This window comes from Salvelinus sp. IW2-2015, linkage group LG6.1 (assembly GCF_002910315.2).
Source record: "Salvelinus sp. IW2-2015 linkage group LG6.1, ASM291031v2, whole genome shotgun sequence".
Classification (NCBI taxonomy): domain Eukaryota; kingdom Metazoa; phylum Chordata; class Actinopteri; order Salmoniformes; family Salmonidae; genus Salvelinus; species Salvelinus sp. IW2-2015.
The window spans coordinates 25,751,208-25,864,740 of NC_036845.1; the positions used below are offsets into that span (position 1 = coordinate 25,751,208).

The following is a 113,533-nucleotide window of genomic DNA, read 5'->3' on the forward strand; positions in this document are numbered from 1 at the left end:
GCAGATAATTTTAATAGGTGATGCTGATGTGATTGCTTATTCTGCATGTCTGAGGCATGTTTTCTACATGGACTAGTTGCAGCTGAATGGACTGTTCTGAAGTTCCCACATTTACCCCCTGCTTTGTCAATCTAAATTGCCTGCATTGTTTCCCTTTCTGGGGAGGGAGAATGTAGACTTAAAAAAAATATATAGTGAAGTTATACACATTGTACAGAACTTTCATTCTACGTATAGTTGAGAGTGCAACTCAAATGTCCACTTTGTGGATGTTTAACTGGTAGGCCTGAATACCAACGAGATTACTTACAGGTACGCGTTGAGGACTGGCGGAGTGGTGCCAGGAAATAACCTTACCATCAATTAAACAAAAGAGCTGATTGTCGACTTTGGGAAACAGCAGCGAGAGCACGCCCTCATCTACATCGAGGGTGAAACGCATCATGTTCCTAGGTGTGCACATCCCTGACGACCTGAAATGGTCCATCCACACAGACGGTGTGGTGAAGGTACAACGGTCTCCAAACTCAGGCGGCAGAAATGTAGACCGCCCCTCAAACCCTTAGGGGCTTCTACAGATGCACCGTTGAGAGCATCCTGTTTGGCTGTGTTGCCACCTAGTACGGCGTTTGCACCGTCCCCAACTGCAGGGCTCTCCAGAGGGTGGTGTGGTCAGCCCAACGCATCACTGGTGGCTTGTTCACCCGGCAACTATCTAAAAGGTGGAGACGGTACAGGTGCATCAAAGCTGGAACCAAGAGACAGGAAAAAAATGCACTCCAGGCCATCAGAATGTTAGTCACCGCTGCTAGCCTGCCCTGGACTTAATCATTGTTACTAGCCGGCTGCCACCCGGTACTCTACCCTGCACCTTTAAAAACTGCTGCCCTATATTTGTGCATAGTCATTGAACACTGGTCACTTTAATTATGTTTACATAGTTTACCCACTTCCAATGTATACCGAACAAAAATATAAATGCAACAATTTCAAAGATTTTACTGAGTTACATTTCATAGAAGGAAATCAGTCGATTGAAATATAACCATTAGGCCCTAATCTATGGATTTGACAAGACTGGGCAGTGGTGCAACCATGGGAGGGAATAGGCCCATCCACTTGGGTTACAGGCCCACCCACTGGGGAGCCAGACCCAGCCAGTCAGAATGAGTTTCTCCCCACAAAATAGCTTTATGAGACAAATACTTCTCAGCAGCACACCCCTTCCTCAGATGATCTCGCAGGTGAAGAAGCCAGATGTGGAGGTCCTGGGCAGCGTGGTTACACTTGGTCTGCAGTTGTGAGGCCGGTTGAAGGTACTGGCAAATTCTCTGAAATGTTGAGGTGGCTTATGGTAGAGAAATTAACATTAAATTATCTGGCAACAGCTCTATTGGATATTCCTGCAGTCAGCATGCCAATTGCACGCTCCCTCAACTTGAGACATCTGTGGCATTGTGTTGTGTGACAAAACTGCACAGTTTAGAGTGACCTTTTATTGTCCCCAGCACAAGGTGCACATGTGTGAAGATCATGCTGTTTAATCAGCTTCTTGGTATGTCACACCTGTCAGGAGGATGGATTATCTTGACAAAGGATAAATGCTCACTAACAGGGATATAGACACATTTTTGTGCGAATGGAACATTTCTGGGATCTTTAATTTCAGCTCATGAAACATGTGACCAACACTTTACATGTTGCATTTATATTTTTGTTCAGTATATATACTGTATTCTAGTCAAGGCTGATCCTATATAACTACTGCAGTACACACCCTTTCTATTCATATACTGTCTATACACACCATGATTTACATATATACTGTATATATTTATATTCTGGACTCTGACATTGCTTGTTCTGATATTTCTTCAATTCTTTCTTTTCATTTTTGTGTTTTGTCTTGTATTGTTAGGTGTTACTGCACTGTTGGAGCTAGAAACATAAGCATTTCGCTGCACCTGCGATAACATCCTGCAAAATATGTATACACGACCAATATATTTTGATTTGATACCGTGTGTACAGTCGTGGCCAAACGTTTTGAGAATGACACAAGTATTAATTTTCACAAATCTGCTGCCTCAGTGTCTTTAGATATTTTTGTCAGATGTTACTATGGAATACTGCAGTATAATTACAAGCATTTCATACGTGTCAAAGGCTTTTATTGACAATTATATGAAGTTGATGCAAAGAGTCAATATTTGCAGTTTCGACCCTTCTTTTTCAAGACCTCTGCAATCCGCCCTGGCATGCTGTCAATTAACTTCTGGGCCACATCCTGACTGATGGCTTCCCATTCTTGCATAATCAATGCTTGGAATTTGTCAGAATTTGTGGGTTTTTGTTTGTCCTCCCGCCTAAATGGGATTGACCACAAGTTCTCAATGGGATTAAGGTCTGGGGAGTTTCCTGGCCATGGACCCAAAATATCGATGTTTTGTTCCCTGAGCCACTTAGTTATCACTTTTGCCTTATGGCAAGGTGCTCCATCATGCTGGAAAAGGCATTGTTCGTCACCAAACTGTTCCTGGATGGTTGGGAGAAGTTGCTCTCGGAGGATGTGTTGGTACTATCTATATTCATGGCTGTGTTCTTAGGCAAAATTGTGAGTGAGCCACTCCCTTGGCTGAGAAGCAACCCCACACATGAATGGTCTCAGGATGCTTTACTGTTGGCATGACACAGGACTGATGGTAGCGCTCACCTTGTCTTCTCCGGACAAGCTTTTTTCCGGATGCCCCAAACAAACGGAAAGGGGATTCATCAGAGAAACTGACTTTACCCAGTACTCAGCAGTCCATTCCCGTACCTTTTGCAGAAATCAGTCTGTCACTGATGTTTTTCCTAGAGAGAAGTGGCTTCTTTGCTGCCCTTTTTGAACACAGGCCATCCTCCAAAAGTCTTCGCCTCACTGTGCGTGCAGATGCACTCACTCCTGCCTGCTGCCATTCCTGAGCAAGCTCTGTACTGGTAGTGCCCCGATCCCGCAGCTGAATCAACTTTAGGAGACGGTCCTGGCGCTTGCTGTACTTTCTTGGGCGCCCAGAAGCCTTCTTCACAACAATTGAACCGCTCCCTTGAAGTTCTTGATGATCCGATAAATGGTTGATTTAGGTGCAATCTTACTGGCAGCAATATCCTTGCCAATATTCCTTGCAGGTAACCATGGTTGACAGAGGAAGAACAATGATTCCAAGCACCACCCTCCTTTTGAAGCTTCCAGTCTGTTATTCGAACTCAATCAGCATGACAGAGTGATCTCCAGCCTTGTCCTCATCAACACTCACACCTGCATTAACGAGAGAATCACTGATATGATGTCAGCTGGTCCTTTTGTGGCAGGGCTGAAATGCAGTGGAAATGTTTTTTTGGGGATTCAGTTCCTTTGCATGGGAAAGAGGGACTTTGCAATTAATTGCAATTCATCTGATCACTCTTCATAACATTCTGGAGTATATGCAAATTGCCATCATACAAACTGAGGCAGCAGACTTTGAAAATTAATATTTGTGTCAATCTCAAAACTTTTGGCCAGGACTGTAGAGGTCATGTGTGCTGTACATGAATCGACGCGACCCGGAGGGGGGCGCCCGTGCTTTGCTGCAGCACAACGTTGTCCATGAGGAGCAGAGCTCGAGCTCGAGCCGGTCCACGATTGGCCAATGGAATTCCACATCTGTTCTTGGAAATTTCTATACTGCTCCTCATGGCAAAAGGATGCAGAAGGGCACACCAGGGATGAGGTGAGAGAAGTAAGCCCGAAAAAGAAGTAAACCCGAAAACTTGACCATTAGGCCTACCTGTTATTTACCTTTTTTTGCGGGAACTGATTTTTTTGTTAAACRTTTTATCAGAGTATTTTGCCGCGATGTCATTGATATGATATTGAAGTAAATTTGATTTACATTTCCCGCGTGGAGGATAACCTGAATACCAGTATACTTTATTGTACAATACATTTGATTAATACGTCAGACTTTACAGTGAACCATTGTGTTTACATACATTTTGTGGAAAGCATCTGCCTGGCAGAGGACAACATGTGAGTATGCCCACTAATCTGCGCTCTTCACTCAAATTGCCTGTGTATGATCATTAAATTATGTCAGTGTGGCTATGTAATTTAAACGTCATTGGGTCAACTCAATCAAGTCTCTTGATGTTATACGGTACTTTTGCATTGAATTCTCTATTTTGTCAATTTTCTTCAGAACAGACGCAAACTGCAGCAAAATGTTCTCTAAGGATGGATGTCTGGCTGTGTGTACAGTGATATTAATGATTCTAACATCAAGCGAGGCTAGAGGTAAGATAAACTGCTTATTATCTTACTGTAGTGATACTACATTGTACCAGTCCCGCAAATAACCTAATGAAATGTGGAAAGAATTATCATGTTTCGTCTGTCCTCATTGATGTACAAATACTTATGAAAATGGATATCCATATGAAAATCTGAATAATACATGTGTGACTACACATTTTTGACAGATAACATCATATTTTAAACGTTATTTTTGGCACCGTAGTCTGTTTCCACAGACTATGGTCAGGGAATTTGTTTGAGAATGTTTGTGTCTTCAACACTGAGAGACAGAGTCTACACTCCACCTAGAGTGACCTCTTCTATCACATGTTTAATTCACAGGAATTTATTTAACAATTCTGTGAACTCTACTTGGCTTCCAACCCCACATTCAAATTTGCCCTAAGGTCAACAGAAACAAAAAATCCTCTCAGTGGTAATGTGTTTAATGATTAACTGCGCACCCAGAGAGAGTGGCCCTGTGCCGTGTTTACAGACAAAACACAGACCATGGGGCTGCACATAAATGTGGCTTTTGAAGAAGCCCAGTTTGCATCAGCGGAGGGAGGCCGTCAGAAACCAAACAAGCATGCCTTTTCTTGGAATCGTTGCAGGAATTTAGAGGTGCATAAGTTTGTATCTCCTGCCAAGTTGAAGAGCAGTTAACGTACATCAAAGCAGGGCTGATGACACCTACTGGGCTGTGTGCGTAAACCAGGGGAAGAAGTCTTGCTTTATGCGGAGAGGAGCTGTTTGCCAGGCCTCTGTGATCCTCTATTATACCCTGCTGACTACTAGACTCAGGGTCACTGGCATTGCAATGTCCCCATGGGAAACACTCTTTTCACACCACTTCGATATCGAAGTGAGTTTTTTGTAGCAGGTTAGGAGACTGAGGTTAAGGTGAGGAAATCGGTTAGGGTTAGCGAAAATGCTCTCCTAACCTGCTACGAAAATCACTTTGAATCGAAGTGGCATGAAAAGAGTGTGTCCCATGTCCCCATAGTGGCAGGAAATAGAAACTGCATTCAACATGCAACAAGCCCAGTCCAAGGGGAATGGCTATTGTTTGTTTGATTTGAAACAACATTTTATTTTGTATTGTAATTATATATATATATATATATATATATATATTCTACTGGAATTCCCTTTGGATGTTAATATGGAAATTAATTGACTATGTAGATTTGAGTGTGATGCAAATGTTTCGAAATCAGGTACAAGGATTTCTTGACCGTTTAAAAAAAACCATTTTTTTCAGTTCACTATGACACCTGTGATATGTTTTAAAAGTTGACATACTGGCCCCTACTGTAGAATTCTCAAACTATTGTGTCTCATGGTTTTAGTCTATCATCATCCAGGTGGGCTGTAACTAAAGCTACCTGATCACATTCAGAGAGGCCACCACCACCACAAGACTGCTGGGCAAATCAGATAGATCTTGACCTTACTCTGTTTGAGTAATCAGTCCATTGTTTTCTCTGTTGACCCTCGTATCTGCTCACTGCACTTCTTTCACATTGTGTGGCTGTGTGTGTGTACGTGTGCTGGAGTGGGTGGGTGGTAGAAGGAAATACACACACACAATCTGTGTTGTCCTTGGATTGCTCCTTTCCTTTCTGCCTTGTCGGAGTTATCCTAGGAATGCCATGTCAGAGCCCAGGACGTTATGCAGTGTGTGTCTCTCTGGCAATGTAGATAAAAGGTGTCATGCGGGAGGTCTGGGTCTGGAATGGGTGCATTGTAAAGTGTTGCTTGTGATCCAGGTGAGAGATGCAGCCTATTGGGTTTCTTCTCAGTTTTAGGGATTGTTCTGGGCTAGCCTGATACACAAATACCTCTTGTTATTCCGGTGGGTCAGATCAAAAGTTGACAATCCTAATTTCATTTAGATTTTTTTTCTCCCAGCAGAGAAAGTCATTTTTTGAAGGGCTTCCACTTATCTGCATGAGTGTGCTTGACATAACTGTTATCATACAGCGATTCCAGTTTCGTAATGACGGTTTAATCCAAAGTTCAGTTTTCCCATTTTCACGGTAGGAATACTCAACTATTCAAAGTTATGACTCCCAAGAGTGCTAGAAGCAGGGCTCGCGAGAGCAAGTCCAGGCACCATGCATGCCATTTGCCGCTGATAAAAACCAAGTTCATGCTGGCAGGCCCTCAATGAATGAAGAGTGATGCAGGAGCTAGGCGCATCCCTGGATAGGATACCATAGATACGCCCCACACACTACCAACGGAGATAAAGTGCGAACATAGCCAGTTTGCGGAATGTTCTGGCTCCTCTCTCTCCCTCATGCCGTCACATAGTTCCTGTTCCTCACTGGCTCATTTTGACATTTGAATTGGAGAGAAGTGGCCCACATTGACTGTGAGTGAGCCTCCCACAGGTGCTAAGGCTCTAGCTAGCCTATCTGCCAACCCAATGCAGTTCAGCCCAGCCCCCCCCCCCCGGTGCTTACCTATTCTCTCACCCAGCGTCATGGCTCTGCCGGGCTATCACAGCTCCAGGACCAGCCAGCCGTCTACCAGACGTGCATGCTCAGATGGGCCTGGTGATTGCTGGCTTGGCTCTGAGCCGATTTGAAGGACCAAGTCAAGCAGTCCGCATCCGAAAGCTAATAAGTAGGAAGCCGTTTGATTTATGTACTTCCACTCAGCAGTACAAAACTCTCTGAAGAAACAGTGTTTCTATCTCAGACTCAGCGACAGCCACATGCTTCTTCTTTTTCCTTTTTCCTTTCTTGGACATACATCAAAGAATCCGCCTTGCGCTTAAGCCTTTCAATCTGAAAAATGGTTTTGAGGAGTCTATTTGGTGTTGAATGAGACATAGTAACATGCTGCATACTACACGGCGAGGGAGTTTTTGTGTCATGGCCCATGGCCCCTGGCCACTCAATATCCCTAAACAACCTTGTAACAACTTAATAAATACGAGATTATTGGATTCAACTGATAGGCCAGGAAATTAAGCCTGGCTTGTGGCTGTTTATTTCCAGTTCAGGTCATCCATCCTGTCAATGCTGCAATAAGCAGTAGTCTACTACTTAGTACACTCAGTGATGAAGTCTTCTGGGGCTGTATAAGTACTAAGCAGAGCTCTCTATCACTGCTGTGGGCCTCTCTCACCAGGTGTCATGCTCCTCCAGCTCATTAGGCAGATAATGGTGGATAATGTGGCACTGCAGGCCTCCTGCTTATCACAAAGCCTGGCTGCTGATTATACACAGCCTCTGCTGGAGCAATGGGGACTAACTGGAGACTGGGTTGGCCTCTGCAGCCTCTGATGGACAGCAGCTCAGTCTGGCACAATTCTACTTGTTGAGTACAATTGCAATTATATCTGTTATGAGTCCACAGTGTTCTGTCAGATTTCCTCTGTAGTTCCCTTATCTTCAGAACATCATCAGTGTTCATCTCTTTCCTGATCCATCTGAGTGCTATTTGCTAGTACCTCTTCCAGCTGGATGTCTGATTCTGTGCAGGGTCCTGCTTTGAACGTGTGCACACAGTTAAACAGTATCAGATGCCCGTCCAGTCTTCACACCAAGGGCTTGACTGTTCCAGAAGAACGATTAGGGTTGCAAAGGGAGAGTATATTAATGAAAATGTTCAAATTTACCTGTAAACTATGAGATTTTATGTAATCTATCACAAGACATCTAGTGGCCCTTTTGGTTACTTCAGATTATCACAGGTGTATGTTATAATCTCTGGCCCTCTGTGTGGATTTATCACATATAACATATATGAAATAATTAAATAACATGATTTTAAAATAAAAAATAGACTTACAAAGCTGTAAAACACTGTCCTAAATATAAACCATAAACAGTGAATACCATTGGTGTTTAATATGAGGGTTTCAGCATGAAATATCCTTTCTACATATTTTTTTTACAAACTAAGATTTATTTGACTATTTCAATATGTATTTGTTGTGAATGTTTTGGCGTCAAACTGGTGGCAGTTGGAAGTAGTTCCAATAGTTGGAAGTTGCAGAGTTAAATGAAAATAATGCCATTGTTGATTAAATGCTTTTTTCATAAATTTGGCTATTTTCATTTGAACCATATGGTCTATCTACTAGAAACTCATGGACAATATGGACACATATATAATAAATTAATACTGTATATTAATCAATGTTCTTTTAAGTTATTAAAGTATACATTTCCAAAATTTTATTTTCTGTTAATTACAAAAATTACTGAAGATTCCGGTAACTTTGGTAAATTACTGGTAGCATTGCAACCCTACAACGACTGATGCCAGCAAGGATATAATATAATGCTAATGTGGCTGATGTTTTAAATTATGTTTCATGGGTCAAGCATAGAAGAAAACTGTTTTTTGTTGTTGTCAATTTTGTAGATGGAGGGAACTCAAACCATTACTGTGGGCCTGGCCTATACAAGCATGTTGTCCACCATGATGACACTGCTAAAGGATTTGTCAGGTGTTACACAGTTACATTTTACAACACATATGCTCCCATTCAAAGTTAACACAAGCCCACCTCGTTTGCGATTGTATTTTAATGTACTTATTTTTTGGCCTGGGAACCGACAGCTTGGCTGATGCTCCTGACTGTGTGTGTTCTCTTGCTCCATAAAGCTTTGTTATTAGATTTGAACATGATTTTCATTGTGGCAGATCTCAGAGTGTGTGGTGCACAAACCAATGTGTTAACATCCGGCTCTTACAAGTCCACATGAATACAGCTTGCCAAACCCCATTTTGTATCTCTCACTCCATATTTTTTAAATGTTTGTTTTGAAGTAGGTCCCAGTCTTCTTTGTAGTTGTGATCTCTGTTAAACGTGTGCACTTAAAACAAGTCTGTGGTGTTTCGCGTGAGGGGAACGGAACTTTACGTAAACAAGGCAGTTAATGAGCTGCATTTGGGTTGAAACGTATTGCTTGAGCACGGCTATTAGAGAAGTGTTGGTATTTATAGTGGAGACATAAAAACACAAAGGATAGCGGCGGGCGTTCAAACATTCCTCACCCTGGTATAGATAAAGGCCCCACTCCGCTGGAGGTCAGCGAGATGTCATCTTGCGTGGACCCTGTTTGTGTGCTCTTTACCTACTTGAGCCCGGAACTGCACTGTTTGCACAGGTGGGAGAGGGCACCTTGGAGTGAATTGTTCTCTCCGTTCCGTGGACTTAGCTTGTCGGAGCAGTGTGCTCATACAAGACCAGTGAGGCTGAGTGTTCGTCACGAGCAATTTGTTCTTGATGTGGGGCCCCTCTTCCTAATGGAAGCTTGCTTTGTTGCAGTCGCTTTGTCCCTGGGTAAAGGTGGGATTACACAGCCTTTAACCTTTAACTAGGGGGATCAGGACCCTTCCAACCATCACCACTCCTCATACCCCTACACTCTGGGCATTTTAAAATGTCAAAATGCAGTGAATATGCCCATTCCGTGCATTTGTCCCATTGACTCAGGGCAGTGGACGGCTTCTCTTTAGAATCCTGTGGTTTTCTCAGAACACCGACATTCCAGGCATTTAGAACCTGTGGCTCAACGGAAGGGCCTCCTTAATGGCTTTCATCCCCGGCTCTGCTGCTGCCTCACCCATTCAATGGCAGGGCCCACTTCTGCCTGGCCCTGGTTCAGCGCCATAGGTCACACAATGTTCTGGGACTAAGCAGCAAAGAAAACATGCTCTCCAACAAGGAAGACGGGCCTCTCTTCAGTCTGCTACCAATAAGGGGCCATACATAGAGCTTAAAGTGTACCCTGATGAAAGAGCGAGATGGAGCGCCCACCCGGCCCTACTCTGAGCCGACAGCAGCAGCAGGTTTGGGTAAAGCAGTGGTGAGAGTGAGGGTGAGCCACTGATCAGTATCACCACCTGGCTTGGTCCTCCTTGGACCTGTGCTGTACGGTCTTGTCTGGGTGATTTTTATGCAAGCTGCCCTGCCCTCCTTGCCTAGTCTGCTCTGCTCTGGCACGCACATTCAGCAGTGACAGACAGACCAAGCAGTAGCTTGCTGGGTCTGTGAGTGTGAGCCACAGCCAAACATGTAAACATTACATACTGTGTAGAGCGAGAGCCAAACCAGAATTAGGAACCATGCGTGAGATAATAGCTGTCTGTCGGTGTGGACTGTTGACACAAAGGGTTGTGCTTAATAAGCAGGTGCTCGTTATTTGTGACAGGGCCGGCGTTCTACAACATTACCCAGAATCCCTGTGGAGCTGTGGCTCTGTTTGTGTGGTCTGAGCTGCTGGTGGTCCAACCTGTGGGTGAACAGATACATGGGGGTCCCATACCACCACCACTGGGTGACTACAGGCCAAGGCTGTTGGTTGGGTTGTCTTACCCTCACAGCAGAGGAGAGCAGTGTTCCCAAATTTGATGGGAAACAACACAACTAGGGAATCTGAGCCTCTATGATTCAGATAGAGTGTGTATATAGAGCGCCCAGTGCCCAAAACTCCCTCCTCCACATGAATTCCATTCACACTGAAATAAGAGATTAACATTTACATCTGCTTCAGTGAGAGTGTGTTAGGGCCAGTGGTATGGAGAGGAGAGTCAGAGGTGGGTACATCATTGCCCCCACACCAACCCAAACACCCAGCTACCCACATAGGCCTGGCGTCAGGGCCAACAGTCAGGCCTTGTGCCCTCTCCAGCTTCTGCACCAGTGGAGGTGGAGCGGGCATAGCCTTTGCTCCAACAACATGCCAGCGCTAAAAAGAGGCAGACACTCGACGTCACCCTCCTGAAATGTTAAATGGTTTGCATTTGAGGAATGACCAGGTTTCTGTATGTTTTTCTAAGGTAGGGGAGAGAGTGTTCTTCCAAGATTCCAAGACGGTGTTCTATGATGTCTGTCTGAGAGACAGCTGGGGGCTTGGATGAGCTCTAGCGGGGTGAGGTGGATGGATGGACATGGAGCCAATGAAAGAATGACAGACACACACTCTGCTAGGCATTTATATCCACAGCTACATCCACACGGTGGAGTGGAAGAAGAGTGAGTGAGTTAAATGAAGCTGGAAGCCCAGAAAACAGTGACCTGCCCTCTACGCAAGTTTGTAGGTGCAACAGTTTTTATCAGGGCCTAAAATTAACACTGTCACCTGTCAGATGCGGGTAGATTTAGGCAGTGGCGGGTAAGATATCTATTTCTATTTTTGGTCAGGACTTTGGTCAGGAATAAATGCTGCAGTAGCTGTTTTCAAAGTATTTCTGTTGTTTTGTTTCATAGCTGGTAAATGAATCGCACAAAGTCAAAGAACTACGAATCCTATATAGCCGATTCCACCTCGTGCTGCAAAATTACCTGGCTGGGGGCTGTGAAAAGCTGAGTGAAAGATACATTTTTAGAAGCGCTGCGCACAGGCACAAAACTTGGTCTAATTTACTTGAAACGAAATACAACAAGTGTAGACTTTACCGTGAAATGCTTACTTACAAGCCCTTAACCAACAGTGCAGTTCAAGAAGAAGAAAATATTTACCAAGTAGGCTAAAGTAAAAAGTAATAATAAAAAGTAACACAATAAGAATAACAATAACGAGACTATATACAGGGGGCACCGGTACCGAGTCAGAGTGCAGAGGTACAGGCTAGTTGAGGTAATCTGTACATGTAGGTGGGGGCGAAATGACTATGCATAGGTAACAAACCAACAGAGAGTAGCAGCAGTGTACAAGAGGGTGGGGGGTGAGGGTGGTTTCAATGTAAATTGTCTGGTGGCGAATTGTTCAGCAGTCTAATGGCTTGGGGGTAGAAGCTATTGAGGAGCCTTTTGGTCCTAGACCTGGCGCTCCAGTACTGCTTGCCGTGCGGTAGCAGAGAAAACAGTCTATAACTTGGGTGACTGGAGTCTGACAATTTTATGGGCTTTCCTCTGACACCGCCTATTATATAGGTCCTGGATGGCAGGAAGCTTGGCCCCAGTGATGTACTGGGCCATTCCCACTACCCTCTGTAGCGCCTTACGGTCAGATGCTGATTAAGTACACACTCCTGAGGGGGCCCAGTGTTAAGGATCAGCGTGGCAGACGTGTTGTTGCCTACTCTTACCACCTGGGGGCGGCCCGTCAGGAAGTGCAGGATCCAGTTGCAGAGGGAGGTGTTTAGTCCCAGAGTCATTAGCTTAGTGATGAGCTTCGTGGGCACTATGGTGTTGAACGCTGAGCTGTAGTCGATGAATGGCATTCTCACATAGGTGTTCCTTTAGTCCAGGTGAGAAAGGGCAGTGTGGAGTGCGATTGAGATTGCGTCATCTGTGGATCTGTTGGGGCGGTATGCGAATTGGAGTGGGTCTAGAGTGTCTGGGAGGATGCTGTTGATGTGAGCCATGACTAGCCTTTCAAAGCACTTCATAGCTACCGAGGTGAGTGCCATGGGGCGGTAATCATTTAGGCAGGTTACCTTCGCTTCCTTGGGCACAGGGACTATGGTGGTCTACTTGAAACATGTAGGTATTACAGACTCGGTCAGGGAGAGGTTGAAAATGTCAGTGAAGACACTTGACAGTCGGTCCGTGCATGTTTTGAGTACACGTCCTGGTAATCCGTCTGGCCCAGCGGCTTTGTGAATGTTGACCTGTTTAAAGGTTTTGTTCACATCGGCTACCGAGAGCATTATCACACAGTCATCCAGAACAGCTGGTGCTCTCGTGCATGCTTCAGTGTTGCTTGCCTCGAAAAGAGCATAAAAGGCATTTAGCTTGTCTGGTAGGCTCGCGTCACTGGGCAGCTCGCATCTGGGTTTCAAGTTTCAGTTTCAAGCCATACCACATCCGACGAGCAACAGAGCCGGTGTAGTAGGATTCAATCTTAATCCTGTATTGACGCTTTGCTTGTTTGATGGTTCGTCTGAGGGCATAGAGGGATTTCTTATAAGTGTCCAGATTAGTCTCTCGCTCCTTGAAAGCGGCAGCTCTAGCCTTTAGCTCGATGTGGATGTTGCCTGTAATCCATGGCTTCTGGTTGGGATATGTACGTACAGTCACTGTGGGGACGACATCATCGATGCACTTTAATTGGAATGAAGGCCGGTTGACGTGAGGTGGTGTATTCCTCAATGCCATTGGATGAATCCCGGAACATATCCAGTCTGTGCAAGCAAACAGTCCTGTAGTGTAGCATCCGCGTCATCTGACCACTTCCGTATTGAGTGAGTTACTGGTACTTCCTGCTTTAGTTTTTGCTTGTAAGCAGGAATCAGGAGGATATAATTGTGGTAAGATTTGCCAAATCGAGGGCAAGGATAGCTTTGTATGCATCTCTCTGTGTGTGGAGTAAAGGTGGTCTATGATCCCCCCTGGTTGCACATGTGACATGCTGGTAAAAATTTTGTAAAACTGATTTAAGTTTGCCTGCATTAAAGTACCCGGCCCACTAGGAGCGCCGCTTCTGGGTGAGCATTTCTTCTTTGCTTATGGCCTTATAGAGTTGGTTGAGAGCAGTCTTTAGTGCCAGCATCACTTTGTGGTGGTAAATAGACGGCTACGAATAAATACAGATGGGAATCTCTTGATAGATAGTGTGGTCGACAGCTTATCGTGAAGTACTCTACCTCAGGCGAGCAATGCCTCGAGAACTTCTTTAATATGGACATCGCATACCAGCTGTTATTAACAAAAGACACACACCCCACCCCTCGTCTTACCAGAGGTAGCGTCTCTGTTCTGCCGGTGCATGGAAAATCCCGATAGCTCTATATTGTCCCGTTTCTTTCGTTCAGCCACGTCTCGGTGAAACATATAGATGTTACAGTTTTTAATGTCCGCGTTGGTAGATAATCTTAATAGTAGGTCATCAATTTATTTTCTAACAATTGCACATTAGCAAGGAGAATGGAAGGCATTGGGAGTTTACTTGCTAGCCTCCGACTTCTCAGAAGGATCTCCGATCTGGCGTCTCTTTTCTGGCGTCTTTCTTCACGCAAAAAGGTGTGGATCTGGGCCTGTTCCAGTGAAAGCAGGATATCTTTCTCGTCAGATTTCGTTAAAGGAAAACGTTTCTTCTAGTCCGCAGTGAGTAATCGCTTTTCTGATGTCCAGAAGTTATTTTCGGTCATAAGAGACGGTAGCAGCAACATTATGTACACAAGAAGTCAAAAAAATAAGTTACCCAAAACGCAAAAAACAACTAAAATTGCACAATTGGTTGGGATACAGTAATCCTCTCGTTTATCGCGGGGGTACGTTCCGAAAATGACCCGCGATAAGTGAAATCCGCGAAATAGAAAACTTTTTTTTTTTTTACAATTAGCAACTATTACATGTATACAAATACAGTGACTCACGTGTAGGCCGTTTCACTGCTCTTCAGACTGGGCCGCTGCATCCTGACTGCGCTCTGCAGTGTTTCTTCTTCTGAAGCCGCGGTGCAGGTGTGTTGTTTCGGGAGAAGAACATAGTGATAGGCAGCTGTTGTCGCTCTTTTTTCTTCTTTGCAAAAAGATCCTTGTACAACCGACATGCCACCATCGATTACGTTGGAGAACTGTAATGAACGGCTCATCAAAGGGTCCCATTCCTCAGCTACTCGCTTAAGTTCAGTGGCCATTCGCACCATGGTTGCTAAGCGACCAAGCGTTAGTCCTTCCTTCCTTCCTGGCCAACTTAATGTAAATTTGCCAAGCTGTTTTATGTACGTACACATAACTGCACGAAGACGCAAAAATGATAGCACAATTCGTAGCATGTTTTGATACAAGAACGGGAGTGAGTTTTTAGCGAATCAGAATGCAGAGCACAATGCACCAAAAAAAAAAAAAATTGCATTAATGAAGAATCCGCGAAATAGCGAATCCGCGATAAGTGAACCGCGAAGTGGCGAGGGATCACTGTAATGTAAAACGTCAGCCATGTTCTTCAGCGGCATCTTTGGTTCACAAGCTAGGTTATTTTTCTATGTTTGAGTTTCAACTGCTACGGAAGAGAAGATAACTACTCTATGTACTAGTCAGACTCAATCTCACAGGCACAAATGTGACTCGATTTGCATTACCACAGTCGTAACCTCCCACCGTTAAAGGACAGGTGACATTTTTGATATTTTGGTTCAAATGCTCACTTTACAAAAAATGAAAGTAAACAATATAACATATTACTTCTTATTAGTAATACATGCATTTTAGAAACATTACCAATCATGCTAATCTGTTTTTTTTGTGTGTGTAATTTTTGCAAAAAATATATATTTTGGCTGCTGGACCAAAAAAGTTAATTTTATGCTCTGGTTTTTATTAAATTCACAATTTTACCGCTCTCACGTGCACATTTCTGCCCAATATACAAATCTCAAGAGTTCTTAAACCAGGTGTAACTCAGTTGCTCCTCAACAGTAACAGCTAGCTAGTAGATAGAAAAGGAAGGTAGCTAGCTAGTAGGTAGGGATCATTTTCTATGGAAGGTTTTTCATATGGCTGAAGTCATCTGTGTAAACTGCTGATCTGGACACTTGTGTGTAATCAGAGCACAAACAAATAAGATAGCGAACGTCCTTGGCTGCTTTTATAGCCAGTTAGGTACACCAAAGTTTGGGAACTTTGTGAAAACTGTCACGCTGCTAATTTATAATAAATGCACACACCAGAACAGATGTGTTGATCATAATGATCATTGCTTGCTTGCGCAACCTCTGCCAGTCAAATGAAAACACCATGCTTGCTAACTTGGTTAGCTATGTAATGAAATGAAACTGTTTTCAACGCAACTGTTTTTAGACAAAACATTTTTACCAAGCAAGAGAAATAAACATTCAATCAGTACTGAGTGAATGAACATAACATTTTGGAACAAACGTGTGCTGTCATCATCAGACTCTCCATTTAAATAGTGTCAAGTTGCCATATCTATAACAGGGTTTGTGGYGCAATGGTTAGAGTTACCGCCCTAAGATTTGAAGGTCTACCAGAGGGGATATTTTGACCATTCTCTGTCATGTATCGTTTTTGACACCTCTTTCCAGACACACACACTGATGCGCACACGCACGGCGTGTGCTTATTTTAATGTATTAGTTGTCTCTTAAAAGCGCCTATGGGTTCATTGAGTGGCAATTAGTACTAGTGCTCGCATCTTGCTACTACGGAGGAGAGAATTTGGAGAGACCATCTCTCAAACTTTCAAGGACGACGTCGTTGCCCTCATCCGTCAGATGCACGCCATCCCTACAGTACACGATAAGTTGACAGGTTGTAAACATTTCTTATTTTCAGAAGCGAAGAAATTTGTTAAACCGGCCCACGTGGAGCTGACAAACGACTTACGCTTATTYAWAWGCGCACTGTACATCGCACACTATCAGTAGTACTTATTTATGTTCTGTTCCAAATCTGTGAGTACTCCCATCTGCTTTCATATTTATACTGCCATTTATAAATGTGGGAATGTGTGCTCTTTTACTGGATTTGAACAAGTGTGTAGAGCATTTCTAAGGACATTTGTAGCTAAAAGATTTAGAGCACCTATCCAATGTCAGATTTGTAAATATTTATTCTTAAAAGTGTTTTGTACTTGTCTAAGGACTTTGTATTTTACAGGTGGTTCTCTGCAGTTTGTCATTTGTCACAGAGTTTTTGTATCAGGAGTTACCAAAATGGCTAATGACAAGCTGAGCCACAGGGTTAGGCAGGCTTTTTTGTTGAAGCCCAGTGCTACCAAACCTGATTCTACTACTCAGCTGTTCATCAAGACCTCAGCTGTTCATTGAGACCGTGAACAGTAAGATCAGGTGTGGTAGAACTGGGCTTCAACAAGAAAGCCTGCAGAACCCTGTGGCTCTTCAAAAGCAATTGTGGCCATCCCTGAATTGTATGTAGTTTACTATATCTGATGAATGAATTCTAAATTGTATATTTTGTAATAACTCACTGTTGTTTACAGGTAATGTAGTAGAAGGCCTTTCCTCAGTAAACTTTAAAGTGTATTTTCATGTAAATAGTTATATATATATATTTATGTATTTGTTTATTTATTTAACTAGGCAAGTCAGTTAAGAACATGGGTAGAGAAAAACAATTCTGTTTACCTCATATTAGCTTAAATGGGTTTCTGGTTTTTCGATTCCCTCTGAAAAATCAGCTGTTAATATAAAATAAATGCTAATAACGACATTATTTCTGTTGCCATTCATCATTATTGTGTACTTTTACTTTACATTTATTGCTTTGTTTTGCTGTATTATAATGTTGTTGTCACACCCTGATCTGTTTCATCTGTCTTTGTGCTTGTTTCCACCCCCCTCCAGGTGTCACCTATCTCCCCCATTATCCCCAGTGTATTTATACCTGTGTTCTCTGTTTGTCTGTTGCCTGTTTGTTTTATTTTTCAAGCCTACCAACGGGTTTCCCCTAGCTCCTGTCTGTTTCTAGTTCCTGTTTTCTAGTTTTCMCGGTTTTGACCATTCTGCCTGCCCTGACCCTGAGCCTGCCTGCCGTTCTGTACCTTGTCACACCACCCTCAATTATTGATCTCTGCCTGCCCTGACCCCGAGACTGCCTGCCGTTCTGTACCTTATGGACTCTGATCTGGATTACTGACCTYTGCCTGCCCTTGACTTGTCGTTTTGCCTGCCCCTGTTCTAGTAATAAACTTTTGTTACTTCGACACTGTCTGCATCTAAAAAACGTGATAGTACGAACTGGCCATGACTGACCCAGCAGACTCGGACCAGCTCCGCAACACCATCTCCTCCCAAGGAGCCACCAACGGAAGGCACGAGGAGTTGCTTCATGGTCTTGTGGAAGGGTTCCAGACCTTGGCCGAACACCATGACCAAGTGTTGGACACATTGCTGGAGCAATTCAGAGCCCCTCAGTAACCCGGCTGTTAGCAGCGCCGCCACCCCGGTTTCCCGTGAACCCTGCTTACCTCCCCCGGAACGCTTCGATGGAGAGTCGGGCACCTGTCGGACTACTGGTCATTTCGTGGCCACCTGTCCACTAAAAGACCAGGCTCACCGGTAGGAGCGAGTACTCTGGTGGGCCATACGGATAACTTTTCCTCTCTCCTTACTGGCATTCCTTTTCATGCCATCTTGCTGTGGGGGAACCAGTCACAATCTCTCCGGGTACTCATCAACTCTGGGGCCGATGAGTTTTATGGACACTACCCTGGTATCCGATCTGGACTTCCCCACTCAGCCCCTGTCCATTTCCATGGATGTTAGAATGCTGGACAGGCGCTCTATAGGCCGGGTCACCCACAATACCACCCCCATCAACCTACGTGTGTCAGGGAACCACAGTGCGATGATCTAATTCCTGCTTATTAAGTCCCCTCAGGTTCCCGTGGTATTGGGATTATCTTGGCTCCAGCGACACAATCCCCTTATTGACTGGTCTTCTGGTGCCATCATGGGCTGGAGCCCATTCTGCCATGCTCATTGCCTGAAGTCAGCATAGCCTGCCCCAGGATGTCTTCCTGGGGGCTCGGAAAGTTACCCAGGACTTCTCCGCCATTACCGCTGAATACCAGGACCTCCAGGAGGTGTTTAGTAAGGCCCGGGACACTTCGCTTCCGCCGCACCGATCCTATGATAGCGGGATCAACCTTCTCTCAGGCACCACTCCACCCCGGGAACTGTACTCTCTGAGGACTCCCTAGCTCCAGGGTTCATCCCTCCTTCTGCTTCCCCTGCGCCCTTGCATTGACTACCTGGGCCTCAACGACATCACGGTGAAGAACCGCTACCCGCTACTACTCATCTCCTTGGCCTTCGAGCCGCTCCAGGGGGCCACCGTGTTCTCTAAGCTGGACCTACGGAATGCCTACCACCTGGTGTGGATACGGGAAGGGTATGAGTGGAAGACTGCCTTCAACACGGCCAGCGGTCACTACGAGTATCTGGCATGCCATTTGGTCTTACCAATGCCCCTGCTATATTCTAGGCTCTGTTGAATGATGTTCTCCGCGACATGTTGAATGGTTCATCTTCGTCTACTTTGACGACTTCCTTGTTTGCTCCCGCTCTGCCCAAGAACACGTGCTCCACATCCGACAGGTTCTCCCAACACCTGGAGAACCAGCTTTTTGTGCAAGCAGAGAAGTATGAATTCCATTGCTCCACCATCCCCTTCCTAGGTTACATCATTGCTGCAGAGAGTGTACAGATTGATCCCGGGAAGGTGAGAGCGGTGGTGGATTGGCCCCAGCCTATGTCCAGAATGCAACTGCAACATTTCCTGGGATTTGTCAACTTTTATCGCCGCTTTATCCGGGGTTACAGCACCCTGGCTTCCCCCCTGTCTGCACAGGCTGATGCTTCGGATGTCAGAGAGGGGGCTGTACTGTCCCAGCGTTCTGACCTGGACCTCAAGTTACATCCCTGCGCCTTCTCCCATCGCCTCAATGCCACGGAGAGGAACTACGATGTGGGGAATCGTGAGCTTCTCGCGGTGAAGATGGCATTGGAGGAGTGGAGGGCACTGGCTGGAGGGGACAGAACATCGGTTCATTGTGTGGACAGACCACAAGAACCTGGAATATCTCCACACCGCCAAGCGTCTCAATTCCAGTGAAGCTATGTGGGCCCTGCTTTTCACCTGGTTCAACTTCTCCCTCTCATACCGACCGGGATCCAAGAATGTCAATCCGGATGCGCTGTCACGCCGTTATAGCCCCGCGGCTACACCCASGGAACCCGAAGCCATCCTTCCCACCTCGTGCCTGCTGACGGCACTCAGCTGGGGAATAGGGAAGCATGTTCGTGAGGTGCAGAGTTCCCAGCCAAACCCAAGGGGGGGACCCAGATAACCGGATGTTTGTTCCTGGCGCTGTCCGCTCCTCGGTCCTGGAGTGGGCCCACTTCTCCAAGCTTGCCTGCCACCCAGGCTCCCGTCGGACCCTGGCATTTGTGTGACAATGCTTTTGGTGGCCTACCATGGTTCCTGACATCTCCGCATTCGTCGCAGCATGCACAATCTGTGCGCAGAACAAGACTCCCCGGCAAGCTCCGGCTGATCTCCTTCAACCTCTGCCTGTTCCTCACCATCCCTGGTCACACATATCCCTGGACTTTGTCACGGGTCTTCCCCCGTCTGATGGCAACACCGCCATCCTGACAGTAGTGGACCGGTTTTCCAAAGCCGCCCACTTCATTCCTCTCCCCAAGCTACCCTCTGCCAAAGAGACGGACCATCTCATGGTGCAGCATGTCTTCCAGATCCATGGACTCCCAGTGGACATGGTCTCCGACCGGGGTCCTCAGTTGTCGTCCCTGTTATGGAAGGCGTTCTGCACACTCATTGGGTTGTCGGCCAGCCTGTCCTCTGGGTTCCACCCCCACTCCAACGGCCAGTCGGAGCGAGCCAACCAAGACCTGGAGACGACTCTTCGCTACCTGGTCTCCGCCAACCCCACCACCTGGAGCCAGCAACTAGTGTCGAATATGCCCGCAACACCCTTCCTCTCACCCTTTGAGTGTTTCCTAGATTATCAGCCCCCGCTCTTCCCGGAGCAAGAGGAAGAGGTCGGCATACCCTCGGCCCAGATGTTTGTCCACTGCTGTCGTCGTACCTGGAAGACAGTCCGGTCGGCTCTTCTCAAGACCACCTCCAGGTATCAACGACAAGCGGACCGCCACCGGACCCCGGCTCCCCGGTATCGTCTCGGGCAGAGGATATGGCTGTCCACCCGAGTCCCGCAAACTTTCCCCCGGTTTATCGGCCCTTTCCCCATCTACAAGATCATTAGCCCCTCTGCTGTTCATCTTCTGTTGCCCCGTACCCTCCGTATACATCCCACTTTTCATGTGTCTAGGATCAAACCAATGTCTCACAGCCCTTTCTCTCCTGTTTCCACGCCCACCCCTCTCCCCCGTTTCATTGACGGCCAACCGGAGTACACGGTGAGGCGTCTCCTGAAGGTTCAACCTTGGGGCAGGGGATTCCAGTACCTGTTGACTGGGAGAGTTATGGCCTGGAGGAGAGGTTCTGGGTCCCCGCCAGGACATTCTGGATGTCGCTGATTTCCAACGCCGGCACCCCGGTCAACCAGGTATGCGTTCAGGTAGGACGCCAGGTGGCGCCCCTAGAGGGGGGGGGGGGTGTACTGTCACACCCTGATCTGTTTCACCTGTCTTTGTGCTTGTCTCCACCCCCCTCCAGGTGTCGCCCATCTTCCCCATTACCCCCAGTGTATTTATACCTGTGTTCTGTCTGTTTAGTTTGTCAAGCCTACCACCGTTTTCCCCCTTGCTCCTGTCTTTTTCTAGTTCCTGTATTCTAGTTTTGACCATTCTGCCTGCACTGACCTTGAGCCTGCCTGCCGTTCTGTACCTTGTCACACCACCCTGGATTATTGACCTCTGCTGCCCTGACCCCGAGACTGCCTGCTGTTCTGTACCTAATGGAATCTGATCTGGATTACTGACCTCTGCCTGCCCTTGACCTGTCGTTTTGCCTGCCCCCTGTTCTAGTAATAAACGTTTGTTACTTCGACACTGTCTRAATCTGGGTCTTCTCCTGAAACGTGATAGTTGTATAATCACCTTCCGGTGTAAAAACCATGACAACTTAAAAAGGCAGCATTGGTTTGAAGACAAAAAAGAAAGGAACTTCACCCATACTCTACCAAGGTTTTCCAGCACACAGCTTTGACCTACTACAGTAGCTATGTTGGTCTTATGTACTTCCAACACAGGAGGTTGGCGGCACCTTAATTGKGGAGGACGGGCTCGTGGTAATGGCTGGAGCGGAATTGGTGGAATGGTATCAAATACACCAGCCATTATTATGATCCGTCCTCCCCTCAGCAGCCTCTACTGTCTTCCAACAATATGTAGGCAGCTTGCTTAAGATTCAAACCTTCTCAAACAGCCTAATTCATACTCTTCAGAGGGATAATGGACTTTACAGTGTCCTGCTATTAAAATAATATATATTCACCTACCTAATATTGAGTTGCAACCCCGCCCCCTCCCCCCTTTTGCCCTCAGAACAGCTTCAATTCGTCAGGGAATGGACTCTACAAGGTGTCGAAAGCATTCCACAGGGATGCTCTATAGACCTCTATATCTATATGAGTGACTGTGTCGAAAACACCACTTCCTTTTGTTATGTTAGGTACCTACTGACCAAGAAAGATGTTATGAAATATATAAAGGTTTATGGACATWCAGGCAGGCAACACGAAACAGCTYACTCAATCAAGCCTGATGGTGTTGGAAGTATTAAAGTAAAGCTTGCTTTCATATACACTGAACAAAAATATAAACGCAACATGCAACAATTTCAAAGATTTTACTGAGTTACAGTTGATATAAGGAAATCAGTCAATTGAAAAAAATTACTTAGGCCCTATGGATATCATATTACTGGGAATACATATATGCAAATGTTGGTCATATGTTACCTTATAAAATAAGGTAGGGGCGTGGATCAAAAAAACAGTCACAACCATTTGGCTGCACTGCGCCCAGCCCGCCACAGGAGTCACCAGTGAGACAATGATATCCCTACCGRCCAAACCCTCCCTAACCCGGACGACGCTAGGCCAATTGTGCGTCGCCCCATGGACCTCCCGGTCGCGGCCGGCTGCGACAGAGCCTGGGCTCGAACCCAGAGTCTCTGGTGGCACAGCTAGCACTGCGATGCAGTGTCTTAGACCACTGCGCCACCCGGGAGGCCCTAACTGGGACATTTTCAGCTTCCAGGAATAGCGTACAGATCCTTGCGACATGGGGCCGTGCATTATCATGCTGAAACATGAGGTGATTGCAGCGGATGCATGTTACGACAATGGGCCTCAGGATCTCGTCACTGTATCTCTGTGCATTCAAATTGCCATCGATAAAATGTTATTGTRTTCGTTGATGGTAGCTTATGCCTGCCTATACCATAACCCCACTGCCACCATGGGGCACTCTGTTCACAATGTTGATATCAGCAAACCGCTTGCGCACACGACGCCATACACGGTGTCTGACATCTTCCCGGTACAGTTGATACTGGGATTCATCTGTGAAGAGCACACTTCTCCAGCGTGCCAGTAGCCATCAAAGGTGAGCATTTGCCCACTGAAGTCGGTTAATAGCCAAACTGCAGTCAGGTCAAGACCTTGCTGAGGACGACGAGCATGCAGATGAGCTTCCCTGAGACGGTTTCTGACAGTTGTGCAGACATTTTTTGGTTGTGCAAAACCACATTTTAATCAGCTGTCTGGTCTGGTCTCAGACCATCCCACAGGTGAAGAAGCCGGAAAACTGTCCCATTACAGAGAATATCCTAGCTCCATATATGAAATTAAGAGCATGCGTATCTGGAGCATGTCTACTCATTTTATCAAATAAAATGTCAGATATCCGGAAATATATAGATCCCCTGATATTGACCCTTTTCGCCAAGTGTAGGATTGAAGAAGTATTCAGGTAGATGTCACTCAATAGAGATGAGAAAGGTATCAGAGTGACTGAAGAAGACCTATGGGAAGTGGATATGGGACCTTAACGTCATGAATAGCCTGATTAAGCGTTAGRTAGGAGGACAGCAGGAATGCATGCAGGGGTCACTACTAGTGACGAGTCACTGGGTGGGTGTTTGATTGAGAAGAGTGGGAGTGAGAAACACTGGGGTAAACCAGAGGTAAACAGGGGGATTGTTTACTTAGCTCTGTTTACCAAGCCCTCCTCTTGTCTCTTCTGACTCCAACTGCGTAATCTCTCATCGTGATAAGGAACCTGAATTCACCCACACTAGACCGAGATCTGGCATTGTTGGTCTAACGCCCCCCCCCCCCCCCCCCCCATGCCAGGATATGAGTACAGAGATAAGCAGGGTTGCTCTCTGAATGAGTTAATAGCTACAGATAAAACTCAAGATGGAGGGCACCTTGGCAGGAACTTATTTGAGTTCAAGACGGAATACCAGGATGAGTGCTCAGAGCATTCACTGACCAGCTGGCAAGTGTCTTCACTGACATTTACCTCCTTTTCCTCCCCAATTTCAATCTTGTTTCATTTCTGCAACTCCCCAACGGGCTCGGGAGGCAAAGGTCGAGTCATGCGTCCTCCGAAACATGACCCGCCAAAACCACGCTTCTTAACACCCGACCGCTTAACCCGGAAGTAAGCCGCACCAATATGTCGGAGGAAACACTGTTCACCTGACGACCGAGTTCAGCCCGCAGGTGCTCGGCCCGACACAAGGTGTCGCTAGAGCACTATGAGCCAAGTAAAGCCCCCCGGCCAAACCTTCCCTTAACCCGGACGACGCTGGGCCATATGTGGGCCGCACAATAGGACTCCTGAACACGGACGGTTGTGATACAGCCCGGGATCAAACCCGGGTCTGTAGTGACGCCTCTAGCATTGCGGTGCAGTGCCTTAGACTGCTGCGCCTCTCGGGAGGCCCAGCCTTCACTGACATTTTCAACCTATCCTTGACCCGTTCTGTAATACCAACTTGTTTTAAGCAGACCACCATAGTCCCTGTGCCCAAGAATGCCAAGTTAACCTGCCTAAATGACTATCGCCCAATAGCACACACATCTATAGCCATGAAATGCTTTCATCAACACCATTCTCCCAGACACCCTGGACCCACTCCAATTCGCATACCGTCCCAACAGATCCACAGCTGATGCAATCTGTATTGCACTCCACACTGACCTCACCCACCTGGACAAAGGGAATACGTATGTAAGAATGCTGTTCATTGACTACAGCTCAGCATTCAACAACATAGTTCCCTCCAAGCTCATCACCAAGCTTAGGACCTTCAGACTGAACACCTCCCTCTGCAACTGGATCCTGGACTTCCTGATGGGCCGGCCCCAGGTGGTGAGGGTAGGCAACAACACATCCACCACGCTGACTATCAACACTGGGGCCCCTCAGGGGTGTGTGCTTAGTCCGCTCCTCTACTCCCTGTTCACTGACGACTGCCTTGTGGTTTGTTTAGTGTGTTCCAATTTTCCCAGAAGTGATTTGATTCTATGGATTCTTCAATCACATTGAGCTGTTTTCTGACATGCTGTTCCTTCTTTTTTCTTAGTGTATTTCTGTTTTAGTGTGTCCTCTCTCTCTCTCTTTCTCTCTTATGTCTCTCCTCTGTCCTCTCTCTCTCTCTCTCTCTCTCTCTCTCTCTCCCCCTCATCTCAAAGCTCTGCTACTTATTTTACCATAATAATTTATCTAGGCAGAGCGCTGTCGAGGTCCGTTTGAAGCTCTCCGTACGACACCAGCCCAGCGCTGTTCCTCGTGACTCTGGCGAGGCTGCCTCAGCTTCAAAGCTCTTCTGGGGCTGCGGTTCTGGGGAGGACACCCTTCCCCATAAATCCTCCTTGAAATCAAAAACCTCTATCAAGATGTCTAAAACAGAGTGGGTCACGAGCGGACAAGCACAGCGACGCTTTACAGTGATCCCTGGTTATCCATAGGTTAGGGGTCCTCCCTCTGTCTTACATAGGTTAAATGTCTTGGATGGTTCCAGCTGTTGTGATTAGATTCCCCTGAACTGCACTACAAGACCATGGTGCTTACCTACGGAACTTCCCCTCCCTACCTTTAGTCTATGCTCTAACCCTACACCCCAACCTTGGCCCTCCCACCCCTATGGGAGGGCAGCTGCCGCTCACCCAGTCTAAGCTCTTCTCTGTCCTGGCACTCCAATGGTGGAACCAGCTTCCCCCAGAAGCTAGGACAGCAGGGTCCCTGCCCATCTTCTGAAAACATCTAAAACCCTATCTCTTCAAAGAGTATCTTAAAGAATCTGACTCCCCTCGACTCCCCAACCCCCCCAAAAAAATTACACTTGATCCCCCCTAGCTCTGACTCTACCGATAGCTACTTTATTGAGGAAAAATACTTTCTATGCCTGTGATATGTGGTTGGCCCACCTAGCTATCTTAAGATGAATGCACTAACTGTAAGTCGCTCTGTATAAGAGCGTCTGCTAAATGACTAAAATGTCAATGTAAAATATAAATTGAAATCGCCTTTGTTTTTATTGATGCCGTTACTTGTTTGGAATAATATGCTGTTGTATGCTGTAGGTCGTGGCACTGGGAGGTCTGTCTGTCAGGGCATTTGCCATTAAAAGTCCCATCTGCGGTTGGAGTTAGGGTTCTCAGCTCGTCAGCTCAACTACCAGCATATACAGGTCCGTCTGTGGATCCCTTAAACTTAGATTAAAGCAACCGGGGAAGACTTTCAGAGGAAATTTAACAAGACAAATGAGGAAAGAAGAGAGAGGTCAAGCCTGACATTAATGTGTGTGTTTGTGTGTGTCTGTGTGTGTGTGTGTGTCACTCCATGCTCCTTCCACGCTTACACTGCCCTGGACAGAGAACACCCTGCAGTGTGTTTAAGTTCAGAAAGCAAGAAGTGGACTGTTTATATTATTTCCAGAGCTGGAGCAGGGGTCTAGGAACAGGGCTCTATGAGCAGTGGTCTAGGAGCAGGAGTCTATAAGCAGAGGTCTAGGAACAGGGCTCTATGAGCAGGGGTCTAGGAGCAGGGCTCTATAGAAGGAAGGAGCCAGTGGTCAGTCAGGTCACTCTCTGAGTCTCAGTCCAGCTGGAGCAATAAAGAAACCTACTACAATTTTTTTTTACAGAAAGTTAGCAAAAATAGATACAATCTTGCTACCATGGAAAGGTAAATACTGTCTATTTGTGGAAAAATCACCCTGATTAATTCTTTAGTCATATCCCAGTTTACCTATTTACTTATTGCCCTGCCATGAAGAACTATTTGCATTTGAAATTATTTGTGCAAAAACGATTTAACTTTATTTGGAATGGCAAGCCAGACAAAATAAAATGTGCTTATTTATATATTGAATATGAGTTCGGGGGGCTAAAATTATTAAATATTAAAGCATTAAACCTCTCAATAAAAGCATCAGTCATACAAAAGTTATACTTAAACCCAAACTGGTTCTCCAGTAGATTAATCAAAATTGCTCATCCCTTTTTCCCTTTATCCAGATTACAACCTCTCACTTTCAGTTAATTGAAAACTTTTTCAAAATATCGCCCTTGTCATGACTTCCGCCAAAGTTGGTTCCTCTCCTTGTTCAGGCGGCGTTCGGCAGTCGGCGTCGCCGGTCTTCTAGCCATCATCGATCCACTTTTCATTTTCCATTTGTTTTGTCTTGTCTTCCCACACACCTGGTTTCAATTCCATCATTACATGTTGTGTATTTAACCCTCTGTTCCCCCCATGTCCTTGTCCAGAATTGTTTCTTGTCCGGCACGTTTATCTGGTGTGCGACGGGTTTTGTACCCATTGATTGTTTGTTCTGATTCCGGTGTTTAAAAAAAATGAAACTGCTCCGTTGTAAACACAGTTTTTGCTCTCCTGCGCCTGACTTCTCTGCCGCCAGTACGCACCCCTTACAGCTCTTTTATAAAACAAGCCATACAAAGCTGGTTGAAATTCCAGTTTCATCCTCCAGAAAAGACAGTGTGACTAGGGTGGGCATTCTAGTTTCTTTATTTCTATGAAATATTCTATTTCTATTTTGGCCGGTTATGGTTCTCAATCAGGGACAGCGGTCTATCGTTGTCTCTGATTGGGAATCATACTTAGGCAGACTTTTTTCCTTTGGTGTTTGTGGGTAGTTATCTTTGTTAGTGGCACTATAGCCCTGTTNTGATTGGGAATCATACTTAGGCAGACTTTTTTCCTTTGGTGTTTGTGGGTAGTTATCTTTGTTAGTGGCACTATAGCCCTGTTAAGCTTCACGGTCGTTTTTTTTTGTTAGCTCTGTGTAGCCTTCAGAACGTGACGTTTGTTGTTTTGTTTGGTGTTCGGATTTAATAAAGAAGCATGAACACRTACAACGCTGCACCTTGGTCCACTTCTTCCGACGAGCGTTACAAGAACAAATAATATGGTTAAATTCAAATATGGTAATTTATTCTTTTTTGGGGGGAAATTATCTTTGTTAATGATATTATGAATAGAAAAGGTGGAGTTATGTCACGTGCAGTTAACAAACATATAGTATATGGAAATGTTTGCTCTATCCAAAATTACAACCAACTGATTGCAGCATTACCACAAAAATGGAGGAGGCAAGTGGAAAGGGGAGAAGGTAGGGAACTTGTTTGCCCTTTATTAAAGACCAAAATTGACAACAATATTCTTTTCATAAATAAAAAAATATATCAGTTTTACTTGAGGACCAAAATGTTGACCGCGGCACAATACAGGTTGCAAAATAGTTGGGAAGAGATTTTCGATGTGCCGATTCCGTGGCACGTGGTTTATGAACTGATATGCAAAACAACACTTGATTCAAAACTTAAGAGTTTTTCAATTTAAATTATTATACAAAATTGGTGCCACAAACAGAACATTATGTCTATGGGGCATACAACCATGTCAGCTCTGCAGATTTTGCTATGAAGAGACAGAATCATTAGATCAATTATTTTGGTATTGCCTCTATGGAGCGTCTTCCTGGTCACAGGTTCAGGAATGGCTGAAAAATCACAACATTTGTCTAAAAAATTTGCCATAAAGATAGCACTGGAGATTTGGTAAAGCATAGTCAATCAATCAACAATATAAAAATACTTTTAGTAAAAAGATTTAACTTACAACTGTAGATACGATGCGATTAGACAGGTTCAGAATTTATGTGAAACATAATTTTAAAAGTATGGCAAATGTGTATATGTGTAAAAAAGACAACATCCCCTCCTCTCACACACCACACTGCCCTTATTCCTTATCTCAGTAAACGGGTTGCTCCCTAACCCCCCCCCCCCCCCMTTCTCTAGCTCAATTCAATTCAAAAGGCTTTATCCGCAGGGGAAACACGTTTACATTTTTTTAGTTTTTTGGTTTGTTCTTTGAAATGTGTCTAGTTCTCTCATGATTTGTGTGGGTCTAATTGCGTTTCTGTCCTGAGCTCTGTGGGATATGTTTGTGTTTGTGAACAGAGCCCCAGGACCAGCTTGCTTGAGGGGACTCTTCTCTAAGTTAATCGAATTGTATTTGTCACATGCGCTGAATACAACAGGTGTGAAATGCTTACTATGACTTGGGTGACTGGAGTCTTCGACAATTTTTTGGGCCTTCCTATGACAGCGCCTAGTATATACAGTTCAAGTCGGAAGTTTACATACACCTTAGCCAAATACATTTAAACTCAGTTTTTCACAATTCCTGACATTTAATCCTAGTAAAGATTCCCTGTCTTAGGTCAGTTAGGATCACCACTTTATTTTAAGAATGTGAAATGTCAGAATAATAGTAGAGAGAATGATTTATTTCAGCTTTTATTTCTTTCATCACATTCCCAGTGGGTCAGAAATGTACATACACTCAATTAGTATTTGGTAGCATTGCCTTTAAATTGTTTAACTTGGGTCAAACTATTCGGGTAGCCTTTCACAAGCTTACCACAATAATTTGGGTGAATTTTGGCCCATTCCTCCTGACAGAGCTGGTGTAACTGAGTCAGGTTTGTAGGCCTCCTTGCTCGCACACGCTTTTTCAGTTCTGCCCACAAATGTTCTATAGGATTGAGGTCAGGGCTTTGTGATGGCCACTCCAATACCTTGACTTTGTTGTCCTTAAGCCATTTTCCCACAACTTTGGAAGTATGCTTGGGGTCATTGTCCATTTGGAAGACCCATTTGCGACCAAGCTTTAACTTCTTGACTGATGTCTTGAGATGTTGCTTCAATATATCCACATAATTTTCCTACCTCATGATGCCATCTATTTTGTGAAGTGCACCAGTCCCTCCTGCAGCAAAGCACCCCCACAACATGATGCTGCCACCCCCGTGCTTCACGGTTGGGATGGTGTTCTTCAGCTTGCAAGCCTCCCCCTCATTCCTCCAAACATGGCGATGGTCATTATGGCCAAACAGTTCTATTTTTGTTTCATCAGACCAGAGGACATTTCTCCAAAAAGTACGATCTTGTCCCCATGTAGTCTGGGTTTTTTATGGTGGTTTTGGAGCAGTGGCCTCTTCCTTGCTGAGCGGCCTTTCAGGTTGTCGATATAGGACTCGTTTTACTGTGGATATAGATACTTTTGGACCTGTTTCCTCCAGCATCTTCACAAGGTCCTTTGCTGTTGTTCTGGGATTGATTTGCACTTTTCGCACCAAAGTACGTTCATCTCTAGGAGACAGAACGCGTCTCTTTCCTGACCGGTATGACGGCTACGTGGTCCCATGGTGTTTATACTTGCGTACCATTGTTTGTACAGATGAATGTGGTACCTTCAGGTGTTTGGAAATTGCTCCCAAGGATGAACCTGACTTGTGGAGGTGTACAATTTTTTTTCTGAGGTCTTGGATGATTTCTTTTGATTTTCCCATGATGTCAAGCAAAGAGGCACTGAGTTTGAAGGTAGGACTTGAAATACATCCACAGGTACATCTCCAACTGACTCAAATGATGTCAATTAGCCTATCAGAAGCTTCTAAAGCCATGACATCATTTTCTGGAATTTTCCAAGCTGTTTAAAGGCACAGTCAACTTAGTGTATGTTAACTTCCGGAACAGCTTGGTGGTCTGATACATGCTTCAGTGTTGCTTGCCTCGAAATGAGCATAAAAGGCATTTAGCTCATCTGGTAGGCTCGCGTCACTGGGCAGCTCGCGGCGGGGTTTCCCTTTGTAGTCCATAATAGTTTGCAAGCCCTACCCCATCCGATGAGTGTCAGAACCGATGTAGTTCGATTCAATCTTAGTCCTGTATTGACACTTTGCCTTTTTGATGGTTTGTCTGAAGGCATCGTGGGATTTCTTATAAGCGTCCGGATTAGTGTCCTGCTCCTTGAAAGCGGCAACTCTAGCCTTTATCTCGGTGCGGATGTTGCCTGTAATCCATGGCTTCTGATTGGAATAAGTTTGCCTGCATTAAAGTATCCGGCCACTAGGAGCGCCACTTCTGTATGAGCATTTTCTTCTTTGCTTATGGCCTTATACAGCTCGTTGAGTGCGGTCTTAGTGCCAGCATCGGTTTGTTGTGGTAAATAGACGGCTACAAATAATATAGATGAGAACTCCCTTAGTAGATAGTGTGATCTACATCTTACCATGAAGTATTCTACCTCAGGCGAGCAATACCTCGAGACTTCTTTAATATTGGACTTCGCGCACCAGCAATTATTGACAAATAGACACACACCCCTGCCCCTCGTCTTACCAGACGTAGCTTCTCTATCCTGCCGATGCACGGAAAACCCAGCCAGCTCTATATCATCCATGTCGTTGTTCAGCCACGTCTCGGTGAAACATAAGATATTACATTTGTTTATGTCCCGTTGGTAGGATAGTCTTAATCGTAGATCGTCCAGTTTATTTTCCAATGATTGCACATTGGCCAATAATATGGAGGGTAGTGGTGGTTTACCTACTCGCTGGCTAATTCTCACAAGGCACCCCAGTAATGGCTTTGTTATGGAAGGTTTGTGAATAACTTCCTTTTAGGTGGTTATAGAATTTAACGTCTCTTTTCTTGATTTTAATCAGTAGTGGGTATTGACCTAATTCTGCTCTACGTGCATTATTTGGTGTTTTACGCTGTACACGGAAGATGGTTTTGTAGAATTCTGCATGCAGAGTAAACATTTTGTGTTTGTCCCATTTTGTGAATTCTTGATTGGTGAGTGGACCCCAGACCTCACAAGTGTAGAGGGCAATGGGTTTTATTACCGATTCAAGTATTTTCTGCCAGATTCTAATTGGGATGTAGAATTTTATGTTCCTTTTGATGGCGTAGAAGGCCCTTCTTGCCCTGTCTCTTAGATTGTTAACAGCTTTGTGGAAGTTACCTGTGGTGCTGATATGTAGGCTGAGGTAGGTCTAGTTTTTTGTGTGCTCTAGCGTAACAATGTCTAGTTGGAATTTGTATTTGTGGTCCTGGTAACTGGACCGTTTTTGGAACACCATTATTTTTGTCCTACTGAGATTCACTGTCAGGGCCCAGGTCTGACAATCTGTGCAGAAGATCTAGGTGATACTGTAGGCCCTCATTTGATAGAAAGCAACATTTATATTTGCTCAGGATGTCATCTTTACTGACGGAATGTAGGAGTCTGCTGTTTATTAAAATTTTATTCAACATTTATTTAACTAGGCAAGTCAGTAAAGAAAAAAATATTATTTACAATGACGGCCTACCAAAAAGCAAAAGCCCTCCTGCGGGGACGGGGACTGGGATTAAAAATAAAATATAAAATAGAGAGACACCAGAACACTACTTACAGAGAGACCTAAGACAACAACATAGCATGGCAGCAACACATGAAAACACAGCATTGCAGCAACACAACATGACAACAACATGGTAGAAACACAACATGGCAGCAGCACAACACGGTAAAAACATTATTGGGCACAGACAACGGCACAAAGGGCAAGAAGGTAGAGACAACATTACATCACGCGAAGCAGCCACAACTGTCAGTAAGAGTGTCCATGATTGAGTCTTTGAATGAAGAGATAAATCAGTCCAGTTTGAGTGTTTTTTTGCAGCTCGTTCCAGTCGCTAGCTGCAGCGAACTGAAAAGACGAGCGACCCAGGGATCTGTGTGCTTTGGGGACCTTTAACAGAATGTGACTGACAGCTGGGTGTAGTATGTGGAGGATGAGGACTGCAGTAGGTATCTCAGATAGGGGGGAGTGAGGCCTAAGAGGGTTTTATAAATAAGCATCAACCAGTGGGTCTTGCAACGGGTATACAGAGATGACCAATTTACAGAGGAGTAAACTACCAGAATTTTCCAGAGATTGCTGTTGACGCAGATCCCACGGTAGTTATTGGGGTCAAATTTGTTTCCACTTTTGTGGATTAGGGTGATCAGTCCTTGGTTCCAAATATTGGGGGAAATGCCAGAGCTGATGAAAATGTTAAAGAGTTTAATTCCAATTGGAATTTGTGGTCTGGATATTTTATCATTTAATTTAGGATACCATCAAAATGTTTGTATTTTGTCCTATAGTTCATTCAATGTAATTGGAGAATCCAGTGGGTTTTGGTAGTGTTAATAACTGATTTGTAATTGATCATGTTTTTGCTGTTTGTTCTTTTTTATAGGGCCACAACGATTGGAGAAGTGGTTTATCCATACATCTCAATTTTGAATAGTTAGCTCTTTGTGTTGTTGTTTGATTAGTGTGTTCCACTTTTCCCATAAGTGGTTAGATTCTATGGATTACATTGAGCTGTTTTCTGAAGTGCTGTTTCTTATTTTTTCTTAATGTATTTCTGTACTGTTTCAGTGTTTCACCATAGTGAAGGCTCAGGTTTTCTTGGTCTCTGTGTTTTTGGTTGGATAGGTTTCTCAATTTCTTTCTTAGGTTTTTACATTCTTCATCAAACCATTTTTCATTGTTGTTCATTTTCTGAGGTTGTCTTGTTTGACATTTTTACATTTGATAGGGAAGCTGAAAGGTCATATATACTGTTTTGGCTTTCTACTGCCAAGTTTACACCTTCACTATTGCAGTGAAACTTTCTGTCCAGGAAGTTGTCTGAAAGGGATTGAAATTGTTGTTGCCCAATAGTTTTTTGGTATGTTTCTACTCTACTTTGCTTCCATGTATAGCATTTCTTAATAGTATGCAGTTTGTTCGGCTTTGATGCCTCATGATTCAGTATTTCTCTGTTCAAGAAGACTGTGATTTTGTTGTGATCTAATAGGGGTCTCAGTGGGCTGACAGTGAATGCTCTGAGAGACTCTGGGTTGAGGTTGGTGATAAAGTAATCTACAGTACTACTGCCAAGGGATGAGCTGTAGGTGTACCTACCGTAGCTGTCCCCTCAAAGACTACCATTGACTATGTACAGACCCAGCATGCGACAGAGCTACAGGAGTTGTGGCTCCAGGTAGGTGTTTGTCCCCCTGAGTGCTGACAGTGTCAGTTTCTTGTCCAGTTCTGGCATTTAGGTCGCCACAGACTAGTACATGTCCCTGGGCCTGGAAGTGGTTGATCTCCCCCTCTAAGATGGAGAAGCTGTCATCGTTAATGTATGGGGATTCTTTTGGGGGGATGTAGATAGCACACATGGCTACATTTTTCTATTTTGAGATCATTTCCTTATTTATTTCTAACCAGATGTAAAATGCTCCTGTTTTGTTTAATTTAATAGAGTGGGTTAGGTCTGCTCTATACCAAATTAACAGTCTCAGTCTCTACCCTGTTTCACACCTAGTAGTTTGGTGGATGGGACTACCTACTCCTTGTAAACTAGAGGGCAACCTCTATACCATGTTTCTTGTAGGATGACAATGTCTGTATTTTGGTGGTCTGGGTTTCTGCTCTTTAGGCCAAAGACAGATGACCTCAGACCTTGTATATTCCAGCATGAGATAGTCAAAGATTTGTGTTCCATAGTGTTCACTGTTGTTATCCGTGTGGTTTAGGCTCAGACCATTAGGTTTAAGCAGAGCATGCTGAGCATCTGGTGAATGCCTCTTAGGTTGCAGGATGGGACTTGGGTGGGCGTATTAGTGGAGGTTCTCTCTTTCTCTCTCTTGTTCTCTTTCTCTCTCTCTCTCTCTCACACACACACACACACACACACACCACACACACACACACACACACACACACCACACACACACACACACACACACACACACACACACACATTAGGGGGCCCTGCCAAGTCTCAGACAGTCATATCACTCCCACACTGCCTACGATCCCCCAGGCCTGTTACATTAGAGCACTTGTCTCTGATCTCTCTCAGCACCCAGCAGTGTGTGTGTGTGTGTGTGTGTGTGTGTGTGTGTGTGTGTGTGTGTGTGTGTGTGTGTGTGTGTGTGTGTGTGTGTGTGTGTGTGTGTGTGTGTGTGTGTGTGTGTGTGTGTGTGTGTGTGTGTGTGTGTGTGGTGTTGTGTGTGTGTGTGTGTGTGAGGCTCACAGAGTGGTAGTAGGGGTCTCTGTCTGTCCACCCCTCCATCCCCCATCCATTCCCCAGCCTCGGTGTGTCTACAGTGGGGTGTAGTGTGTGTTAGCACCCAAGAGCGGCCCAACGCCACTCTCCACCGTTCTCTCAGCTCCCCAGGCCACTTCAACGCCGATCCGCCAGTCTCTGAGCCAACTTGTGTGACAACCAGACACCTCCACAACAGCACCAACCAGCCTAACTGACAAACAGACAGTCATGCTTTTGTGTACCCCCTCTACTCTCCTCCTCCTCTCCTGTCTTTCATTCCACCTCTCCCCGGTTATATGTGACTGTGAGTGAGGTGCGCCACGTCCGAGGGAGCAGCCTGGTGGGTGAGATTGGGGAGAAGGAGGCTCTTTACTTCAGCCTCTCTGTCTCACTCATCTGGTGCTGACTTACTGGCAGCCAGGCTGTTTCAATGAGGCCTCCATGGATCCACCCAACCTGCGTTAGGTTGACTGCCAATACTAAGCCAAATCTCACATACAGTATGAATGCCTTGAAGCCAACCTTTTTCCCAGTGAGGTGAATTAGCGAAGGTCAATGTAATGATCCGTTTATGAGAGAATGCTGTGTTAACATTCAAACCGGATGGAATAGGTCTTTATGCTCTACCTTTATGTTCTATTCATGGAGACGGAGGAATTTTATTCCATACTTGGTGCAGTCAGTGAAACCATCTCGGCCTAACGTTATGGAATGTGCTGTAATTTAATTCCAGCACCAAAACAATCTTTACTTTTTCTGCCGCTTTTTCTTCTGGCACTTTCCTGGATGGCAACCAGTAGACACCAGGTGAAAACACTTCACTCCTCCACAGAGATGTGTAGCGCAGAGAGAGAGAGAAAGAGAGAGAAAGAGAGAGATACTTTATTTTGGAGGAGGGAGTTTTGTTTTTAGATTCCTATAATCTTGGCAGTTCTCACAGCAGCTGCTGGTACTGCTACAGGATGTGACAGTACCAGGCATGAATGAGCGGTGCCGTCCAACGCACACACACGCTTACATACACACAGACACGCACACACACCGGCTAACTGCCGTCCAACACACACACACACCCCGGCCCACTGCCGTCCAACACACACACACCCGGGCCCCAGTGCTGAGGCAGCTCAGGAGGGCCAGAGGAAATGGAAAGGGAGCTCTCATGGGAGTCTCGGAGGTCTGAATGAACAGGATGAAAAGAGCCTTGTGCACGCAAGGACCGTATAAAAAAAAAAAGAGAATCCCCCTCAAATAGTTGAGTAAAAGCCCCCAAAGTTGCCCCTCGCTCTTCTTGAGAAGGTTTATGTTTTTGAGTGGACTTTAGGCGTACCCAAGTTGGTTTGTTTTGCTGATAGGAAAGATCCCTTGGGGTAGCCTAACCCGGTTCTATACACACCTACTTACACATCTGTGTCTGAGGGCCTGGGCACGTACCGTGTGTGTGTGGGTGCGTGCATGCATGTGTGTGGAGTGAAGTTGACACAGGGCCCCCCTCACCGAGTCAGACAGTAGTTGACTCAGAGACAGGCTTAGTGTTAGTTAGGGGGAAGCAGGTCTCCGGTCTGCTTCTCTAATTCCATTTTATTTTCCATGGTTCATCTGGCTCACCTGCCCAAGGTCATTAGACCCTGTGTCGCCAGCAGCAACAGAATGAATAGAATGTGTCATATGATAGACGAAGGTGTTTTATTTACAAGGTGCAGCAAAACATCAATGTGAGTTTGAATTAAACTGCAAATGAAACATACAGTACTGAATATTCTTGAATGGTGGAATTATAGTCAGTTCATTTAAATGATTTAACCAGCAAATAGGCTATGCAAGGCCCATTGATAGAATAACATGGAAATGTAATGAAAAATGTAGGGAATTATGAAAGGAAACTATGCTATGATTCCAATGACAATCTTTGCTGTATGAATTGAACTGCTTGTCCAGCATCAAGGCCATTGGAGCATGATTCAAACATGGACCCTCGTCCACTGCAGGCTATTTTCCTTAGCAGAACGTTAGTATGTCTTACCAGATGCCCAGGTCTGGCGACTAACTCCTCTGAATAAGTAATCCACAAAACAATGTACCTGTAGGAGAAACTATCATTTGTGTCTGTGATTATACACCACGACATCATGATCCAACGTGACAAAGGGTGTACTGTACACAAAATAACGGCACTATACTCCATTTGCACTCTGTTCCTCTCTCTGCAATTAGATTGATGTATATTGATACTGGAGCTAAAACTGTATATTTGTTTATCCACTGCTCATTCTCTTACAGCTCTATGTTCACCGTACCTTGCCTATCACTAGCAGCACCGTATCACCAAGTAAAATTCGGAGTATGTGTAAATGAACTTGGCGAATAAAGATGATTCTGATTCGGATATTTTTGAATAAAAAAGCTGTAGAGGAAAAAAATGATGTGATCGTTGTCTGCCCCTCTCTCAGGTCCCCCGTGGGTGAGTCGTCAGGTGGAGGAGCGCCAGACAGCGAGGTTGGGGCAGACGGTGCGGCTGGCGTGCCCCGTAGAGGGTGACCCTCCTCCCCTGATCCTGTGGGTGAAGGACGGGCGTAACGTACACCCAGGCTGGAGCCGCTACCGGGTGCTGAAACAGAGCCTGAAGATCAAAGAGGTGGAGCTGGGGGACGCGGGGGTGTATATGTGCCGTGTCACAAACGGCTTCGGAAGCATTGCCCTCAACTACACCCTCATCGTCATCGGTAGGGCCAAGGAGCGTCTGATCTCATCCCTAGTCAATGTCCACACACTTACATTTCATACACATCATGTAAACACACATTACATACACACATGCCTTATGCTTTAATTCTCTTTTGACTCCTTTAATGAATACGTACCTCTCTATATTCTCTCATACCTTAGTCAGTTAACTGAATAACTCCAAACCTGTCCCATATCAGACATACTCCCTGAAATGTTACTAAGACGTGTCCATATAAAATGACGGCAACATTTCCCCAGTACCTTGGTCTAGTAGTGTGACCTAGCCTTGATTCTACAGTCACAGTTCACATTAAGAGGGATTGTAATACAGGAGGCCTACTGGCCCCACGTTAGCCCCTAGATGTGATTATATTTGACAGAGCCGACATGACTGGCAGCCCTGGCGTTATTAAAAGAATATGGTTTCATTTACGTAACCGATGCAAAATGAAAATGTACAAGTGAGCATTGTAACAATGCCAATTTATGACTTGTTAGCATTACAGAACCCCAGCAGCTCTTCTGTCAGGTTTCATATCAAACCTCAGGAGAACAAAGAGAGGATTCTTTACCGGCTGCTCCTGTCACACTACACCCTGGTGCTTGTTTATGGTGCCGGTAATTTAATCCAGTGTTCCTTATTTTACACACACTGTCGGGGGTTTCACCCCCCTCTGACACAATGAGAAATTAATGTTGCGTGTGTGTATCAGTGTGTGAGGTTGTGTGGTAAAAGAATGAACTCTGTCTGGAAGGTGGTTGGAGCGGAGGGGGGGGTAGAGGGTTTTGGCAGTGTAACTTTTGCGAAATAGTTCTGGTTGAGATTGAGGAGGGATGGCTGCTGGGGGACTGTAGACCGGGCATTCTCTGCCAAAGCACTCGTCAAGGAGACCGCTGAAATAGACGTCCTGCCGCCTGCACCACTATAAATCTGCTCCGGTCCAGTGATGCTGAAAGACTGAGAAGTTGTGAGGAGCGCTGAGCGGGACGGAGCCCCCAGCCCTTCCTGTGCTGGCCTTGGTCTGTGTGTGTGTGTAACTGTGTAACTGTGTTGGTCTGTGTGTGTAACTGTTTTGGTCTGTGTGTGTGTGTGTGTGTAACTGTGTTGGTCTGTGTGTGTAACTGTGTTGGTCTGTGTGTGTAACTGTGTTGGTCTGTGTGTGTGTAAGTGTGTTGGTCTGTGTGTGTGTGTATGTGTGTTTGTGTGTGTGTGTGTATGTGTCTTGGTCTGTGTGTGTGTGTGTGTGTGTGTGTGTGTGTGTNGTGTGTGTGTGTGTGTGTGTGTGTGTGTGTGTGTGTGTGTGTGTGTGTGTGTGTGTGTGTGTGTGTGTGTGTGTGTGTGTGTGTGTGTGTGGAGGATATAGAGGAGGAGGGAGGGTAATTACTCTGTTGATGACTGAGGTGGCTGAACTGGCCCTGATCGACCTCCACGGACCTCGTCCTCTGTGTCCTCCTCGTCATGTTGGAACTCTGAACAGGGCCTCCCCTCCCTCCAGCCTCCCTGCGTGGGGAGTGAAGGTAGCCTGCTGCTTTCCTGTTTGGTCCCCTGGAGTAATGTGGAACTGTGAGTTATAGTGGCCTTGCTCTCTCTGGGACTCACTGTGCTGAAGTCTTACTGAAGTCATTAACTAACAATAGCCCTAGAACAGCCCTGGAACAAAACAGGCTAAAATATGTAGTTTCAGTCTGTGTTTAATACAGAGGCTCAGGGCAATTTGTGAAGGATATGGGCTGATGGTTTATGATTGTTGTAAGTTTGTGACACAAAGCAAGGGATGTGACTTTGCCAAATTCGATCTGTTGAATTAAGTTTAAACGGGGTATGAAAAAACTCTAGTGACCCTTCCGAGGCCCCTGACTGGTACCACTCAGGGCCTCCCCTGCAACAAAAAACACTGATCAGATCAGTGGCGGTCGCTGCCGTTTAAGATGAGGGAGAACCCACATTATTTTTTATGAGCATGGCTTTATTTCTATTACATCATATTGAATGACTGTCATTCATATTCCATTCACCCAGGTCAATGTAACATCGATAGGTTTAGGCTACTAAATGATACTCAAATTTTCACTATACCCATCATGAGGTTGCTACAACTAGCCTACGAATGAAAGTTTAGAACGTAGGTGCACACAGGTCGAGAGAAAAATATGAGGTAACAGACAGTGACACATGGACAGATAGTGACACATTCAATACTGCCTTGCACACTCTTGCCTGCATCTAGCTGATCTAGGGTGTAATCATTAGTCCAACAGTTGCAAACGAGAGTTTATATTGGACAAATTCAGGTATGTTTATCCCCATTTTGTTTGCTTCCGTTTAAGAAAGGTTTTTCAACAGAATCGGCGGATTGAGTACACCCCTGATCACACGTAAACACAGTTCACTTTCATAACAGCCACATTGCATTCCTTCTCTCATCTATGCACTCGCCTCCTCTCACCTTTTCCCTCCACTTGTGGACTTCAATGCACAACACATCAGCTGTGTGTGAGCAGGCGAGAAAAAAAACTTTCCATGCCAAATCATATCATAACCGCTACACACAGCCTACATCGTTGTCACCATATTAGCTAAAGAAAGAAAGAAAGAAAGAAAGAAAGGGGGATACCTAGTCAGTTGTACAACTGCATTCAACTGAAATGTGTCTTCTGCATTTAACCCAACCCCTCTGAATCAGAAAGGTACAGAGGGCTGCCTTAAGTGACATCCACATCTTCATAGCTAATATAACTAACGCGTTAGTAAACCCGCTACAATCATGGAGTAACGTTACAGTGTACAATCAGTAAGCAGTTCAGTAAGCACTTTAGCAGTTACACCGGCAGGTCCCGGTGGCAATAAATTAGTAAAACAAAAGCTTACCTTGACTTGGAAGAGTTCCAGTGTTGTGTTGGATAGTCATAGCCAGCTAGCTAACATAGCTTCCCTCTGTTTGAGCCGGGTGTTTGAGTAGGCTAAACCAGCTAGCTGCATTTGGTGGCAAAGTAAGTGAAAGTGAAAAAATTATGAAATATAGCTATCTCTCTCTTGCTTTTCCTTCATTTTTGAAGAAGTTAATTTGTTCAAAACTGTTAAACTACTGTCTTTCTCTCTCTTTGAGTCAACTACTCACCATATTGTATGCACTGCAGTGCTATATAGCTGTAGCTTATGCTTTCAGTACTAGATTCATTCTCTGATCCTTTGATTGGGTGGATAACATGTCAGTTCATGCTGCAAGATCTCTGATAGGTTGGAGGACGTCCTCCGGAAGCTGTCATAATTACTGTGTAAGTCAATGGAAGGGGAGTGAGAACCATGAGCCTCCAAGGTTTTGTATTGAAGTCAATATTCCCAGAGGAGGACGGAAGCTAGCTGTCCTCCGGCTACACTATGGTGCTATCCTATAGAGTGCTGTTGAGACTACTGTAGACCTTCATTGTAAAACAGTGTGTTTAAATCAATTATTTGGTCACGTGAATATGTTTAGTATAGTTTTATCTAAAAAGGACAACTTTTTAAATGTTTTACTATTTATAGTTTTATGAAATTCACTGAGGAGAATGGTCCTCCCTTTCCTCCTCTGAGGAGACTCCACTGATGCAGAGATACAGTACCAGTCAAAAGTTTGGACACCTACTTTTTTTTCTTTATTTTTACTATTTCCTACATTGTACAATAATAGTGAAGACCTCAAAACTACAAAATAACATATCTGGAATCATGTAGTAACCAAAAACGTGTTAAACAAATCAAAATATATTTTATATTCTTAAAAGTAGCCACCCTTTGCCTTGATGACAGCTTTGCACACTCTTGGCATTCTCTCAACCAGCTTCACCTGGAATGCTTTTCCAACAATCTTAAAGGAGTTCCCACATATGCTGAGCACTTGATGGCTGCTTTTCCTTCACTCTGCGGTCCAACTCATCCCAAACCATCGGGTTGAGGTTGAGTGATTGTGGGGGCCAGGTCATCTGATGCAGCACTCCATCACTCTCCTTCTTGGTCAAATAGCCCTTACACAGCCTGGAGGTGTGTTGTGTCATTGTCCTGATAGTCCCACTAAGCCCAAACCAGATGGGATGGCGTATCGCTGCAGAATGCTGTGGTAGCCATGCTGGTTAAGTGTGCCTTGAATTCTAAATAAATCACTGACAGTGTCACCAGCAAAGCACCCCCACACCATCACACCTCCTCCTCCATGCTTCACGGTGGGAACCACACATGCAAAGATCATCCGTTCACCTACTCTGCGTCTCACAAAGACATGGCGGTTGCAACCAAAAATCTCAAATTTGGACTCCACCGGTGTAATGTCCATTCCTCATGTTTCTTGGCCCAAGCAAGTCTCTTCTTATTATTGGTGTCCTTTAGTAGTGGTTTCTTTGTAGTAATTCGACCATGAAGGCCTGATTCAGTCTCCTCTGAACAGTTGATGTGGAGATGTGTCTGTTACTTGAGCTGTTCTTGCCATGATATGGACTTGGTCTTTTACCAAATAGGGCTATATTCTGTATACCACCCCTACCTTGTCACAACCCAACTGATTGGCTCAAACACATTAAGAAAGAAAGAAATTCCACAAATTAACTTTTAACAAGGCACACCTGTTAATTGAAATGCATTCCAGATGACTAACTCATGAAGCTGGTTGAGAGAATGCYAAGTGTGCAAAGCTGTCATCAAGGCAAAGGGTGGCTACTTTGAAGAATCTCAAATATAAAATATATGTTGATTTGTTTAACACTTTTTTGGTTACTACATGTGTTATTTCATAGTTTTGAAGTCTTCGCTATTATTCTACAATGTAGAAAATTGTAAAAAAATAAAGGAAAACTCTGGAATGAGTAAATGTGTCCAAACTTTTGAACTTTTGACTGGTACTGCATGTCAGGCTGTAGTACGACAGACAGACAGACCGAAAGGGCAACTCAAGCCAGATTTAAAGAGCAACTGCCCCTAAAAAGCAACTACTCCCTTTGAAAATGGTATATGTGGCATCGATATAAGTCAGAAACATTTCTTTTTTGGGGTCAAAATTGACTACAAAGTGGAAATAGGATAATTTTGGTCATACAGTGTAAAACTGAGTTTGGAACCTCAGTGCGTCACGAGTAAATTAAGGATGAGTTTGGATTACAATTGTCAACAATTCATGCCCCCTTTTGCCAAGCTCCACGTGCAAATCGCCCCTCCGCTTCCCTTCATTGAATGGGGCATAATTGTTTCATCACCCCCAACGCTTTCAAAGGATCACGGAACCTATACGGATTGAACATGCCTTCACTGCCAAAGTTTTATGGTATGCATGCCCGGCCGAAGAACCCTTGTATGTGGAATATGTGCTTGGAGTTCGTCGGTCCCCAAGTCTGCACCAGTAACGCTAGTTTGGTGTGCAACGACCGGTGGTGGTGAGTATAGCCAGAGATACTGGAATATAATGACCTCTCTGGTATAATTTTGCCTACGTTATTGCTGATTTATGTAAGTAGCTATCTTTTAATAAAGCGAGAATGAGTAGTTAACGTTAGCGTACTCATTACAATTTAATTAGGTCGTAGCTCATAAGTTTGTGTAGATACTGCTGGTTATGTGACGTTAAAATGTTATAATGCTAGCTAACGTTATCCTACAAGTCGGATTTGCAAGTTAATTCGTAACTCATACAAGTACATTTTGTATTGTATCGGGCAAAACGAAATAATCGATGCAGCTATGATGGTAGCTAACTCATGACTGCGTCTGACTAATACAGTGAACTAGGAGCAACAAACCGTAATGGCGTCACCGGCCTGTATCTAATCCAATCTGGAGCTAGTCAGTCTACACCTGTAAAGCATACAATTAGCGTGCCCACTAGTTACCACAGCCACAAAATCAAAATTGGCTATATCGTCAAAGTTTTATACAAAATTTGTTTTTTGGTCTTAATTTAAGGCAGAGTGAAGGAAAAGCAGCCAACAACGCCTCAGCATATGTGGGAACTCCTTCAAGACTGTTGGAAAAGCATTCCAGGTGAAGCTGGTTGAGAGAATGCCAAGAGTGCAAAGCTGTCATCAATGCAAAGGGTGGCTACTTTGAAGAACACTTGTTGTGGTTACTACATGATTCCATATGTATTATTTCATAGTTTTTTTGTCTTCACTATTATTCTACATTGTCATTTTTTATAATGATTCAAACCACCCGCAGGCTGGATTGGACACCCTCGCGGGGCGTATGTTTGATACCCCTAATTTAAGGTTAGGGTTAGGCATAATTTTAGCAGTCTGACTAAGGATAGGGTAAATATGGTTAGGTTTAAAATCACATTTTAAGACAAGAAATTGTAGAAATAGGCAGGCTTTGGGACTTTGTGGCTGTGGTAACTAGTGACGACCTAGAATTAGCTTGACCCGAGTTACTGCCCTGATGACACTTCGTCAACAATGTTAATGTGTGTTGTGTGAGAAAATACATGGTTTGATGAACTAGTAGGTTAATTGCCCAGCCAAGCAGATACAAGTTGTAGAGTCATTTTGGTAGTGAAGTGCATTATCAAAAAACCTTTGCACTTGGCTGTCCCCATGTCACAGGCCCTCCCAGTCAACACCACCTCATAAGATGAGGTGGTGTTTAAAAGGTTTGCCTGCTGCAGTTGTTCGAGAGATGTCCAGTTTGCAGCCGAACATGCAACATAGAAAAGACCAGCAAGGGAACTCTCAGCATCACGTAGACATGCCCTCGCTGTGCGCTTTCCTATAAATGGAATCAGGTTGGTGAAATTTGACCTGGTCGAAGGTCAAAACAGTTTCGAGTTTTGTCCCAATTCACCTTCATAATCTAGCCTGTTGGAACCAACCGGATCGCTGCGTTTACCATTCTATTTCACTTCCAATATCATGATATCGGAAGTGAAATAGAAAGGTGAATGCAGTGATCAGGTTGGTTCCACCAGGCTAATCATAACAACCATTAATAACGTAATCAGTGCTCTGTGTGTGTGACCGACCAGTATCTTTGATGAGGGGCCAGGAGCTGATCTGCGCTGCCATGCCCATCAATGGGGCACTGGCAAAGGCCTCACCTCTTGCCTGCTCACCAACCATCGTGATGGGGAGACCATAATGAGGTATGTTTAGTCTGACCTGTTCAAACTTCAACATAGTACCTGTTTGTGTGTCAGATGTTACCTATCCTAACTACCACTGTTAATAGAACAGTGACTATGTGTTCACAGGAACATGTATGGAGCCAACACATGGAGACTTGCAAGATGATGTGATGTCCAGACTGACAGACGGGCTTGAAACTGATGTCTGTAAATGGAGAGAGACCTTGCACTTGGCATAAAAATGTTTACTAGACACAACTTTGACTTGTATTGTCTTTTGTATTATTGAATTGAATGGTATCCGTCAATATGGGAAGGGAGAGGCACAGTATCTGCATCAGCTGGGAATGACAATGAAAGGTGCACATTGTTATATTAGCTGAACACTGCAACTATTGTATTATGTAAAGGGTTGTTTATTCAGCAATTGCATTCTCATATTACTCTGTGGGCTACTGACCTATTCAAAGCTTCCTCTGACATCTCACCATACATCTATCTGCCTGTAGTTATTGAACTCAACGTGCAGGAGGTTTGTTTGTTGTGGTTGAGTGGGGGAAAACAGCTGAAATGGTGTCCCTTGAGAGGGCAAAAATGAAATKTATGTTAGGAGAAGTACAATATTATCATAAGGAGACATATAGGCAGAGGAAGTCGAAGAGAGGGAGGAAGAGGGGGAGCTTGAGTCGGGTAACATTTTTAGAAAAAAGGCAGATGGTTTGTCGAAGAAGATTGGTAGAAAGTGTAAGCAGAATGAGTCGAATTCCGGATCGAGGTCTGGAGGAGAAATGGAATTGAGGGCGGATTATCGGAGGTAGCAGGTGTGGTGAAATCCTCAGAGGATAAAGATGAGTCTGTGACATTTTTGTGGAAGGTGGACCCCTGCCTTTTGTGATTTCAGGGTGGGTGAAAAAGATTGGGTGCTATGGAATCAGTGAAGGTAACCTGAAGTGGTTTGGTGTTAATTGGGACAAGAGATGTGACTTGTTTCGCTCTCGAGCAAATTGAAAGGAGTGATTACTGTGAAAGTGGATCAACTGAAGGGGAAGATTCCCAGTGTTTGTGATGCTTGTAATTTGGTGTGACACAGAAAGGGTGGCATGAGTGGTGAAACACAAGAGTCATTGAGTTTTGATGTTGAGTCCCTGCCCGACAAAATTAATGTTTGTATATTTCAGTTATCCCGTACAAGCTTATGTGCCAAATACATTACATTGTTACAGGTGTCAAGCTTATGGGAATGTGGCAGCAGTGTGCAGGAGGGAGGTTCCAAGGTGTGCAGAAGGGAGACAAACGAATGTGTAGCATTGGGGAAAGAAGCGGTATGTGTTAATTGTAGGGGTGCCTGTAGGGTTGGGAATCTGAAGTGTCCACTGCGAGAGAGGCAGGTTGAGGTTACCAGGGTTAGAGTAAGGCAGAGGGTGTCGTATGCTGAGGCAGTGAAGAAAGTTGAAGAAGAGGGTTCTAGGGGGAGTCGTGTGTGTACTAGATCTGTATCAGTACAGAGGGAAAGGCCAAAGAGTGATATGTGATTGGCTATTTAGCATTCATAGCAATGGTTATCAACTGTACTGCAGGGATGGAACTTAAATTGCAGAAAATAGAGGTAGTGGTGGCAACTGCAGAGAAATATTTGGGTGTACAAGATTTGACATCAGAAGACTTACAGGGTGTGTTGAGTGGTGGTGTCCCGTCCTTTCAGACTGTTGGCCTGAGGTAGGACTAGATCGGTTTAAATAGTGGAGTAGGGTGGTGGGTTTTTAATGAGTGTAGGGTTAGATGGTAGGGTATTTGTTGATTTACTTTTTCAAGCAAGGTATAAGGGAGTTATATTCCAGTCTAGTTGGTGGCAGCAATGCAACATTTATTGGATGCCAACCGCTGTTAAACCTCATCGAAGAAGGGGAAATGGCTGTAGGCAAGGTTCTGACAGATGGGTGTGTCTTGGTGGTGACAAGGGCACACCCAAGAAATAACCACATCAAGCCACACCTCTAAGCCAACTCGTGTTTGGCTTCTGTCATGGCCGCCAGCATTTCTTGAGGAGCATGCCAAAGAACGAGTCTAAATCAGTGTGTGCACTTCCCATTTAAGTATTCAACACAGAGGTACACTATATGACCAAAAGTAAAAATCATGGGCAATAATATGGAGTTGGTCCCCCCCTTTGCTGCTTTAACTGCCTCCACTCTTCTAGGAAGGCTTTCCACTAGATGTTGGAACAATGCTGCTGGGACTTGCTTCCATTTAGCCACGAGCATTAGTGAGGTCGGGCACTGATGTTGGGCGATTAGGCCTCGCTCGCTGTCGGCATTCCAATTCATCCCAAAGGTGTTCGATGGGGTTCAAATCAAAGTTTGTCACATGCCCCGAATACAACGGGTGTAGACCTTACAGTGAAATACTTACTTACAAGCACTAACCAACAGTGCAATTGTTAAGTAAAAAGTAGGCATTAGGTAAACAATAGATAAGTAAAGAAATACAAAATAAAAAGAACAGTAAAATGACAGTGAAAATAACAGTAGCGAGGCTATATACAGGTGGTACAAAGTCAATGTGCGGGGGCACGGGTTAGTCGGGCTAATTGGGGTAATATGTACATGTAGGTATAGTTAAAGTGTTTATCGTCTATGCATAGCCAGAGTAGCAGCAGTGTAAAAGAGGGGGTTGGCAGGTGGCGGGACACCTGTTCAGGAGTCTTATGGTTGAGGTTAGAGCTCTGTGCAGGCCAGTCAAGTTCTTCCACCGATCTCGACAAACCATTTCTGTATGGACCTCGCTTTGTGCATGGGGATCATTGTTCTGCTGAAACAGGAAAAGTCCTTCCCCAAACTGTTGCCACAAAGTTGGAAGCACAGAATCGTCTAGAATGTTATTGTATGCTGTAGCGTTAAGATTTCCCTTCATTGGAACTAAGGGGCTTAGCCCGAACCATGAAAAACAGCCCCAGACCGTTATTCCTCCACCAAACTTTACAGTTGGCACTATGCACTCAGGCAGGTAGCGTTGTCCTGGCATCTGCCAAACCCAGATTTATCCGTTGGACTGCCAGATGGTGAAGTGGGATTCATCACTCCAGAGAACACGTTTCCACTGCTCCAGAGTCCAATGGCGGCTAGCTTTACACCACTCCAGCTGACGTGGTGATCTTTTGCTTGTGTGCTGCTGCTCAGCCTTGGAAACCCTTTTAATGAAGCTCCCAACAAACAGTTATTGTGCTGACATTGCTTCCAGATTTGGAACTCGGTAGTGAGTGTTACAACCTTCAGCACTCAGCGGTCCCGTTCTGTGAGTTTGTGTGGCCTACCACTTTGCGGATGAGCCGTTGTTGCTCCTAGACGTTTCCACTTCACAATAGTGGCACTTACAGTTGACCGGGGCAGCTCCAGCTGGGCAGAAATTTGATGAACTGACTTGTTGGAAACCTATGACGGTGCCATGTTGAAAGTCACTGAGCTCTTCAGTAAGGCCATTCTATTGCCAATGTTTGTCTATGGAGATTGAATGGCTGTGAGCTCAATTCTATGCACCTGTCAGCAACGGGTGTGGCTGAAATAGCCGAATCCACTAATTTGAAAGGGTGTCTTCATACATTTGTATATAGTGTATTTGGTGACATTTAATAACACTTGTTGTCAACATGTCTCCAATCTTATCAACTCCTCCTCATAGCAAGCACGGCCAGAGAGGCAAGTCTAACCTCAAGTTCCCATCCCTTTTTTTTAATGACTGCTGCAATCCTGCAACACACTGAGAAGAGTATACTTGTCATAAAAATGTAATTTTATCCCTGTAGCTGATATTCTGTTCTTGGCTCTTGATGCCTCGGTGTGATAATTTGGCTGTAAACCCGAGTGAGGTAACAGTAATTTTAAAACTATTTTTTAACACATAGACCACAGTTCTCACTGAAGTACTTTTTCTTTGTGCTTTTCTGCACACAAGTGTAAATAGAAACATGTTTTTCCCACAATAGTGGCAGCAGGAAATTACCCCATAGGTATTAGTTGTGCTCTTGACCTGCATTTTTGCAGCTGCATGATATGTTTTAATGGCATCGTAAACACAGGTCCAATCTCACACTGCTGGGTAAGTACTGCTGGGTTGTTGCTGCTGCGTTATGTGCTGCTCCTTTGCAAAAACAAGGATTTACAATGTCTCCCTCTTTTTACCTCCATGGTAGTAAAAGTGTTATGTTGTCAGGGGATGTTTAAAACATTTGGAAGCTGTCAGAGTTCAGGAGAGGTAAAGCTTGACCCTGACCTCTAGTGACCTTCCCACCACTCACTCTGGATATCCTGTCCGGCAGGGGGACAAATCCTTCATCACTCCATTTCCCTCCCTAGTCCCCAGTGTCCCACTCACAGCACCCAGGCCCCAAGGCCCCTCCATCTCCCCCAGGGCCTGGCTGGCTGTACCCCTATCACTGGCTGTACCCCTATTCCTAGCTGTAGCCTACCACTGGCTGCACCCCTGGCTGTAGCCTTGGTGGTCCCTTAGTCTGCAGGAATACAGTCCCCTGCTGTGTAACCCTGTTGTTTTAGGGCCAGGCCGCACGCAGCCAACATTGTTAATGCTCAGCACTAGTGCCTCGCTTGGGAATTCTGCAGGAAAGGACTGAAGCTCTCCCTCGACAGTTGTAAATCAGGGATGGAGTCGGTAACAGTTGTTGCCCCAGTTCTGGGTCACATACCATACCAATACAAGAGGCAACGGAGGTCTACCAGACCCACTGAAACAGAAATGGAAGAGCAGTCATGTAGAGTTCGATACTAGGCAGATTAGTCTATTTGGCTTGCATGACCTTGCTGTTCTATATATGCCCTGTGTAAATGTTGACTCCAAACAACCACACATGGTAGGAGAGAGAGGCATTCTATTCTATGACTATGAGACTGGATTCTGGTCAGACGGGAGGCGAGTGCGGTCTGACAGTCGGTCAGTGAGTTAGGGCTGAAGGTTTTATAGAGGGCCTGGTGGAGCAGCTCCAGCCCCAGACCTTTTGTTCTTTGTTTGCAGGCGGTGAGTTACATGTGTTGCAGTTTAGCCCACGCCTCCCTCACCTAAATGGATAATTGTATCGAAATTATACTGGCAGGCCCAGCTCTAGAATGCTTTACGAGACGAACGGACGGCAGGGGGGGGGGGGGGTATTAGGCAGGCGGGGGTGGTTCAGTCTGCTGCGGCCACAGTGGAGTTTGTCAGAAATGCAGGCACACTTTGGGTTGTGCCATGTAAAAGGAAAAAGGGGGGTTAGTTGCCAGGAGTCACAGCCACCAGTGTTAATAAATTACTCAGTGTGGTTAAAACTGAACACACCCTCCACCAGTTTCCTCCCTCCACCTAACTGACCATACTCCTGGAAATAGAGTGACTCAACAGTTACCACCACAAACCCCTATCCGTTGCCTTTTAAATCTACGGCTTTTCTCTCTTTTCCCTCCCTGTTCTTTCCAAGCCAGGCAATATTTGGAGAGAGAATGATTTACACGTATTTTTCCAGGCAGCTCCCTGTTTCTTGTCTCTCTTAACGGCCCGTGAACTATGGGTGAGGTAAGATTTGTGAGTTGTTAACATGTTGAGAGATAAAAAGCTCTTGACAGTGAGTAGTGGTTTCAGTGCTACAGTTGAAACTGGAGGCGTTACATTAACTCATCCGAACAGTGAAATATGCGCGTGAGGGAGAGGGTCGCCCCTTTGATCATGTTTCCACCGACGTGACAATGATCTAATTTCTAATTGTGATTACTGCTAGTGTAACACCGAACCCCACGACAACCCGACCCACCCGGGCCTCCTAGAACATGTTTGTTTTTTCCCTCATTCATTGTAGGGAAGTTGAGGCAAGTTCAAAGCACAAACACATATGGACACAAATGAATCCATGCTTGTGAGTAGTGGAAGAAAGGCCTTTGTTGGGGCAAAAAAAGGGGGAAAGATTAAAGGATGTTTGATGAAATTGAAACCATTTGGTCTCATATGAAATTAAGCTGAACAAAGAGAGACACAGAGAAAGAGTTCTCCGTTGTAAATAAGTGTGGGTAGCAGGACAAGCAGTGAGGGAGTCAGTTCTGTCTAGACTTTTGAGACCTAGGGCAAGGGCAAATGCCATAGGGAGGTTAGGGTTAAAGATAGTGCCAGGATGTGGGTGAGGTTTAGGTTAAGTATGTAAATACGTTAAAGGTTAATAGTAAGGCTAGGAGAGGGTTTGGCTGAGAGCCAGAAGGGTTCATGGTCAAGGTTAACATTAGTATTAGTCAAAACAATACCACATTTTAATTGCAATTTGCAATACAAGGAATTTTCATTGTGCAATAATTTAAAAAGATCAGCTTTAATATTGCAGATTGTGGCTTCTATCAATGTAATTGTCTGCATCATTTCCAATCCCTCATATATAATATTTGAAATATATATATTTTAAAAATATATTTTCCTTTATTTTTTTCCACTAACCCTACTAACCTGGGGTGGCAGGTAGCCTAGTGGTTAGAGCATTGGACTAGTAACCAAAAGGTTGCAAGATCAAATCCCCAAGCTAACAAGGAAAATATCTGTCATTCTGCCCCTGAACAAGGCAGTTAACCCACTGTTCCTAGGCCATCATTGAAAATAAGAATTTGTTCTTTACTAACTTGCCTAGTTAAATAAAGGTAAAAAAATCCCCTTATTGGAGTGATCAAACAATAATTAGGCTTCCTCTTCCAGTTTATACATTTCACAGACAGTATATTTTACATTAGTTATCTTTTGTTTGTTTTAGTCCTAGCCTTCAGATTCCCTCCAATCTATCTCTGAAGACCATCCAGTTTCGATTTCTAGCTGCCATACAGTTTCACAAAAATTCTGAACCTTTCTATTCTCATAGTTCCTACAGATTGTAAATTAAAGATAAACAACTTTGCTTGGTGTATTATTATATTATTGATCGATTGACTATGATTTATCAAATCACCCAGCAGTGCTATATGGAGAGTTGGCTCCAAGTAAATGTTGAATTTATTTCAGCCATTCTGAACCTGCGACCTTAACAAGCTACATATGGACAGTACCAAAATGCATAATATTTGTTGTTATATTTGTTCTGTCTTTTCTGGTGGATTAAATTGAAATTGCAACCAGCTTTCTATTGCTTGTTTTAGAACTGGCGATGTATTGGAGATTATTTCATTTTCAAGTAACCGAAAGTGAGAGGTTGTAATCTGAATGAAGGGAAAAAGGCAATTTTTTTAACCCTGGGTGAGACATTCTTACTGATCTACTAGAGAACCAGTTCGGATTTAAGTATATTTTTTGTATGATTGAAGCCTTTAGTGAGAGGTCCAATGCTTTAATATTTAATAATTTCTGCTCTCCAAATTAATATTCATCATATAAACAGGCTCATTTAATTTTGTTTGCCTTGCCTTTCCAAATAAAGTGGAATATTTTTTGCTCATATAATWAAAAAAWAAAAAAAAGTCGTTAAGTGTAGGCGGGGCCATGAGTAAATAAATAAACAAGGATATGACAAAATAATTAATCATGGTGATTTACCACAAATAGATCGGTGTTGTCCTTTCCATGGTAGCACAATCGTATTTTATTTGGCTAACTTTCTATTAAAATGTATTGTAGTGAGATCCTTTCTTTCAGAATATATGACCGTCGGACCATTTTATTGATAAACTGCACGATAATGTAAAAGTTACTTTTTTGGGGGGGAGATCCAGTACAATACGTAATATGGTGCACTTATCATTGTGCGACCATTAATGTGCTCTCTGTACCAAAGACACCCTTACACTGTTATCTGTTTTCATTTAATGTTAGTGAGAACAGCTCAGAACAGATGCTGTCCAGATCCATAATCATTCTGCTTACAAGTGTAGCGTTTCAGCTTAAAGTCAACATTACTCCAATATAACCCCTCACTTTCAGACCCCTGTCCCCTAATCTCTAACCAGTGGGCCTCAAGCCTCCCCCACATCCCCCAGGCCCTGGGTGGCTAGCTAGGCCCTCCATGACCCAACAGAACCCTGCCAGCCTCTGCTTCTCTACTGTTAGATCCAAGGGTTTGATCCAAGGGTTTAATTAAACTGGAAGGATGCAAATTAGCCACCTTGACGGGGTCGCCACATTAAAGCAGCTTTCATCCAGATTTTCATGGTGGTTGACTCACTGGGTGCCTGGGCTGGGACCTTAACAGGCAGGATGCACCGGGGCCCGCCCCTTCTCCCCCTCCACGCCCCACCTCGCCCATCAGCCAGGCACAACAGAGAAGAAAAGAAAAGGCACATTAGGTGGGGGTAATTTCCTATGGAGTCGCCATGCGCCTGCTGCTGCAAAACGCTTATAGCTCTATAAAAGATACCAGGAGACTTCTAATTAGCCTTTCCTCTCATGCTGTGTGGAGGGACGCTGACGATGCTTTCTAATTTGCCTGACTGCCGTTCTGCTTGCCTCTCTAACTCTCTGGTTTCAATTGACGTGAGCCAGAACAGACACTCGGTGTCCTGCTGGAGATAGGTATTCGTGTAACAGTATAACTTTAGACCGTCCCCTCGCCCCGACACGGGCGCGAACCAGGTACCCTCTGCACACATCAACAACGGTCGCCCACGAAGCATCGTTACCCATCGCTCCACAAAGGCCACGGCCCTTGCAGAGCAAGGTGCAACACTACTTCTAGGTTTCAGAGCAAGTGACGTAACTCATTGAAACACTACTAGCGCGTACCCGCTAACTAGCTAGCCATTTCACATCCGTTACACTCGCACCTAAATACTGTATGTCAATTTCACGTTAAAAGAAACATGGCTCAATGAGATTTGTAATTGAGTCTTGATAATTGATGAACTTGAGAGTCATACAGTGCATTCAGAAAGTATTCAGACCCCTTACTTTTTCCACATTTTGTTACTGTACAGCCTTTTTCTAAAATGGATTCAATTGTTTTTTTTTCAGTCTACACAGAATACCCCATAAATGACAAAGCAAAAACAGGTTTTTAGAAATGTTTGCCAATTTATAAAAAATGTAAATGTGAAATATTCAGACCCTTTACTCAGTACTTTGTTGAAGCACCTTTGATTACAGCCTCGAGTCTTCTTGGGTATGACGCTACAAGCTTGGCACACCTGTATTTGGGAAATTTCTCCCATTCTTCTCTGCAGATCCTCTCAAGCTCTGTCAGGTTGGATGGGGAGCGTCGCTGTACAGCTATTTTCAGGTCTCTCTAGAGATGTTCGATCGGGTTCAATTCCGGGCTCTGGGTGGGCACTAAAGGACATTCAGAGACTTGTCCCAAAGCCACTCCGGCATTGTCTTGGCCGTGTGCTTAGGGTCGTTGTCCTGTTGGAAGTTGAACCTTCACCCCAGTCTGAGGTCCTGAGTGCTATAAAGCAGGGAGGATCTCATCAAGGATCTCTCTGTACTTTGCTCCGTTCATCTTTCCCTCGATCCTGACTAGTCTCCCAGTCCCTGCCGCTGAAAAACATCCCCACAGCATGATGCTACCACCATGCTTCACAGTAAGGATGGTGCCAGGTTTCCTCCAGACGTGACGCTTGGCATTCAGGCCCAAAGAGTTCAATCTTGGTTTCATCAGACCAGAGAATCTTGTTTGTCATGGTCTGAGAGTCTTTAGATGCCTTTTGGCAAACTCCAAGCAGGCTATCATTTGCTTTTTACTGCAGAGTGGCTTTTATCTGGCCACTCCACCATAAAGGCCTGGTTGGTGGAGTGCTGCAGAGAGGGTTGTCCTTCTGGAAGGTTTTCCCATCTCCACAGAGGAACTCTAGAGCTCTGTCAGAGTGACCATCGGGTTCTTGGTCACCTCCCTGACCAAGGCCCTTCTCCCCCAATTGCTCAGTTTGGCCAGGTGGCCAGCTCTAGGAAGAGTCTTGGTGGTTCCAAACTTCTTCCATTTAAGAATGATGGAGTCCACTGTGTTTTTGAGGACCTTCAATGCTGCAGATATTTTTTGGTACCCTTCCCCAGATCTGTGCCTCAACACAATCATGTTCTGGAGCTCTACGGACAATTCCATCAAACTCATCAAATTTCAATCAAATTTGTGACATCAGCTGATGTCACAAAGTGCTGTACAGAAACCCAGCCTAAAATCCCAAACAGCAAGCAATGCAGGTGTAGAAGCACGGTGGCTAGGAAAAACTCCCTAGAAAGGCCAGAACCTAGGAAGAAACCTAGAGAGGAACCAGGTTATGAGGGGTGGCCAGTACTCTTCTGGCTGTGCCGGGTGGAGATTATAACAGAACATAGCCAAGATGTTCAAATGTTCATAGATGACCAGCAGGGTCAAATAATAATCAGTGGTTGTAGAGGGTGCAACAGGTCAGCACCTCAGGAGTAAATGTCAGTTGGCTTTTCATAGCCGATCATTCAAAGTATCTCTACCGCTCCTGCTGTCTCTAGAGAGTTGAAAACAGCAGGTCTGAGACAGGTAGCACGTCCGGTGAACAGGTCAGGGTTCCATAGCCGCAGGCAGAACAGTTGAAACTGGAGCAGCAGCACGACCAGGTGGACTGGGGACAGTAAGGAGTCAGGTAGTCCTGAGGCATGGTCCTAGGGCTCAGGTCCTCCGAGAGAAAGAGAAAGAAAGAAAGAGAGAGAATTAGAGAGAGCATACTTAAATTCACACAGGACACCGGATAAGACAGGCAAAATACTCCAGATATAACAGACTGACCCAACCTCATGGCTTGGCTTTTGCTCTGACATGTGCTGTCAACTGTGGGACCTTATATAGACAGGTGTGTGCCTTTTCAAATCATGTCCAATCAATTGAATTTACCACAGACCACGGGAAACAGGATGCACTTGAGCTCAATTTTGAGTCTCATAGCAAAGGGTCTGAATACTTATGTAAATAAGGTAATTCTGTTTTTTATGTTTAATTCATTTGATAAAATTTCTATAAACCTGTTTTTGCTTTGTCATTCTGGGGTATTGTGTGTAGATTGATGAGGAATTTTTTTATTTTAATCAATTTTAAAATAAGGCTGTAACGTAACAAAATTTGGAAAAAGTCAAGGGGTCTGAATACTTTCCGAATGCACTGTACATCGAACAATAAGCTTTGTTATATTTAAAATCTGAACCTCAAATCTTCTGAACTTCCGAACTGCTTTTAATGTTCTTGACAAGTTCTATGATTATTTTCTAGTCTGTGAATTGCTTTGCTCAAGTTGAACTCATGTATATGTCATTCAGGTCCATATCACTGCTGAAATCTTATGACCTGTGAAAGGAAGGTAAAACACCTCTGCTTCATTTTCTCTTCATTAACATTATTGTTTTGGTAATAGTTCACCACCACCATGGTGTGTGAAATGGAACTGCCACGTAATACTCTATTCTTTCAATTTCTAAGATCAATTGAACGACTAACTGTTCCGTCATCTTCAAAAGTCAGCTGTGCCGTCACTAATGAAAATCACTGTGAAACCATGTTTGTTTTGCATTCGATATGGGCCCGTGTTCAGATGGAGAGTGCTCCCTGAGACACAGTGGCACGTATGTTTGAACACGGGTACCCGGTAGGAATGAAGAATGGGCCTTTTTGAGGGGTGACCCTTTAAAGTTCTCCCAGTAGGAAAGAATAATATGGGACCTTATAAACACGCCTTCCACATGAAGAGTGTTAGGGTTAGGGGAGCTTCAGGGCTGGGACTGGGGCTGCCCTCCTTCGCCCTCTCTCTTGCCCAGACCCACCGTTTCCACCTCCGCCCTCCCTCACTGCCCCTCTGTGTGTGTTTCTGTGGTTCTGGACTGGAGCAGAGGAAAAGGGGTCCCCTGTCCTTCAGCCTAGCGCTACACCAGTCCAGCACCACTTTCCTTTCCACTGCTTCACTACACACAGGAGCCAGAGCTGGCACAGTCTGCCCAGCCGTAAGGTAAAGCCATGCTTTACCTCAGTCATTACATCAGGCCATTCCACTGACAGCTGCCTGAAAGTATGACGTACTTTCTTGAACTGGATAATCTTTATCAACCAGTCACTTTTCCAACGAATAATTTAAACTGGTCACAGATTGCATCATGTGTATTTAATGTATAGAGATAGTATCAGAAAAATGTCATATCCAGTACATAGAAAATGGTCCAATGTTCTCCTAATAATGCTGCATAAGGGAAACCTCTGTTCTGTCCCTCTGCACCTGTTTCGAGAGAACATCAGCACACAGAGAGTAAAGGAATGAGCCCTGGCTAAGACCTCTTTCGAAAAGATAATGCCCCCCTAATTCCACCTCGGTGTTGCTGAATAGCCACCTCTCCCGTGCCAGTGGAACCGTTGCTACACCCAGGCTTACTCTCCCAGAACCCTGGGCCAATAGCAACAATGGGGGCTAGCAAAAAAACACTTGGTGCTGGCTTTGGGCTCTCCTGTACCTCACTACGCAGTGTTAAGCAGGGCGCGGCCCTCTGGCTGTCATATGGCCCTCTGGACAAGAACACCAGGATTAAATCAGGACAAAGAACAGTATCCACACACACACAAGCGCACACACACCTGACTTTGACCCTTCATACCTGGTGACCTGAGGTTCCATCAGGCAACAGTGATGTTGGCATAAGACACGGCTAGGCAGAGCAGACATTGTGGACAATCAGCTTAGTACACAGACCAGAGAATCTTGTTTCTTACGGCGCTGCGAGTCCTTTAGGTGCCTTTTGGCAAACTCCAAGTGGTCTGTCGTGTGCCTTTTACTGAGGAGTGGCTTCTGTCTGGCCAGTCTACCATAAAGGCCTGATTGGTGGAGTGCTGCAGGGATGATTGTCCTTCTGGAAGGTTCTCCCATCTCCACAGAGGAACTCTAGAATTCAAGGCACACTTAACCAGCATGACTACCACAGCATTCTGCAGAGATACGCCAGCCCATCTGGTTTGCACTTAGTGGTACTATCATTTGTTTTTCAACAGAACAATGACCCAACACCACCTCCAGGCTGTGTAAGGGCTATTTGACCAAGAAGGAGAGTGATGGASTGCTGCATCAGATGACCTGGCCTCCACAATCACCTGACCTCAACCTAATTGAGATGGTTTGGGATGAGTTGGACCGCAGAGTGAAGGAAAAGCAGCCAACAAGTGCTCAGCATATGTGGGAACTCCTTCAAGACTGTTGGGAAAGCATTCCAGGTGAAGCTGGTTGAGAGAATGCCAAGAGTGTGCAAAAGCTGTCATCAAGGTGGCTACTTTGAAGAACACTTTTTTGGTTACTACATGATTCCATATGTGTTATTTCATAGTTTTGATATCTTCACTATTATTCTACAATGTAGAAATAGTAAAAATAAAGAAAAACCATTGAATGAGTAGGTGTCCAAAGTTTTGACTGGTACTGTGTGTGTGTGTGTGTGTGTGTGTGTGTGTGTGTGTGTGTGTGTGTGTGTGTGTGTGTGTGTGTGTGTGTGTGTGTGGTGTGTGTGTGTGTGTGTGTGTGTGTGGTGGTGTGTGTGTGTGTGTGGTGTGTGTGTGTGTGTGTAGCTCAGTCAGCAGTGGACTCAGGGTTAGAATAGGTTCTCTGTGCATTCCTGTGGGTCGTGCCCAAACAAAGCAGCACTTTCTTTCAGCCCTGTCCGTCTGCCTGTCTGACTGCCTGCCTGCTGACCTGCCTGCACAGTTTAGGTTAAAGGCAGCTAATTGGTTTCCAGCTCAGGGTTAAGTCAACATGCCGTCTTGTTTTAAACAGTGTGGAAACTTGAGAGAAGCAACAATAATATGGCACTGTTTGCTCACCCCTGCCTCACAGAGCCAGTTAGAATAATACCAGCGTTTAGCCTGGTTATCGTTCCCATAGAGTTGTAAAACTTCATACGCTCTGAAAGCAAAACACGCAGTCGTTTTACACACCTCACAGTCCACTGATCTCCCAAGCAGAATCATTCATCCTGCRTCACACAGAGGGGTCCTGTTGGAGCTCAAAGCAAGGCAAATAAATCTGAGAGATCCTTCAGCAGTTTGCACTCATCCCTAGACCCCCGTGTGATTTACATGACGCCATTTTCAGACATTAAGACTTGGGTCTTGGGTGAAATACCTCACATCACTGAAACGATAACTGACCGCTAGATTTATGTGGCAATATCTAAACGATACTTTGTAGTAATGGCAGGGGGTAGGAGAACTCCCTTTTCTTTGACCCATTGGTTTTATATTGCCTTTGCTCTGTAGCGTGAGAGTACATCATCTTTCTGCAATATTCCGTTTTTTGAAAGACTACATAAACCCTAACCTTTTTTGCTTTGATGTTGTTTTTTAGATACTAGAGTAATGCATCGTCTTTCACAGTCCTACGATCAGACTTCTCTCTGGGCACAGACGTCAGTTCAACGTCTAGTTTGGATTTACGTTTGGTTGACTTCAATGTGAAACCAACAAAAAATGTCACYATTTCATTGGATTTAGGTGAAAAGTTGGGTGGAAATGAAACGGGTCGGGTTACTATGAAACAATCTTCATACTCCCTGCATGGGTGTGTGTGTGAGTGACAGAGGCTAACCCTCAGTCAATGACTTTTGTGTTTTTCAGATGACACTGCAGCGACCCAGACTGACGCTCCACCTGCCGTATTGGAACCCAACGCTGAGCTCACCCAGCCTGACCCTACAGGAGAGCCCTGGGGTGAGCAGCACACTGCTTCACTTCACTACATTATAATACTCCTACACGTTGTCATCTAAATGCTATTGACATCTGTGTTACCTAACCTCCATGATGTATTATCTCTGCAGTGAAGCCTCGGTTCAGCCAGCCCACTAAGATGCGAAGGCGGGTGCTGTACAAGCCGGTGGGCAGCTCGGTGAGGCTCAAGTGCCAGGCCACGGGCACCCCTCCCCCTGTCTTTACCTGGTGGAAAGACCAGACCCCTCTGCCACCCCCGCGCCAGGGCAAGCGCCCGCGGTGGACCCTCACCCTGAAGAACCTGCAGCCCCAGGACAGTGCCAAGTACACTTGCCACGTCTCTAACCCAGCAGGGCACATCAATGCCACCTACAAGCTGGATGTCATCGGTAACACCACCGACACCGCAACAAATAATTTTTCAGTTTCCTCCATCACACTCCAATTTCATTTATACCCAGACCTCCCATATGTTGCCAAATTAATTGTGTTATTGTCATTATGATTCACATGCTTATAAACTCCTGTCCTTCTCCCTACAGAGCGCTCTCATTGCAAGCCTGTTCTGACCGGCACCCACCCGGTCAACACCACCGTGGAGTATGGTGGCACCGCCTCCTTCCAGTGTAAGGTCCACAGTGACGTGAAGCCTGTGGTCCAGTGGCTGAAGAGGGTGGACCCAGGCACACAGGACCGCTATAACTCCACCCTGGAGGTCGGAGGGCAGCATTTTGTGGTTCTGCCCACAGGGGATGTGTGGTCCCGGCCTGACGGCTCCTACCTCAACAAGTTGGCTATTGTCAAGGCCCGCGATGAGGATGCTGGCATGTACATCTGCCTGGGAGCCAACACTATGGGCTACAGCTTTCGCAGTGCTTACCTTACTGTGCTGCCAGGTGAGTACAGCCATTCACGGGATGGGATGGAGGCTTACATCTGTAGAGCTGTCTCTCATATCACTGTGATTTGTCTCTCTGTCCAGACCCTCAGGTGGAGAACACAGTGACGCCTCCCCACCTGAGCTCCGGCCTGCCCTGGCCTCTGATCATCGGCATCCCTGCAGCAGCCCTCCTCATCGTAGGCACTATCGTACTCTGGCTGTGCCACAGCCGTCGGCTCCACAACACCCTGGCTCCCCGGCACATACCTGTAGTCCACAGAGACCACCACATCTCGGACAAAGAGCCCAGCACCACCACCCCCTGTAGTGCCCTGACTAGCCCTGACTACCCCAGCCAGAGACTGGTGGGCCTGGGAACCCCCGGCCTCAGTGGGCCCCCTAAGATCTACTCCAAGGTTTACACAGACATGCACACGCACACACACACACACGCCCATGTGGATGGTAAGGTCCATCAACACCAGCACTTCCACTACCAGTGCTAACCAGCCTCTTCTCATCCCACCCCATACCTACGGCCTTGTCTCCTAGCCACTGCTGCTATTCTGACCCAACAATGGACTATGAGCAAGGGACAATGAGCCGGGTAGATGGAACCAAGGAAAGGCGTGTAGTTCATATGAACTACACCTCCCATGATAAGCAGTGTTAACACACCATATAGTGGCAGAAGCCCTACCAGGTTGGATCCTGGGATAGGCATGGACAAATGTTACTAAGCTGCCTGCTAATACCGCTTCATTGAGATGTCTCAGGGCAGGGAAACCCTCCCATGTTTGCTATCGAGTATTTTTTATTTTTTTTATCAGACAACTATAAATATCAGACAAAATATCAGACAACTAAGATTAAACGCGAATTGTATTTTAAAGGATGGAAAGGAATGGACAAATGATAATGTCTATATAAACAACCAAATGCAGAGCACTCAATTTAAAACATAAATATTTAGATGTATGTTTGGATGCACATAGCCCTGGAGAAATCATTCATTAGTTAATGGGAGAAGTATCAGGGTTAGGTTCAATTTAGGTAAAGGACATCCAATTTACACAAATTAGCGTTTCTAATAGAATTGACCCCAACCCTATTCAAAAAAAATAATTAACACTCATCTAAATATGTACCTGTGTCCAAACTTTCAAAGCATAAAGTAATATGAGGAACTTTTAAGCTGGTCTAAATTGGAAAATTCAAGATTTATAAGCTTTTAAAAAATTTGAAAATGTAACTGTGACAAATCAAAATCTAGCCAAAATGTTTACAATGTGTTCCGAGCTTTTATATTCTCATAATAGTAACACAAACTGTGGTGTCCTCTGTTTTGAAATAAGTGGTATTATTTTTATTTTTTTAAAGAGGTTTGTAATGTGTGTGTTTCATGTAGGAAAGTACAACTCATCAGGGAAATTAGATGGATGGATGAATGGATGAGGTGAAAAAAAGTATTTTTTTTATTCAGATATTGTATAATATGTATCCAACTGTGCCTGAAAAATGCAGTAATACTATTATTTACTCTGTACAGTGTCTGTCAGATGCCAAGTTCTTTTGCAGCGCTATAGATGTGTATATTACTTACAATTCTTGTGAGGTATATTGTTGTATAAGGTAGGACAAGTATTGTACTGTATCTTTTGTCTAATGGTTTTAAAACTCACAAAAAAGCTATTTAGCTGTGTTTTTATTTTATTGTTCTATATTTATTSGTAACCTACATTACTCTTCTGTAGCTCAGTAGGTAGCGCATGACGCTTGTAACGCCAGGCTATTGGGTTTGATTCTTGGGACTACCCATATGTAAAATGTATACACGCATGACTGTAAGTTGCTTTGGATAAAAGTGTCTCCTAAATGGCTTATATTCTTATTCCAGATTGGATTGACCTATGGGTCATTTAGACAAAAATATGACAAGTGTTGATTGTATTGTTAAGTTGAATTACAGATTTTACTGGCCTAGTTGTCTCATATTTTATTAAGAACCTGACCATATGCTTTATATATTTCACATGTTTTTATTTGTTGAAAAACATGGCAACCATTACAAAGATAATTTAACAAAGAGTCATTCACCCTACCCTCAAGTAGTCATAAATCTAGTACCCAAGTGTTTTACAATTGCCACGTTAATCTTATGCAATTACTCTGAAACATTGCATGATGCAAACTCACACTGGTGCTCATGTAAATTTAGTACTGTACAATAATATTTTTGTAATAAAAATGGTTTCTATACTTTTCGTGTAGTGTTTGCAAAATCTATTTCGATGAGGACGTTTACATATGAAATGTGTTTTTATTAAAAAATTTAAACAGAGTGCCATTCTGGTCCATGTTGACTTGCTACTTTACACTCCCCAGAAAGGCCTCCATCCACTGTTAGTTTAACATCCTCTGGAATGCTTTGGGAAAATCAAGTTGTGCGTTCAACACCAGGCCAGGAAATAAATATTCCTAATAAGATTTGATACGTATTAATATGAGGGTAGGGTTACACAGACACAGTGCACAGGGCTACTTCCTCAGTTTCTCGCTGGAAGACTGTAACTGCAAATCATCACTGGAACACCAGACATTTGTGAAACCCAGTGTTGGAAAAGTACTCAATTGTCATACTTGAGTAAAAGTACAAGTGAAAGTATCAAAAGTCAATGTAATTGCTAAAATATACTTAAGTATCAAAAGTAAAAGTATACATMATTTCAAATTCCTYATTAAAAGCAAACCAGACTGCACAAATATGTTATTAAAAAAWATATATATATATATTACAGCTGCCAGGGGCAACACTCAGACATAAWTTACAAATGAAGCATTTGTGTTTAGTGAGTCAGCCAGATCAGAAACAGTAGGGATGACCAGAGATGTTCTCTTGATATGTGCGAGGGAAAATGTATGGAGTAAAAAGTACATTATTTTCTTTGGGAATGTAGTGAAGTAATAGTWAAAGTTGTTAAAAATATAAATAGTGATGTAATGTACAGATACCCCCAAAAACGACTTAAGTAATAATTTAAAGTATTTTTACACCACTGGTCAAACCCAGTTACCTTATGTCACTTCCTTCCACTATATTTTAATAATTTAGCAGACACTCTAATCCAGCGAGATTGAAAGGAACATTTAGGGTTAAGTGCCTTGTTCAAGGGAACATGAACATAATTATTTTACATAGTCATCTTGGGGATTTAAACTAGCAACCATTTGGTTACCTGCCCAATGCACTTAACCGTTAGGCTACCTGCCCAGTTAGTTTGTTGGTTGTATTTTTTCTCTCTCTAAGATAACGAAATGGTCACAAAACATTATTTTAGTGAATTAACATATTCGGGTTACCGATTAAATCAACGTATCTATCTATATAGCTTCAATGAAAAGGCCAAGGAGTTTGGCTGTTTCACACCATGCATAAAATCCTCAAATTGTGTTGTTTTTTTCCGCCATCTAGTGGTATACTAGCGCCATAGATTGAACAGAAAAACATCCAACATTTCAAATGTACATGATGATACATGTACATTCCCTGATATGATTGCAGTGTAATGAATGCACGAGCTCTAATCTAGTGTCATAACGTGATATGCTGTGTTGTTTTTACACTATTACACAGTTTTACTACAAAGYAATGCAACCTCCGCAAAGTGCCTTTGTAACCCCTCCCAATGACTCCTCCTCCCTGGAGATGAGCGTGAGGTAAGAACCGTCATGACACACTAGCACAGGTTGCCGCGCGGTGGAACACCGCTTCCCATTAATTTCAATGGAAGGAAAGCGGTGAGAAGCGCAGAGGGCGGGGGACCTTTGGGCGGTGCGGCTGTGGCGTGGGAGGCGGTGAAGAAGATAAACTTTYCCCAACTTTATGTAAATCACCAGCGGCGACCGCTGGGGGATGACCAATCATATCGAGTGGTTCCCATGACGAATTTGACGCTATGCGATCCAAGGCTGGAGAATTTCTTCTGCAAAGATGGCTGACAAAAATACTAGGTTGGAAGCAAATGTAAGTGATTATAACATAACGAATAATGGAAAAATGTACAGTTGACAGGAATATGTTAGTTCATGTAAAGACAAACGATTATGCATTTTTTTTTTATAATAAAGTTAATTTACGAAAATAGCGATTTACCACGCTAGCTGACTAGCTAACATTAGCCAGCTAGCTTTATGGGTGTTGTGACATGAGTATGAAATTGTAATTATGGTTGTTTAATGTTTTAGGGACTCCTGAAACAACCAGCAAACCAGGCTGTCGTCTTGTGAAACAGTGGGTGTAAAGAATCTAGCTAGCTAAAGCATTTACTGCAAATTGAATGTACAATTCTGTACGCTTCCCTTGCTGATATTTGCCATGCGATGCAGATAGACGAATATTATTCGTCTTTGCATATTGTGCAGTGGAGGATAAAAAATACCTGTATGCCTATGGATGTGTAGCTAGCTATCTAGCCCCATCTGTGTATGGACCCCAACGTTTGGTATACAAATTAGTTCAGAACCTAGTTATGAATCTCAGCTATCATAGCCAGTTGTATTAAACTTCAAAACAGTCTGAATTACATTAAWGAAGCCTATGGATTGAGTAGAATATAACTTTGCCAAGGATGCAAGTCGTATATACATGTAGTTATTACCATCCATAAGATCTCCACATTGTAGCCTGTACATTTAATATATTCACTGATCATGTACTCTACCTTGGCAAATAAAGGTGCAGGTCAGGTATGAATGTCTTCGAGATAATTTTTCAGTCATATCCAATACCAGAAGTATCAAATTCCAGGCTTTGAAAGATGCTGTATCTGCATGCATGTATTACAATTATACACTTCAACRGTGTTTACCAATCTTGGTCCTGGGACATCAATGGTTACACGTTGTAACTAAGACTAGAAACAGGATTTAACTAGTTAAAGATTGATTTGTAATTCATATATATRTTTTTAAACAKTACACTTTCTATGCATCATGTAAATACTCTAAAACCAGTTCATCTCAATGCCCTTCATCTGCATTGACCTGATATACAGGATAGGTGTAGTATTTCATCAAATGGGAGACTTAATTTCAACCAGTAGAGAATGTGAAACACTTTATTGAAAGAAGTTCATTATCCAAGTGTTATAAATACATGCATTATAAATATAATTGTCAWATTATAAATACAAGTTCAATCTGTACTTCAATGCACATCTGTTGTACATTATTAAAACAGGAAGAAAGAGGTGGCGAGAGAGGTGTAAAAGACAGAAAGGGAAAGAGTTAAGACATAGGGGCAGGGAAGGCAGCATATGACTAATGAATCACAGTGCAACCCAAATATTCTCTCAGTTCATCACAATTACATAATAGTGAAACTAGTCAGTCCGAAGGTTATCTTAAAGCGGGTGAGGTGGCAATGGTGGGACTGGGGGTTAGCATCCTCTCTCACGTCAAAACATATCTGCAGACTAGAGACAGATGCATGTTTAAGCCTTGTGTTTAAATGTTTTATTCTAACCTTGTTAGTCATTATACTAATCAGGAGGTGAAATGCAAAACTGACCTTGGATCATTAACTCTGGGACTACTGCATCTCTATCTGTATTTCAATGTAAAGCATCTCTTTAATAATACTTCCTGTTGACCTGACCAAGTGACCTCTCATCTATGATCATGCTGTGCCCTCCATGTAGCCAGTTCAGATGAGGGAGGGGGTTCACCAACACAGCTGATATAACCTAGAGGATTTAGGGAGAAGAGGAGAGAGGGATGAAGTGAAGGAGAGAGACTTATTGAGAAATTAAGGTAGTTAAAGACACATTGTTCAACAGGAATCTGTGTGTGTGGCCTCACCTGGTGTCCACACCACACTAAGTGGCAGCAGAGTACTTTATGCTGAAAAACATGAACGGACACACGTGGACAAACAATATAGCGTAGTTATAGAAATAATGAAGTGTCTTACTATTCTCCAWGGTTGGCCCTCTTGCCTATTCTTTGAAGGTGGAAGGAGCCACAGTTATACACCTGAGCCTGCTTACTGCACAACACAATCCATTAATCAGATTGATACATGAGTGTGTGGGTTATAAGGTGTCTAATTGTTCWAWWTTTTTTCAATATGGGTGATTTAAAATAGCYTGTTTTGTTTTTGTACAGACATCACACACTTACCTTAATAACAGCACCCTCACCTGAGAAGTAGAAATCAAAGGGAGAGAAACTGGGAATTGAATAACTGCAGTTGACATGGAAGAATATTCTTATTGCAATGTGAATGACTCTTAAAAGAGCCTTTGGTTGTGCATCGTGTAGTCTATGGTATTGCCAGGGAACAGCACCCTCTTTGAAGAAGTAGGAGGTGAAGATCTCCCGCACATGGATTGCCTCTTGCTCCATTGTTGGACCCCATCCTTGAAACATCCTGCAGAGCAGCAGACTTCTCCTCTGGCAGACGGCAGCGAGCTGCAGATCCCCTCCCGGTCCTCGTGTCCATCCTTATGAAGTTATGCAGGACACAGGTAGCCTTCACACACACCTGAATTCCTCCAGGAGGCAGTCCCAGATGGCCCTCCTGGTCACCCAACCTTGCATTGCCCTACACTTTAACTGTAGGCACTCATTTTGAAGGAATCTCCAGTTACAAGGTATCTGTAGGAATATGGAAGACAATGTAATTATTAGACTTTTACATCACCAGGTCATTGTGGATTACAAAAGTATAATATCCCTGATAAATTATTATAAGATTGGATTGATAGATGCATGGGCACACATGTGCATGTGACAATAACAGGACCATATCAAGGATAGCATCACAAATGAATACATAAATACCACTTGAAGCTTGATAAGTTGATTATTTGAATCAGCTGCTCAGTGTTAAGGCAAAAACAAAAATGTGCACCCCTTTAAGTCCCCAGGACCAGGACTGAGATCCACTGCACTTCATATGTAGACAGGCTTTCATAGCCCTCTTTATCTGAGGACAGAAAACCTCACAAGAAACAGACTTCATTATAGTCAAATTACACCGCACTGAATATTATGTTACTATTATCTCCATCCTCACTTCTAGAGACAGGAACTACACAAAAGTACCTGCCCTATCCAGAATAGCCTACTCAGTTGGGGCAGCTATCCTATCACCTCCATGGCTGTTAGCTAGCTACCTACAAATTAATTTGGAGTTTGTTTTTTTACAGTGATAAATGCATCAAGATAGCTAGCTAATATGAAGTTAGGTAGATGGTGATATTTCATTCACTTAGTTAGCTATCTATACAGTATGTGAAGTTAGCTCATCTAGATAGCTCATTTGAGTTAGCCTGCACTGTAGTTAGTAGCTAATAATACATCGTTTTTTTATTTTCGAAATGTATTTACTTACTTGAATTGTCCAGCCATGTGGACAATTGGAAACAGGGCAGCAAAGTTTGTTTGTCACCAGAGCGTTTTCGAGGATATTACTATTGAACTATGTACTAATTAATAACTAGACCTTCATACAAACTTGCTATGCTGAATTCTTGACGCACAATCGAACATGCTGCTATATGCTGCCATATGCTGCCAGCACGCCCACAAGCGAGTCACAATGGGCGGCCTTAGCCGCACGCGGCAATTTTCCGCTATCTAGTGTACATTCACCGTAGGGCGGAGCGTTTTGTATGGCGGAAGCACGTCTCTGATCTGAGCGCAGAAATCGAGGTACGCGTGTATGGCGGAAGTACGTCTCTGATCTGAGCGCAGATATCGAGGTGCGAGTTCATCTTTCATATGCTGTGTTTATCGGACCTCCTGGAGACAGACAGAGAGGCCCGGTCCAAGTCCTCAGACAAGGGTTGGTTCAGATAGAACCACCGGATAACTAAAACTGTTTTTCAGTGCTTGCCACTGCCGCAAAAGGCTTTAAGTTACTTCCACGGGTGTCGGGTGGGGATGTTGTTAGCCAGCCAGCTAGCTAGCCAGCCAGCTGTCTGAGTCAACCTGTATTGAGCGATTGAAAGCTTCAAAGAAGAGTCAACTTGCTTGCAAGCCAACTGACGAGAACCTGTATAGAACTTGGAAAGAATCAAATGTTCCTCAGCCCTCTCTTCGTGAATTCTCACTAGCCTGAAAGGTGAATGTTACTTAGCAAAACATGCTACAAAGCTAGCTGGTAATAGCTAGTCATTGCTAACTGTTTGTGTTTTGGGGTGGCCCGTGCTTGTTAATTGTTACTTTGCGTTATTTATGTCCATTGTCTCACTTTTTAGTGGGTTTCGTTCGTTTGCTGGAGATGTATTTAGTCTTCTAAAATGCTGTCATGTAATAGGAAGCCTTGGTGGCTTTTTTTGGCTTTCAGTTTATGCAGAAATACTGTAATGAACACAGTAGCTTGCTAGCTAGTTAAGTTAGCATTAGCTACCTGGCTATTGTGTTAATTGGTGTGTTAAGCAGCCTATAGAGCCCCACAGTGGAGGTGTCATAATACCCATAAAACCTAGTAGTCCAACAGGGAAATGGTTCCAACCGTTTTTCCACCATTCATTTTTCCCATTAGGAATTTTTAGACACTTAAAATAAGGGCTGTGTTTCATGTAGGCTTACCCTGGAATGACTTTTTGATAACCATGTAAATCTCTCYAGGACAAGGTGACTTTTATCAGTATATTCTGCTCTATTTACTGATTCTAAAATGCTAATAAGCATCAAAGTAGACAAATGCAAAACTACAAATCCCTGCAAGCTCCTGCATGTCATCTCTAGTGGACACCTTTGCTACCAGGTATTGTGTCAATTTAAAACTTACACAAGACAGTTCACAGAATTGTCCATTTTAAATAAATGTAGCCAGTTTATTACATTTGGCTAACATTGGATAGTTAATCCAGAGATTCTTAACACCTTTGCCTCATGAGTCTCATCCAGAGCCTCATGGCATTTGTAGTTCTTTATAATAGCCACATTAGCAACTAATTAATTTTGGGATAATTGCAGGCGAATATATTGATAAAAGTCACCTTGTCCTAGAGATATTTACACGGTTATCAAAACGTCATGCGATGTACATGAGAAACAGCACTTATTTTAAGGTTTTTCTAAAATCCCCTATGGTGGAAAAAATGATTGGAACTATCTCCCTGTTTGACCTCTAGGTTTTATGGGTATTGTGACTCATACTGTGGTACTCTGTTGAATGAACTCAATAGTTAAGCTACTGATTGTCTGAACCAGAATCTGGCTTTACATGAGACGTTGAATATGGCGACTCTCCTTTTAGCCCAGGAAGCAGCCATTCAACTAGCCAGATTGGATAACAATCTTCCTGTGCTTAATAAAGGAGAATCGCCATATGCAACATMTCCTGTAAGGCCAGATTCTGGTTCACTGATTGGCTAGTTGTATTGCTGTAGTGACGATCTCATTATGAAATTACAATAACTCTTCAATAGATCGCATGTGGCTAAGTGAAAAGCTTATTGCATGTGAGCTATATGTAGCTAGCATTTGACATGAAAAAGTTAGTATGAGCTCATTCCTGACAGATGGCTTGTCAGTCATGGGTCCCTATAGCCAACCTGGTCTCAGAGCATTTCGTATTATTCGGCACGTAAATCYAAGACACTCCATTTAGTATGATATGTTACGTTTCGTATGGTGTGTATTAAGTTTATGGATGTCCATCACCCATTTCGTTAGCTAGGCTAGGGGTTAGGGTTAAGCTTAAGAGTTAGGTAAAAGGGTTAGGGGAAGGGTTAAGTAACATGCAAAGTAGCTAAGTGGAAAGTAATTGAAAATTTGCTAAAGTTGTCCGTGATGAGATTCGAACTCACAAGCTTTGGCTTGCTAGACTTTCGCATTAAATGCCCACACATCCACCCCGACCAACCATACCAAATGTAACACATCATACTAATTTGAGTGTCTCAGATTTACATTTACTATGTTACATCTAGTCTATGAAACCAGGCTGCTATAGCCACCTAAACTTAACTCCATGATTTAAGATGGCAGTGACTAGTGTGGGTGGACTGGAGTTCCGATGTCAAATATATTTTTATCTTAAACTCCGTATTTCAGCACCCAAAGAATAGCCCGCATTTATACAAACTTTTATGTGACGTCAGTGCTCCAGTCAGCCCAAACTAGTCGCCAATCAACTCCATCGTAAATCGTTGAGTCAGCAAACTTTGTCATGTTTACTTATTACTATATTTTTGTTCAAGKAATGCTTGGTGACTTGAGTATCTTTCACTTTTGGTCCACAATGTACAGCATCTTTATCCCAGACTGAGGRAAAAAAATGTTCTCTTGCAGAAGTGTCATCAGTGAGAGAGTTTGCGTGTCCTTGTGTGTGCATGCCTGAATAACAGGGCCCGCGTGAGAGGGAGTGAGTTTGTTACCTTCTCTGGGTGAATATCTCACTGCCCTGGACATGATGGGCCCGAGGCGGAAGTCCACCAAGACACAGCTCGCCAGTGGGGGAGCTGCCAATCCTTACAGACTGGAGGAGCCCAAGGACTACATCAATGAACTCTCCCATGAGGTCCTCTGCCACATATTCCGGTCAGTGAGTGTCAAAGAACATAATTCAATGGGGGTGTCCCCCAAAAGGCACCCCATTCCCTTTATAGTGCACTCACTTTGACCAGGACCCATATGGTCAAAAGTAGAGCACTATATAGGGAATATGGTGCGATTTGGGACATAAGGGTTCTTTGTTGCTGTTCACCCTCTGACATAACAATGTGAYGTCATCATTGGTCCTTGCTTGGACTGTAAATCTCAATGTGCTTTTACAAAATCTGATTATTTTACAATTTAATATTTGATTTTTTTTTAGCCTCAAAGGTGATACTCTGCCACAATGACCAGGATAGGGTAGCTGTAAATATTTCCCTCCTTTATCCCCCCTCCATGCAGGTATCTGCCCATGCAGGACATCATGTGTATGGAGTGCCTGTCTCGGAAGCTTCGGGAAGCGGTGACACTGTACCTGCGGGTGGTGAAGGTGGTGGACCTGTGTGCTAGCCGTTGGTGGGAGTACATGCCCTCAGGTAGGCAGAGAGGTACATGGCATGTTTGGAAATTAGCAGGAGGATATTGATAATGCATATCAACCTTTAGGGTACAGAATAGGTGRTCTTCGATTTTGAAGCACTGTCAAACATAAATGAACCTTAAAGTCTAAAGCAGCTAAGATTGTAGGTAATATGTACATACTCTGTGATATTGAATGATTGTGGGCTTACAGAAAAGTGTCAATGCACTCTTTAGTTAACCCTCTGAAACTGTTTTGGCCTGGTGCCATGGAGCAGGATTCACWGACTGCAGTTTCCTCATGCTGCTGAAGAAGATGCCAGACCTGGAGCAGCTGTATGGGCTTCACCCCCGCTACCTGGAGCGCCGCAGAGTCCGGGGCTACGAGGCCTTCAGTATCCCAGGAGTACTGGAGGCTCTTCAGGCCTGCCCCAACCTGCTGGTGAGTCTGGGTCTAACAGACCGGGCCAGGAACAATTGTGACTGTCATGTTTTTCAATTCAGAAAATAGGTGAGGTGATCTTGAAAGCCTTTTAGGTTGACATAAATATCTTTATATTGATGTGATCCATTTTGAGTTATACCATTGCTATGATACTGTATTACTCCTAAAGATGTTTTGCTAGGTTTGTCTACACTAAGATGTCTTTGTCTATCTGCAGGGAGTGGAGACGTCTCATCTGGAGTTGGTGGAGGCAATCTGGAACTACATGCCTCAGGTCCACATCCTGGGGAAGTTCCGCAACCGCAACGGGGCGTTCCCCATTCCCCCTGAAAACAAGCTCACCATCCCAATCGCAGCCAAAATACAAACCCTGCATCTTGTCGGTGAGTGTATCAAGGACTAGGCATATATCTCCTAATATGTTTAGGTCATGGCACCCTAGACTGGTAGCAGATCTGTGTGGGCATTCGCCAACTCCTCTGTTGTGCTGAATGGCATAATTAATAATTACCAGACTAACGACACTATCCACAGTGTACTAACTCAATGTACTCCTCTCTTACATCCCAGGAGTGAATGTGCCAGAGATCCCGTGCGTCTCCATGCTAAGACACCTGTACCTGAAGTGGGTTCGCCTCACCAAGCCCCAGCCCTTCAAAGACTTCCTGTGTGTCAGCCTGCGGACCTTTGTGATGAGGAACTGCGCTGGCCCCACCAACTCTCTGAAGTACGTGCCCCTGGTGACGGGCCTTGCCTCGGCCCGCAACCTGGAGCAGCTGGAGTTGGTCAGAGTGCCCTTCCTGGGGGGGCTCATCCAGCATGTGGTGGAGGACAGCTGGAGGTCAGGTAAGGAAGGATGGACCATCATAATTATATTTAATTCAGTACATCTGGAGGTGTGTGTGTCATGCTCAATGGGCCAGTTTCCCTGACCCAGATTAAGACTAGTCRGGACTAAAAACATGGTCAATAGGGAACCTTAATAGCAGGTATTTTTAGTCCAGCACTAGGCTAAATCTGTGTCTGGGAAACCAGTCCAATAAGTATCAGGGTGTCCACGGTTCCTTAACGTCTTAAATTAATGTATCTGATTTAAAGGCCCTGAGTCTTAAAATGTCTTAAATTCAGTTCTCAAAGGTCTTAAAAAATGTGACGATGACTACAGTTTTTCCATTATATTGTGCCGCTGCCTAATTGTTGCCACTGCGGCTAAAAAAAACKTTAAAGATGTTAGTTATCCAACCACATGTGCGGCTCTGTGCGTGTGCCAGTGCGATTCGTGCCGTTGCCAGAGGAGAGAGCAAGTTAGGTAGCTTATACAATTTGATAGACGACAACACTAACTAGACCTGGGACAATAAACCGAAAATTACAGACACCGACATTGCCTTCCTCTTACCGACGCAATTTTGCTTATGTCAGTGATTAGGCTATACAACGTCCCTGCAGATGTTTGTGTTCTAAAACCATTATTTAGTCAACAGTAATGTGCCTTAACCTGCTTCCTGCAATGAAAGTATTTGCCCTGTTCCTGTTTCGCTGCTGGCTCGCACTCCTGCTCCTTCATTTTGCACACGGAGTGAAGGGAAAGATGCATTTTGATAAGCGCAAGCATACTGACAGTCGAGCAACATTTTGAAAATGTAGGCTAATTGCAGGAAACAATTAAAACAACTACCGTTACTGTTAAAAAATAGGAGTCTCAACTTTGCGAGCATAACAATTATTTCTCAACTGTCAATAGAAGAAATAACACCACTTTACACGCGGAGTATGTAATTGAGATGATGCGCCATTTGCGATGATTGCATCAAGTAGCCTACATAGGCCAACCAATGGAAAGTTTTTGTASGACATTACATTTACTGTTAGATCAATTCCATGGCTATCTAGCAACAATGTCATATTTAGAGTTAGCAATCTAGCTAATGTGTTTTGAGTTCCCACTTTCTCAGGTGGTACACGAAGGTAGCGTTTTTCTGACAATTTTAAAGACTAAAATTTTAAAGTAAAATGGGGTGACATCGGTTGGACGTCCCAAGGACCTATTAGACATGAGCAAGTAACGTTACCAGGTTACTGTCAATAAAACAGCATTATTTTGCTAATCTGGTCATGATAGAATCATGCTTCAGGCAACCGCCATCATCGGCTAACGTACAAACAGTAGCTAGCTAGCTAGGTCACCCCTCAAAGAGGTACTAATGTGTTCTGAGTTTCCAAGCATAGYTTAGGCCAATATGCAAAAATATAAATAAACATGCAGGCAAATTAATCTCTAGAGCCAAAAATATATTGGATTATTCTGGATCCTTTTTTGACATGTTGCACATCAAAATGCATTCCATGAACATGCTAGATGAAATTGCTATACCTACCCTTTGTGCCCCAGGTGGATTTCGCAATTTGCACACTATTGTATTTGGTGCCTGTAAGAATGCACTTGAAGTTGACCTGGGCTACCTCATCATCACTGCTGCACGCAGGTAAGCAAAGAACTCACCGATTGAGTTAAGCAAATGGATAAACGTGATGAATAGTGAGATTTAGCTAGTGCTTTATTTATTTTTTATTTATCTAGATTACATGAAGTTCGAATCCAGCCTTCCCTAACCAAAGACGGGGTGTTCTCTGCACTGAAGATGGCTGAACTGGAGTTTCCCCAGTTTGAGACTTTGCACCTCGGATACGTCGATGAGTTCCTATTGCAGTGTGAGTCAGTTAAGGCCTAAGTTGTTATATAAAACGTATAATATTTTATAGTTATATACACTGTRGCCAGTTTATTAGGTACACCACCCCGTTCACGAAAATGGTTCGCTCCTACAGACAGTGAGTCATGTGGCCATGGCTTGCTATATAAAGCAGGCATCGGTATTCAGTTACTGTTCGATTAAACGTTAGGAAGTGCAAAACGCTCTGCGGAGTGGTCACTAGCTGGTATGGCAACAAAGTCCTAAAATCAGATTTTTAAACCTAACCGTAACCATATCACTAACCCTAATGCCTAACCTTAAATTAAGACCAAAAACAAATGTTTTTTTTTCCTCTCGTGAACTTTTCGGATATAGCCAATTTTGACTTTGAGATTGCCSGTCTTGCGGAAACCTGCCTACAAAACACATTGTCTATGGGCAAAGGATATGAATACCACCCCTTACACTTTCCTGCTTTCCTCCCCTCTACTACTGTACCCCATAATCTACTTTCTGAAACTGTTTAAATAAAAAATATGTAGCTAAGTAGGACGATGCTCCAAAAAAATAAAAAGTCTAGCCTTTTAACTGTAGGTGATGGTTACGCTATTACATAAGATGTCTTGATTGTAATGTATTTTCTTGGTTAGGTAAAATGAGTCACTCTGAGCTAGTGAAGTATGGCCTGGCTGACGTCATTGAAAACCCAGGTATCATCACAGACATCGGGATGAAGGCTGTCAACGAGGTGTTCTCCTCCATCAAGTATCTGGTCATATACAACTGCCCCCACCTCCACAACCCACACAAGTGGATTACAGGTAACGGACCAAATCATCTGTTTGCGGTTTTTAAAGTCTTATTTTTTTTAACCTTTTTAGTATCTTGCCTGAAGCAGTATGCATTCTTAGCTTTGATGAAACAGATAATTTTATGGTTTTTACTTAAATGACTATGGCAGGCTCATGAACATTGAAAGCTTAGAGGACCCTGAGAACTGTGTCTGTGTTGTCATCAGACCACTCGCGGTGGAGTCGCTTGGTGGACCTGACTCTGGTGCGTTGCCATGCCATCAAGCTGGAGTCATTCAGCCAGTTCATTGAGCTGCTTCCCAGCCTGGAGTTCATCTCCCTGGACCAGATGTTCAGAGAGCCACCCAAGGTAAGTCCACTGCACCGGGGCCCCCTCATGACAGCGGAGAGAAAATGTTTACATTTTTGAGTTCATTTTGTGCAATTCTACACGTTTTGCCATGGGTTGGAGAGGAAAATGAGCTGTTTTACAGCTAATTTACTGGAATTCTATACATTTTCCATGGGGTGTAGATAAATGTTTGTAGTTTTTAATATATCTATGTGAGACTGACTAACAAAATCAGTGGGGACCCCCGGCCAGTAATTCGACCATGATAACAAGTTTAGATAGCTGGCCGCTAAACTAATTTAATAATTTAAAGAATGTTAGCTGACATGGGCTAAGTGACTGACATAACAAGAAAACTGCTGATGCAAAACAACATTTCGAAATCTACACAAGGTGCAGCTTGCAACAAACAGTAAGTTGAGACCCCGCCTGATATTTTGGGAAATTTATCCGGAGGCTTTCAAAATGCGTGCTGCCAGTTTCCCATCCCTGGCATAGACCCTATAGCCAGGTATTTTGCCCTAATTATGCCATTTAGCAGTCGGTTTTCTATAAAGCGACTATGTGATGCATGTGTACATTTTTCTTTCATACGGGTGTTTGAAATCAAACCCCACTATCCTGGTGTTGCAAGCCATGCGCTACCAAATGAGCTATAGACTAGAGGACCAGATATATAATATTAACCACCTTGGAAGTGATCTAACAACACAGGGATTGTGACTCAATATGAAGTTCTATGCTTAGTCCAGACTGGACTATAATGTTAACACCTCATAGGTCAGGGTTCCCCCAAAACATTATTTATTTTAATTGTATTGTTGGTCATGAAAGACATTAAAAACACCAGCAAATTAGCTCCATGTGATTTTAATTTTGGAAATCTGTTCCAAAGTATTCCCATGCCTAATAAAGCGATATACACAGAGTGTACTAAACATTAGGAACACCTGCTCTTTCCATGACCGACTATCCAAGTGAAAGCTATGATCCCTTATTAATGTGACTTGTAAATCCACTTCAATTGGGGCAGATGAAGGGGAGGTGACAGGTTAAAGAGGCCTTTATACGCAATCCATGTCTCAATTGTCTGTGTGCCATTCAGAGGGTGAATGGGCAAGACAAAAGATTTAAGTGCCTTTGAACGAGGTATGGTAGTAGGTGCCAGGCACACTGGTTTGAGTGTGTCAAGAACTGCATCGCTGCTGAGTTTGTCATGCTCAACAGTTTCACGTGTGTATCAAGAATGGTCCACCACCCAAAAAAACATCCAGCCAACTTGACACAACTGTGGGAAGCGTTGGAGTCAACATGGGCCAACATCCCTGTGAAACGCTTTTGACACCTTGTAGAATTTAGGCTTTTTTTCAGGGCAAAAGGGGATGCAACTCAATATTAGGATGGTGTTCCTAATGTTTTGTATACTCAGTGTATGTGAGTTTATACAAATGTAAACAAGGTTTGAAATTATGTTTTAGGAAATATCTGTTTGGGCTTCTTGTGGTCAATTTGCAGTCTACAAATTATTTGTAATTATGTTCCCGGCCCCCTGACCATCTGCTCAAGAAATAATCGGTCATAATGGTCTTTGATCTTTTTTGTATTTATTAAGTATCCCCATTACTACACTTACTGGGGTCCAGCAACATTAAGGCAGTTACATAAAATGCTAAATATTACATGACATTCTATAACACTTTACCCAATACATTTAGTGTGTTCCCTCTGTTTCTCCCTCAGGGCTGTGCTCGTGTGGGTCTGAGTGCTGGCACTGGGATAGGAGTCTCCTCTGCCCTGGTCAGCAACCAGAACTCTAACAATGACAACGACAATAACAACAACAACAACCACCAGAACAACAACAACAACGATGCACCCAACATCCCACCGCACAACAATGACAACGAGGAGGGTGCAGCTGTCGTGCCTCAACCACAACACAGGGCTGAGGGTACCCTGCTGCTCGCATTGTTACAACGTTACTACATGACAGTGTTATAACATTGCTACATTATTGTTACAAAGTTGTAATGACATCGTCAACATTGCTACTATTGCTGACATGGGGGATCTTAGCTGCGTAATGTACCTCTAGTGTACAAACTCATGACCTTACTACTGTTCCACTCCTCCAGAGCTTCCTGAGGTGAACGGGATGTTGCAGGATGAGAACATTGAGGCTGAGGCCGTGGTCCAGGCCTGGCCTGCAGACGAGATGCAACCCCCTGGTCCCAGTCAGCCTGCTGCCAACCCTCGGCCAGACAACGCAGACGAGGAGCAAGCAGGTCTGGACGGAACTAACTCCACTACAGTGGCACATATTTCAGCGAGTTTTCTCATTTTTATATATTTTTCTCTCCACTATTTTCTCTTCCTCGTTTCCTCAGTCAGAGATAAACAGACAATCTTGCCCCCCGTTCTTTTTTTTTCTGTCTTTCTCCACCGCACCCTATCTCTCCCCCCCCCCCTGTAGGTCCCAGTGGTGTTCAGTGTGTGGTGAAGAAACCTCCGGTGGTGATTTTCGACTCGGACAGTGAGGATGAGGAGGGCCCTGCCAGAACCCAGGTTCCAGGCCAGCAGCAGCAGCAGCAACAATTGACCACTTATCCGCCTGAACCACCGCAGCCCACTGGCAAGACTGCCACTGCTGAGGAGGCAGCCACACACATTAGTGAGTCTCTCAAATGTAGAGATGGGAACGGTTATTCAAAATATCTGAACTGACGGTAGTGTTTTAAGTTGTGAGTTTTACATTTTAGATTGTTAATATAGGCCAAAAAAATTATAATGTAAAAGTTGTCTAAATTAAATGATCTATGTGACATTGTTACATACAAGGACATACCATGACATTTAAAATTCTTTTTTAAACAAACTTTTTTTAAATATAGTTGAGCTACTGCTGTGTGTTTAGCCCTCCAATCAGCCCTGACAACGGTATTCTATTTTCCCCTCTTCAAATAGCGATGACAAGCACACCTAAGGGAGGTTTCACGAGACCTGGCACAGATCAATGCAAAACACTTACCAGAATACTGTCTTGAAACAGAATCTCTTCTATCATGGCGAGCATCATACTTCTCTTTCACTGTTGTTGTTAGCTAAAAATACAGGAGAATAGCAGCCTGTCCACTGTTGTGGTATCTCTGCCCTCTGCAATTGTGCCATTCTGATTCATCAAGCAATTGTTTTATTTTATTTGGATTATCTGGATATCTGAAAGAATTTCAGGATATTATTTGAATAGTGAAATCATTTCAAATGCTCATCCCTACTCCACACATCAAAAATAAGCTCTTTCAATTATGATGGATTGTAAGAGATCATAAGAACCTGATTGCTGACGATGAAAAGTAACTTTCTATCCTTGCCATAAAACTCAAAATGGCTTCTAAGGCTTATATTTACATTTTATTGTGAGTTCTGTGCTGTGTTTATGTGTTGCAGATAAAGGGAAGACGCCCCTGCGTCGACGAGGGCCACCCCTGCAGGAGCCCAGCTGTGAGAAGGGTTGCCAGGTCACCAGTGAGCAGATCAAAGCTGACATGAAGGCTGCCACTGAGGTCCCTGACAAAGACAAGAACTCCAAGGAGCCTGCTGCAGGGGCTGCTGGGGGGGCAGGCTGTACCACGGGGGGCTGTGTCTGCTCTGTCCACTGGAGAGAAGACTCTGCTAACCAGGAGGAACAGTCCAGAGCCCGAGCAGGGGACGAGGGGACAGTCAGGACTCGCTGCACCTGCAGTAGGGCTCGCCCCGGCCCAGAGGGAAGGACTCGAAGTGGGCCCAGCCACCCAGCCTCTGGAGGGGCAGGAGGAGGGGACAGAACCCCAGAGAGGAGGCAGGATTTGGGGGAGGGAGCAGGCGCAGAGGGGCTGGAGGCCAGGGACCCTGCTGAAGAGAGCCTGGCGAGGGGCGTGCCTGAGGGGCACCGTGGTGAGAGGATGTTGGGTCAGAGCTCCAGGGAGGCCAGCGTAGAGCCCCAGCCCAGAGGGTTAAGAGATGGCTTCCCCAGGCGACCTGTCACCCGCGCCCGCAGCAGACTGTCAGCTGTACCTCTGGTGTCTGAGTCAGGTTAGACAGGGGATAAGCACTCCCTCTGTCAGAGCATGAAACGCATTGTGATGCTGATCATTTGAAATGTAGGCCATATTGTCATGGCTTTGAGTTTCTCATAGAGTTCCTATTGTTTTGTCATGCAGAGTTGTCCAATTCCAAGCCTCGGGTCACTGTAAAGAGGAAACGCACAGCAGACAAGTCCACCAGCACCAGCGACCCGGTCACTGAGGACGACCATGTACAGGTAGGACCACTACACATACTGGGAAGAGACCCACTGTTCCTGAGCAAAGCGGCACAGAAATAGATCGGACACCTTATTACCAGTACATAGGAAATAGGCCAGGTTGCCATTTTGGAACGAAGCCGTTCATGGTAAAATTAATGAATCTCTATTAAATGCAGCATCCTTCCTTTGTTTATCCCTCCCTATTGCCGTCCAGGTGCTGACGCTGAAGTCCAAAAACCTAGTGGGAATCACCCTTACAAACTGTGGCATCACTGACCTGGTGCTGAAGGACTGCCCCAAGATGATGTTTGTTCATGGTAGGTTTCCCTTCTATATTCTCCCTCGATATATGATCAAGGCTTGATAATGAACATAATTAGTGGGCCGTTCTGTCATACAGAGGCTAAATCCCAAATGGCCCTATTTGGCCATTTAAATTGCCCTCTGCCGTCCCTCCCTATGTGTCCCTCCAGCCACGCGCTGCAGAGTGCTGAAGCACCTGAAAGTGGAGAGTGCCCCCATAGTGAACCGCTTTGACTACGCCCAGTGTAAGAAGCTGGACATGGAGCAGGTCCTGGATCAGATCCTCCGGATGCCCCCGGAGAGAAACCGCATCATCTACATGCGCCCCATGCAGCAGGTCAGTCAGAACCACAGACTTCCTGTCTGGAACCTGTTCATTTCCAAATGAAATTTACACTGGATTAAAAACATTTAACCTAGTTCAGATATGTCTGACTACAGTTATTCTGCACAATAGGTATGACTTCCACAGGAAATGTGAGCATGATTTCTCACTAAATCCTAGCAGAAGTATCCCCAGTTTAAATTTAAAAAATGTACCTTTTATTTAACTAGGCAAGTCAGTTAAGAACAAATTCTTATTTTCAATGACGGCCGAGGAACAGTGGGTTAACTGCCTTGTTCAGGGGTAGAACGACAGATTTTTACCTTGTCAGCTCGGGGATTCGATCTTGCAACCTTTCGGTTACTAGTCCAACGCTCTAACCACTAGGCTACCTGCCGATATGGTTTGTAAACCTTGTCCTACTCTGACCTTGTCCTAGATTGACTCTCTGGCCCTGGAGAGGAAGCTGTTCCGTGGGCCGTACCCCTACCACATTGCCATCATCCACGAGTTCAGCAACCCTCCTAATGTCAGGAACAAGGTCAGAGTACGCAGCTGGATGGACACCATCGCCAACATCAGCCAGTGAGTCACAGATATTTCTTGATAATATCTTTTAGATGTTTCAATTTCTAATAGTTTTTCGATGTAATCCAGTAGAATATTTAGTGGGTTGCTGCCAGTCTTTTTCCTCCAATAGATGGCCTGGTGTCATTCTCACTACAGCCAGCAGGCGGCGCTGTTGATTCTCTCCTGACCCTATTCAGCCATACTGTACTAGACTGTTGGGCTGGTGATCAAGGACCAATGCCCATTTCCTTCCTTCATCTAAAAACCCAACATGAATAACCACTTTCATTTAATCAACAGGGAACTCATCAAGTACGAGTTCTTCCCCGAAGCTACGCGGACGGAAGAGGATATAAAGAAGTATCCCAGCTACCCCTGGGGCCGAGACATTTACACCTTGGAGGGTGAGAGGAAGTCCTGTCTAAAACCCTTTGAGACTGGGTCTCGGTCTCTTCACAGCATAGCTACATCCTTCTCTACAGTCACTCTATTCTACATCAGTTCTATTAATAAACCATGTGAATAGTGCTGGTCTACTGGGATCTCTACAGTCCAATTTAGGCCAGCTGTGGAGTCACACAATAAATGATTCTTCACTTGGTCATGAGGATTCTCGATACCACCCTGTCTCGCTAAAACAAGAATGTGATACGATAGCTAGGACGAGCTGATGGCTCAAAGCAGCCTCATAAACGTTTTCAGTCAGCCGTTCACGGTTGCAAGTATACGCATGCTAGTAGTAGTCATCGCTCCTGCTCGAGAGTACACATTCTGGGTGATGTGATACGTCATCATCTCACTGGCTGCTCCTCTGGAGAGCTGTTATTGGCTATTGCTGATCACCGTTTTCAAATCTTGTCATTGCATATCTACCGCTACCAGAGCGTTGCAGATTTTGTGCCGATAAAATCAAACGTTTGAAAATATCGGGACGTCTGGGACTGCTCGAAGACTGGATCGGTAGCCCTCAAATTGCGTCTCCGACCCACTCGCATTAAACGTGCGTCGGCTCCAAGTAGGCAACAACATGGGGATTTTTGTCTCCGATCTCAAACTTGTCTGGGACCGTTAAATCGGGGCCAAAATCGCGTAGTGTACAACCGGCTTTAGTGTTTTTCCATGCTTCATTCATTGTCCCCCTCTGGCTTTCATGATTCAAGACCTACATTGTGTTTCTTCACTTTACCCTTGCAATTTTGGGGTGGTAGCTACTCTTCCCTGTCTGATGTAGCTTGTCGCTCTTTCTCTGTCTCTCGTGTGTGTGTGTGTGCTTACTATCTGTAGGACTGGTAGATGAAGCGCCCTACTCCATGATCACAGACTTCCCCTGGCTCCGTACCCTACGGACAGCTGATCCCAACAGCTACGCACGCTATGACTTTGAGGATGACGAGAGCAGTGAGTGACCATCTCTCCTGTCCAGTTGTCACCATCTTTACCTACCTGCTATACACATGTGCTCAACCTGGCCGCAGTGACTAGCAAACCTGCTCCCTTATTTCTAGGATCATTGTCAGTTGTGTAATGAGAACTGTGATCTGTCTCTTGAGGCATTAAAATGAATAGAATGGAATGCAGTTTTTAGGGCCTACTTCCCTGATAGGTACCTTCTCGGTAGCACTCTTGAGTCTGTTTGTCAATCATAAGGTGCTAGCCACATTCAATGATGCCATAATGGGTGGACTGGCATCCATTTTGAGTGTACCCATGAGTTTACCAGTCAAATTGCCATGGTGAAAGGTTTCTAGCCCGTTCTACTCATTCAATTGCTATGGTACCAACCATCCTCTCCCGTGTCTCTCCTGCAGCCACCATCTACGCCCCGCGGAGGAAGGGCCAGCTCTCGGCAGACATCTGCATGGAGACCATCGGTGAGGAGATCTCGGAGCGGCGCCAGACGCGGCGCGGGGTCTTCCAGCGTGTGGTGGTGGTCTTCATCCACTACTGTGACGTACGGGGTGAACCTGTGGACGATGACTACATCTAGTGCCTCCTGTTTTGTCCTGGACTTGGGGAGAGACCTGAGAGGGAGGGGAGGAGGTCTGGAGTGGAGACCCAGCACCCCTGGTGTCTGCCTGCTAGGCTCCTACTGTGACCATTGCACCCACCCACCCAATGTTGAGAACCAGTGCTTGACAGATTTTTCAATGGAGCTCCAGGGAGGGGGTACTGGAGTGTCTGTCTCGAGTTGCCTTGTTTTGTATTTTCTGACCTTACATGAAGGGAGAGCGAGAGGCTGGTCAGTGGGTTGGTTATCTTCTCACAGCCATTGCTTAGGGTTTTTCTCAGTGGGGGAATGACAGCTCCTTGACCTTAGAGGAGTTAAAGCTCTGCTCTTGCCTGCCATTCGTACTCATAGATACGCTATGTTGATCTTTCCATGCACTACCTCGCCGTATAGGTGATGTTGAAACTATGTGTGGGGACCGGCGTATATGTTAAAGCACCCAGGGAAGTGTGTATGCCTATGTTATTGTATAAATCTGAGATCTGCACCGAGAGAGAACCACGTACCTGAGCTTGGAGAATTGAAAGGGCAGCGCTTAGTATTCTGTTTTCACCAAGATGTTATTTTTCTTGAGGGTTTGAATTCCCTTTTTGTGTTTTTGGGAAGATTTCCACTGGAATGGAGGAATATCAGTTTTCGGGAGTTTGGTGTTTTCACCTACCTCTGGTGCTGACTAAGACACAAGCTTTAGAGAAGCACCCTCAAGCTAGATGCTAGAAGTGCCCTTAGATTTGTTTGTTAAAAAAAAGAAAAAAAAGCTTCGGTTTCCCAATAGTTTTTTGGCTAATTTATTTATGCTTTGTTTTAATTTGTATTTTCTATGTTTTAGTCCTTCACCTCTGTTCCTGAGGTCTGTTGTTGTTGGGGGGGGGGGGGGTGGTAGGTTCAGTAGGTGTGCATTATGACTGGTCTGTGTCTTGCTAAGTTCTGTTTACCTCACGACTTGGTAAAACGAGAGCGAGAGAGAACTGCGGCGGTATCAAAAGAAATTTGTTACCAATTAATTCCCCCCCGCCAATTCTCCTGTAAGCGGTTCCTAAAGAAAAAAAGAAATGGCATTCATTGTTAAGCATCTTTCATGCATACAATAATTTAAGAATTCTCCCCGCCTCTAATTGAACCCACATTTCTAGAGACTTCAAGAATGGCACTGGCTGGTTGTTTTGAATATGGGTCATGGCTAGTGAGGGTCGTAAAAGCATGCCTCGTTCATCTCTAGATGACTGCAAGCATGCAGACAGTATCCAAGCAAGATGACCTTCAACACATGAGCACCGCAGTGTGTCTTATGTGGTATAAGAATACTTCTCTTTAGGAAGCACAACCAAGTTTTGTTCATGTATGTGCATCACACTGGAACACAGAAGGAAGTAGGAGAAAGAACAGTACAAGGAATGTACCATATGTTCTGAAGTGAATAAGTGAATAAGACACTTCGATGTTCCCTAGTCTCTCCTACCCTTTGGATGTTTGAGTTTCACACAGGCTCTTCGACAGGAAGTCAGATGGTGTATGCAAACAAACACGCATTTTGTCTTAACTACGCACGCAATGCTGAATCTGTTAACTGTGAAAGAACCCAGTGTTCCTGTTAGTCGAGGAAATACATTTTTGAAGGGCACTTTAAGTCGGATAAAAAAAAAGCCTTTTAAAGTGTGATAACCCCCTTCTTGCTGCTCTACTTTTTTCTCTTGTCTGGGTGACTCCCTCCACCCTCCTCTTCCAAAGCCAGGCTACTAATGCTTGTGAAGTTAATCTAGAAACACGCTAAGCTCTGCAGAAAACCTGTGTACAAAAACCCGTGTACAGATGTGCTGTATTTAATGGATCTTCCAAGATTTGTTTTATATGTTTATATAAAAAAAACTATTTCACATAATAAAAAGGGAGAACTGAATCAAGTGGAGCACCACTGTGTGTGTGTGTGTCATGCTTTGTCTGGCAGTGATGTCATATGCAGTTGTGAACATTTTTTTTAGTGTGTGTGGGGTGCACAGATAATGGACTGAAGCCTCTTCTCTTTTATTGAGACCGACCAGTTCACCGTAAATTGTGAGATCTAAAAAGAGACTATATATTGTGAGTGTGCCTCCCAAATGGCACCCTGATCCCTATATAGTGCCCTGTTCAAAAGTAGTGCACTAAATGGGGGTTAAGGTGTTTTTTCATTGAGGCCTAAAACACCTGGTTTTGCAGAGATGAGCAGATGTCTTCCAAGTGGAGTTAGATTGCCAGCTTTTCAATTAGAAAGTGTAATGCTGCTCTACATCTGGATAATCCATTTCCTTGCTGCAGTAAAAAAAAGTATAGTTTAAGTGGACTCAAGACAAGTCCTGTAAGAAAGGTTGTGTGGCTGGTCTGGAGTAAGTCTTTGTCACACTATTTATATGTTCTGACACAGAATAGGTGTGTAATGTTCTAGGCCAGTTGTCCCCGTTTCCCTTGTCTAAGCAGGAAGAGGAGAAGATTTGTGGAGATAGTGTAATAATCTACTCTGGTTCCTGTGGAGGGGATGTTGGACCTGCAGTATGTCTGTGTGACAGAGCTTTGGCCAAATTCACATCCATATACCATTCCCAAAAAGAGCTAGGATTTGTTGATCATTCTTCAATTTAGCAAAAGGTTTAAGAATGTTGTACACTGAAATAGTAACAACCTAATGTAATAAAGTACTGATGTGTAATTGAAGATGTATTAAGTCTGGTACAGCAACATGTTCAACAGAACACCTCACACACACTCCTTTAATTGTGCCCAGATTGCATATTAAATACTTTAGGGGGGGTAGGCCTGGCATACAGAAAACAAGGTGAAGTATGTCCCTGAGCAGGATCTGGTGCCCACACCCACCTTCCTAATTACCAAGCCTCACATCCTGACTCTTTCCTGTTGATGTGTCCAAAGCTGCCTGTGTCTGTGGAAAACGACGATCCACACACATGTATACCATGTATGCATCCCAAATGGCACCCTATTAAGTAAGTAAGTACTCCACTATGAAGGGAATAGGGCACCATTTGGGATGCACACATCTTGCAAGACCCTTTCTGCATCCGCCTCCTCAACCCTAGGCTATTAGTGTTATCTATGTTAGCGCTCCGCTCCATTATTCATATCTTAATTTCCACCAGAACAAATTATTGTGTTATAATTGACCCGTTGTGAAATGTCTCCTCACTTTGTTCATGATGTATAAACATAATTTCCTATTGTTGATACTTTTCAGACGTAGACACAGCAGAGTGTAGACGCTAGATATTTTCAGGCTTTTCAAACAAATATGACCAAAACAGGCAAGCTATGTCGGAGGCAAGGCTATATTTAATTTGAATGGCTAACAGGCTCACTATCCGTGTGATGTGTAGATAGTTGAAAGAGGGGTGACTCAAACCAGTAAGAGTGATGAAGGTGCCCTAGCCATTCCAGTGTCCATGACTGTCGTTTCCTGGCTGAGACCCTGTTGTCTTTCTGCTGAATCCCAGTCATGTTAATTATTATTGTCCCCTGTTTGTGTTTTTACTCCCTTTTTCTCTCCCTACATTCTTCAGCTGTAATTGGTCTGACTGGCTGAAGGAAATGATGCAATTCTCCTTTCTACATTTCTTTTATCTTTGGAACACACTGGTAGTTGTGCAAGACAGCCGAAGCGCTAGGCTTGTAAAGAGAGCTAATTCAGAGAAAGGCAAATGAACAAGGGCCGTCAGTGTTGATTTTGAAAACCACTTCCTTATATAGTCCTGCCATCTCTTTGTTCCAGCAGCAGTGAAGACTCAAGACTCCCAAATTGAAGGACCCGTTTGGTTCCATAAATGCAATGGGTAAGGAATGGCTACTAAGTTCACAACCACCCATACCCCCACCCACCTTCCCACTACTTGTCTCACTCATACATCCAGAGTTCGGACTGTCAGCCAAACAGGATCTGTGCCTTTCTCCTCTCCATCTTCTGTTGCTGCTATATCCTCCTGCCTGGGCTGTATGGTTTCTGTCATCCCTCCCCCAGGCAGGCAGACTGTGCGCGGAGTGGATCCTGTTGTGGTAGAAACTTATTCTGACATGACAGGCCAAAGTTATATCTTTAGCACATTGGCTCACCTCCCTGCTCAGGACATAAAGGTAGAGGATTAGGATATATAGCTATATTTCTTTGAATGTAGAGACACAAATCTGCCTCTTGTCAAACCATACTATAGTAACCAAGGTCATTCAAGTGTATTTCTCCCATTACCCAAACCCTTTGTGTTTTTAAGATCACTTCTCTGTTGAAATGACTCAATCCTTCCAATAACAGCATACTGTTATTGCGTCTAGAGAGGGTTGGTTGGTGACATACATTGATACAGTGAATGAGGGACTTGGTGGGAATTCCCATTGGTTTGTGTGTTTTATGTATTTGTGTTGCATGTGGAAAAAAATCTCTAAGCCCAGGGGTATTACCACTGCCGTAGCACGCACCCCCGCAGGGTTGGGGTCCCCCCGGAGGTCGGCCCCCCCAGAAAGCATATGAACACGTCATAATTTCTTTTTACTAATTACAGGAAATTACCTTGAAACTGCTACATTTTCTTTCAGCGTCATGGCAAAATCTGAAGAATAGCCGAAATTAGCTCAGGGATTCTTGAACATCGGAACAATCCTTGTCCGGCAGGGAAACTTTATTTCTATACTTGACAAAAATATACTTTTTGCATATTTTTGCTTAAATGTACTTTAGGGGAATTTTTATAAAGAAAATATATATTTGTTTTTGGATTTTTCAAAATACTTTCAATATTATTTCCATGTCTCTATGCCTGGATATGTCCTCGTCCGAAGCAAAGGATTGCAATTTCAAACTCTCCCAAAAAGTGTTTAAAATGTTTWAAAAAATGGCAATAATGGATATTAACTGAAATATTATCTTATGTAATTTCTTGCAATAGCCCCCTGTGACTTCAAAGAATATTTATCTCAAAACTGTGATTCCTAAAAGATGTGTCAGGAGATTTGGTTAATTCTGTCAGATTTGTCTAAAATCCTAAATTAATCAGGAATGAGCAGGGTCAGCTAYACCATAAGGACCCCTTATTCATGTCCTCATTACATGTAGTGTAACAAGACCACCCATGGTCTGTAAAGTTATCTACTTTTGATAGATTTAAACAAACAATGTTGGAATCACCATCACAACCATAAACTGTCAACTCCATCTGCCTGATAGATTAAGATAGAATATGAATTTTGGTTCAAATACAATATGTTACATTTAATTACAATTTAGACTCATAAAGCWATTGAGAAGAAAAAAGAATTGCTACTGTGTATTGCACTTGAATGAAGAAGAAAATGTGATTATTACTTTTGTACAACGTCAACTCCGTCAGAGGGCTGAAAGATCTGATAGAATGGATATGTTTTTATTGAGGATTTTGAAATGAATAATTTTACAAATGTTTGTATTGAACTTTGATTTTTAGAGTCAAAAATATGTCTGTTTTCAGTATCTGTTGTCAACTCTGTCAGTGGCTGGTCAACTCCGTCGCTGATGGCTAACACCCTTAAGACCAATTTATTTTTACAATGTTCTGAAAAGATATTTATGTTCAGCAACATATGCTTAAACAATTGAAGTATTTGCTGTGCTAGACCTAAGGAATAATCTTTGCTTTATAAATGTTGTTTTATGTTCTAAATCTAGAAAAACATGACAAAATGCTAAATAAATTAGCCCTAGAGCAATTAATAGTGCTATAAAACAAAACAAAATGTTTGGAGATTTGTATTACATATTTAAATAATCTCAAATCAAAATGTATTTGTTACATGCACCGAATAGAACCGGTGTAAAAATCATATTACAAATAAAATAGCAATAGGAATAAAATAAAATACACAAGAAAGGAGCTACTGTATATACAGGGAGTACCAGTACCACATTGATCTTATGTTAGAATTAAACAATCAAAATACTACTTTTTTGAGGGGTTGCTCTACCTTGTGGGGGGCCCTACGAAACTGTGCTACATCACTGGGTATTACATAATGCTGAAGACATTTAAGTCATTAACAACACAAGCACCCTCCTAGACTTAGACTTATACAAAATGCCCTATTAATGACCCAGCATCTCACTGCTACTAAATATCCCTTCAAGGACAAATGTTTGGATTCAAATGAATACAGAAAACTGAGAAACATAGTATTTCTTGTGTTTCTTCCTGTGCTTCTGTTCCCTATTCCATTAAGATGGATTCAGGATGCCAATTGTCAGACTCCAATTCACACACATAACTGAGTGGTGTGAAATAACAGTTTGAGAGAGATAGAAAGGTAAAACACCACAAACCTGAGTTTTAGAGGTACTGAATGGACAATGGGATCAAAAGACATAGATTTTCTAAGTTTCTTGACACAGGTTCCCACTGGGCACACACTTGTTGAATACACATTGAAAATATGTTGAACCAACATGGAATTTACGTTGAATTGACGTCTGTGCCCAGTGGGTTATTTGAATAAAGGTGAATGTTTGTCTACAGTGCTACTCATACACACTTAGTGGCCAGTTTATTAGGTACACCACCCCATTCACAAAAATGGTTCGCTCCTACAGACAGTGAGTCACGTGGCATTGGCTTGCTATATAAAGCAGGCAGACAGGCATTGAGGCATTTAGTTAYGGTTCAATTTAATGTTAGCATGGGTGAAACGAGTGACCTAAGCGACTTTTAGCGTGGTCTGATTGTCGGTGCCAGCAGTCTCAGTCCTGTGGCCGAAAGCAGCTAGTTGATGAGAGGTCGAAAGAGAATGGCAAGAATCGTGCAAGCTAACAAGCGGGCCACAAACAGGCAAATAACGGTGAAGTACAACAGTGGTGTGCAGAATGGAATCTCAGAATGCAAAACTCGTCGATCTTTGTCACGGATGGGCTATAGTATCAGAAGTCCACACCGGGTTCCACTCCTATCAGCTAAAAACAAGAAGAAGAGGCTCCATTGGGTACTCAATCACCAACACTGGACAATTGAGGAGTGGAAAAACATTGTCTGGTCCTATGTATCCCTGTACCTGTTGCGTCATGAGTCAGTCCATCATCCCATCCTGCCTGGTGTCAGTGGTACATGCTGGTCGCGGTGGTGTAATGGTGTGGGGAATGTTTTCCTGGCACACGTTAGGTCCCTTGATACCAGTTGAGCAAAGTTTCCTTGCCCCTAAGAATTCAGGCTGTTCTGGAGGCAAAGTGGGGTGTGTAAAAGTGTATATCTCTGTATATGTATGCTGAAAATCTTCACAAGCTGTAGAATGTGTCAAGGTCTGAGTAAAGCGGATAATGTATCACACCTTTTGGTGTTTATCACAGTTCATTTGGGTCTCTATTTCCTCAAAGTTTTCTTAATCATATCCATCAATTCTTTGAACTTAGCTCAGTTGAAAATAAATTAATTAAAAGAACATAAAAAAACACATTTGGGCCTCTGGAGAAAGATGGATCTGTATAAGAAAAATATAATATTTTAGCATAAAAGTACTTTCTATTCTTGGGGTAAAATCACTACGCTATATGGCAAGACACCATATATACAATTCTTTAGGGGGGAGCCCATAAGTCATTGGTCCTCTCCATATGAGGGAAAAGGTGCACACACATGAAGCATGCGATTTACAAGAAGAAAAAAAGGGCCATATCGGCCCGGGCTATTAGGGTTTGGAGCTGCCAAGCCGTGAGGCACTGGTTGGCTGCCGTCTTTAATGGCCCCCGTTTCTCCAGATGTAAACACAGGATCTTCTCCAAACATTGCCTTTTTAAGGCCTCTCTGGAAGGGAGCAGGCACGGGGGTGACCCTAGCTCTCTGCACTTCACTACCCTAATGAAGGGTCCGCCCCCCCCCAGCCAGAGTGCCAACCAACATTCCCTCATTTGTTTTACTGTTTTCAGTTTGTTCCCCTCCAGGGCAGTCCCCCCTCTGTCTAAATGTAGTCTTTTCCAGCCAGGCAGTACCTCAGGAGGCGACAGCAGCACCCAGGTTCTGAGGGCCTGGAGGGTGGGGGATGCGAGTCGAGGGGTCAGTGCGGAGTGGTTTACCCAGAATGAGTGACATTTCACAGACATGGCGGGGCACTCCCCCCACCCCCACGAGACCGCTGTCTATTCTGTTTATTTGACCCCCACAGCTGTAGGCGCCCAGGAGGAACATTTATCTGGCAGGGTGTGAGCAACAAGGTCATGGCTTTGTGCCCCAGTTCTTCTATACACTGATCAGTCTACTTAGATGTCGGCTGACTCGGCTTGTTGAGCAGAATGTCCGGTCACCACAATATATGACAGTGTTGAAGGTATAGCTAAATGTTCCTGAAAGTAGGATTTAGTGCATATTTACTGTATGGATGCAATTTTGTATACACATCAGTTGAAGAAGTTGTCATGAAGTGCTGCTAAGGGAGTGGCTTTGAACGCGGCAACCATCTGTTCCATAGAGACTAAAGGCAATGGTGTAAAGTACTTACAGTTGAAGTCGGAAATTTACACACACTTAGGTTGGAGTCATTAAAACTCATTTTTCAACCACTCCACAAATGTCTTGTTAACAAACTATAGTTTTGGCAAGTCGATTAGGACATCTACTTTGTGCATGACACAATTCATTTTTTCCCAACAATTGTTTACAGACAGATTATTTCACTTATAACTCACTGTATCACAATTCCAGTGGGTCAGAAGTTTAGATACGCTAAGTTGACTGTGCCTTTAAACAGCTTGGAAAATTTCATTAAATGATGTCATGGCTTTAGAAGCTTCTGATCGGCTAATTGACATCATTTGAGTCAAATGGAGGTGTACCTGTGGATGTATTTCAAGGCCAACCTTCAAACTCAGTGCCTCTTTGCTTGACATCATTGGAAAATCAAAATAAATCAGCCAAGACCTCCACAAGTCTGGTTCATCCTTGGTAGCAATTTCCAAACGCCTGACGGTATCACGTTCATCTGTACAAACAATAGTACGCAAGTATAAACACCATGGGACCACGCAGCCGTCATACCGCTCAGGAAGGAGACGCGTTCTGTCTCCTAGAGATGAACTTACTTTTGTGCGATAAGTGCAAATCAATCCCAGAACAACAGCAAAGGACCTTGTGAAGATGCTGGAGGAAACGGGCACAAAAGTATCTATATCCACAGTAAAACGAGTCCTATATCGACATAACCTGAAAGGCCGCTCAGCAAGGAAGAAGCCACTGCTCCAAAACCGCCATAAAAAAGCCAGGCAACGGTTTGCAACTGCACATGGGGACAAAGATCGTACTTTTTGGAGAAATCTCCTCTGGTCTGACGAAACAAAAATATAACTGTTTGGCCATAATAACCATTGTTATGTTTGGAGGAAAAAGGGGGAGGCTTCTAAGCCGAAGAACACCATCCCAACCGTGAAGCACGGGGGTGGCAGCATCATGTTGTGGGGGTGCTTTGCTGCAGGAGGGACTGGTGCACTTCACAAAATAGATGGCATCATGAGGGAGGGAAATGATGTGGATATATTGAAGCAACATCTCAAGACATCAGTCGGGAAGTTAAAGCTTGGTCGGAAATGGGTCTTCCAAATGGACAATGACCCCAAGCATACTTCCGAAGTTGTGGCAAAATGGCTTAAGGACAACAAAGTCAAGGCATTGGAGTGGCCATCACAAAACCCTGACCTCAATCCCATAGAAAATTTGTGGGCAGAACTGAAAAAGCGTGTGCGAGCAAGGAGGCCTACAAACCYGACTCAGTTACACCAGCTCTGTCAGGAGGAATGGGCCAAAATTCAACCAACTTATTGTGGTAAGCTTGTAGAAGGCTACCCAAAACGTTCGACCCAAGTTAAACAATTTAAAGGCAATGCTACCAAATACTAATTGAGTGTATGTAAACTTCTGACCCACTGCGAATGTTTTGAAAGAATTAAAAGCTGAAATAAATAATTCTCTCTACTATTATTCTGACATTTCACATTCTTAAAATAAAGTGGTGATCCTAACTGACCTAAGACAGGGAATCTTTACTAGGATTAAATGTCAGGAATTGTGAAAAACTGAGCACCCAAAAGTACTCGTTACATTTTGAATGCTTAGCAGGACAGGAAAATGATCTAATTCACACACTTAAAGTGAAAATCCCTGGTCATCCTTACTGCATCTGATCTGGCGGACTCACTAAACACAAATGCTTAGTTTGTCAATTATGTCTGAGTGTTTGAGTGTGCCCCTGGCTATCCGTAAATTAAAAAAACAAGAAAACTGTGCCGTCTGGTTTGCTTGATATAAGGAATTTGAAATAATGTATACTTTTATATTTACTTTTGATACTTTTAAGTATATTTTAGCAATTACATTTACTTTTGATATTTAACTATATTTAAAACCAAATACTTTTTGACTTTTACTCAAATAGGATTTTACTGGGTGACTTTTACTTTTACTTGAGTCATTTTCTATTAAGGTATCCTTACTTTTACTCAAGTATGAAAATGGGTACTTTTTCCACTACTGAATAAAGGACTATGCACTCACTTTATGCTGCACACCGTATCAAGAAATCTCTGAATTCTACACAAAATAACTGCACTATGCTGCATTTTCACTCTGTTCATCTCCCTGCATTTAGGTATATTCATACTGATACAGTAAATTTGTACATCCACTGTACATCAACCGTATACCCACTGTATATTTGTATATTCTCTTATAGCTCTATGCTCACTATACCTAGTTGTGTATAACGTTTCAACTTTGTTTAAACTCAGCTGTCTGTATTCTGTCTCTAAATGGTGGCAATCACTAGCAGAACCATATCACCAAGTACAATTCTGAGTATGTGTAAATTAACTTGGCGAATAAAGGGGATTCTGATGGCGTCTGAGGTGAGGGCTTGCGTAACCCACAGGTCCCTAACTTGCACCCAAAGCTCCTCACTATGGCCTCCCCTACAAACAGTGACATAAGTTAGAAGATGATTGCTAGTCTCACTCACCACTCACTGTGTCTTCTCATATCGGAGTAACACCAGCTGCTTTGGCATGTCTCATCTCTCTCTCTCGCTCTCTCTCTCTCAATCTCTCTCTCCATATATCTCTCTCCTTCTCTCTCTCTCTCTCTCTCTCAGCAGCCACAGGATATGCGATGTACTCTCTGTAGTCAATTACCTTGATGAGCTGATCTCTTGGCCAGTCACACTTCCTGTTGCTCTTGCTCCCATGCAGCTCCCATAGCGTTCTGTCATTTACCGTTTTTTTTATCGCTTTGGTGCAATTTTCACCCGTATGTTGTACATTTGATCAACTCTTAGTACAAAACTTAGAACAGATCATCAAAAAGGCAGTTGTTTCAAAACTCTAAGCACATTTTTAATTGACTAAAAGTACAACACACAAAATCTTGCAGTCACTTTTTCACCAAACTTAGTGTTTCATCTAGAAATACATGTTTCACATTGCAATACATTTTCATATAAAGTAATTACATTTCAAAATGCAATGCTGAAAATACTTTTGATGTGATTTTCTTTTGTTTTAGATGATCACTTAAACATTTGGTAAACCTATAGATTTTACATGTCAACAGGTTTGTCTGCTACAGTTTCTGAGAACTACATCATGAAAATGTATGTCTGTAAAGTAGAAACATAAAAAGTATGACATGTACTCGAATGTACGTACTACTATGATGATGATTTTACTTCTTCACAGTACGTTTTTAAAAAATCGAATCAAAGTTTGTTGGTCATGTACACAGATTTTACACCAGGTGCAAATATTTGTATACAATACAATACCAATATGCAAATCATCCAGAAAGTCCAAAACAAGAAAGAAATGCATCCCCTATAGCGTAAACAACTTGTTGCCGTTGGACAATACAGTACAGCAATATTGTACTACATGCCATTTACGTAGCAGACACATTTTGGTGTGTGACCCCAGTGGGAATTGAACCCACGACTCTGGTGTTGCTACTGCCATGCTCTTATGAACTTAGCCACATACAGGACCACTACAATACATATGTAAAATACAATACTGTAAAATACAATACACGATTACAATACAGGTGGAAAATGTATGACTGCCATCCCCATGAGGAGTGCCACCCACCTTCAGGCCATGGATGAGGCATGCAATGATTTCAATCCAGACCTGTCAGGCTTGGATTTGCCATGCCAAAATGTTTTTGCATGAACAATGGAGGACATTTACTGCAATTTCGATGGGAACCTATGGCCAAGTCCGGCTTGATGCAATCGAGTGCTTGCTAAACATTGTTACTTTAATTTCTTTAATTTGATTACATCTTGAAAGATCTCTTCAATGACCACACCTATAATCACACGGGATGGAAATGATGGAAATGTGACGTTCAGTCAATTTGAAGCTCTACTGCGCAAGCTTCCATGAAGCATAAAGACGTGAGTTACCAAACACGTCGTCGAGGTTCCTCGGATCTCCACCAAATCGGGTAGATCGATCCGCTTTTAGTTTTGATGCGCCCCGCCGCTGGAACAATCGGCAGATCTCATTGAAAGGGGATGTTCTGGTGCCGCTCTGACAGTTAAGGGTATTGATTGAAGACCTAGTATCTGAGAGATGTAGATGTTATTTATGATTGTATTTTAGATTTTTTGGTGTATTTTAACTGTTGCTTGTGTTCTATAAAATGTGTAAATTATCAAATGCAGGGCTCCCTTGTAAAAGAGATTTTGGTCTCAACGGGACTGTTGAAATTAAGGTCAAATCAATTTAAAAAACAAGTAGTGCAAGTGTAATGCCTAATGTGAAAACAGTGTAATGTACTGTAATTTACAGTACTGTAGCATACTACATTGAAACGGAAATGTTGAAACATGTATCTTACATGTTTTGTTATTGGATTAACTGGTTTTTAAAATAACTAAACTGAGAAGATATCATTATGTTGTGTTTTGGTAATTAAATCATTATATTTCACAGTAAACTTATATTTTGGATCAATGGTTGTGTGGTGAAAGATGTCTACAAACAAAAAGTTTTGAAGTGTTACCAATTTGGAGTTTGGATTTTTGTATTAGGAATTTGGAGTTTTGTACTAAGAGCTTTAAGAAATAGTACCAAAGAGATAAAAAATAAACTGGAACGTCCTCCTTACCTCACCGCCATCATTTGACACGAGCCAAACCTGCCTGGATTTTTCAGTACATGTGGTCGGTTTTTATAAATTGTCTTCATCTAACTCTGCCTCTCTCAAGTGAGCTCTCTTTACAGTAATCTTACCCTGATGCTTAGCTTCATTCTGTGTGTGTGTGTGTGTGTGTGTATGTGTGTGTGTGTGTGTGTGGGGGGGGGTCCGTCCGCCCGTCCGCTGGCTTATGTGTAGGTTAGATTGTGTGTGAGAGAGAATTAGTCACTAGGTAAGAGTGTAGTATGATCTCTGAGAAATTCATCTCCATCCCCACTCTTCTCCCACTTCCCTCTTATAAAAGCAAACAAAACGTATTTCCCCTCTGTTCTTTCGTATTCCCTCCTCTTTTTTCCGTGACCTTTCAGTATAGGATTCCCAGCTTGCATTCAGTGAATGCTTTCCCATATGGGGCAGTGAGCCCTTTTTGAGAAGAAGATAATTATTCCAAATAACTGTGTCTGAGGCCCCATGTTCCCAGGCCCAGCCCGGCTAGAGCAGGCAGGAATGGCAAGGAGCCCTCTCTCCTCCTTAATGGTTTCCACATGGAACTCTGGAGTGGGCGGCCAAGCCTCCAGCACGGGCAGAAAACTCCAAATTTAGAAGAAATATGAAAATGGTATAATGCGGCTTCCTTTGCAAGGGAGACAGGCCCAGCCCCCCCTCCACCCTGACCCCTCCCTCCCCCAGAGATTCTCCTCCTCAGACGCTGCAGGTCACAGGCTGAGGTCACGGGGGCCCTCATGCTAGCCAATCACAGAGCTCGGGGGGCTTTCCCTCACATGCCCCTCTCGCGTTGGGCCGGCCCCTCGGCTCATATAAGGTAAAAGAAAAGACTTTGCTTCCTAAGCCAGCTGTGCTTCAAAAGGGAGCTTTGCACCGGGAACCCCCTTCAGACATTAGGGCTCATACAGAGAGCGGTCATGGTAGCAGTGCTGAGGAGCCCCCCACCTCACCCCACCCCACATGACCACTGCCCACCCCCTACCCAGACCTCACCACTCAGCGCTGCCAGCATCATCCCAGCCAGCCGGCAGCCAGCCGCGGGGCCGAGGCCAGCACAGACAGCAACATAGGAGCCACCGAGGACCAAGGCCACAGAGATAGCAGCACACAGGTATGTATGCCTCCGCTACACACCCTTACATACATCGTTAGAGATTTCACACTCACCCAAAGTGGAAATTATACCAGCCATCTGTGAACTGTAATGTAATATACTTTGGTCATTTTAAACCCTAATATTTGCTCGTAGGTAGGCTTGTTGTGGTGGGCAGGCAGTCGGTCGACAGAGTATAGGGTTGATGGTGACTAATAAAGAGTGCATTGTCATCCGTCATCTTCGCCTGTCTGTGCTGGAGGCTGAGGTCTGGCTGACCTGGGGTCAGGGTGTATTTGTCTGCCGAGCACGTCCGTGGCGGCGGAGATATGTCTAGTGTGTCATTGACGGTAGACAGACAGACAGCAGGCCAGGGTGACACTGAGCTGATGGGCAGGCTGCAGATGAGATGACGGCTCTCACTGGGACACAGAGCAGTGTCACTCCAGTGTTACTCCTAGTAGGTGTTTGAACCTTGGTGCTGCTGCCAGCAAGACAATGGTTTGTTGAATTAGTGTGGGGCAGGATTGCATTAGGCTTCTTCATTGACTACTTTTTCTAAGCTCATCCCACCCACATTTGCATATAGTGACACAGCAACTCATCTGAACGTAATGGAGACAGACAAGCACTGCTAACAATGAATGATGACATTTCTACATTCTGTACATGTTGATCTTGTGTAAATTCTGCCACTGTACATACGTATAGATTGCCTCTGATTCCTGCGACAGTGCTATTTTGGTTGTTGATCAGATTTGTCCCGCAATTCTTCGTCGTAATCATTTCAGGCTAAACAAGCATTATTTACAGTATCTGTTTTCCTTTTGCTTGGGTCATGGAAACGTGTAATCACTTTTCACCTCTGCTATTTCAATTATGTGTCTGCTTGAGAGAGAGAGAGGTCAAGGTTGAGGGCTGATGTCATAAAGTACCATCACCTGAGAGTGAGCAATGGCAGTCCCTTTCTGCTGCTGTGACAGTTGCTTAACTCTATTGCTTTACATCAAAGTGGCTCGCTATACAGCCTAAATCTAACTCACCACGGAAACTAGAAATTATGTGTTTTCTGCTTCATATTACCTCAGCTTGCTTAGAAATTCCAAATTTAGTTCAAGATGTATCTGTTGCTCTCCTCTGTTGCTCATTTTACTTTGATACACTGTGTGAAAGATCTCGATTGACGTAGCATTTCATCATGTTGGTTAGGTTTTTGGACATTACGCAAATAGACAGCAGAATGACGGATCCACACAGCACTTAGGGGTCATAAGCAGCCAAGCAGTTCAATAAACAGGGATGATAGTCATTAACACTGTGACATTCTACAAAATGTTTGCACAAATAAATACAATGCTCTAGCTGCTTCAAGTTATATTTCATCATGGTATGACATTGGAAATGTGAACACACACCCATCCCCCCACCCACTTTCCCTCTTTGTCTCGTGTTCCTTCCCTGCCTCTTCTTCTCCTCTCCTCTTCCTGACACTAACAGCAGAGCCTTCTAACAAACAAAGAGGCAGCAGATGTAGCCAGCTGTTGGGTGCCTCGGGGTCAGTGTTGGCTACCTCGTGTGCGGGTATGGACGGCACACACACCAACCTTTAATACGAAAAATCTCTCTCTCTTGCAAAATTGTGGTTTTCTCATGAGAGTTGATTGGGAATGATCAGCTATGAGTCCAGAGATCATAAATGCACCTAGTACAAGTGCAGTGTTCATTCAGAGGAAACAGCAAGGCCTGCAGTCCATATGAGTTGACACATGTACATCATCATACATTATGAATCATCAGGGCATCAGCTGTCAGGACCTTCCTTCACATCTTAACTTGAAGATACAATATATTTCACATTCAGATTTGGGCCTCTACTCTTTTTAGTTTTAGTTATGTGGTTAATTATTTCTTGTATGTTTCTCTTGGTATTTTTGACCATGTCTTGTCAGTGTCCTTCGAGTGTATTAATAACGCAGTACATCATATCAGTGGATGGATGGATGATTGGATGGATGGTATGGATAGATTAAATGAGGAGGGATGGAGGGGAGAGTTATGGGGATGGAGACAGAGGTGGAGGGAGAGGAAACGCTGTATTTATTTTGAAAGGAGTGAAAAGTTTGGAAGCTATCAAACCGCGAAGCCTTTTCACATGACCCTTTGGTGGCCCTGGCTCTCTGGCCTGTCCTTTGCGTCACTCTCCTCCTCCCCAGGGCCCAAGGGACCCCCGTTCCCAGGGTCACTTCCACATGAACGCCAGGGTAGGGTAGGGTGGGGTGGGGGTCGGGGTGGGAGGGGAGGGGAGGGGAAAGGGGGAGTTAACTCCTCAGAGACTGATATAGTCCTCTGTTCACATGGCCAAAGGAGGACAGACAGCCCGCTGAGGGCCCTGATCATAGATACATACTCTCTCTCTCTCTCTCTCTCTCTCTCTCTCTCTCTCTCTCTCTCTCTCTCTCTCTCTCTCTCTCTCTCTCTCTCTCTCTCTCTCTCTCTCTCTCTCTCTCTCTCTCTCTCTCATTTTCTCTCTCTCTCAGGAACACACATGCATGCATGCACAAATACACACACAATAGAGTTTGTTTGGCTCTCTAGTATATTATATGTCCTTATAGATGGGTGAATTTCTCCCCACACTTTGTCTCATGATCCTTTGGCTGCTATAGTGGTGCAAGCTAAGTTTCCGTAGCTACAGCCTCACATTCCAGATTCCATCTCTCTCTCTCAGCGTTCTGGGAATGCTTCAGCCGTTTTGTCACTTCCTCTCCGGGTTGTAAAGAAAATGCTCCAGCTGGTCTTATCTGACTCATAAAAAGAAATGCTAATTTGTGTCTTTTAGAAAACTCTGATCCATCTTGTCCGTTATGACTGCAACATACATTTTAGAAAAAGACTGACAATTTCATGCTCAATGTTCGTTACTTCGTTCTGTTATTTCCTCGTGTGTCTTTTATTCATAACCTTTGACACCTGGTAGAAGAAATTGCTCAATTATTGCTGAATTTGTTCGTCAATGATATGACTAAAGAGTATCAGCAGCATATTCACCCTCAGTGTAAGAAGAACGGTTATAAATCAGTAAATGTATTATTCGTTAGAAGTGTTTTTAAGGGTTCATTCATTATAGTTCTTGGCCCTCTTAGTTTTATTTTCCGGCTATTCCAAAAAGAATGTACAGTTCACTATCGAGCCTACACACATGCCAACACACACACACACTCACACTCACACAACCGTCCTTGGCCCGTTGGGATAAGAGACACATTCTTTCTCAGAAACGATCTCTTGATCCTGAGAAACACATCCAGCCCAAATTCCAAAAGTGCTGGGAATCCTATGTTTATGGAAGGCATCTCGGAGGGAGCGTTGTGGGATCAGGCGTGGGGTGCCCTGAGGGGGTTCCACGGATCTCTGCTGTCCTGGATCTGTGATAGGATTAGAGCCACAGCACACAGACGCTTTGATCTAGACTTACCCTGGTGAAGATGGGGCATGTACTGTCCAAACAAGGCCGGGCCCCAAAGGTAGAAATTATCTTTTAGTAGAAAGTTCAATTATGTAAGCGACAGACTGACAGCCTTTGATTTCACAGCTTATTTGACTGTAGCTTAGTCATCAGTGCATTCATTATACAGTTAATAAGCCTCTGGATGGTTTTGGCACGAAAGGATGGACTCTTAGAGTTATTCAGYGATGCAAGTTGCAAAGTTTCTCCCATAAATTTCTGCTCCTCCTAAGAGCTGTCAAATACTACTCTGACCATRATGTCTCATTGTATGTTTAACAAAGTAAGACCCACGTGAAGGTTTACCACGACGACTCATTAACCTCTGCTATGACATTCATTTCTTACTCTGTCTCCTCTGGTCTTTGCCTCGCCACATCAGTGAGAGAGAGAGAGAGAAAGCGAGCGAGATAGAGAGAGGCTGAGTCAGTGTTGTAGCTCAGCGGTACTAGAAAGGCCTGGGCTTCATCAACTACACATCTGATTCATCTACCGTGGTATACAGAGAGAGCAGGCAGAGGAGAGAGAGAGAGAGAGGAAGGGATTGAGAGTAGAAAAGAAGGAATGAGGGAGAGAGAGAGAGAGAGGGGGAGGCCTCCCCCACCCTCCTCACGCTTCCTGTCTAGATGATTTAAGGAGATGGGGAGAAATGAGAGGGGACCTTAAAAGGCAATGTTTGGGCGTGCAGGAGCGTTCGCTCTCTCCATTATCATACCCTGGGCCTGTGTCTGTGTAAACACAGCGTCTGCCTGCACGTCTGTCTGTACGTCTGTGGAGGTGAGCACTTTGGCACAGGCTGAGGCACTTCACGCACACGCACACACACACACACATATACACACACACACACCACATAACACACACACACACACACACACACACACACACACACACACACACACACCACACACACACACACACACACACACACACACACACACACACACACACACACACACACACACACACACACACACACACACACACACACACACACACACACACACACACACACACTTACAGAGGAGCTTGCACACAAACTCACACACATACACACCAATGTAAACAAGTCTTGGCAATGTATTTTTCACCTTGTCACTTTCAAGTGATAGTTTTCTGACTTTGGAGAAAAAAAGGGACAAGGTTTACAAATCATTTTGACAAATGTTTAGGCTGGAAAGGTCTTCGGTTATATGGTAAAAACCCAGAACATTACATTCATAACATCTAGCATATGTTGTGCCATGTATAGCAAACTGTAGATTAGGATATATTACATCCTAGTCTTTACATAGTAGTACAGACACCATGTAATACTCAAAGAATGTGCACTATTGCTGTCATAAGAAATAAACTAGTTGATATTAACGTGATCGTAAAACTGTTTTAACACAGAGCATGGGAAACAGGAAATGGATACAGGATGCAATGTTTATTGTTATGTGTTGGTTATTAACAGTGTCTGTGGTATCAGTATCATTAGACACACAAAGCGTGGCAGAGGAGTGTTGTGTTTGTTTATATGTTCTCGGCCTGTAGATATCTGTGGGGGTGAGACATCCGGGGTCCTGGATGAGGCATGTATGTAGCACCCTTTATACATATGGAATAGTCTCTGGTAGGTTCCCAACACATTATTTAGACAAAATGGCAGTCCTTCTTTGTGACTGCGCTAGGGTTTTACTGGCTTCTCCACCTTCGCTCACTTTTCCCTTTTAAGTCAGCCAGCAGCAGGCTGTGACTAGAAAAGGGAATGTATGCAGCCAGCCGGCGAGAGCGAGAGAACGAGGAAGAGAGAGGGATGTGGGGGAGGGGCAGGCATGCTGAGAGCAGTGACAAACTATCTGCTTCCATGATCACCGCCTCCCCGCAAGAGCCTGAAAGACCCCGAAAGAGTGAATGTTTACCAAAGTACAGCTACATTTTCCATTATCCCAAAATAAAATTGGCTCAGAATTCCTTATAAGGGCCGCGGGGAGGCTCCAGGAGAGAGGTTTGAGACAACCTAAAGCTCCTTGGAGATAGCTCAAAACTGCGGCGGATTTCTCATTTTGTTTCTTATTTTTATTTGATGATTCTTTTTTGTTGTTGTTGCTTTCTCTCTTTGGAATAAATGGAAAACTCCTTAAATTAGATTACAGGAGATTTATTGTACTCCTAAATATTTGTTATAGCTTTCGGACACTTTAGTTTGGACTGTGAGAACAACTCCGAGCTTGGCTCTGTCTATGGCATCATCACTAAGCTATCTCTGCAGGCCATACCTTAGCCAAACAGAGTTAGACACAACTATCCATGAGCCCATGCTATTGAGTGTCCTGTTCCTGTGTGTCTGTGTGAAGCCTTGTGGATCTGCTGTCTGTCTTCTGGGACTGGTGTTTAACTGTTCTCTTCTCTCTGTCTTTTCCTGTTTCAGACTGAACCAAAGAGCAGCACATACACTGGAACCAATAGGTGAGTATCACATGATGTCAGCTCCGTTATCTCAGCCCAATTATCTGCCTAAACCTCCTCAGGGGTCAGAAATTATGGCTGTGATTGACAACTGATGTAACTTCTCAGAAATGAAAGATTTTTTTAATGTAGGCTACAGTCTGGTGTATCCCTGTGAGTGGCCCCTATGCAATCCCCCAGACCTGTCCAACAATTGTGTGATTACACCATCCCTCTTCCTGGGTTGAGGGTAAAAACTGAGCACTCAGTCACAGGTGTTTATATGAGCTCAGCATAGTGTCTGGTTGCCGAGTAATGTTCTGCGGTGTCCATGTCCACACACTGAAACGTGCCAGATAGAGACACTGTTCAAGGGCACAGTCAGCCCGCCGGTCTAAATTGGCCGAAAGTCAGACACTGAGKGGAACGCTGTGTATCAGATGATATCAGATCCAAGGAAATTTGTCTGAAACCTTACTGTCATCAGTGACCCACAACAACAGAACGAGCTGACAGAACGAGCTGATAGTGTCTTCTTTACTCTGATTCAATTGTGTGTTTCGTTGACTCCGATTTTTAGCTATTTTTTTACCAGCCAATCACAAACATTAAATAATTACTGTATATAAATCAGATGAAGTGTCAGTGCTCCATGGGAGTTTCCTCCTCCTTCTCTTCCATCTCCTTCCTCTTCCTCCTCCTTCTCATCCTCCCTCCTTCACCTCCTTCTGAAGCCTCCTTGTGGTGCCTGAGGCCTGATGTGGGTAGGCAGGAGGCCCCAGTAATCCTGTCTTTGTGGGCCAAGCTAGTTACACGCTCATGAAGCAGGCAGGGCACTGTTCCCCTGCCTTCCTGCCTGAATTCTGTGGTGTCGTGACCTCAGTGACACCCAGAGGCCCAGCAACAGATGTGTCCCCTGTGAACCCAGGGACCTGGTCACCCTGACACCTACACACATCTAGTCCATTCACCAGCACCTAGCATAGACATATTACACCTCTCCAGTGAGGGATCCTCTCACACATTATTATGGTATCAGTTCAAATGTTATTAGAATGTTATAATGTTCTATTAAGTTAACTGATTATTTCATCTACTGTATATGAGTACACCAGTTTAATTATCAAGTAATAGCAGTAAGAATCTACTGAGAAATTGTGCCCACAAACTTTATTTGAGAAAGGAGTGAGAGCAAGGCTAATGGTATGTGGAATGAGTTAGATCATTTTTTATGGAAGCTCCAGTACAGTAGCAGTGATCTAGTGAGAGATTTCATAGCCACAGGGATGAGAGGCAGGGCTGATGGAGGAATCCTGGGTGTAATATGAAGAGTAGAGGAAGTATGCTGAGAGCAGAGGGAGAGAGGGAGCTCCTGGGATGTGTCCCAATTGGCACCCTGTTCCCTTTATAGTGCACTACTTTTGACCAGAGCCCTGTGGTCCGATAGTCAAAAGTAGTGCACACTATGGGGAATAGGGTACCATTTGGGACGTAATTGTTTGTTTGCTCTGCGGCTGGGTGTCCTGCAGTTAGGGGTTTAGTTTGGGTGATGCTCCTGGCACCCTACCCCCTCTGTGGTCGCTGTGAGAAGAACGTGCTGGAACAGGAGAACGGCCCACACCCCTGCTGTCATGATGGCAGCATCTCTCTCAACAGCGTGCTGCTGATTAAAACTCTGTGGCCACAATCCAACATGGCTGAAGCTCCTCAAAAATCAGTGCCAAACGCATTCCAAAAAACCCCAAGTACTCCAATCCCCATGTAGGGATTAGGGGTGTGGGAATATGGGAATGTCAGTGGGATTGCAGGGATTAGGGTTGTGGGAACAGGGAGGAATGTCAGTGGGAGTGAGGAGCTGAGGGCACAGGGACAGGAAGGAGCAACATTTAAATATGCAGGCAGGCAGGGGTCAAAGTCATTTCCTGTTCTCCAATATAACGTTTGCAGCCCGCACATTCCCCCAATATACAGCAAGCCTCAGTCTTTATGGTACCTCCCTCTTCCAGTTTGATACTGGAATGGGACTGTACAGACAACTGTCACAATGTACTTATGTGTGGTTCATGCCGTTCGTTGAACGCTCTAAAGAATCCTCCGTTGCTCTTCTTACCCACAGGTCAGTCTGCACTGGGGTCTTAGAACCTCTTTGGTGTCTTACCTACCTCCAACTTTCTTAGTCAGAACCATCCTATAGTGATGTGAAGAGAAGACAGGTAAGGTAAATCTGGGTGGGCCTGCCAGAACACTGGCGTTGACGTTTTACTGTGTAGGTCTATTGCTTGGTCCTCAGGCCCCAGGTGCAGTGCTGCATCTCTGGTCAATTGGGAGTCTGAGATGAAGCACTGTAGCTCGGGAAGGAGGGCGCAGCCACAACGGGTGGGCAGTCTGAGTGGTGGCCCATGTCTCTATCTCTCTGCCTTATTATGGACGGTCTTCTAATGGAGATCTATGTTTGGGATATTAGGGATGGAGGGCCCCCGTGACTGGTGCTGCCCCTCCCAGCCTCTCTCTCGCTCTCCCAGGTCTGGCCACATATCTGAGATGCCATATCATCGCTCCACCCATGATGTTTGCCTCTGCTCCATACAGCCGTATCGTCCAGTAAAGACTGTAGTTGCTGGTGTGTTTTCCCATGTTTTAATTCACCACCTCCTCCTGAGTGTATTTCCTGCATTACCCTGGCCTTTTCCTCGTTCCCGGGGTCCAGTTTTCCCAGGAATCCCTTGGGCAATCACAAGGGGGATTCCTGGAAATACTGTTCTTGGGGGTGGGGCTTGACTACATGGATCTGGGATAGTAATACAATCTGCTCGTGATATGTTCCACAGACATGTGTGATGTAATGTCGGGGGAAATGATATGACCGGGGAAGGACAATGAAGTAAGATAGAACGAATGCTACAGTATTTTATGTCTTGATGCAAGGCCTGGCCTGGATAAATACTCTTATGTAAATGTGTCTTTACCTTTTGATATGAATTTCACTATGTCAGAGAATCTTTATAAACTCATATAATTTCATATTAGCTATAATATAACTTTTTCATATCAAATGTGCCACGTGATTTTTTTTTAACTGTCAATAAATGTCAACATTTCCAACATGTCTGTCTCAGTCATTCCTCTTTCTTGTTACACTACAATGTTGAGTATCATCGAAACTTGCTAGAATGACCCAAATCTCATTGTGGACACACTGCCAAATATGAAAACAGTGCCCTCTACAGTATATGTAGATATATCAACACCACAACTTGCTTGTCAAAATTTTCACCACAAGGGGTCAGAGTTGAGCCACTTCCTTACATATGCTACTGGTAGAAACACTCTTCTCACGCCACTTTGAGACAAAGTGATTTTCGTAGCAGGTTAGGAGAGCATTTTTGCCTTAACCTACGTTAATTCTCCCAACCTGCTGCTTAAGTTCTCCTAACCTACTACGAAAAAGTAACTTCGGGTATCAAAGTAGAATAGGCCATCATCCTACATGTGCTACATCAGATTAGCCTACAATCATGGCAGATGAATATTTCAGGGACATAACATATTTCAGTTCACATATGGTAGGAGTAGCATTTACACATACAGAGGAAATGTATATGAGTGCTTGTGTGCACCTTTCTATAGCCATCTTCAACAAAACAGGCAATGTGTACCACAAACGGGGTGTTCTGTGTACATTACAAGACGGGTAGTTGAAAGAATGTGGTAGTTTTAGACAAATAGATCTCCTTTGGGGGAAAAGCCAAAATCACTTTTGTATATATCAATGTATTCAAACAGGTAACTTGGACAAAGTTCATATGACTACAGGCAGGGGACTGTACACTGTTGATAGGATACGTAAAACAAAGGCATAAGAACCTTTATTTGAGGAACAGGAAAAGGGGAGACGAAACTGCTTTAGACATGAACTCACTTATAACAGAGATTTATTTTCAAATCTCTGGGAATGTATTCTTTCTTTCAAGCTCCAGAAACTGCTGCTATACAAACTCCCCCTTCAGGCATGCAGGAAGCACATGTACAGTGACTCATATCAATGTAGGTCGGAAGATGGATAGATACTCACATTCATAAGAGCTTCGCTACACAATAAAATCTATCCCTCCATTGAGAGTCTACTAGACATAGAACACAGTCTGGGCTGCATAGATCTGAGAAGCTTTCTACTGCCTGGTATAAGAAAGACAGGAGCACCACCATGGTAAATGTTCCCTTGCTCTACTCAAGCCTCCCTGCAGTCACGTGTAAGAGGGTCTTCATGGCAGAGAGCGAAGGAAAGTAAAAGGCACAGCATATGAGTAGGAAGGCAGGCAGTGAGAGAGAGTTAGAGTGAGAGAGGCTGGCCCTTTAACACTCACTCACTGCAAGGTTATCTGGAAACTCCTCAGGGCCTCCACACACACTCACTCACACACACTCACTCACACACAAGGCACTACTGGGCTGTCTAGGCTGTAAGTGCTTGGTCACGTTTGGCTCTACTTGCCCACTGGAATCCACTCAGAGCAGTGGAGGCTGGTGAGGGGAGGACAGCTCATAATGATGACTGGAAAAATAATAATGATGACAAATAAAATTTGATTTGATTTGATTTGGAACGGAGCAAATGGAATGCCATCAAACACATGGAAACCATGTGTTTGTTGTATTTGATACCGTTCCACTTATGGCAGAGTGGAATTACCACGAGCCTGTTCTCCCCAATGAAGGTGCCACCAACCTCCTGTGACTCAGAGGCGACAAAGAGAAGGCTATTTGTCGTGTACTTCACAGCAGTAAATAAACACGGTCATACTTCAAATCTGTTGACTTTTGACTTCAATGGCTTTTCTGTAAGAATGTCTGTGGGTGGGTGTATGAATCTGAGACAGGGTTATACTTGCTGTGAAGATGAAATGCTGTTTTCAAGATAGATGTTGACAACTTTAGCACTATGAATTGACCAACATCAAATGACTAAACACTTAAACCATTAACAGACACATAAGGAAGTAGTTAAGACTTTACTCTGGCATTTTCTTGCCTCTCTTTGGACTGGGGAATTGGCATTTCCCAGATTGCATGTCAACCATTCTGTATGTCAAAGCTCAACTAACTCACTAGGCTGCGAGGGTTATCCATGGTACACAAAATGATTATAAAGTAACCTATGAAAGATAGTTTAGCATGTGTTCTCCAATGAACGAGAATTAAAATACAATAGACATAGACCCTTTAAGATATGGCCTGGTAATTTTAAGGGTGATAACTTGAGGCGTTTCACATTTAAATGCTATCTGATCAAGGTGGTCTGGTTTATCTGCTCCTCCTCATACCTTCTTAATGTCTGGGGTAGGGGGTGGTATGGGCGACGACATGTTAGATGCAAATTCCATAGGCTTGGAGGGAATCTGCCACTGAAACTTCATGTGATGATGACTCACAGGAAGGGAGCGGCACAATTAGCCGTAAATGGCGTGCAGAGGCACCTGAGTTCATACACGCGGACACGCGCACACACGCACACACACACACTTCCCTTACCTGCTGATTAAGCCGACAGCAACACACCTTGAGTTGGGTGCGGCCCAGCTCAACCCCTTATCTGAGTCACAAGTAAAACCATAGTGTTTGACCAGCACTTTGCCAGGCCGACAGGCCGCTTCCCTTCTCCGCTAGGTGTGAAAGGGAGAACCCCGGTGTTCCCTCATGCAGTCAGACATGTGTTGGGCCAGGTGCAGGATCATGGGTATCAGTTGCTCCCGGTATTGTGTGACAGATTACACCACAGCGTTGAGAGAGGGAGGGGAATGGCTGTTTGGGCCTTGGCATAAGTCGTGAATGATACCTACCGTCGAGCGGGAAAGATCCAGCATAGGAAGTGACTCCCCACAGCCACCTGAAACCATGGATGGGACTTTTGTGTCATTCTGGCTCACAAAATAAACCCCTAGACTGAACATTTACGCTTCAGGTTCAACTTGTTCCATGGGCACTTTCGAGCAGATCTTGTATGTTTACTTACTCTGGGAATCTTGTGCTTTTCTGATCATGTTGTCTTGTTGTATGACCAATTGTTCAGAAACAGTACATACTACACCATATAGTACAGTGCATACATATACACAAGACAGCACCAGTCAGATTGAGGTGGAATCTCAACGTTTTGGTTACTGGCCCAATGCTCTAACCACTAGGCTACCTGCTGTATATGACCCACTTTATGCTTAATGTAAGATTATACAGTACCTAGATCCGACAAGGACACCCACAAAATTAGCCTACAAAGAAAAGCAGTGAAAAAGACAATACAGGCCACACAAATGCGTCTTATACTACACAGCTTGGTGAAAAATACAATATGATGTGTTTTGCTGCTTCAGAACAGCAAGCAAATGAGCTGTGTTAAAAATAAAGCCAGGATTGGTTGCAACATTGTTGTTACTATACATGGGGGTTATTTTAATGACCAAATCCATTCACATTAATTTAGCAGGTAAGCTACACAGCCTGAAATAAATATCTAACGGTAGGTAGCCTGAAATAAATAGCTATTGGTACGCTATACACTGGAAAATGAGGTGAGGCAAGCATTTTCGGGTTCCTCTATGCATAGAAACTGAACAGTAGCCTATTATATCATCAACAGCAAACAACATAATTGAGAAACTATAGAAAATATATATTTTAAATTCTATTGATCATTGGGTTGACTGACAGACTCCGCAAAAACATCTGCACATGATGGATGGGGTGGGTTTATGAGAGGGGGCATATGTATCTGTGTTTACTAATATACTTTTCTGTAGCCTTGTGAAGTCAAAATGTAACGCTTTTTTTTAATGTTCTGCCTATAGGTTGACGTAGGGACACGACAGATAGAAATGTGATACTTTTGTTCGAGCTCTCCGGCAGTTTCACAAGAACGCCACGTTGGGGCGCGGTCTCTGTCATATAGTACAAGGTTCACGACGCAGATAATAACGTTTCTGTTTCACAGAACACACGCAGTTTCACAATTTAATCCATAAACAATTATATATGCAACGATCCATCGATACGCCCAGGTGAATATGCTCCTGTAAATGTAGCCGCATTTAGACGTTGTAAAAAGCATCACAGTCATTTATGATAAATTAATTCCGCACATTTATTTTTACAACCTGTAACAACGGGTGAATGTCGAAATGGCCAATCAGCACCTGAGATACGTGTCCTTGTTTAAAAGGTTACATTTTGTCCTAAAGATCCCCCTCCCATTTGGAACGCTGAAACGGGGTCAGAAATCATGTTCTGAAAATTATCCTTTGGGATCTGCTCCACATTATGTCTTCACTCTTCAATCATGTATTCACAGAGGCTGATGGTGTACAAGATGTGGGCAAACATTACATTACTAGGATTAGGATAAGAAAATAAAGTTTTCCTCAATTAACATGACTATGAAATGACATGTGTGGTGGTGCTGCTACTCAATTATCTGTCAAGGGAGCAGGCCCTCTATAGCACCTCCCATTATTATACAAAGGTCCTCTAATTCCTTTCTAGTGCCCACATGCATCTGCATGCCTTGGGTTGTGAGCATTAGTGCCTGCTTGGTCTGTAGTGGGAGCAAATGGATAAGGTAGGACAAGGCCAAAGAGAGGTAGGGTTTAGTATGGCAATGGGATTACATTACACTGCAGTAGCAGCCCTGGTAGGTGGCAGGAAGAGGGAGGAACGGAGCATGATCAGCATGTGACACCTCACCACCACTCACTGGATCTGCCTATGTAGAGGCCACTCCTCTGCTCTGAGCCTTTCATGAAGAGGCACCTAGGGTAGTTATAGATCCTCTATTACTGAGATGGTGAATGAATCTTAAAAGATGATCATGAATGGGATTCCTTAATCGGGCTGTTTCTTCTGAATACTCTTTATTTTTCCAAATACTCCCCTTTACAAGACACTAGGGAGTGCTGCTGTGGGTGAATATTTCAACATTTTGAAATAGGGGTGTGTGTTCTTTCGCCTTCTAAAAGGTCACCAATGACTTCAGATACAAATTGTGAGATTGAGTTTGACCGACCATTTCTATTGACCTCTCTTACATACGGTCACCTTTGTGACAGGCATTTCTTTACTCCAGACATGGTCGTCCCTTTGTCCGCCCAGAGGGATGTCTGGGGCCTCCCTCTTTCTCTGCAAACAGCTGCTTTCCACGCGTGTCGACCTCACAACGGATGAAAGGACAACCAGGCCTTATTCACCCAGCTGCAATCCTTGTGCTGTCCTGTCCTCCTTGCCTGGAGAATGACTTGGCTCTCAGCAGTGTGGTGTGATGGTTGACAAATCCCTGACCACACAAGGCCCCTTCTAGGACTCTCAAGAAGTTAGGTAGCATTCAAACAAAAATAAATACAAGTCACTTATCCAAAAATACACTGGGGGATATAATATATTGCCCTGTGTGCCATGGAAGGATGTAACATCTTTGAAAAATAGAGCACCTCACTTTTGCTACTTATTTTCTTGCCAGCTTTGCAAGTTATTTTCCTGTTGACGAAGTGGCCAAGCAGGATTGCCAGAGGAATGACTACACTGACAGACCCTACAGAACAATGCAAACACTCCCAATAATGTTGTTCAGCAGAGGAAGGGGTAGTCTCACACACACATCTATTTTTACTTGGAATCACCAATTTCCATTATGTAAGGGGGTGGGGGTAGCATGGCACTTTGTCCCTAAACCCATTGTGTAATTCTCCCAGCGCTTCTCGGTTGTTCGACTAACCCCTTTGACACTTTTTACTATTGTATAGATTGAGGAAGAGTGAGTCCCATACTGAAGTCTTGCTGCCAGCCATGATTCTTCTTTGTTTTGGCCAGTTTTATGAGTTGTAGATAAACAATTTTCCACGACAGCTATTTTAATCCATTTTAATATTTACAGATATAAATCCGGGAAGATCTTTTCTTCAAAACACCACAGGCACCTACAACTACCCACCACCCCAACAATATTTCACAGGAACTGCTTTTTCTAGATTACAGCAATAACTTTCCACAAATGTGTCCCTTTGCCTCAAGTGATCATACATTTAGACAAATCCTTTGTATCTTTCCTTTTTATCTATCCCCAATCCTGCTGATGTCTCAAGTTTAAAAAATTCGCAAAATACTAGGGTTGTGTGGTAGTCAACACGTAAATGTGTAAAGACAAGCAAATGGAAAGTCAAATTGTAGTCCCCCCCCCATCATCCGGGCCTAAGGCAGAAGTCTATGTGTTGTTTTCTTCAAATTACTGAGACTGGGACAGTGATTCTGACAAGTCATTTAAATTTATTCTGACATGCTAAAGGGAATAAATTACACTTTTATATAATGTCCAGCTGTAAAATAGCTAAAGCTGGGTCAGGGGTTGTAATAGGGAGTGGGAGAAACAGTTACTAGTGTGCATCTGTCTTGACTAAAGGCTGAGAGAAATCCAAATTATTCTCCCCTCACATATACAGAATTGAAACCCTCCAAAACTATCTTTGCAATAAAAAAAAGAAAGAACGAAAATGAGGAAACTCTAAGCAGCAGCGAAATTTAGTTGCAGGAAGAACAAACAAAAACACCCTTTCCCCAAAATGATCAATTCAATACAGGGAACGACAACTCTATAAAACTGAAGGAAAAAAAGTAGGTTATCTGATTCTTTAAAAAAAGTGTATATATATATGCATGTATATAAAAATGATAACCGAAGGGTGGGTGGTGTGAGGTTCTCTCAAAAACAGAACATTGATGTCATCCATCATAGCAACTCAATGAATAAAAAAAAGAATTTTAAAAAACGACATTTGTCGATTGACATTAACACCTCCAAAAATAAAAAGAATTGATGCGTAATTTTTTTTAATAAGCAATTTCCAAACAGGTTTAGTCAAGTGGTGCCTAATTTATAATGAATATGCTTTTGTGGAGTTGATCTTTTTTATTCATTGTTTGAGACTTCAGAATACCAAGTACAATATAGTTAATGCAGCGTTCTAAAGAGAAACCTAGTAGTCACTAGAATTG

At 43.9% G+C, this 113,533-nt stretch overlaps 2 protein-coding genes and 4 long non-coding RNA genes across 11 annotated transcripts; 5 read left to right on the plus strand and 1 right to left on the minus strand.

The window, feature by feature from the left end:
* Window positions 1-3,734: 3,734 nt before the first annotated feature.
* Window positions 3,735-62,751, plus strand: LOC111965354 (fibroblast growth factor receptor-like 1). Its single transcript, XM_023989483.2, has 7 exons — window positions 3,735-4,051; window positions 4,221-4,315; window positions 37,622-37,894; window positions 59,520-59,612; window positions 59,723-60,001; window positions 60,155-60,508; window positions 60,595-62,751. The coding sequence occupies exons 2-7, from the start codon at window positions 4,243-4,245 to the stop codon at window positions 60,996-60,998; spliced, it is 1,476 nt and encodes a 491-aa protein (XP_023845251.1). The 5' UTR covers window positions 3,735-4,051; window positions 4,221-4,242; the 3' UTR covers window positions 60,999-62,751.
* Window positions 42,559-44,963, plus strand: LOC111965355 (uncharacterized). The gene is made up of 3 exons (XR_002877507.2): window positions 42,559-43,298; window positions 44,463-44,641; window positions 44,882-44,963. It is a non-coding gene; the product is annotated as an uncharacterized lncRNA (long non-coding RNA).
* Window positions 62,752-64,255: 1,504 nt separating the features above from the next.
* On the plus strand, window positions 64,256-65,241 carry LOC139027905 (uncharacterized). Its single transcript, XR_011480055.1, has 2 exons — window positions 64,256-64,516; window positions 64,738-65,241. It is a non-coding gene; the product is annotated as an uncharacterized lncRNA (long non-coding RNA).
* Window positions 65,242-65,595: 354 nt separating this feature from the next.
* LOC139027904 (uncharacterized) lies at window positions 65,596-68,191 on the minus strand. 2 transcript variants are annotated; one of them, XR_011480054.1, is made up of 2 exons: window positions 67,889-68,191; window positions 65,596-67,149 (listed from the first exon to the last, which is right to left on the minus strand). It is a non-coding gene; the product is annotated as an uncharacterized lncRNA (long non-coding RNA). The 2 variants fall into 2 exon arrangements; XR_011480053.1 differs by having other exon boundaries at window positions 67,406-68,073.
* Window positions 68,192-68,219: 28 nt separating this feature from the next.
* fbxo38 (F-box protein 38) lies at window positions 68,220-85,210 on the plus strand. 5 transcript variants are annotated; one of them, XM_023989487.2, is made up of 21 exons: window positions 68,220-68,620; window positions 70,801-71,049; window positions 71,407-71,552; window positions 71,802-71,965; window positions 72,186-72,351; window positions 72,539-72,814; window positions 74,361-74,454; window positions 74,550-74,680; window positions 75,315-75,485; window positions 75,683-75,825; window positions 77,548-77,758; window positions 77,943-78,092; window positions 78,281-78,478; window positions 79,255-79,878; window positions 80,007-80,107; window positions 80,307-80,409; window positions 80,566-80,732; window positions 81,160-81,305; window positions 81,591-81,694; window positions 82,575-82,688; window positions 83,099-85,210. In XM_023989487.2, the coding sequence occupies exons 2-21, from the start codon at window positions 70,919-70,921 to the stop codon at window positions 83,275-83,277; spliced, it is 3,519 nt and encodes a 1,172-aa protein (XP_023845255.1). In that variant the 5' UTR covers window positions 68,220-68,620; window positions 70,801-70,918; the 3' UTR covers window positions 83,278-85,210. The 5 variants fall into 5 exon arrangements, with proteins under 5 accessions (XP_023845255.1, XP_023845256.1, XP_023845257.1 ...); XM_023989488.2 differs by having other exon boundaries at window positions 71,407-71,540; window positions 71,799-71,965; XM_023989489.2 differs by having other exon boundaries at window positions 71,407-71,540.
* A 12,127-nt stretch (window positions 85,211-97,337) lies between these two features.
* Window positions 97,338-106,605, plus strand: LOC139027906 (uncharacterized). The gene is made up of 2 exons (XR_011480056.1): window positions 97,338-97,581; window positions 103,485-106,605. It is a non-coding gene; the product is annotated as an uncharacterized lncRNA (long non-coding RNA).
* The last annotated feature ends 6,928 nt before the right edge of the window (window positions 106,606-113,533 follow it).

Coding starts and splice junctions, on each gene's coding strand:
- LOC111965354 (XM_023989483.2), top strand. CDS start 4,243: ATGTTCTCTAAGGATGGATGTCTGGCTGTGTGTACAGTGATATTAATG. Junction 4,316..37,621: donor AACATCAAGCGAGGCTAGAG/GTAAGATAAACT, acceptor CCCCTCTCTCAG/GTCCCCCGTGGGTGAGTCGT. Junction 60,509..60,594: donor TTACCTTACTGTGCTGCCAG/GTGAGTACAGCC, acceptor CTCTCTGTCCAG/ACCCTCAGGTGGAGAACACA.